The following is a 144,179-nucleotide window of genomic DNA, read 5'->3' on the forward strand; positions in this document are numbered from 1 at the left end:
AGTAAAGGTGATAGTGCATGTCCCTGCTTTAGCCCGCAGTGAATTGGAAAAGCATCAGATAGAAACTGGTGTGATGTCTAGGTAACTGATCAAAAATGTGTTCTAATTCGTCATAGAAGCTATCCTTTATATGGTCATCTTTCTTTTCTGTAGGGGCGTGAGCATTTATAACTACGATATCACACCATCTACCCTTAAGTACTAAATACGATAACCTGTCACTGATAAATTCGACCTTTTTTACTGCTGATTTTATTCTTTTATTATTATTATTATTATTATTATTATTATTACTATTATTATTATTATTATTATTATTATTATTATTATTATTATTTTAAGGTGTTCAATGAACATTTTTACTTACTACTATTTTGTATTCAAGAAAGACGCGATTTAATTGTTTTATTTTAAAATTAATACAGATTTTCATATTATAGTGAGGGTCACAGCAAATATGGTCGACTTGTCAGTGTGGCCAACTGTTATCAGATATCACACGATCCTACGTACTGAAGGACTTAATTACTTACCGTACTTTATCTTTATGTTGCAAGATTATTCTATAAAATTCAATAATTTATCATATATTTTCGTAGGAAAACTATACGAGAAAGGGATCAACATGTTAGTTATTCTGTCTGGCAATATGATATTCATTGCTTTAACTAAACAATTGGTTCACGAGACCTAACCTAAAAATGTATTTCGTTTGACCACATGAAATTGTTAGTACTAACTTCGAAGACTTACCTGACTATAATATTGAATTATAACCACAACCCAACACACAAAATAACTATTATGTATTAATATTAATACTGATATTAATTAATAATTAGTATGTTCAAATTTCACTAGCTTCCAGTAACCGAGTCAGAAATCTAGTACAATTTTAATTTCATGGAACTCCAGTACCGATAACGTTTATCTCAGCTGCCAACATACTAGTTACAAAATCAATACTATTTGTAGTATTTGTCAGTATCGAAATTCGAAACGAAGTTGGTAAGAGAAAATTTAACTTGCACACTAGAAAATCACCAAAATTCACTAGCATATGCAGTAATGGGGGAAACATGGTTAGGTTTCACTCTTAGGATATGAAGTAAGCTGACCCGGACTATACCCTGTTCTGCATTCTGCCCAGTGTTTCTCAGCCTTTTGGGTAAGGCCCTATTTTTCTTCACATTACTTTAGTGCGAACCCCTTGTCTTAGTTTTAGAATGGAACATAGCAATGTGAAACTGTTTTGTTTTTTATTCTTTACATTACAACGATGTAGAATTCCAGATGAATTACCTATGTTTAAATCTTTGGAGTATTGTCAGTGAATGTACCTCTGGAGGAACTTGTATTTAAAATTGTTAATGATGCAAATAATTAAGCAATATTATATTCAATTCAAAACTTAAAATAATTATTTTGTTCGCGGCCAGCCATTAAGGGAGGAGATGGGTGAAACTTTGGTGAATTCTCGGCGAAAAAAAAAAAAAAAAAAATATATATATTTTTTTTTTCCGAACAAATAGTCAAACCTTTCTTTCACGTATATGTTGACCAATATTACCAACATAATCGCCCTCAGAATTCATGCTTTAGTTAATTACGAACAGATTCTCGTGATCTCAGAATTCATGATTTAGCTAATTAAAACAGGTTCTCGTGATCTCAGAATTCATTATTAAGTTAGTTACAAACAAGTTCTCATGATCTCAGAATTCTTGATTTAATTAATTACAAACAAGTTCTCGTGATCTCAGAATTCACGATTTAGTTAATTACAAACAGGTTCTCGTGATCTCAGAATTCATGATTAAGTTAATTACAAACAGGTTCTCGTGATCTCAGAATTCATGATTAAGTTAATTACAAACAGGTTGTCGTGATCTCAGAATTCATGATTAAGTTAATTACAAACAGGTTCTCGTGATCTCAGAATTCATGATTAAGTTAATTACAAACAGGTTCTCGTGATCTCAGAATTCATGATTAAGTTAATTACAAACAGGTTCTCGTGATCTCAGAATTCATGATTAAGTTAATTACAAACAGGTTCTCGTGATCTCAGAATTCATGATTAAGTTAATTACAAACAGGTTCTCGTGATCTCAGAATTCATGATTAAGTTAATTACAAACAGGTTCTCGTGATCTCAGAATTCATGATTAAGTTAATTACGAACAGGTTCTCGTGATCTCAGAATTCATGATTAAGTTAATTACAAACAGGTTCTCGTGATCTCAGAATTCATGATTTAGTTAATTACAAACAGGTTCTCGTGATCTCTGAATTCATGATTAAGTTAATTACGAACAGGTTCTCGTGATCTCAGAATTCATGATTAAGTTAATTACAAACAGGTTCTCGTGATCTCAGAATTCATGATTTAGTTAATTACAAACAGGTTCTCGTGATCTCAGAATTCATGATTAAGTTAATTACAAACAGGTTCTCGTGATCTCAGAATTCATGATTAAGTTAATTACAAACAGGTTCTCGTGATCTCAGAATTCATGATTAAGTTAATTACAAACAGGTTCTCGTGATCTCAGAATTCATGATTAAGTTAATTACAAACAGGTTCTCGTGATCTCAGAATTCATTATTAAGTTAATTACAAACAGGTTCTCGTGATCTCAGAATTCATGATTAAGTTAATTACAAACAGGTTCTCGTGATCTCAGAATTCATGATTAAGTTAAATACAAACAGGTTCTCGTGATCTCAGAATTGATGATTAAGTTAATTACAAACAGGTTCTCGTGATCTCAGAATTCATGATTAAGTTAATTACAAACAGGTTCTCGTGATCTCAGAATTCATGATTAAGTTAATTACAAACAGGTTCTCGTGATCTCAGAATTCACGATTTAGTTAATTACAAACAGGTTCTCGTGATCTCAGAATTCATGATTAAGTTAATTACAAACAGGTTCTCGTGATCTCAGAATTCATGATTAAGTTAATTACGAACAGGTTCTCGTGATCTCTGAATTCATGATTTAGTTCATTACAAACAGGTTCTCGTGATCTCAGAATTCATGATTAAGTTAATTACAAACAGGTTCTCGTGATCTCAGAATTCATGATTTAGTTCATTACAAACAGGTTCTCGTGATCTCAGAATTCATGATTAAGTTAATTACAAACAGGTTCTCGTGATCTCAGAATTCATGATTAAGTTAATTACAAACAGGTTCTCGTGATCTCAGAATTCATGATTAAGTTAATTACAAACAGGTTCTCGTGATCTCAGAATTCATGATTAAGTTAATTACAAACAGGTTCTCGTGATCTCAGAATTCATGATTAAGTTAATTACGAACAGGTTCTCGTGATCTCAGAATTCATGATTAAGTTAATTACAAACAGGTTCTCGTGATCTCAGAATTCATGATTTAGTTAATTACAAACAGGTTCTCGTGATCTCTGAATTCATGATTAAGTTAATTACGAACAGGTTCTCGTGATCTCAGAATTCATGATTAAGTTAATTACAAACAGGTTCTCGTGATCTCAGAATTCATGATTTAGTTAATTACAAACAGGTTCTCGTGATCTCAGAATTCATGATTAAGTTAATTACAAACAGGTTCTCGTGATCTCAGAATTCATGATTAAGTTAATTACAAACAGGTTCTCGTGATCTCAGAATTCATGATTAAGTTAATTACAAACAGGTTCTCGTGATCTCAGAATTCATGATTAAGTTAATTACAAACAGGTTCTCGTGATCTCAGAATTCATTATTAAGTTAATTACAAACAGGTTCTCGTGATCTCAGAATTCATGATTAAGTTAATTACAAACAGGTTCTCGTGATCTCAGAATTCATGATTAAGTTAAATACAAACAGGTTCTCGTGATCTCAGAATTGATGATTAAGTTAATTACAAACAGGTTCTCGTGATCTCAGAATTCATGATTAAGTTAATTACAAACAGGTTCTCGTGATCTCAGAATTCATGATTAAGTTAATTACAAACAGGTTCTCGTGATCTCAGAATTCACGATTTAGTTAATTACAAACAGGTTCTCGTGATCTCAGAATTCATGATTAAGTTAATTACAAACAGGTTCTCGTGATCTCAGAATTCATGATTAAGTTAATTACGAACAGGTTCTCGTGATCTCTGAATTCATGATTTAGTTCATTACAAACAGGTTCTCGTGATCTCAGAATTCATGATTAAGTTAATTACAAACAGGTTCTCGTGATCTCAGAATTCATGATTTAGTTCATTACAAACAGGTTCTCGTGATCTCAGAATTCATGATTAAGTTAATTACAAACAGGTTCTCGTGATCTCAGAATTCATGATTTATTTAATTATAAAGAGGTTCTCGTGATCTCAGGATTCACGATTTAGTTAATTACAAACAGGTTCTCGTGGTCTCAGAATTCATGATTTTGTTAATATTATAAAGAGGTTCTCGTGATCTTAGAATTTATGATTTAGTTAATTACAGACAGGTTCTCGTGACGGAAAATGCATAGTTTAATTGCAATAAATGAGCAATGAAATGAAACCTTAGGAAATAATTATCTTTTGTTTTTCAGTTTATATATTATGTATTTACACAGCAATATTTGTTTCTTTCTTCCAACGATTCGTGTCACGATATAATTCCAGTACAGTACATACTGTTTTCCCTTAGATGAAGTGTAATACTATTCATTTATACGCATATAAATAGTCATAAAATCATAGTTATATTTAATGAATATTACAATTTTCAAATAATGTTTGTGCCTTATTCCTTTGACTTATTTGTAGTTACATAAATCCATTACAATTTATTTACTGCTGATGATTATTATTGTGCATGACGTATCTCAGGCACTTATAATATAAATTGTCTCATTTGTATGATTGTGATTTTCCCTACAACTACAATCCCTTACTTACTGTAACACTTTCAACATTCCTGTCTGAACGCTGGGTAGTGGTACAGTTATATGCAGTCTTATACGGCGGAGATCGCGGCATATCCAGTAATTTCAACATCATAAGTTGTCGTGCTGATTTCGTGACACCACTGCTCTAGCGCATTGCCGAGATGCTGTTGCACTTAGTTTATGAAAAAGTGTTATGCGTCCATAAACTCTTTGAACTCTCCATAGAGAAAACCCGTAGTTGAGCATGAGATCTTGATGAAGTGCAAGGAAACTGCACTTACCAGAAACACGAACTCGAGACAACTCTGGTAATCACTCCAGGAGCATTTCCTGAGGGAAGACTAGAGGGCGAGTGGAACTGTTACACCACAACTTATTTGAAATTAAAATAACTTGGTAGACAAGTTAACAAGCTAGAAGGTGTTGAAAATGGAGATGGTGCGACTGACCTCTGCCCTCGCCGTCTCCCCGCGTTGCAGTTCGAAGACTTACGAAGTTCCAGAAACCTCAGCAAAATGTAGTTGCTATACAGCGAGAATTTGCAGGCTTGGAACCCAACTTTGGAACAACTTTCTGTATCGATGACCAAACTGTGGCTTGAAAGTCCAGTCGGTGAATGGGATATCCCACACAAAAGAGTTATTTTATTACATTCTGAAAAATATTTGAAATATTTGATTAGAATAATATTCTCTGGGGATATTAGCAATGTCTCGAGCAATAGGGAGAAATGAAACTTCTGGGAACACTAAAAAAAATGGGATGAAATTCTGAATAAAAATTAAGAACAGAACTGAAACATATTCATTCACGATCACCGTGATCATCATTGATCTTGAACTCTTCTATTCCTTCGTACCTGTCGTCTCGCTTCACTTACTGTCGGTGACTCAGGAGAAGACGAGAGCGGACTGAGGAGGAAGGGATGTGTACAGATAACGTAAGACAACAAGTGCAATATTTGTACTGCAGTAAGCGGAGACATTATGTCTCTTTCTGTTCAACTTAGCTTTAATTTCCATACGCATTGTTACATATGTTTCCTGTACCAGTAATAACCTGGCTACTGGGATGCTTATCTGAGCGATGTTTATAATAATCAACAGCGATAGTCAAGAAGGTCACATTCTTTCCACTCGTCTTCTCCTGAGTAACGGACAGTATCTTTCTTTCCACCACAATCTGAACATACGCTCTCGCCATGAAACAATACTAACAATACCATCCCATCGCATCTCCTCATACTCATCCTCTTTCACAATAGCCCTTCCAAGACTCTGGAATTCGTTACCGGCTAGCATCAGGGACTGTCGAAATAAAACTGAATTCAAACGCAAATTTACTAGGCACTTGGTCAGTAATTGAGACTTGTTCAGATATGGTTTCTTGTAAATAGTTCTCTTAATCTATCACAAAATATCTCAATATATGGTAATTTCATCACTATAGAATTTTGTTATTCTAGGTTTAATTTGTAATTCAGTAAATACAAAAATATTCTTTGTTTTTAACTTCTATGATAAATTGTCTAGCTTTCATTAATCAGATAGTCTTGTCGTACTTTAATTTTTATTGTAATTGTAATTGTAAATTTAATATTAATTGTAATTTTATTCTTCATATTATAGTTGTAATCCCCTGGTAGAGGGGCAGAGAAGGCCTGATGGCCTTATCTCTACCAGATTAAATAAATAAATACTAAAATACTAAATACTATAAGAATCTTTCTAAACCGTTCCATCCTCATGTAAAAAAATTTAAATTCTTAATGGGGTTCACTTTAACACTTATTAAAATACGAAACTTAAAAAAAAAACTAAAACCTTTAAAAGTGGTAAAATCATTTAAAACAGTAATATACCTTTATATAATACAGTATATTGTTCTGAATTCAGGAATCATCTCAGAAACTACTTGAGATAAAGGGCTGAAATTTAAATGCTATTGTAAAGTATACAGCACTTCAAAATGAATGGACTAGTATTTTAAAATATTTAATCCAAGTAATGAAAATGTGGAGGGACATGTCATACTTTCACAAGGCAAAATCAATGCATGTGGAATTATCACATTGTGCTTGTGCAATTGAAGAAGTACTATTTTTACTCCACTTTTTCTCAAATAATATATTTTTGACATGGGAGGAAAGTTTGAAAAGGGTGAGATTAAAACATTCTGTAATAGATAGATGTTACTAAATGTTGAAAATCGCAAATTTTATTTTTTGAATAGACTTTTCTTTCTACCATGCCTATATTAAAACAATGAAATATAATTTTTTTTCTGTGGCCAACTCACAACTCACCAACATTTGTTTACTACGCTGTGCATTGGACCGTGTGTTTGATGGAATCAGACAAAAATTATATATTCATATTTATACGCGAAAATACTGTAAACTGCACTACTCAGTATTCCTAAATTAATTAAAAATCATTATTATTAATATTATTATTTTATTATTATTATTATTATTATTATTATTATTATTATTATTATTTTACTGTAAGTTTTCTTTTTAATGTGTCACACAGGATTTGAAAGTATTCTTAATTTTCACGTATGTAGACAAATAGTTGAAGTTATTACAACTTTCATGGTATCCCGGATACTTCTTGGAATAGACTTACTCAATCTTAAATATAGGCCTACTGTATAATTTGAACTGGAAATGGAAATTACGGGAAAACGGCTGACCGGATTTTAATAAATGACCCCTCATTTTCAAGCTTGGAACCAAAAGTTTTTCAGAAAAGTAGTAGTTCTCAGTGAAACGTCAATTTTCCTACATAATTTTCCTATTTTCCAAAATCCATCATTCGTCAGTTTGAGAACTATTGCATTTCAGAAAAAAAAAAAAAACACACACTACAATAAACAATAGGCTATTACACGAAGGCCATGACCTGCAGGATTGCCGACATATTTAGAGCTCAAATTCAATTGGTTATTAAAAACTTTAAGACTTAATAAACATAATTAACAGGTCTAATTCTGCGATTTGTAATTTTCTGAATATAGTTGTGTATTAGATATTAAAATCTACGAAACTTGAGGTGGTTCGATGACATTATTACCATTAGAAATTAAATATTATTATAGTTACTGGCATGATGTGACTATTTTTCATTAATGATTATACATATTAATGCTGTATTGATGATATGAAATTGAAACGTTTTGGGGTTATATAAGTAGATGTAGAGAATATCTTAAATTAGATCTTCATTTCTATAATTTACTGAGTGGCGGCTATACAGTATATATTACTACAAAACTTTCGTAAGATAATAATATTGTTATTAAAATTCAAATATTTTTATAATTATTAATCAAGTGGGGTTTGGTCTTTTTCATATAGGCCTACTTAGTGGCGGTGTGGTGTAGATATTTATATGCGTCATTCTCTTCAGTATTGGCTCGAGAGAGTGCAAAAATTACAGTTCCTAAGGAAAGAGCAAAAGCTATTACTTACTGATAAAATAAGAGGCCTACAAAATTTTGTAGTCTTCCGATCATTTCAGCGAGATCTCTTAGCAAGATAAAATGATTTTACCTTCTACATTTCAAACTCCACATGTAGCAGCTATACAGCTATACCAAGATGCTATGTCTATTTTTGGAAAGCATAGTAAACCTGACATTGTTTTAACTTTCGCCTACAATCCACAATGACTTGAAATAGCTATTGCTTTACTCCCACATGACAAACCCACTGATTGTCCTGACATTGTTACTTGCGTTTTCGCGTTGAAACACAAAAACTGAAGGTGGATAGGTTCAAGAAAAAGTATTTGGGATAAAAAAAAATCAATCAGAGGGAGTATGTTTCATTATTATGGAAGCAAATAACTTTCAAGATGTCTGGTATTTTTCGTTGAAAATAAATCTGAAAAACTTTTATTTGAACGTCTAATGAACTTAGTTTGCAGCATTTGTTGCACAAGCCACTAGTTAGTTTATAATTTCAAATACAGGATCACTACCAAATGAGTTAGACGAGTTCTGGAAAGTAAATTTGAAATATTTTATATGCACATAAAATTACATAGGAACCTGTATATAAAAGAGTAATTTCACAAAATATAATATAAATGAAACAACTCCTGCATTCCTTTTCTAATTGCGAATTTTTAGTTAGGAGTGCATATCTCTGGCCCCCTTTATCCCGAATACATTCGCATGTGATGGTAGATACACGATCCACTTGTCAGTGGAGTACAGAACGTTTAGTAGCCAACACGCGTTCATCCAATATATTAGTATCGCATTTGCATATTAATTGACATGCTGGTAGTTACAGAGTGTGTACATTAATCAGAAGAAGAGGTGTCGGGAAATTCTCAGCGGTGGTGTTGGCACCTCTCATACGCGTTATCAGATAGACTCAAGGGATTATTTCCTCTGTCCTTTAGCTGTCTGCAAGAAACCCGTTTATAAGTCTTGCTCAACGATGGAGATGAACGTTTAGTTCTGCATCAAGGCTACAGTTATGTTTTCGAGTCCCATTTAGTTCAGGAATTTTGTTCTTTATCATTGTAATGTAATGATCTCACTACATGTTATGGGGGTCTTATGGTGGTTACGTCTTCTGTTACATTAAAATTTAGGAAGACACCAACAACGCAGTTTAAGAAGGTAATGGAAAAGTAAGAAAGACAGAACAAGAATAAAATTGAAAACAAGAGAGAAAGGGTAAAAAATTGGAACTACAATGAAATTAGTAAAAATATAATTAAAGAAAATTCGAGGAAAATAAGCAATGAATGGAAGGAGGGAGGTTGAAAGAAAAATAATGAAGAAAATATTTAAAAAGAAATTAGGAAAGGCGAGAGGAAGGAAGGAAGAAAAGAGAAAGAAAGAAAGAAAAAGAAAAGGAAAGAAAGAAAGAAAGAAAGAAGGGGGCGGGAATGAATTCAAAACATAACATTCATCACTTGTATGAGAATGAACAGTATTTGGAGCGGTAGGAACAATAACACTATTAAGAACGTTAGCAACAATAACAGTATTAGGAGCGATAGAAATAACAGTAATAGGAGCGATAGCAACAGTAACGGCATTAGAAGCGGTAGCAACAATAACAGTATTAGGAGCGGTAGCAACAATAACAGTACTAGGAGTGATAATATCAATAACAGTATTAGGAGCGGTAGCAACAATAACAGTAATAGGAACGGCAGCAACAATAACAGTAGGCCTATTAGGAGCGATAGCATCAATAACAGTATTAGGAGCGGTAGAAACAATAACAGTATTGGGAGCAGTAGCAACAATAACAGTATTAGGAAGGGTAGCAACAATAACAGTAGGCCTATTTCCCTCCGATCTCTCAACTAACACTCTATATGCATTTCTGGATTCTACCATTCGTGCTACATGCCCTGCCCATCTCAAACGTCTGTTCCTAATTATGTCAGGTGAAGAATACAATGCGTGCAGTTTTGCGTTGTGTAACTTTCTCCATTCTCCTGTAACTTCATCCCTCTTAGCTCCAAATATTTTCCTAAGAACCTTATTCACAAACACCCTTAATCTCTGTTCCTCTCTCAAAGTGAGAGTCCAAGATTCACAACCATACAGAACAACCGGTAATATAACTGTTTTATAAATTCTAACTTTGTACAAAAACTTGCCCAGACATGTTCAAACATTTTTAACAAGAGCCAGAACAGGCCACATTGTCACTCAATTGTACCTACACCGATTTCACATTTCTGATAATCCTACTTGTCTGTGGTGTAATAATCATGATGAAGATCTGGAACACATTCTTCTATACTGTCCATCCATAAACCACAAAAGAAGTAAATTAAAATCATCAGTACCAGTTGCAGAAGACACAGCCCTGCAGTATATATTGACTACACCCCAACTCTGGCTACTAGCAACAGGCATCTGTAATGAACACCGATCAAAATACCCCTCATTTCTCGTGAAAAACAACGACTGAATAGACTACAGTGGACTATAGTGGACTTTATGTTGTCAGCAAACAGCTGGATACATTAAGAAGATTGATTGATAAATTCTAACTTTCAGATCATTATTATTATTATTATTATTATTATTATTATTATTATTATTATTATTATAGTCGCAAGACCGAAGTAATTAATATCTTTCCACTGAGACAGGTCTTCCTGTCAAATGTGTCTCGTCTTTGTGATATTGAGACCCAAACCCATTAAAGCACATTCTTCTGTTAAGGACATGTTTCTTAGTAATAGTAGTAGTTATCGCGAGGGTGGTGGTGGTAGTAGTAGTAGTAGTATTTAGATGCACAGATAGTAGAAGCAGCAGCAGTGGTAATGGTGACTTCATCGCAGACATTTTCTTAAAGTAGCCTGGTTTTAAAGTTTAGTCAGTAAAACCGAACCCGGATTTGGCAGTCCTATGAAAGTGGCATATTTATTGGCACATGAATAGCTTTTTAGAATTGGCGAAATTCAAGATAGCCTACTCTTTTTATTGTAACGCCAGCATGATTGCAGGTGCACATAAAGAGAACCAGTTTAATGGGTTTTGCTGGGGATGCAGACTCCGCCATCCATCAGGCTGAAGGCAAACCGGTAGTCTTGTAGATAAAGCAACCCACGAATGCGTTTCTTGTGGCTCTTTAATTTCAGAATAGCCTCGCTCTGATGACAGGCACCAAAATACTTCGTTAAGCTGTAGAAAAATATTTCGTGACGTGTTCCTTTGAATAATTCAGAAGCAGAAATGTTAAGGTAAGACGTTAGTTGCAGAAGAAACAGTGTGTGCAAGAACACTAAAAGAAGTGTACTTGTACATGTACGGTATAGGCTATAATTAATAATTACTAAGGTTGGTTAAAAAGTAATGGCAACAGTGCGATAATTCTAACATGGCTTTATTCACAGGAGTACAACATTTACGTACCTTCAATATAGTCACCCCCTTATTTATCACCTTTTGTCAAATGTTTGGAAGGCGTCGTACACCATCAGCGCGTCCATGTTTGTTGATGTTCCGTATTGACCGCCCAATAGTACGGATAAGTTCATCTCTGGTATTGTACTGGGTCCCTCACAGTGGATCTTTCACTTTGGCGAAGAGATCGTAATCACATGGACTCATATCGGGTGACTACAGTGGCTGTTCCAGAATCTTCCATTGGCAGCGGCGCAACAGGTCCTTTACAGCAGCAGCGGTGTGACTCCTTGCATTGTCATGAAGAATGATGGGGTTCTGTACCACCAAGTGTCGTCGTTTTCTCCTGAGCGCTGGACGAAGGTGGTGGTGCTTCACGCAGCCCCTGAAAACATTCTTGTGCACTACGACCTCGTGCCACATCAATTTTGATCCAGGAACGTTGCTCTAGTTTTGTAAATATGATCTTAGGGCGCTCGCACTGTCCCTATGAAAATCAAAGTTCTACACACTGCAGTAGATTAACAGAGTACTGTCGCCGCTGGCTGCACTAACTCATCTAACAGTCCTTGTTCATGTCCATACAGCTCGCAGCTCTCGAACGCACCATCGTCATGTGACAGCAGTGTTGCCATAACTTTTTATCCAACCTATGTACATATTATAAGCTATGTTTTTCTCCAAGAGGAGGTATTTTGATTCTTGATCATTTCACCTGAAGCTTCCCAGCTAGGAGCAAATCGCTTTTCTTAAAGTCTGTTAGATTTTCTGCTATTGGCACTTCAGTCTTTTAATTGAGTCGAACAGAAGCATATGTCGCCTGTGAAGATAGAGACTTTAAGTATCTTTAAGGGTACTGGGACGTGACGAGTGCCTATTTTAGCTCCTGAACTAGCAAATAACATATAGGCTCTACTGAAGCATTCCTATGTCACAGGTTTATGAAATTTATACCATGCATTAAACAATGTTTATATTATCTTTTCATGAAAAATTAAATCACTTATCTCCAATAGAATGTTTATAGGATGTCCCCAAATAAGGTAATTAGAAAATAAATTCTTATGCATGATTCATCAGTTAGGTACACATATCTCATAGAATTTTAGTCAGACCTCTCTAATTTTTTTGTGGTAGAATAAGAACATATCAAATGACAAAATGAATGCACTACTTTCTTGACTAAACATCACATGTGTAAAAAAAAAAAAAAAAATTATTAACATAATTTTTTTCCAAAATTTTCCTTAGATTTGAATTTTTAAAAATTCAATGATGAAGTTTAAAAGAAAACCACTGCATTCATTTTAAAGAGTTAATTAATATGTACCTGCCACAAAAATTTCATGACTCTATCTTCATTAGTTTATGAGATAAGTGTACCTAAGTTTTGAAAAATCAAGGTTACGGGAAAATGCAAAAAACTGAAAACGTGTATTTTGTACTTCACTCACCAATCTAGAACATTCCAGCCCCATACTCATCCTGCTCCTGTGTTTCTTGGTCCTCTCTCCTCCTTTTGGCATTCCTCTTTCTTGTTCTGGCCTCTTTAGTCATTTGCAAAGCAAACTTTTCACCGTCTTCGAAGCGCTTCTTGTCAATGGTGTAAAGTGCAGTTTTTGTATTTGAGCCCACTTCAATGCCCAAACTCTCCAACACATTTAGTCTACTTACACAACCATCATTAAAACAGATGACTGCATCTAATACACCCGTTTATATGACGTCATTCCATTTTCGACCAATGAAGTGTAATTAAATTTTGAATTCCAACTAATCACAGTCACACTTTGCGATAATTTTTGCAGCTAGATTTATCGCTATCAATTTATCGCATGGTCGTTCTTTTGTTTAGTCGTTGTCGCCAACTGTTTCCCCGTAAATTGATGATCATGAATTAATTAAGATGCAACTACACGGTTAAACTTTTCTTTCAGCTTTAAAGCCATGAATGCAAGATTGATATTTAATATTAGTTAATATATTTACGCAGTGAAGACGACCTTCAAAACGGCGCACCATGTAGACATAAAATCTTCATGCATCTTCATTGAACGTACCTTTTAAACTTGATTCTTTCAATATTCTTCCCAGATTGCACGCATACGCGATTGGAATATTGAACTGTGTAGATGCAGCTTTAGTTCCGTTACACACTACAGCGAGAATGCGTTTGTCGAGCTATAAAAAATGCTTTCGTGTAGCACTGATTGTAACGGTCGAAATAAGGCACAGCTGACATTGGTCCTGCTTCCACAGGTAACTTAACCTATAATAATTGTAGCCTTAAAAATTTGTATTTTGTGAATGAAATGAAATAATTAATAGAAAGTCAGATGTTCAAATTTATGTAACATCATCGCATATCAAACCCAAAGACCTTACATAGTAATAATGGTATATAGCTGTCCCCACTTACTTACTTACAAATGGCTTTTAAGGAACCCGAAGGTTCATTGCCGCCCTCACATAAGCCCGCCATCGGTCCCTATCCTGTGCAAGATTAATCCAGTCTCTATCATCATACCCCACCTCCCTCAAATCCATTTTAATATTATCCTCCCATCAACGTCTCGGCCTCCCTAAAGGTCTTTTTCCCTCCGGTCTCCCAACTAACACTCTATATGCATTTCTGGATTCGCCCATACGTGCTACATGCCCTGCCCATCTCAAACGTCTGGATTTAATGTTCCTAATTATGTCAGGTGAAGAATACAATGCGTGCAGTTCTGTGTTGTGTAACTTTCTCCATTCTCCTGTAACTTCATCCCGCTTAGCCCCAAATATTTTCCTAAGCACCTTATTCTCAAACACCCTTAACCTATGTTCCTCTCTGAGAGTGAGAGTCCAAGTTTCACAACCATACAGAAGAACCGGTAATATAACTGTTTTATAAATTCTAACTTTCAGATTTTTGGACAGCAGACTGGATGATAAGAGCTTCTCAACCGAATAATAACACGCATTTCCTATATTTATTCTGCGTTTAATTTCCTCCCGAGTGTCATTTATATTTGTTACTGTTGCTCCAAGATATTTGAATTTTTCCACCTCTTCGAAGGATAAATCTCCAATTTTTATATTTCCATTTCGTATAATATTCTGGTCACGACACATAATCATATACTTTGTCTTTTCGGGATTTACTTCCAAACCGCTGTCCCCACTGTTATTGTTAAATTAAATTATGATTTCAGAATATAATGAAAATGTATTTATGTTGTAATAAATAATAAGAGAAAAGTGCAGTAGATGTAATTAGCATTGTTAAACCTGTATTTCGCTTTTCGCAATTGGCATTACTGAATAATAACATCGAATTTTTTTTTATTCTAGTAATCGATGTTCATCTAAGAATATTTCAACTTCACAATGTCTGAATAGATTAAGTATTCGTTAATATACAATTATTGACATTTTGTGATCGAATTTTAGGGATATATTATTTACATTTCCCAGATAAATCTCAGACCTCTCGTGACATTACTACAGATAAATTTCTCAATAAGACTTCACATTTTGCAGTAACTAGCATCCCAGTTCATAAGCATAAACATTGCATCAAATACTTCTCATATTAAATATTTCATAGCGTATTTTGGGGAAGCCATTGATTTAATTTCCAATATTCTCAGTCAATTTAAGACAATAGTGCATAATGATAATAAATGACTGAAAGAATTTTAGTTTTGTCCTTTAAATGTGCAGAAATTTGATCCCAACAAATGTGACATTGAAAAATTTCTTTGCAGAACGAAGAGTTGCATTTGTTCGGTTCAAATTTCTGCATATTTAAAGGCCAAATTAAAATTCTTTCAATAATTTATTATCATTAGGGCTAGGATTTTAATGAAATTGCATTTTTTTTCTAGTAAGTCAGAAACTTTGTTGCTTTAGTATTTATATGTTATGTGATAAACTGAGTGTTTTAAAACATATTTGTTACGGCATTTTATTGCATTTTTTTTTTTACCTGTTACAACTCATAAGAGCATTTTTGTTTTATTCGGTCATTTTTGGGCTATTTTAATTTAATTTTGGCCATAAATCCCCATTATTAATGTAAAAATATTATTTATTTCCTTTGGTATTTTCTGTACATATTTTTTCAATTAATACCCATTATTTTGTATATTATTTTAATCGTTTTTCTACACAAATATTGCCATTTTAACGTAGTATACCCCACGTAATGGATCAGTACAACTACCCCTTCAATATAGACTCCTCTATACCTACTAGTTCCGGATAAGAGTGGCCTTGTGGTGAACTGCATGGAGCTACATCAGGTGAAATAATTAATTAAAGTGTACTACTTAGAAAAATTACGTAAAGTTAAATAAACTTGAATGTTGGAAATGTTGGTACTACAATTCAATTTCATTACTAGTTTAAATATTAATATTCCTACTAAGCCAATTATATGAGATCAATTTTTATGGCATTTTTAAGGGCATTTTTGAAAGATTTTTAGTTCATAAATGCATTGTTTTCAAGACATTTTTCCATGATTTATAGGTCATCAAAATTCTAGCCCTAATTATCATAATACACTGCTCTCTGAAATTGACCGAGCGTATTGGCTGTGTGACTTTCCCAAAAATAGCAACACTATGAAATGTTCCATAAAGAAAATTTTTTTCTTGCAAAGAAAGCAAAAACGACTAACTTTGTATTAAATTTTTGTTTGAAATATCACGAAGAATAACCCCCTGAAATTGACATTACTTACGGTTTATTCTGTATACATAGGTTGGATAAAAATTAATGGCAACACTGCTGTCACGTGACGATGGTGCGTTCGAGAGTTGTCAGCTGTGTGGACATGAACAAGGACTGTTAGATGAGTTAGTGCAGCCATCGGCGACAGTACTCTATCAATCTACTGCAGTGTGTAGAACGTTGACTTTCATAGGGATAGTGCGAGTGCACAAGAATGTTTTCAGGGACTGCATGAAGCATATACCGATGCAGCGTTGCCATATCGCACAGTGGCACGATGGGTTAAATCGTTCCGGGAAGGCAGGGATGTGAAAGTGACAGTCATTATGGCATATGACATTGATGGGGTAATACTGCACCACGCTGTGCCTCCAAGGCAGACGGAAAACGCGGACTACTGGAACATCCACCGTACTCACCCGATATGATCCATGCGATTACGATCTTTTCACCAAAGAGAAAGAACCACTGCGAGGGACCCGGTACAATACCAGAGATGAACTTATCCGTGCTATAGGGCGGTCAATACGGAACATCAACAAAGATGGACGCGCTGATGAGGTCAGAAATATCGAACTGTTGCCATTACTTTTTATCCAACCTTAGTATATATACACACATATAAAATATAAAACTTGTTAGCATATTGAGAAGTAAATAAGACAGACTTTGACGACGACCCAGTGGTACGATTATAAAACCAGATAAACCGGTTCAAAATGTAGTGATATGCAATAGTAATACGATTAGAACAACAGTGTTTTCATAAATGTTTCGCACGTAGTTGTCGCCGAGTGTCCCTCTCGGTCGTTTCGCGGTTTGCCTGCCACATGTCCAATCAATGACCGGTTTGGCGAGTCGACTGCTTGATTTTAAAATATTGGCTGTTGGTCTCGCTGTGCGTAGGAATTTTGTTGCCTCAGTGCAAGGCAATTGGCCTAATAGCAGAATAAAATCACTGACATGCTAATAAATTCTTGCAGATACTTGAGAGTACAAATTTGTGTCCCGGTTTTAAGAGGAGACTAAGTTCCCTGTTGATTTCTTTTGAACTAGTTTCTTAACTGTTGAACATCACTTGCATAGTTTACTGAAAATGAAGTTGTTGCTTAATTTATGAAGAAGTGTTAAGGGTGTAACTGTCATATGCCACGTCTGTTGCTATGTGCTAGTACGCAGGTCTCCCATTCAGGCCGCTCGAGTTTAGTCCCCGGCTAGGTCTTGATGGAATTTGTGATGGGCAAGCGAACATTGCAGAGGTTTTTTCGAGGTACTCCCTTTCCCTATATCATTCCAACAACAGACTCCACTCTCCCATCTTTTTTTTTCTATTTCCGAGATTCTGTTATGCACTTAACACATGTAGTGCATACTATTTTTTTAGCCGATTTTAATAAATAAATAAATTATTATTAATCATTTTTAATTTAAATAGGCTAGTTTGTTTTTGGAAGCTAACATTTTCATGTGTGATCGCCATTTATTATTTGTCGAAAGATGCCATTCATTTGTTATTATTCTTATTTGTCGATAGGTGTTATTCATTTGTTATTATTCGGCGGCGATTGTGAAAACGTAATAAAATAAATGATAGAAAGTTTAGTTTTGTCTTCTAAGAAGTAGATAGGTGACACATTAATTACACATCAATATAAGTAAATAGCATATAGAAAATGTTTTTAGGTGACACATTAACGAGACCGGAAGTTTAGGCATTATGAGTAATTAAAAATAGGCAGGCAAAAAGGCATCATAAATAGGTAAAAGAGGCAGGCAAAAAGGCATTATAAATAGCTAAAATACGCAATAAAAGGCAATTACAAAAACCTTGCACTAGACCCACAACCTTGCACTTTCCAAAAAGGGATTTCGGCAGCAAGAAAAGTTTTACATAAGTCGAATGCAAATTGAGATTTTCGACTCGATGTTGCAATTACAGTTCGAAGCAAAGAAATCTTCTTCCCAGTAGCCTTGAAAAGTGCATTTTTGTGTTTGGTTGTACTGATATGTTGCGATATGAAATATTTAGCTAGCTACAACAACGTGGCAATGAAAACTGAAAGAAAAATAACCGTTAAAAACAACAATCGGTTATAAAAATTAATTAAAATATACCTGTTTTAATTATCGCTTGTGTTTATTTGACAATGACAACTGAAAAACTCGAATAAGGTGAATGCCGATAACAGATATTTCGTCAACAAAATATTTTGACTATTTGTGAAATTCGTCAACGAAATAATATTTTGACTATATGTCAAATTCGTACCGGTCCTATTCATACATCATCTATGTTGTCTTCTGCATATAATTTCAAATTGTAGTTCATTGAACATAAATAACATATGTCATTGTTTATTTCATATTCATCGTATTTCCGTACAGTAATTTCAATATATTCAATTCACAATCAGACAAAATTAATCGTTGACGAAATGTCTGTAGACAATGTCTGCTAATCGTTTAACTTACAAGGCCTACCAACAACATCGGTAAGGTTGTTAGAAAACACGATCGGCCAAAAATGTATAAAAAGTAATTACTTAATTTTTGGTGAAAAGTACAATACATGACCTTGTTTTTTTTTTTCTTTTTCCAGATGGAAGACGAGGGTAATCATGGTAATGACGATACCCGTTGCTTCATTCTGTCAACATTGGCAGCTCTGCATACCTCACGTGTGGCTTGTGTACTGTGCCAGTCTCCAATGCTGGTGTTCGATCGGTACCCTCTGGTGGATGGGACATTCTTCCTCAGTCCACGACAGCACAGCAAGAGTTGCCTGGAGGTAAGTCAGGGCTAGTCTGGATTCCTTATTGTTATGAAAAATCGGAGTGTACGTGTCATTGCTTTTTGCAAAACCGAACAAGACTTGCTGCCCACATTCTTGTGTTTCTAGCCACTGACTTTACACGACCATGCAGTTACAACGTGACTGAACAAATTACTCAAAAACACAAATCACCGTTAAATAACATCGATGATGTTACTTTTGGAGATCTTGCGGAACAGAAGTTTTGAATCATGGTGTAAATTACCTCATAAGGGCAAAGGTGTTATCCTGTATTCTGAGTGCCCCAAGACAAATTCCTGGATGGCATCAAAAGAAAATTGATCAATTTTAGAATACATTAATGCAATTAAAATGTCCAGCAATCTATCTGCGGTTAGATCTGTGCCCGACAGAAGTTTCAACACAACCCGTTGTCGCCATCCCGGATGCAACGAGACGGAAACTCTTGGTCACGTGTTGGGACTCTGTCGAAACACGGAGCTGCTGCGCAGCAATCGACACCATAAGGCCAGGACCGGTATTGCTGATGTCCTCAAGTGTCGTGGATGGGAAGTATAAATATTCAACGTTTCGGAACTATACTTCTACAGGTTGCATCATCAGGACAGAGGGGTCGCCTACTCCGTTGCGCTCGTTATATCTGGTTACTTCAAACAACACTTAGCATCTAAGATTTTTCTGTGTTGCATATAGGCTATAAATACGCCGTGAGAAATCAGGCGTGCCCTGAGTTAGGTGAGCAAGTTCAGTGGCGGTAACTCACTCCTTATGCAGCTGTTTTTAACTTGGGGCCCATGGACCCATTGGGGATCCGTTGATGGGCTTCAAGGGTCCGTGAGAGTCACATGAAAATTTAACATGTAGGCTATATTCGTTATAGTATTTCAATGTAAAGAGCAGAAATGTATAAAAAGAATTGTCACCTTTTTACATGTTTCTTGGGAGAGAGTCCATAGCATTTTTCTGCAGTTTTCCCGAGGGATTTGTGTCTCGAGAAACGTTAAGAAGAATTCGCCTAGAAGGATTGACAAGAATATTTTATCATATTTTATATGTTATACATTGACGACATCATTAACAGATGGAAAATGAACTTAAAAATAATTGTTGTGTTAACAATATAAAAATCTATACTCTTCTCTATGCCGACGATCAGGTATTAATAGCAAACTCGGAAGATGGTCTACAAAGAGCAATATATAAGTTAAACATAGTTGCTGGTGAATATAATATGAAAATTTCGGAGAAGAAAACAAAGGTAACAGATTTTAAAGGAAAATATCCTCTTAGAAGTAAAATAGTAATTAACGGCATGATAGTAGAATAAGTAATGTATTTCAAATATCTAGGTTTCAACGTGGGATATAATACAGGACGAGATATCAATGATAAGTTACAAAGATTCTAACAAATATGTGGAACTCTAAGAAGAACCCTGATTGGAAGGGTTAGAAAGGAGACTATCTTAAAGTTCTACAACATAATGGCGATCCGAACCCTTCTGTACGGATCTGAATGTTGGACATTGTCTCAACAACTAAAAAAGAGACTGGAAGGAGTCGAGATGCGTTTTTTAAGAGCTGTGGCGGGATATCGGCTTATTGATCAAAGACGAAGTGAGGATATAAGAAGAGAATTGCAGATAGAAGATATCATTTCCAGAATAAAAAACTAGGCCTATCAGATAAAATGGTTGGAGCATGTGGAAAGAATGAATCAAGATCGATTCCCAAGAGTATTATTGAATTATTACCCCAAGGGCAGACGAGATCAAGGACGTCCATGTAAACGATTGAGAGATCAATTTTAATTAACGTTGAATAATATTTTAGTATTTTAAGCTGTGAATTTTAATATTTTATAAAAACTCAACACAATTATAACATATCACATTAATATTTCACCTAAGCACAATACTTGAAGCCGGAACAGACCAAAGGGCTAAGCCATGCTGTTGTTGATGATGATGATGATGATGATGATGATGATTTTATCATTTCATTTCAATATGTATTTTCAAATTAGAGAGTTGTATTTTTAATATGGTTACATTATCTACACAACAAAATGTTTGTTTTATGCATTCTCATGTTATTTTGACAATAATATTTAATTACTACATTTCAATTTGTCTTTTAAAATTAGAGAGTCGTTTCGCAATAGTTTTTATTATCTACACAACGAAATATTATTGTTGTGATTTCGCTTTGTGCATTTTCTTGTATGTTTTATTTTCTGTATTTTGCAATTAAATACAGATATAGGCCTAACAAAAAGATGTAAAATGTAGCTATAAATGATAATTACAGAGTAACGAACAGATAGAAATATGATGTAAGGGGTTAGGTACAGCTTACAGCAGTAAATGTTTTGGAAATATTCAGGATATGTGTCCTCCATTACTGTATTTTGTACAATAATGAAAATTGGTATGTATAAAACACTGTCATTCTGCTATATGAAAAAAAATTACTATTTAAAAAATTATATATATATATATATATATATATATATATATATTTTTTCAAAATTCAAAATGTTGGCAGTTCACTGTGCAGTGATGAAGCGTTTACCTCATAACTGAAAAACTTGTTAACTTCTTCTTATTCTCTCTCTTTTATTTTTTTGCTGAAGCTCATGTTTACAATATCATGCTCTTTCAACTATATTCCTTAAAAAATAATATATTTTTTTTATTTTGTGAAATAGAAAATACTGATATTTGACCATTTTTTAAAATGAATTTATTTTTTATCAAACAATCTATTAAAGGTAGAGAAGTGATCTTGCATCATATTGTAGATATGACATTCATAAATACACACAAAAAATTTCATCACGGAATGTTGGATAGTTTTGAGTTATGTGGGAAACGCTTCATCACTGCACAGTGAACTGAATTATGAAAAAAAAAAAAAAAATATATATATATATATATATATATATAAACAATTTTTTTAAATCGTAGAAATATATATATATATATATATATATATATATTTTTTTTTCATATAGTAGATATATGCTACTAATATATATATATTAATTTTCATTATTGTTCAAGATACAGTAATGGAGGAAAAAATGTTGAATAGTTCTGCGCTGAGAATATTAAATGCCGGTGACATATATTTGTATAGCAATGAAGTTTTATAATTTATCTCGGTACTTGTCGGAAACGTAGTACAGTACATCAGTTATTCATAGATTTCAAAATGGCGTATGACTCGGTTAAGAGAGAAGTTTTATATAATATTCTTATTGAATTTGGTATTGCCAAGAAACTAGTTCGATTAATTAAAATGTGTCTCAGTGAAACGTACAGCAGAGTCCGTATAGGTCAGTTTCTATCTGATGCTATTCCAATTCACTGCGGGCTAAAGCAGGGAGATGCACTATCACCTTTACTTTTGAACTTCGCTCTAGAATATGCCATTAGGAAAGTTCAGGATAATAGGCAGGGTTTGGAGTTGAATGGGTTACATCAGCTTCTTGTCTATGCGGATGACGTGAATATGCTAGGGGAAAATCCACAAACGATTAGGGAAAACGCGGAAATTCTAGTTGAAGCAAGTAAAGCGATAGGGTTGGAAGTAAATCCCGAAAAGACTAAGTATATGATTATGTCTCGTGACCAGAATATAGTACGAAATGGAACTATAAAAATTGGAGAGTCATCTTTCGAAGAGGTGGAAAAATTCAAATATCTTGGAGCAACAGTAACAAATAGAAATGACACCCGGGAGGAAATTAAACGCAGAATAAATATGGGAAATGCGTATTATTATTCGGTTGAGAAGTTTTTGTCATCTAGTCTTCTGTCAAAAAATCTGAAAGTTAGAATTTATAAAACAGTTATATTGTCGGTTGTTCTGTATGGTTGTGAAACTTGGACTCTCACTCTGAGAGAGGAACATAGGTTAAGGGTGTTTGAGAATAAGGTGCTTAGGAAAATATTTGGGGCTAAGAGGGATGAAGTTACAGGAGAATGGAGAAAGTTACACAACGCAGAGCTGTACGCATTGTATTCTTCACCTAACATAATTAGGAACATAAAATCCAGACGTTTGAGATGGGCAGGACATGTAACACGTATGGGCGAATCCAGAAATGCATATAGTGTTAGTTGGAAGGCCAGAGGGAAAAAGACCTTTGGGGAGGCCGAGACGTAGGTGGGAAGATAATATTAAAATGGATTTGAGGGAGGTGGGATATGATGGTAGAGACTGGATTAATCTTGCTCAGGATAGGGACCGATGGCGGGCTTATGTGAGGGCGGCAATGAACCTCCGGGTTCCTTAAAAGCCAGTAAGTAAGTACTTGTCGGAAATGTAACGTACGTTTTTCTCATCTGTTTTAGAATTGTGCTTTCACATTTTTGTAAATATGCGCCGCTTGGTTCTCTGCTTTTAGTTATCAGTGAGTTCAAAAATGTCAAATGGGTTATAAAATACCATATTAACAAACTACGAGCAGTTTTTACATGCTTTTCGCTTCAAGTAAGTAGTATTGGATTTCTGGAGAACGCTTGTCTAAAACGCGATAGTTGAAGTGATATTGTATCATTGACTCGGAACATTTCACGTGCATTAACCAGTAACATCCATATTGACTAAACTGTCAAAGGAAACGATGTCTCATAAATCAATATCCAGTCCTCTTCGATAATGGAAGAGTTGCCATGTTTATCATTAGTGTTGCTTAGATTTTATACTTTTTAAATTTCTGTAAAGTTCTCTGAACAGAATACACATTTTTAAAGATATTAAAGATTCATTCATTTAGTGTTCTGCCCAAAGGCAGGTCTTTCACTACAAACCCAGCTTTCTCCAATTTTTCCTATTTTCTGCCTTTCTCTTTGTCTTCGCATATGATCCACATATCTTAATGTCGTCTATCATCTGATATCTTCTTCTACCCCGAACTCTTCTCCCGTTCACCATTCTTTCCATTGCATCCTTCAGTAGGCAATTTATTCTCAGCCAGAGACCCAGCCAATTCCTTTTCCTCTTCCTGATCAGTTTCAGCATCATTCTTTGTTACCCACTCTTTCCAACACAGCTTCGTTTCTTATTCTGTCTGTTCACTTCACTCGTTCCATTCTTCTCCAAATCCACATTTCAAATGCTTCTATGCGCTTCTCTTCACTTCGTCGTAATGTCCACGTTTCTGCCCCATACAATGCCACACTCCATACAAAGCACTTCATTAGTGTCTTCCTTAGTTCTTTCTCCAGAGGTTCGCAGAAGATGCTATGAAAATATATTTAATACATTGTCGTAACGTATGGATATCATAAACCTTCAGTTTATCAAAGACAGTTTCAAAAATATTTGGCGCAGAACGGCGTTCCGGTACCTTTTTGTTGTATTTTTCATTATACAACCGAAAAATGTATTAATTATGTTTTTCTTGAACTCCGCTTAGGCCTTGAAAGTTTTGAAGTTGGACGAAAAGGAGGTTAAAAAGGCCTCGCATATCGGTAAGGAATCATGTCACAAAGAAGTTCACGTCCGAGAATTTCTCACAAAATAAATATTATTCAATGCCTTTAAGAGGCGCAAATACTAAAGATATTTCTGGAGAGTTTAAGGTCATATTTCTTTCTTTTAATTAATTTATTTTAATTAATTATTTTTTAAATTTATTTATTTATTATTGTATTTTACAGATATATTCTAGGAAATAAAATTAATTTGTACTAACTTATCAGAGTCACTTTTTTTTAATTAATTAACAACTCTTAAATACTCATTCCCGTGTGATCGATTTTTTTACTGTCCATAATATTTCTTGACTGTCATGCTCTCCCTAAACACGATGCTTGCCGATTGCAGGGGACTTTGCTCCGCGTGTAATATCTAACGGTCTTACTAGTAAACCGTGTATAGTTTTTATACGAGACTTATGCAGAGTTGAGACAGAAAACGTTACTAATAAACCATGCATAAGCGATGGATGTATAAACAGCCTGTAACTATACAATGGGAATTGCTTTGCAGTAGTTATACACACGAAACCCCATGTTTAAGTGTTGTGTATAGAGAAAAAAATGGCCGCCCCTCTAACAGCTGTTCGTATCGACTGTCATTTTATGATGATAGTTGCCTCGTAATCACAGGAGAACAAACCAAAGAGCACAGAATAATTAGAATAATATTGCTATAGCTTGTACTCTTTGACCAAAATATAATGTGGTAATCGATCAGAGCTAGTTGTACTATCAATACTTAACACGGCACACTAGAGCGCTCTACTAGATGCAATAGAGAACCACAGATTTTCTATTATCTTTCGTAACGAAGTAATGCCGAAACTATGACGTAGCTGTGTAACAGTTATACTGTTATACACGACGTATGTAGTGATTATTAGTAAGGAATTTACACACGACGTATAAACGAGCTACTCATTGTATAAGTATAAGACAGTTAAACGTCTGTATATAGAGTTTTTATTAGTAAGACATTGGCTTTCTCTTATATCGATGGGGCAGTGTATTTCATGTGATAAGCAGACATCTCTGGTGAATGAAACAGAAAACGTAGTAGAAAATAGAATGCATAAGATCTTCAAAAGCCATTGATTTTGCGGTACTGAAAGAAGAACATGGTTACGAATTATTTAATTGTGGATCTTAGGAAGCACAAGAAGAAGAGAAAAAATTTTGAAGAAGAAAAAGAATTTAAATAAAAAAAGTTTTGGCGCGGAATCCTTTGCAGTTAGACAAATTTAATCGCAGAATAATGTTTTCAGTAATTTACGAAATGATGCCTCCGAGCATTGGCTGTATATGCTGGGAATGACCCGCGTTGTTGGCATACTGATGTAATTATATCCCGCGGCAAACAACACGGCCATGTCGTACGAGAGGTGCGGATCATCGTATGTATCAGATTGTGGAGAATAATTGTCATAACTCTGCAGCTCACAGATCCCTGAGGCGCTTTTGAGAGAGTTCAATTCGCGGAGAGGAATAAATCATCGAAATGTGTCCTTTAACAGTCATCAATGTAGTTTACACATTTAAATGAAGCGCGTATGGTATGTCTTTGAAATTCGGAGGCTGGGTCTTTTCTCGGTAACAGGAAAGTGGAATATAACATTTTTCTCTTGCATTATACAGGGTCATCATTTTATTTTTACTAACATTTTTAATATTAACTTGCCTATACCTCTGGCTCAACGCCGTTTGCTAACCCCTTCCACGACTGGAGTTCGATGGTACTGGCGTAGTATACAAACAAATCACTTTACTAGGCATAGGAGAGAACAAAAGTAGTTCATCCATTTACGTAAACTAGGAAATATTGCGCTTTTGAGTTTGATAATTTTCATTAGGTTTTTGTTTAATCAAAATACAGTACAGTATTAACAATGAGTGTTTCTACTCACGAACTGAGCTGTCCATGTGGACGTATTCATTATGCAATGTATATTATACTGTCTACAGCACATTAGCGTACAATATAGAGAATAAAGTTAAATTGAAAAATAATCATAATATGGATATTTAAACACATTTTTTAAAATGGTGGCCGTTCATTTCGATACAGGCCTCAGTTCTAATGTGCATATTATCGCACTATAGACTACTGTACCTAATCCCAATTACCAGTTTCGTTCTTCGTACTAGTAACTCATGTTAAAATAATTCTGTACCTACTCTATAAAAGAGAACCTTACATACTGTAAATTCAATCTTCACTTCTGCCCGATCCGAAAAGATAAAATTACTCAGACATACTATCTACTGTCCGTCCAATGGTTATGTCGTAGGGTCGTAGAAAGGGAGGAAATCATGTGACAGTAAATTACTTAACGAGGTCCTTTTATTTAAGTTATTGTAAACAGTTGTATAATATTACGTAGACGTCCAATTGCTAACAGAAATTAATGTTTTCAGAAAAGAGCTAAGGCAGCCCAGCCACTAGCCTTTACAGAGAGGCGAATAGAAGCGGGTGGGGGAAGCCGCATCCCGTAGGCAAATGGACGACAGTACCTGTGCGAAAATGATTCAATATTAAAAGCTCTTTCGTCACTGGAAAACGCGAATATATTTTTGGAACGTACTGTTTACTGTCACCATAAGGCTACTATGACTGTATATGCTGCCTTGGTTCTGCATGGAGGACGGTTGAATTTCATTAGTAGAAGGGGTGGGAGTGAAGTACATTAAAAAAACTGAGGTACAATAAAAATTGAAGTAAAAATAAAATGATGTCCCTATACTTATTCAATGTAAAAGAGCAATGTATTATGATAATAAATTATTGAAAGAATTTTAGTTGTGTCCTTTAATGTGCATTAGTTTGAACCGAACAAATGTTACTTTTCGTTCTGGAAAGGAATTGTCAAATGTTATATTTGTTCGGATCAAATTAAATCAGTGGATTTCCCAAACTACACTACGAAACATTTCATATAAAACAATTTTTCTCTCTAAAAGTAGGCAAAAACGAGCGAAATTGTGTTAAATATTTTTGTTTGAAATAGCTCAAAGAACAACCCCCTGAAATTAACGAAATTACTTACGGTACGCTTTTTATACAAAAAAACACAGTATAATTGTATATAGGCTAAGAGTAGTTATTCTCTAACAAGCAATTTCTTTACAATGCATAAAACATAATATGATTAATTTTATAGTTAATACGTAATGAATTATCATTTTATACAGTCAATAAAGGATTTTTTTTCCTAAGAAACTGAATATCGATGAAAGGTGTTCCTTATTTGCCATCTCTAAAACTGGCAAACTACTTCCATAGCGTTATTTCGTTGATACATTTTTTTTATATGTTTAGTATTTTTCGCAAATGTAACTGAATGGTTATATCTTTTAAATTTTACTTTTGTCTGCTCTAGTGTATTCATCTACAGTAGAACCCCGATTATCCGTCACCCTATTTTAACCGAATGTTGGATTATCCGTTTCATATTCTCCTTTTTTGTTGCAGAAAAAATGTTGAGTACTGCACAATACATCAGCACGTATTTTTTTTTTTTTTTTTTTTTTTGTATAGAGAGTGATATTACAAGCCTTTGCCCTTACACATTATGATCTACTGTTCGAGTGACCTGTTTAATTTCTCTGCAAAACGTTTTCCAGAAATGCCAAAAGAATATAGGTTGTGCTAAGTATCGAAGAGAAGTGCATATAATTGAGTGGTTTTGGAAAAGAGGAACTGTTGTTCATCTCACATCGGAATACGAGATTAGAGTTACAACTGTGCGGAATTTAATAAAAAAACAAGGATAAAGTGTATGAATTACTTAAATCTATAACATGAGACCTATACTTTTCCTATCTTTCCACAGAAATCTATCATAGGAAGCTTCCTTGACCCTTGGAAACCCGTCATTGGCATTCATTCATTCATTCATACATTCGTTTGTTTGTTGATTAATTAATTAATTAATTCATTCATAATTTTCTATCAGTGCAAATCCAGCATTTTCCAGTCTTTCCTATTTTCTGCCTTCCTCTTAGTCTCCGCATATGATCCATTTATCTTAATGTCGTCTATTATTTGATATCTTCTTCTGCCCCGAAATCTTCTCCCGTTCACCATTCCTTCCAGTGCATCCTTCAGTAGGCAGTTTCTTCTCAGTCAGTGACCCAGCAAATTCCTTTTTCTCTTCCTGATCAGTTTCAGCATTATTCTTTCTTCACCCACTCTTTCCGACAGAGCTGTTATACTTAGGCCTAAAACTTCTGATCCACTAAGTAATATGTTAAAACACATGACCACGGAGAAAATCACGAAACTGCATTATGCAACACTTAATTTATGAAGGTTTTCTATGGTACGGATTATCCGATTTTTTGGATTTACCGTTCAGCCCACCCCCTTCATTACCGCGGATAATAGAGGTTCTACTTTATTTGCCTAAACAGTCTCATCGCCACTGTGTAGAAACGTGGTTTTTCGTCTTCTCTTAAAATTCAGATTTAACTGGCAAGAGTGACAATGTAGACCTGTTATTTTGTAAAAATTAATTGCAATTCTTTTCTATGTTTTGAGTATTGTAAATTCTAAAAACCCGAGGCCTAGAAATCGACAAGGTCTGTAATTCCGTCGTGAGTTCGGATATGAACTCGTTTCTGAGGAATTCGCGCGTTGTCCGTCTACCGCTTGTCCAGGTGCGACACTGGCTAATCAATTGACGGAAATGTTGAATTAGGTTGCTGTTATATCCTGGGTCTAATTACTGGCCGCTGAATTGCGCTGGAGGCGGACAGCTGCGGAAGTTAGTGGTGATTACAGCAGAGATGTGCTCGTGCAGCGCACCGTACACAGGAGGTCGCATTTTCTTCTACAGGCACAGTTTTTCTTCAGTTGTTTTTCGTTACTTTCGACAAGTTCATAACGGATATTGGAACTCAATTAGACTACATAATTGGCCCTAACGATATAAACCTGACGTGCGTGTAATAAAAACACACAGAAAAACTACATGGATTACAGCGCCATTTTCATCTCAGATGCCAGGTGTATTTCTAATGGCCGGTTTCACCAAGTATTGTTAGAACATTTAACGAATGTTAAACTCTAAGGCCCGGTTTCTTCAAACTTTGTTAAAATGCACCTAACATAGCGTTAATTAACTTTAAGTTAAAAGTATGAATTGTTGTTAAAATATTGCGTTTCTTCAACTTTACATTTGACATTTTAACATTCTGTTTGTTAACTCTCTGTTAGGACCAGAGATTCTAGGGTTTAACCATAACCTATAACCAAGTATAGGCTCACTTCTGCTTTTTGAACTCTGACAATTGCGATTCTCGCTTTTTTCCGTTGTTTGATTCAGAGAGGATAGAAGTATTTCTATTCTCTCAGGTTTGATTTCTGCTTCTTTCCTCGTCTGTATCACAATAGCGTGGAGTGGCGTATTGGTATTGCTGTTATGAAATGGAAAACACTGGAACAAAAAGAAATCTTGGGACTAATTTCTCTTCGTTCGAAAGAAACCTTCTGCTGGAAATTATTTCGCAGTATAAACCAATTAATGAGAATAAACAAACAAACGGATCTAAGTTGAAAGCGGAAAATGAGGCTTGGCAGAAAATAGCCTATACCTTTGTATGAACTTCTGATCTGTCAAATCACAGAAATCATCCCCTCTGTTTATGTATTCATGGATATCATTTTCTAAATAAACCAGATATATAAGTTCAGCATCTAACGCACAGCCATATTGGATACTTCTATGCTAACAGTGTTGTAAATGATTTAACTGCATGAAATTGGGCAGTTAAATTAACATAGGTTTTAACAGCCTGTTACTACTAACAGTAGTTGAAGAAATGCTTCAACTGTTAAGTTTACAGTTAAAATGGAATAACACACTGATACAATTTAACAAAGGTTGAAGAAACTGGGTCTAAACAGTTTACTGAATTTAGTTTTTTCCTGTCTTCAACACTAGTTTAGCTTAACAGATTGTTAAGTGTTTGTTAACTTTAAATGCAGGATTTTAGACAGTTAACTCATTTAATAGATAGTTAAATATAGCAGATGACACCACAACTGTTCAAACAGAAATTGTGAAAATAATATTTTATGTCTCTCTTTAAGGAATGTTTCGTGAATGACTGCTAACATAACATTTGAAAGACTCTTTCGAAAGCTAATATAGGGAAGATAATCTCCAAAAGTGAACTGATTATCATATTGGATGCTTATTTTGATACTGAGCTATTATGCATTGAATATTTAGAAAATGTGGGATCTCAACATGGCAAGGTAACTAGGAATGATGACTTATATACCATGCAGGATACTCAATTGGTGACAATATAGTTTTTCAAAACAAGTAGGTCTCTGCAAGAAATTTAAACCAGATTTGAATATCCTACAAACAGAAGTAGACCACTTACTTCAATTCAGCATCTACTATTCACTCCTGATTCTATGATACGGCTCTTTTCAACTAACTATAGCCAGTGTCAATAGTGTTTCAAGATACACAGTGAGTATTATATTAAAAAGGTTTCAGCGAAAACTGCTTCTTTGAAAAGTCGTATGTTAGAATTAGTGCTACAACTTTACTTTGTAATAATGTTATTCAATAGTAGTCGCCTACAACTTTCATTTGTCTTCTTCTTTATCGATCATGGACTACTGTACCAGGTTATGATTTTGTACATGTTTCATGACTTACTCTACAGTACTGAATTTAAAGAATAATATCAGCCAATAAAAAATTGCCTTACATGTGCAAAATCACTACCAACTGCTATTCAGTGGTCAAAATAGAGTTAACGACTGTTACAGTTAAGTGTTGGTTGTTTTAAACAAAATGATGTTGAAGAAATGGAAAATATATTAAATAAAATAAAAAATAAACAGGCTGTTAATTTAACACTAGTTAAATCAAATTAAACATTTCTTTAAGAAACTGGCCATAAGTGTGACAAATTAACAAGTGATCAGCGTTAGATATTAGGTAATGATGTAATTGGAGTTTGTAGATTTCCGAATAAAATTAGATCGGTCGATGATTCCCTATGTAAATTGCGGAGCAAACTGATGACCGGTGAACGTAAATTGCGGAGTAGGAAAAAGAAACTATAAAAATGTTTGAAGGATCTGAAGCTGCTGTAGGTTAACAATTAATTCCCACTTTCCCAGCCATAGGACTGGCAGAATTCGTTGGAAACCTGGTGTGATTAAACTTATTTTACAGTGTATTTAGCCACATTACTAGCTTATTATTTTGTTGTTGTGTAAGTGTTTCTAAGGCATCTGATACTTCTTTGACTGCAGAATGAATTATTTTCGGAAATTTCATAGCTGTGATTTCGGTGACTTCGTGTTACGACAGTTCCAACCCCTAAGGTAAATACTTTTACTTTGCATGATTTCACTGAATATAGCCAGAAAAACTCCCCACTTATTATTTTTTTCTATAAATAAATCCATCAGTGTCAATGACAATATCCTCGCCTCTTTCCGAAACCCATGCCCTAAATTTCAATGCAAATAATCAGAAAAATAAAATATATTAACCCTACAAATACCGATATATTTTAAATAACATGCAGTACCAACGGAGGGCACTTTGTGACCATTATAAAAATGTTTAATTTTGAACGATTTTTTAACTTGCAATCATTAATTATATTTACTGTAATAAAAGAGAAAAATTGAAATAATATTCTTGTCTATTATCGAACAATTACTTTAAGATAACAGTCTGATAACAATGCTCCGTTTCTTCCCTGTAAGCTTACCTATGGAACGTTTCTTCTTAATTTGAGAATCCATTTTACACTCTGATAACTTATAGGCCTATATCTTATTTTATTTTGCACAAGTTTTATTTTTAAAAACTCTAAGCACAAGCACACGCGTACACGTAAACGCACACACACATAAAATAACTCTCCTCACTTGTATAGGAGCTATTCCACTCAGATCGACCGAAATATAGAGAAAATTGACCTTACAATTTATAAATACAATGAAACTTTTTTTGTACGTAGAGAAATGTGATACAGTGCTTTGTGCAAAGTTTGAGGCATCAGAACTTCATAGTGTTTAAATTAAAAATATTTAAATTTATCGTATTTTCATAAAATTAGCAACTTTAAACTGTGATAGCTCCGAAACCCTTTCACCCAATGATCAAAATCATGGTTTATTTTGATGCTGAAAAATTAAAGTTTATATTGACATATAAACAGATTTTCTTACTTTTTATGGAAGTGGAGCAATTTAGATTTTTCCTCATTAAGACGCCTTTGCCCAGGAAAAAATATTTTTAAAATATATAGTTAGATTCCGACTTGAAAGTACAAATAAACATATTTTTTACTGATGGTATGTTGATAAGAAAGTATTGAAAATATCAAATAAAGAAAATAAATAGTACGCGCGTGAACTAACCAGCTGACTGTGAGACGGGAGCTAGCCGAGACAAGCAAGGCCAGGAGACAAACACATGATGTTTCGTCTAGTGGCGCATAGCTGTGCTAGCTTTATCACAAGTTTTCATAAACACAGGAGTAAAATGACGCCCAACGTTGGCTTATCATCATCTCTCGGCCAGTGCGTGCGGTACTGCGCCGTTCAAGTCTAGGCATGTGAAAATAATTTATTTAATACCCTCGAAACTCATTGCCGTACCACTAACCAAACAATGCCGAATTCCTCTTAATAATGCAAGGTTTTTTCTCAATATTTTTTTACATTTGTACAAATGGGCAAAAAGCCTAAAAGTAAGTAAAATCAGATTATCTGTCTCTCTGTACACAATAAAAATGAGGATTACTTCTTATCATAACCTACCAAATGTCAACTTCAAAATGAGCTCCCGTTCAATGTTCTACAGTAAATGGTTGCAGAGTTCTGAGCGCTGAAAGAGGTCAGCACCTTGTATAAATAGGGAAATAATTAGAGTATAAAAAATCTAGGTTTTTTACTGATCGATTTCATATGGAATAGCCCGTATGTTGTACGATAGTTGCAACCTTGAGTTAAAGTGATGCGTCAGAACGAAACAGAACAGATTATATTTTTAAGAAACTAAAAAATTACAGCATTACTATTCTGTCGTGTCTCTGTTTTCCTCAGTTGAGTTAATGCCATCAAACGCGTTTAGACGTAATTAGCAGACTCCCTGACCGTGTGGTCACTTAACTGAAGGCTGTTGCTTGAATACATGAAAAAAAAGTAGGCCTGTACAATTTCCACATGCGATATAATATACGTATACTCTATGAATATCTGTATTCCGTGACCGGGAATTAGCTGTCGATACTCTTCGTTGTTAAGACTATGTGTAGGAGTAATTAATGAAAGCAACAAATTCAATAATAGAAGTATGAAAGTGAATAAGACCAAAATAATCTAGTGACCTACTTTTGCTACCGATATAATCTCCCCCAGCTGTAACCGATTTAAATAATTAAGCAGCTGACAGTTGTCCGCTACACCTGCCCGCCCTAACGGGAAATAATATTGTTACAAGTGCCGGAAGAGAATGGATGAACTGGCTTGATTGTCTCTCTTGCAACGATGCTAGGTTTCTCGCGACTGTAAAATGGAGCAGAAATTTATCAAAATAACAATGACAATAATAATAATAATAATAATAATAATAATAATAATAATTTACTTACTGGCTTTTAAGGAACCCGGAGGTTCATTGCCGCCCTCACATAAGCCCGCCATTGGTCCCTATCCTGAGCAAGATTAATCCATTCTCTATCATATCCCACCTCCCTCAAATATATTTTAATATTATCGTCCCATCTACGTCTCGGCCTCCCTAAAGGTCTTTTCCCTCTGGCCTCCCAACTAACACTCTATATGCATTTCTGGATTCGCCCACACGTGCTAAATGCCCTGCCCATTTCTCAAACGTCTGGATTTAATGTTCCTAATTATGTCAGGTGAAGTATACAATGCGTGCAGTTCTTTGTTGTGTAACTTTCTCCGTTCTCCTGTAACTTCATCCCACTTAGCCCCAAATATTTTCCTAAGCACCTTATTCTCAAACACCCTTAACCTATTTTCCTCTCTCAAAGGGAGAGTCCAAGTTTCACAACCATACAGAACAACCGGTAATATAACTGTTTTATAAATTCTAACTTTCAGATTTTTCGACAGTAGACTGGATGATAAAAGTTTCTCAACCGAATAATAACAGGCGTTTCCCATATTTATTCTGTGTTTAATTTCCTCCCGAGTATCATTTATATTTGTTACTGTTGATCCCAGATATTTGAACTTCTCTACCTCTTCAAAAGATAAATTTCCAATTTTTATATTTCCATTTCGTACAATATTCTCGTCACGAGACATAATCATGTACTTTGTCTTTTCGGGATTTAATAATAATAATAATAATAATAATAATAATAATAATAATAATAATAATAATAATAATAGAAAGAGTAAGAAATTAGGTTACACGTTATGAGCGCGCCAACGCTCTACGGACTGAGCTACCCAGGAAATCTACCAGACGGCATCTCAATTATTCCCTTTCTTATCCACATACCTCAAGTGGGTTGACAAGACGTCAGAGACTCGACATTGAGTGCACACTTTCTGTGGACTTAATTTTGTGGTTTTCTGTTAACGAACAGTAATGCATATTATACAAATCTGGCTTTCATATATAGCTCCCTGTAAAACTGACTGTGTCTGCCTCTTTTAATACTGTATTATTCTCAATACTTTATCGGAGTTTCTCGTGCTATTTCGTTGATATTGGGCAATTAGCTCTGTAATCGTGGAATTAAGCATTGGTGAAACAATTTGCTTCCTTATTTGTTTTTCTTTCACTGTATTATCTTCAATGCCTCCTATAAACTATCTTATGATTCCAGATTGTGTATTCCGCTGCTTTCCGTCAGAATTTCATTTTAGCCGCTCCCAGTTCTTGTATTTTGCTATTTTAAGAACCATACGTCCTATGATAAAAAATGTCTGTACTACGACATTTATTCTTAGACTGAGAGCTCTCTTATAACAAAAATATGGCAAATTTCACTTTGGGTTCAAGTGGAGTTCAAAGCACGAAACACTCGACTGCCAAGCCTACACTTGTGATGCACTGCAACACACAAACACTTGCTTCATGTGTGCTGATTCAATGTCTACGAAAATTTTAATGAAATCCATGAATTTCACTGATCGACTGAAATCCCACAATAATTTTACAAATTATGTTTATATTTTTGTGGCGTGTAATGTATTATTCGTTTTATTTTACTTCAGTTTGCTTATTTTCGTTCATACTTTCAAATGTTGCATTCTCTTTCAATTTAATTTTTTTTTATTTTATTGAGTTATTTTACGACGCTGTATCAACATCTAATTTATTTAGCGTCTGAGTGAAATGAAGGTGATAATGCCGATAAAATGAGTCCGGGGTCCAGCACCGAAATTTACCCAGCATTTGCTCATATTGCATTGAGGGAAAACCCCGGAAAAAACCTCAACCAGGTAAATTGCCCCGACCGGGATTCGAACCCGGGCCACCTGGTTTCACGGCCAGACGCGCTGACCGTTACTCCACAGGTGTGGACTTCAATTTAGTATCTATTTGTATTTTTGTTTATATCTTCTTAGGTTTTGTATAGAGTATTCGCCACACCCAAGTATATTATATTTATTTACACTTAAATGACTACAGTCTTGAATTATAACCACAACGCCACACATGAAATAACTATTATGTATTAATATTAATACTGATATTAATTAAATGTTCAAATTTCACTAGCTTCCCGTGACCGGCTCAGAAATGTAGTACAACTAGTGGCTTGTGCAGCAAATGCTGCAAACTAACTTCATTAGACGTTCAAATAAAAATTTTACAGATTTATTTTCAATGAAGAATAACCAGACATTTTGAAAGTTATTTGCTTCCATTATAATGAAATATACTCCCCCTGAATATTTTTATGCCAAATACTTTTTTTTTAACTTGTCCACTTTCAGTTTTTGAGTTTCAACGCGAAAACGCAAGTAGCAATGCCAGGACGATCAGTGGGTTTTTCAAGTGGGAGTAAAGCAATAGCTATTTCAGGTCATTGTGGATTGTAGGTGAAAGTTAAAAAAAATGTCAGGTTTGCTATGCTTTCGAATAATAGTCATAGCATCTTGGTATAGCTGCTGCATGTAGAGGGTAAAATCATTTTATCCTGCTAAGAGATCATGCTGAAATGATCGGGAGACTACAACATTTCCTAGGTCTCTTATTTTATCAGTAAGTAATACCTTTTAGTTTTTCCTTAGGAACTGTAATTTTTTCGCTCTCTCGAGCCAATACTGAAGAGAATGATGCATATAAATATCTACCCCACACCGCCATTAAGTATATGAAAAAGACCCAATCCCACTTGATTAATAACTATAAAAATATTTCATTTTTAATAACAATATTATCTTATGTACGAGTAAGTTTTATTGTTATATATTACATAGCCGTCACTCAGTAAATTGTAGAAATGAAGATCTAATTTCATATATTCTCTACATCTACTTATATAATCCCAAAACGTTTCGCTTTCATATCATCAATATAGCATTAATATGTATAATTAATGAAAAATAGTCACATCATGGTATTAACTATAACAATATTTAATTTCTAATGGTAATAATGTCATCAAACCACCTCACGTTTTGTAGATTTTAATGTCCAATGCACAGCTGTATTCAGAAAATTACACACCACAGAATCAGACCTGTAAATTATTTTTTGTAAATCTTGAAGTTTTTAATAACCAATTGAATTTTAACTCTAAATATGTCAGCAATCCTGCAGATCATGGCCTTCGTGTAATATTGTTTATTGTAGTGTGTTTGTGTTTTGTTTTATTTTGAAATGCCATTATTTCTCTAAACTTACGACAGATGAATTTTGTAAAATAGGGAAATGATGTAGGAAAATTGACATTTCAATGAAAACTACTATTTTTTTTTTTAACTTTGGGTCCCAAGCTTCAAAATGTGGGGTCATTTATTAAAATCCGTTCAGCCGTTTGCCCGTAATTTCCGTTACCAGTTAAAATTATATACTAGTGTATATACTAGTGGCTTGTGCAGCAATGCTGCAAACTAAGTTCATTAGACGTTCAAATAAAATGTTTTTCAGATTTATTTTCAATGAAGAATACCAGGCATTTTGGAAGTTATTTGCTTCCGTAATAATGAAACATACTCCTTCTGAATAGTTTTTTATGCCAAATATTTTTTCTTGAACCTATCCACCTTAGTTTTTGAGTTTCAACGCGAAAACGCAAGTAACAATGTCAGGACGATCAGTGGGTTTTTCATGTGGGAGTAAAGCAATAGCTATTTCAGGTTATAGTGGAGTGTAGGTTTGTAGGCCTCTTATTTTATCAGTAAGTAATACCTTTTGGTCTTTTCTTAGGAACTCTAATTTTTGCGCTCTCTCGAGCCAATACTGAAGAGAATGACGCATATAAATATCTACACCACACCGCCATTAAGTATATGAAAAAGACCCAACCCCACTTGATTAATAATTATACAAATATTTTGATTTTATTAACAATATTATCTTACGTAAGTTTTGTAGCCGCCACTCAGTAAATTATATTAAATATTAAGATCTAATATAAGATATTCTCTACATATATTTATATAACCCCAAAACGTTTCACTTTCATATCATTAATATAGGATTAATATGTATAATTAATGAAAAATAGTCACATCATGGCATTAACTATAATAATATTACATTTCTAATGGTAATAATGTCATCAAACCACCTCAAGTTTTGTAGATTATTCAATACACAGCTGTACTCAGAAAATTACACACCGCAGAATCAGACCCGTAAATTATTTTTAATAAGTCTTGAAGTTTTTAAAAACCAATTGAATTTGAACTCTAAATATGTCAGCAATCCTGCAGGTCATGGCCTTCATGTAACAGCCTATTGTTTATTGTAGTGTGTGTTTTGTTTTATTCTGAAATGAATTAGTTCTCAAAACTGACGAAAGATGGATTTTGGAAAATAAGAAAATTATGTAGGAAAACTAACGCTTCACTGAAAGTTACTATTTTTCTGACTGAAAATCCTTGGATGCCAATCTTCAAAATGACGGGTCATTCATTAAAATCCGTTCAGTCGTTTTCCCTTAATTTCCATTACCAGTTCAAATTATATAGATTTAAATTCCATGGAACTCCAGTACCGACGTTTGTCTCAGCTGCGAACATAACAGTTACAAAATCACTACCATTTGTAGTATTTGTCAGTATCGAAATTCGAAACGAAGTTGGCAAAAGAAAATTCAACCTGCAAACTAGAAAATCACCATAATTCACTAGCATATGTAGTAAAAGGGGGAAAATGGTTAGGTTTCACCCTTAGGGAATGAAGTAAGCTGACCCGGACTATAAGTTTGGAGTACATTGATTTAACGATACGGAAACAACTGACGGATGCCTGTGAACATAATTTCTTTTATCTGATTGTGAGCTCTCTGTAAATCAGTCTGAGGGACACAACAGTCAGCTTTGCGTCGCGTCGCGTGCATTGCGACTCCCTGCAGCAACCGGTTCGCTTGAAGAAAGCGAAAGCGGTCTATTGAAGAGTTGACCTTGTATTCCAGACGTACACAAACAGATGGAGGCACCGACAGTACGGACTAATAAAAACTTCCTTGTTGTTCTGTTGCCGGAACTCCTGTGTTACAAAACGGAATTTGAAAAGGAGTAATAAAAAAGAGTTGCCATGTGGGTACAGCACACTTCCTGCATCGGTTCTGCGTGGACACACGAAGCCCACATCACTCTACCTGCATAGCGGGCCATGTGGCCAACAGCTGGACTGCATATGCAAGTCGCATCCGGTTTTATTTATTCATTTATTTTTTTATGAACTTCACAAACGCAGTAAAGAAAACTAATTTCCTACTTCTGTCTTCTGCAGCGTTACGTCATCTACAAATTCGTAGTCGGATGTAGAAGACTTGGATCCTTAATGCAGCGTTTGTCAATATATTTGATGATGAGGCTCTTCTATCCCTCAAATTGTTTTGGTGCAGCCTCCTGGCCTAAGGAGTAGGCTAGAATGTAAAACACAGTTGACCTAAAATGAAATTTAGTAACAATTAAAAAAAAATCTAATTGTGTTTCTATGCTCGACCATGTCGAACTGTAGTAATTATACACCTGGTAGCAGCCCTTTAATGGACCTCATTAAAGTACACCTATTCATTAAAGTTCAGGTGTTTCACCAATCAGATTATACCAGCGCAAGTATCGATTATTCTCGCATATGCAATCGAAAGACAACTAGCGCGAGATTAGACAATATTAAACTCAGTCGAAAAAAACAACACACAAATCAACATCAATTCACCGTCATCTTCCAGCCTTTCACAAAGCACATTCCCGCAAATTCATTTCACCAATTGCCGGAAAAAATCAATATGGTCGAGCATAAAGAGTCGTATGAAACTTGACTATAATGGTAATTAAAACGCTCGTATGAAAATTATGAAACTCGTTTGCGCTCGTTTCATAAACATACTCGCGTCTTAATTACTACCATTATAGGCTCGTTGCATAATGTACTATTATTTAACGCAAAATGATAGGATGTTTAAATTTTAATGGAACAACTTTTGAAACGCATTATTATTATTATTATTATTATTATTATTATTATTATTATTATTATTATTGTTATTATTATTTTGTTCGCGGTTATTGTTGAGCACTGGCCCACATAAAAATATTCTACACTTACAGATTCAGAACCAATTTAACGATTTTTTTCAGTAGTGGAGCCATGTGCTAATAACATAAAAATTGTAATTTAATATGCACTGTGTATTCTAGGGAGGAAGGGGGGAAGAGAATAAAAAATAATTGGGGGTTCACGGGGGTGGGTATGGGGCGCGAGGAAGGTACTATAAAAGGGGATCGTTGCATTTTTTTTCTTAAAACCTACTGGGGGTTGCGCGATAGATGTACTCATTCTGCATAATTAAGCTACCCTTCCCCCCACGCTTAAAAATTACAAGTAAGGTACACGTACCAAATAACGCCACCTTAACACTTAGTCACTTTTTCTCTGGAAATAAGTTATGTACAAACACGAAAATTATGTAATAGAAATTGTAATCTTATGCTTGCAAAATAGCACAATGAAAATGGAGATATTATATACCGAACAAGAATTAGAACTCAAATAGGAAAACTTTGTAAACTGGCGTCATTAGGAACAGGTTGTCCAATTAATGCCACCTATTTTCTAGTAACCTATACACTTATAATTGTTAATGAATTATTTTTCCTAAGCAACACAAATTGAACTAAGCGACTAAATTTGAGTTTCTGTTAATAAAAGATACAAAATCACTCAATACTAATGAAAGATTCTTGATCTGAAACTGATTAGGAAAATATGTTTTCCAGTGACTCCTTACTTAAAAAAAAAAAGAGACAATGTGACACAGTAGAAAGTTATTAAACACAAAAGCATTTACCTTAGTTTAATATGAATGTTTTCCAGTAAGTAAAACAAAAAAATTAAGTTATGTAAAATAAAAAAAAAATTAAGAGTTCGAAAAGCAATTGAACCAGTATCATCACTGCACATTCTGAACATTTGTAAGTTGAAAGCTTAGTGATTTTCCTGATGTTTTCACACTGATGCTGCACTGTCAGCCTTAGTATTAACATAACCTAAAATTTTTGTCTGTAGACCTTTAACACCACATGGCGTTAAAGCGCTACTGAGTACTTGATAACATGACATGCCTGTTTCTCTAACATTTTCAAATTTTATAGATAGCAAATCCTTTCTATACATAGAACAATGTTTAAGGATCACGAAAATATATAGTTTAATATAGTTATTATTTGCTCAACACACAAAATAAAATATTGCCTCTTACCTTGATATAAGAACAGCCATTCACTATCAACACACAACAGGAAAATGATGGAATATATCACTCGTAAATGTCAGCGGACAGCTAGTAACTCATTTCATCACTAGATTGCAAGCGAATGCAGGCTACAGTAGTGCACTACCGAAAACTTGTGTCTTTAACAAATTTTATTAGGGTGGCGTTAAAGGTATACATGGCGTTATTTGGCTCAGGGACCTTACGACTAAATATGAAAGCTACCTTTAGCCTACTATTTGTACGGTTAATACACTACGACCTATTTTGAACGATCACTATTAGGCCATTAATATTAAAATACAGAGATGAAGAAAATTAGAAGCATGTTGCGATGACACTGTCAATAATGAACAAGAGCGACTTCCGATTTAAAAAAAAAATGATCTGAAAACCAGTCAAAAATGTGTTGAAAAAAATGTAGTAAACTTGTAAAAGGTCCAGTTCTGAGGATGACCCATAAAAGGTCGGAACATGTAAACAATGTACGTTAGAATTTAACACAAGAAAGTCTTATCATACATATTCCGAAGTGATACAGTGTTAAAAGTTGTGTAATCAAGATGTATAGACTTTTGTGCGAGATCGTGCGTATTTGCTTGGTTTCCGCACAAAACCAATCCGCGGAAAGTCTCCAATTCCACATTCAGTATTCCCAACCTAACACACATAACAATTTCCCTCTTCTTACCGCTTAAGTGACATATTGATTTTACTGCCTTAGGCTTTTAACATATTATTTTTAGAGACGTTCAATATAGTAATAATTATAAATTGGAAACTTACACTGCTATTTCACCTAAATTTCACTGTTAATTATTGTTTTTAAATATTTGCAAAAACTAAGTAAACTCTACAACTCCACTAAAGTTACTGCATTCGTGATGCAAGTAACATTAAGGAAGCCGTGAAAAAATCAACAAGATTCTAGACTCATCATAGACTGGCGGAAAAAAAGACAGACGTATATCACGGCCTGCTGGAATATAATAAACACAGAAAACATTTTAAAGCAACAATGTTGAAGATAGATATTTTTGTTTTGCAAATTTGCCGTCATTGAACAGAAACCAAGATGGAGATTTCATTGCAACTAATTAGAAATTCCTCTTTCAGGTATGTAATAAACGATCTTCGCACAAAATAATGTACGATACACGAGCGGTATGTTTTCTTTCAATTCTCGGAAATTAAAAAAGCACAACTACGTTTCGCTTTTTCAAACTTTTCCTTGAACATGAAAACTTCAACATACCGCTCTTGTAACGCATATTACTATTTCTTTTGCTATCTAGTGGCCATGTCTGAATTGTCTGCCAATATGTCCACCGTCGGTCTTATCAAAGAGTGGGTATCAATGGGGCTAATTACAGGACCTCCCGAATGCGGATCTAGTGTCTTACCACTGAGTCATCTCGCTCAGTAATACTTGTTTTATATATATATATATATATATATATATATATATATATATATATATATATATATATAAACGTCTGACATCCTTATCTTCCTCATTTTCTCATCCCATTTTGCATTCTATATGATTAAATTTGTTCTTTTTTCTGTTTTAAGCCGATTAAATATTAATTTTAGTACTAATATGTCGTTGTCTATAAAAGAAATAACATGTTGTTCAGTTTCTATTAATACAATATTTATATTAAATCCCCAGCCATATTGTGGGGTTCATGAACTGCTTTTGTATTTGATCTTTAGGCGGAATAATTTGTTATGACCTGGTCGTCTACAAAAAAAAAGTCAATCCTCTTGATGTGAAGTTTGTGTTTGAAATATTTCCATCGTTCATATAATAAGTGAAATGAAACTAGCAAAAGCGGACGATTTTGTACATCTCTTTGATGAATTCCTTTAGTAACGTTGCTATTTTTGTCATTCTTAAATCTATCTTCTTTATATATGCGTTTCATTCCAGTCAATGATCTGTTATTACTTCGAATAATAACTTAAACATATAAACTCATAAAAATAATGTTCTCCCTTTCAAAGAAGTTGATCCCACCTAAGTTTAGCATTGACTTACTATGAGAGATGATAAAATGAAACCCGTTAGAGCTGATTTATAGATTTATTCATTAAGGTTGTACATAAAATTATGACACACAAGATACATCATGAGTGCAATAGGTTTTTCTTAAAAGTAACCTTCTAAGAATTCATATAAGCGGGAAGCCAGATACCATGAGCGAAAATAAGTATTGGTTCCTCCATGAACCATTCCACCATTTCAGTACTGTTGTTATTTAGTCAACTGTCCGAAGACAGGTCTGAACCTTATGACACCGGTAACTCGTCACTAGAGACCGGATTCTTATGTAATTACATATTGCATCCCTTTACTTGTAGACTACTGAAAACGACAAATGTCGGCGATTTATGGTTTTGATATGGTTATAGTAAATTTTTTTTCATTAGCTGAAATAACTGGTTATTAAAGAATTAAAATGTCACAACTGTTTAAACTATTACCTCCGAATACAAATCCAATTAGCGTACACAGGGTGTCAAAACGCTGCTTCCGATCCCAGACGGCTGACTTCTACAACACAAGGATACAAAAATTGATCCCATGGTATGACAAATGTCTCAATTCCAGTGGGGAATATGTTGACAAATAGCGCAACAACTGCTGTATCTGTTTCAATAAATCGTTCCATGCAATTGTGCAGTTTTTTTCTGTAAACGGTCCCAGGGAAAATCACTTTCTGGACGGCTTCGTAATTACGATCGAGTGGCCAAAATTTGTACAGGGACATCATTTTATTTTTACTTCAATTTTTATTGTACCTGAGTTTTGGAATGTACTTCACTCCCACCCCTTCTACTAGTAAACTTCCAACCGTTCACGACACAGAGCCGAGGGCGCGTAAGCAGTACTGAGTTACTGAGTAGGCTATAGTACGTTTCAGAAATATGTTCGCGTTTTCCAGTGACGAAAGAGCTTTCAATATTGAATCATATTTTCGTACGGGTACTGTCGTCCGTTTCCCTATGTCGCATCCCGATTTCCCCCACCTGCTTCTGTTCGCCCCTTTGTAAAGTCTAGTAGCTGGGCTATCTTAGCTCTTTTCTGAAAACATTAATTTCTGTTAGGAATTGGACGTCTACGTAATATTATGCAAGTGTTTAAAATAACTTAAATAAAAGGGCCTCCTTAAGTAATTAACTGTCACGTGATCCCCCCCCCTTCTATAACCCTGCGACAAAACCACTTGAACGGACAGTAGATAGCATTTCTGAGTGATTTTATCTTTTCGGATCGGGCAGAAGTGAAGATTGAATTTACAGTACGTAAGGTACTCTTTTATAGAGTAGGTACAGAATTATTTCAACATGAGTTACTAGCACGAAGGACGAAACTGGTAATTGGAATTAGGTACAATAGTCTATAGTGCGATAATATGGACAAAAGAACTGAAGCCTGTATCGAAATGAACGGCCACCATTTTCTAAAATGTGTTTAAATATCCATATTATAATTATTTTTCAATTTAACTTCATTCTCTATATAGTACGCTAATGTGCTGTAACAGTACAATATACACTGCATAATTAATACTTCCGAATGGATAGCTCAATTCATGTGTAAAACACTAAGTGTTAATACAGTACTGTATTTTGATAAAACAAAAACCTAATGAAAATTATCAAACTCAAAATTGCGATATTTCCTAGTTTACATAAATGAACTACTTTTCTTCCCTCCTATACCTAGTAAAGTGATTTGTATTTTACGCCAGTATCATCGAACTCCGTCGTGGAAAGGGTAGCAAACGGTGTTTCCTGTTTCAATCGTTAATAGAAAGGTATAGCCAGGTTAGTATTAAAAATGTTAGTAAAAATAAAATGATGTCCCTGTATATGCACTGTTTTGACATTAACATGGTGGAAGAAAAAAATTAACTTTATCTGCCTCCATCAGAATATTTGCTTGTGAGATAATACATAATAAACATATTATTCTAGTATAAGAAAGTAAAATACATATATGTAGACTGAAATACAACTCAAGTAACAAGGCGACTATACCACGTGATCATATCTCAAGGACAACAGATTATACGTGAGATAGAACAAACGGGTTTACCTCCTTAATTATATTACGTCATTCCATGTTTCGGACACAAAAGACGCTTTGTTTAAATGACTAATGTGTCGACGGCTTATAAAACCTACAAGAATCGTGCGAGAGATAGTTGAGAAGTGAAACCATTCTTTGAATGATTGGTACTTGTTTGCTCAATATTTACCCACGCATTCTTCTCAAGAAATGACGCTTTTTACATTAGAATTGCTATTATTAAATAAAAATGCTAAAGGCTTATGACTCGGTTAAGAGAGAAGTTTTATATGACATTCTCATTGAATTTGATATTCTCAAGAAACTAGTTCGATTAATTAAAATGTGTCTCAGTGAAACGTACAGCAGAGTCCGTATTGGTCAGTTTCTGTCGCCTACTTGTCCAATTCACTGTGGGCTAAAGCAAGGAGATGCACTATCACCTTTACTTTTTAACTTTGCTCTAGAGTATTCCATTAGGAAAGTCCAGGATGACAGACAGGGTTTGGAATTGAACAGGTTACATCAGCTGCTTGTCTATGCGAATGACGTCAATATATTAGGAGGAAATCCATAAACTATTAGGGAAAACACGGGAATTTTACTGGAAGCAAGTAAAGAGATAGGTTACGAAGTAAATTCCGAAAATACAAAGTATATGATTATGTCTCGTGACCAGAGTATAGAAATATAAAAATTGGAAATTTATCTTTTGAAGAGGTGGAAAAATTCAAATATCTTGGAGCAACAGTAACAAATAGAAATGACACCCGGGAGGAAATTAAACGTAGAATAAATATTGGAAATGCCTGTTATTATTCGCTTGATAAGCTTGTATCATACAGTCTCCTCTCAAAAAACATGAAAGTTAGAATTTATGAAACAGTTATATTACCGGTTGTTCTGTATCGTTGTGAACATGGACTCTCACTTTGAGAGAGGAACAGAGGTTTGAGAATAAGATGCTTAGGAAAATATTTGGGACTAAGAGGAATGAAGTTAAGGAGAATGGAGAAAGTTACACAACACAGAACTGCACTCATTGTATTCTTCACCTGACATAATTAGGAACATTAAATCCAGACGTTTGAGATGGGAAGGGCTTATAGCACGTATGCTCGAATCCAGAAATGCATATAGATTATTAGTTGGGAGGTGGGAGGGAAAAAGACCTCTGGGGAGGCCGAGACGTAGATGGGAGGATTCATGGCACAAGATAGTGTCGTGTTTTCACGAGAGTTTCGTACACCAAGGTTTTCATATACCTCCAGAAAAATAAATTCATTGGTGTCAGTTGAGGTAAGCGAGGGGACCAAGCTGTTGTCCATGGGTCTCTGGGCATGGATGCAATTTCAATTTCAATTAGGCCTATCGTTTTTACTTCTTTCCTAGCTTTTATGATCCGTATTGCCTAGTCCTCCACATTTCAGAGACGCTAGCACGTAAACAAAGCGTTTCTGGACATTTGTGTATTAACAAAATACTGTAGATCACATGGTACCCATCTAAAAAATATATATGTTATATATTTTTAAAATATATTTTTTACATTCTGTACATTATTTTTATAAAAAACAAATCAGTATTTTTTATTGTTCAGAAATTACAAATTATGCATTAATTATGTAGTTACATTTTAACATAGCTATTCAGTACTCAGTAAAATTTGGCTACAGCACATAGATAATAACTAGGGACCGGATTTTTATGTAATATCGAAGTGTGAAATATGTACATACTTATGTAAGAAAAATAAGCTGAATATGTACAAAAATATGTGAAATCATGAAAATATTTAATGTCAATATCTGGCAGGTATAAGATAGGTAAGACTCTCCAGTTGTGATTTCATAGAGCACCCGACTTTTTTTCCGCACACTTGACATATTATTATTTTTCCATCTGCAGTGAAAGCTTTGTCTATCGAAATTCATGATTTTATTTTTGTCGTTAGGGTTGAAAATACAGGGACTATATTAATTAGTTAAAAGCAGTAGATAAACTCACTCGCACTTTATACTGTAAGTACTAAAACTAGAGAACTGAGTGAAATGAATGACACAATAGTACTGCAAGCACTGTTTCGCTTTACTGAATTAGGAGAAAATAAGAGAAGATGTGAGACATAAGCATTTAAGCTGCTCCCTGTAAGAAACAAAGTACCTACTAAAACCTCAAACTATAGGCATTTACAAACTGTTGTTTGAAAAGTGACATTCCTGTCTCATTCAGAAGTGTAGGATTATTCCAGCCGATAACCATACTTTCTAATTACTCGGAAAAACCCATTTCCGTATAGGTCTACTAAATTTAAAATAAAGAGGTCAAGAAATAACCTGAAAAGCTATTTATTTTAATTTTTAAACACCTTTCCAGTTTGTTCCTTTACACTTCTTTTCAAAAGTCGGCTACTTTATTGCGGCTTATGTCAGACTTGACACGGGTTTACCCTGGAAGGATTAGGAAAAGGGTGGGTAAGGTTACAAATTGCATGGGAATGGCTTGTTAAAGATGTGTCCAGAACAATTATAGTTAGAGACAAATCATGTTGTCCTCGTCCCACCCCACCGCATGAAGGCAACGCTACTTTCTGAGTGATTTTTACAATAAAAGGTAGTTGCATGAGAAAGGTTGCCTTTTGTTCACTCATATTTACAGTGGGTGATATGGGGTGAGTGCGTCTATTACTTCCTGGAACTAAGGATGTTATTAATATTAGAGGAGAAAAATTCTCTCCGGCGCCTGGGATCGAACCCGGGTCCTTGGTTCTACGTACCAAGCGCTCTGACCACTGAGCTACGCCGAATTCAATCCACAGCACCGGACCGAATTCCTCTCCTTCAGTGTTTCCCTTTGTGGCCTTACTCCTAGTTAGGCATATATGTTGACGTTTATGTACAATGTCAACTGCCATTACACTAGGGGCGCACTCAGCTGAGTGACTTATTTGGCCGGGATTCCGCAGTTACATGCACTGCTAACTGTGAGAATATTATGGATTTATTAATTTGTCCTACAGAATAATATCTGTGATATTGACAATTAATATTAATATTAATATTAATTGTCAATATCACAGATATTATTCTGTAGGACAAATTAATAAATCCATAATAAGGATGTTATGTTTCGTCCCGAAATATATCCTTTCTTGGGCAGGTAAAAAGGCTTTTTAAATCTGTGTATTTCAAATTGTAAACTTCCCCAGCAGAATTTTTTTTTCCTTTTAAAGAAATAAAAATGAGTAAAACCCCTAAATATGTAGATTTATGTAATACCAAGCCATAATATGTAATGTGGGGTAAATATGTGTAGTATCAAATTTTAATATATTAATGGTAATTATAAGATTCGCAAAGATTTGTTGTTTATATACGGTTATGTGAAAGGAATATAATATGTAATTACATAAAAATCCGGTCCCTAATAATAACAATATACAGGAAACACTATGCACTACTTCCTTTGAACTGCACTCATGAACCCTGGTATTAATATTTTGTAACAAAAATTGCAGAAATTATAGAACATAACATGGCAATTCATTTAAACTGATTAGCGGAAAAAGGACACATAGGCCTACTACGTTCCTTTTTTATAGGCATCACCTCTACTACAGATTTTCCTATCATGTCACGAATACTTTAGCTGTGATAACCATGACATGATTTGTGAAATCGGATCAGTTTATTACTTTCAAAATGACATATGCACAGAAAAATGCGATTGAGAAAAATGTAACTGTAATGCGGAAACGCTGGTCGAGTGATTGAAACGCTGAGGGCATGGAATAAGGAATTCAAGGGGGACCGAAAGAAGGAAAGTCATGGAGAGCAATTCACTGTTTGAACGAAGAGTACTGCCTCTCTTTGCTTTTGGTTTTTACTTCTTCTTAATTGGAAACTTTCAGACTATCTGCCTGTTGGAGTTTGTTTGTGTTTGTAGCTTTTGATCTTCATTCTACCCTGTCTATAGTTTTGATTTGTTGTCCTTTCCACCAAAGCGAAAGTGAGTAAACATTTATAGTGCTCTCCGCTCTCATTGTTACCGGTCTTCTGAGGTTGCTTGCCTTCAGTCCTCAGCAGCTTTCCAGAAACGAGCTCCCAAGTTTTTTTTTTTTTTTTTTAATTTCAAATGAAACAATTCTTACTTATGAATTATTTCAAGATGCAAATTAATGCCGCATTTCTTACTTCTTTTCAAGTTACATATTATTGACCGTACGGTTAATGAAGTCAAGGGAAATTAAGGCTAATATTAGAACTCTCTTCCGATTTCTGTTGTTTCTTCTGGATATTTGTTTTAATGCAGACATTTCTCATGGGAATATTCTTACTTGTAAATGTGACAATAAAACTCTTTGTAGAAAATTAAAGTTCTTAAACTAAGTGGTGCATTCAGTCGGTTCGCACCGTTTCGATTTAACCGCATGTTAAATTTTTTGCAATTTGTAGAAATAGTTGTTGGATTTTAAGTTTAAACATTACCTTTTTTACGGAAATAAAGGAAATTAATATTTTAAGTTTAAACATTACCTTTTTTACGGAAATAAAGAAAATTAATTCAACACGAAATTCTCCAGTTTTTTTTTTTTTTTTTAGGATCTAAGTAAATATAATGCACAAATAAACGCTCGAAGTGGTCGTATTTATTATTATACTATTATTTCCCGTCCAAGTGTGTAGGCCAGTGATGTCAACTGATGCCCATAGGAACAAGCGCGCGCTTTAGAGCCCAGGAGAGCCTGAGCGCTTTACAGCGGAAAGGAAAGAGACAGATGAAATAGGTAGTATATGCCGCTTGTTCGAGCTATATACAGGGATGGCCAGCACTGATTCCATGGATAAAGGGAAGAGAACTTATTAAAACTATATCCATGTTAATTTTTAGATTTGTCTGAGAAGTACAAGTACATTATAAGAATGTAAATTTTAATTTTAATGCTCATTTTTCACAAGTTTGCTTTTTTATTCAAAAGGAATATTTTCTCAACTTATTTTTTTATAGAAAAGTGAAATTTTCAGATATGTTCGTTTAGTAGCCTTACAGGTACAAAAACAATGTTTTCGTAGGTCTAATATATCGTAAATACGTATTACTGAAGATAGTGTATTAATATGTTTGAAAATATTCTCATGGAAAATGTTTGTAAGGAAATGAATTAACAAAGCAAAAAGCAAATACTATTACATCACAAACAAAAGATATGTGCCTATGTGTTGGTAAAACGTCAGCTATATAGCTTCAGCAGATTTCGAGATAATTTGATATTCTGATAACAGAAAGTTGCGCACCAATATCACCTAAAAGCATAATGCGTTAGTTACAGTTAAATCATATAGGCCTACCTAGGCAACTTTGCTTTGTACTATAATATTGTTTAGATTACTTTTATAAGGCTAAAGATACCATCAATATCAATTTCAACTTATCATGTCATATTCAATGTCTTTCTTTGGGATAACAATTTTTTTTTATGAATAATGTGTTTAATTCACTTAGTACAGTATAGTTGTGGTTATTATGGAATTTGTGTGAATATTCCTTCTTTACTCTTTATTCTGTTATAAACGTTTAAAACACAACTGCAATATTAGGCTAAGAAACAGGTATTAGTACTTTTATTTTACAGACAATATAGAAAATAACAAACAGAAAGAAGCCATATAAAAATAACGACATAAAGTTTCACGTTCCGTCTGAAGTTTGTGCATCACTGTTTTCTTAATCCAGCAGGCTGCTTATTCCTCCTAGCATACCTAGCGCTTGATGCCCGCGCACGACGTCAAGGTCAGAAAAATGCGCTTGCTTTGACATCACTGGTGTAGGCACTCACAATCAGTACAGGAATGTGCTGTGTCTGTGACCTTGAAACCCCCTTACAATTATCACTTCCGAGTCCTCTACACCTTTGTTTTGCAATGCTAATATGGTATACACACAACAATTAAAGTAGTATTAAAACAGGTAGTAAGGAAATGAACTACAAAACTTACTATTAAGCACTTTGATAAGGTACTTTCTTTTCCCCTTCTTCATGACACGAGTCAGCATTTATGAGATTTAAAATTTTTCTACACACAATTCAGCAATAACAAGTTACTTTGCAATTTCACTTAATTTGTAGCCGTTTATTACAACTTAATGTAATATATTTGATGATAAAAATAGTAAAATTTTTTCATTAGCTGAAATAACTGGTTATTAAAGAATTAAAATGTCACAAATGTTTAAACTACTACCTCCGAATACAAATCCAATTAGCCTACTTATTACACGGGATGTCAAAAGTCCGTTTACAACATTTCAGGGATGATAGAGGAGATAAAATTATCCTTTTTATGTGAAAATATCTCGCAGGTGCATCTTTTTGGTAGTAGTTGTCCCAAAAAAGTAGGTCGCTTGGCTACCGTCAGACCACTTAGCAGTCAGTTCTATTTTGACTGTTTTGCCTGTAACAATTTGTAAGGTGAATCGTGTTACAAACGCAGTATGTGGATTGCTAAGAAGAAAAGTTTGCGTTCTGCTAGCAGTACCATGGCCACCTAGATCTCCCGACTTAACCCCTGTAAATTTCTTTGTGTGGGGGTATGATATGTCTGGTTTACGAAACCCCGATAAATAGAGCAGAACAGCAGTTGCTCGCGTTCTTGAAGATGTAGCGATTATTCGACAAACTCCTAACATTTTTTTAGCGTAGACTATCAGACAGTCCGTAGCGCGTAGAAATCAATTATGCAGTATCCTAGTACAAGAAAGTACAATATATATATATATATATATAGACTGAAATACAAAGTAAGGGAAAACATAATGAAAAATACAATAAATTGATGTAATACTTAATAAAATAATAACAGAATAAAAAAAGCTATGATTAATATTTATCTGGTGATTAAGGGAGTAAAGTGATGATGAAAAATGTATGTTATTTATAAAAGTTGTGGCAGAGATGAGGTTTATAGTTGAAGGTAATCCAAATTTAATTTATTTCTAAAACTTAATAATGCCTGACAGTCTCTGACATGGTGTGGTAAAGAGTTCCAGAGACGGGCTGCAGAGATTGTGAAAGATGAATGGAAGGATGTTCTGTGTTTAGGAATGTCGAGTGTCAAATGGTGATGTGAACGAGTATCTATAGCGTGATATGAGGACAAATATTGAAATGAAAAAGCTAAATACCTGGGGTTAGAGTTCTGGGGAATATTGAAGAGTAGGATGACAGAATGAATGGTTCTTCGTTCTTTGAGGTGGACACAGGACAGCATATTAAGAGAAAGTGACATACGGTTACGTGACGTTTCACGTCAAAAAATCGTAACTCATCTTCTTTCGAATTTAGGCATCGCAAGTGACAAGGCTTACGTTTAATCTCGTCTGTTCACCTCCTCGTCTCGCGCCATAGGGTTTTGGGCTGTTTGGAACCTCTGGTACTCATCCAGCATCCTGATGAATTTCGGGAACTACAATAGGTAGCGAAATTTGTTTCCTGATGAATGTGGGGAACTACGATAGGTAGGGAAATTTTTCTTGCTGATGAATGTGGGGAAGTACAATAGGTAGCGAAATTTGTTTCCTGATGAATGTGGGGAACTACGATAGGTAGTGAAATTTTTCTTGCTGATGAATTTGGGGAACTACAATAGGTAGCGAAATTTGCTTCCTGATGAATGTGGGGAACTACGATAGGTAGCGAAATTTACTTCTTGATGAATTTGGGGAACTACAATAGATAGCGAAATTTGTTTCCTGATGAATTTGGGGAACTACAATAGATAGCGAAATTTGTTTCCTGATGAATTTGGGGAACTACAATAGATAGCGAAATTTGTTTCCTGATGAATTTGGGGAACTACGATAAGTAGCGAAATTTTTCTTGCTGATGAATGTGGCGAAGTACGATAGGTAGCGAAATTTACTTCTTTATGAATTTGGGGAACTACAATAGATAGCGAAATTTGTTTCCTGATGAATTTGGGGAACTACGATAGGTAGCGAAATTTACTTCTTGATGAATTTGGGGAACTACAATAGATAGCGAAATTTGTTTCCTGATGAATTTGGGGAACTACGATAAGTAGCGAAATTTTTCTTGCTGATGAATGTGGCGAAGTACGATAGGTAGCGAAATTTACTTCTTTATGAATTTGGGGAAATACGATAGGTAGCGAAATTTGCTTCCTGATGAATGTGGGGAAGTATGATAGGTAGTGAAATTTGCTTCTTGATGAATTTTGGGAAACTACAATAGGTAGCGAAATTTGTTTCCTGATTAATTTGGGGAACTACGATAAGTGGAGAAATTTTTCTTGCTGATGAATGTGGGGAAGTACGATACGTAGCGAAATTTACTTCCTGATGAATTTGAGGAACTGCGATAGTTAGCGAAATTTGTTTCCTGATGAATATGGGGAACTACGATAGTTAGCGAAATTTGTTTCCTGATGAATGTGGGGAACTACGATAGTTAGCGAAATTTGTTTCCTGATGAATTTGGGGAACTACGATAGCGAAATTTGTTTCCTGATGAATGTGGGGAACTACGATATGTAGTGAAATTTGCATCTTGATGAATTTGGGAAACTACAATAGGTAGCGAAATTTGCTTCCTGATGAATGTGGGGAACTACGATAGTTAGCGAAATTTGTTTCCTGATGAATGTGGGGAACTACGATAGTTAGCGAAATTTGTTTCCTGATGAATATGGGGAACTACGATAGTTAGCGAAATTTGTTTCCTGATGAATGTGGGGAACTACGATAGTTAGCGAAATTTGTTTCCTGATGAATTTGGGGAACTACGATAGCGAAATTTGTTTCCTGATGAATGTGGGGAACTACGATATGTAGTGAAATTTGCATCTTGATGAATTTGGGAAACTACAATAGGTAGCGAAATTTGCTTCCTGATGAATGTGGGGAACTACGATAGTTAGCGAAATTTGTTTCCTGATGAATGTGGGGAACTACGATAGTTAGCGAAATTTGTTTCCTGATGAATATGGGGAACTACGATAGTTAGCGAAATTTGTTTCCTGATGAATGATGGGGAACTACGATAGTTAGCGAAATTTGTTTCCTGATGAATTTGGGGAACTACGATAGCGAAATTTGTTTCCTGATGAATGTGGGGAACTACGATATGTAGTGAAATTTGCATCTTGATGAATTTGGGAAACTACAATAGGTAGCGAAATTTGCTTCCTGATGAATGTGGGGAACTACGATAGTTAGCGAAATTTGTTTCCTGATGAATGTGGGGAACTACGATAGTTAGCGAAATTTGTTTCCTGATGAATATGGGGAACTACGATAGTTAGCGAAATTTGTTTCCTGATGAATGTGGGGAACTACGATAGTTAGCGAAATTTGTTTCCTGATGAATTTTGGGAACTACGATAGCGAAATTTGTTTCCTGATGAATGTGGGGAACTACGATATGTAGTGAAATTTGCATCTTGATGAATTTGGGAAACTACAATAGGTAGCGAAATTTGCTTCCTGATGAATGTGGGGAACTACGATAGTTAGCGAAATTTGTTTCCTGATGAATGTGGGGAACTACGATAGTTAGCGAAATTTGTTTCCTGATGAATTTGGGGAACTACGATAGCGAAATTTGTTTCCTGATGAATGTGGGGAACTACGATATGTAGTGAAATTTGCATCTTGATGAATTTGGGAAACTACAATAGGTAGCGAAATTTGCTTCCTGATGAATGTGGGGAACTACGATAGTTAGCGAAATTTGTTTCCTGATGAATGTGGGGAACTACGATAGCGAAATTTGTTTCCTGATGAATGTGGGGAACTACGATATGTAGTGAAATTTGCATCTTGATGAATTTGGGAAACTACAGTAGGTAGCGAAATTTGCTTCCTGATGAATGTGGGGAACTACGATATTTAGCGAAATTTGTTTCCTGATGAATTTGGGGAACTACGATAGCGAAATTTGTTTCCTGATGAATGTGGGGAACTACGATATGTAGTGAAATTTGCATCTTGATGAATTTGGGAAACTACAATAGGTAGCGAAATTTGCTTCCTGATGAATGTGGGGAACTACGACAGGTAGCGAAATTTTTCTTGCTGGTGAATGTGGGGAAGTACGATAGGTAGCGAATTTACTTCCTGACGAATTTGAGGAACTGCGATAGTTAGCGAAATTTGCTTCATGATGAATTTCTGGGGCTACAATAGGTAAGGAAATTTGCTTTCTGATGAATGTGGGGAACTACGATAGATAGCGAAATTTGTTTCCTGATGAATTTGGGGAACTACGATAGGTAGCGAAATTTACTTCCTGATGAATTTGAGGAAGTGCGATAGTTAGCGAAATATGCTTCGTGATGAATTTGGGGAAACTACGATAGGTAGGGAAATTTGTTTCCTGGGACTGTTGATCGTGATATATCGAACGTGAGGGAGAGAAAAAGATAGAAAGAGAGAGTCAGTCTTCAGAATAGGCAAGCTTTGAGTAGAGAACATTGTGAAGGGAACTTTGAAGACTATAATAAACGTTGGGAAACTGATTATTCAGCAGATTTGGAGAGGTGTTTCATAACTGAATAAGTGAATAAGTGAATAAATACATAAGTACATATAAAATAAATAAGTAAATAAATAAATAAATAATTAAACAAACAAATAAATAAATAAATAAATAAATAAATAAATAAATAAATAAATAATCAAAAGAAACAAAACACGTAAGTAGAAACGTAATTCTAATTTAGTGGGTGACTATTTTATCGGCTTTGGTATAGCTTTACCAAGTAGTTACGTTATTTGGCATGTTAGTGAAATCGATTAATGAACACTCGAGTTTTTCCCCCCCATGCTTACATACTGCGAAGCGAAATTAATAGGCTGCATCACGCGCTAAATCTCATAAGCTGTACGTTATTCCACATGTATTAATTTGTTAGCTACTGTACATGTGTAATTTGCTAATATATACATTAATTGAGCTCTAATAATACTTTTATCTCCCATTTTAGGTAGGGAAGTGATTTTTAAATCATGTAATTTACAATCTCGTGCGGAATCACATCCGCAACACTTTTTGATAATTCAGTCTGTGTTCGATTTAGAATTTAATTTCATCATTATGTACCACCACCGCCACCACCACCACCACCACCACCACCACCACTACCACCACCACCACCACCACCACCACCACCACCACCACCACCACCACCACGGCCCTATTCCACAAAGTATGGTCTAATACATTACAAATATATTGAGCTGTAACTAGTAGTTATTAGTAGAATTGTGTTCCACAAAGTTTCTTGTATGTACATTAAATTTTTCTTTATTGCTTCATACTTACAACAGTAGGAGTAATTTCTCATTGTTCTCTTCCACGTAAGTATTAGTATAGTCAGTCTGTTGTAATTTGTACATATTTCTCTACAATTGAAGGAATGTTAATAACTTCAAATACCAGTGAACTATTTGTGCAATTCAAGAAAGTAGTTGACTGAAATATGTAGTCTTATAGTAGTTAAAAGTAGGAATATCCGTGTATACTAAGGAAGAATAAATTTCCATTTTAACTCTGTATTTGAGTACAATAACATTTTAGATTAAGTGCACTTGAAATAGAAGGACTTCTTACTAACATTACACACACACACACACACAAGCACGCACTCACTCACTCTCTCTCTCTCCTTCTTTCTCCCTCTCTCTCCCGCTCTCTCTCCCCCCCTCCACAATTTGGGACATCTGGCCGAAATCTACGGCTGACCACTAGGATCCAGAATACAAAGCAGACGTTAAATTAAAAATACAATATGATTGCGGAGAGAACACGGAACAATGATAAATTTAAAAATAAAGTACAATTTGATTTCGGAGAAACATGAGATGAAAATACATTGAAGAGTAATGAAATGAAGTAAAAAAAAATACATAGTATTATACAAGTGATTGTGTAAAATGGATAATGAATCTCTCAATACCATTAGACAAATTTTGTTAATGTCCTCATTAGAATATTTAAGAGAAAGGAGAATGGTTTTGGTTAACTTAAATGAAGTTCACTTAGCGCCAAAAAGAAATCCTTTCACTTCTCATGTATTAATATTCATGTTGTATTTTTCACTGAAGTGAGGAATACGTGGGTTGTAAATAGACTTCTTTTCATCGTTAACGTTATTGGCTTGTTGATCATCCTTCTCAAAACGGACAGTGGGGTCAAGAATGAGGCTTCTTTGATTCCGGCGATCGATGGCTATAATGTCTGCTCTTCTCGTTGATCCATTCTCAGCCAAGCAGTGCACTTCTTCGTAAACCTCCCACTTTGCCTTCCGAAGAGTGGTTGCAATGGAGCTTCTCACTTTATGGTGGCGATTGTTCCTCAGTAGTTCTCCTTTAGGGCAATAACCCAAAACATGCCCAAGAGTTTCTACTTCGCTGCATCCTGGATGGCGACAGTTTTGATCTTGGAAGGAACGACCTGGCACAGATCGTATTGCTGCGATGTTTGTGGACATCTTTATGGCATTGGTCCACTCTGAGGATGATATCCCTCTTCTATCACTACTCCAAGAGTTGTTTAGGGTAGAACATCCAACGAATCGAAATAAATTATTATCAGTTATCATTAGTTACTAAAGACACTTCATTGGTTGGGTAATGGTAGTCAATATCATGGTATAGCAGATGTGTACTGATTATCATAGTTTTCAGTGTGTTGATGAATTCACTCTGTGATAGCAGCTATGAACGACATACAATTTCAGTACAGTTCCTTATCTATTTGTTTATTTATTTATTTACTTACTTATTTAGTTACTTATTTATTCATTTATTTGTTTTTTTGCTTGTAGACCTTCGTTAAATATACCGAACAGAATGTTTTTCCTTGCGTCTAGCTTTTTTAAAATAAATATTTTCGTCTCTTTTAACGCCATTTTCACGAATTTTCCTTATTTGCGAAACAATAACAAGCATGCAAATCTGGTCTTTCAGGTAATGCTCCCTATAAAACAGATTTGAATAATTTCAAGGGAAAAATTGTTTCGGGGCCGGGTATCGATCCCGGGACCTCTGGTTGAATGTACCAGCGCTCTGCCAACTGAGCTACCCGGGAACTCCACCCGACACATCGATCCCGGGACCTCTGGTTGAACGTACCCGGTGTCGTGTGGAGTTCCCGGGTAGCTCAGTTGGCAGAGCGCTGGTACGTTCAACCAGAGGTCCCGGGATCGATACTCGGCCCCGGAACAATTTTTCCCTTGAAACTATTCAATAACAAGCATCTTCGGTACATCATAGTAACACAGTCTAGTATATACAGTCGCGAAGCTCAATACGTAGTAAATATGCAAACATTAGGTAGTTGCTCACCACTAGGATCGCTAATATCGCCTCATTACAGGCAATGCAAAATAGTACCGTCACAGTCTATTGTTTCCAGCACCCTCAAAACTCAAGCTTCGTGACTGTATATAGTAGACTGTGATAGTAATAAATTAACAAGCAAATTAAGGCGCTCATATGGGAAGATCGATACTTGCACCATCTCTCGACTGAAATTGGTAGTGTTAGCCACGGAAAATTACGATGTCCATCTTAAAGTGGAAGATTACGTTTAAATATTGACAAATACATGATAAAGTATTTAAATTATCATTATTCCTCATAAAATAATTCACACCAATATACAGACGTGGACAAATTATTAGACTAAATTAATTATATATGCAACGAAGCTGTATTTATCGGAAGAAATAGTGATCAAAAATGTATTTTACACAGAAAATTGAATTTTGAGGTTACTAATATTTTGTGAACTTTCTCTTATTCTTTATTAAAACGTTGATTTTGTCAGGGATGCTGGAAACCAAAGTTTGACACTTTCTTTGAATATCAGCATCATTTAGCCAGGTATCAGACAGTGCTTAAATGAGTCCATGTTTTGTTGTAAGTCTCTTTTTGTTTACTTTCTTCTTCAGTATAGGTCACAGATTTTCAATTTCGTTCATGTCCGGTCTTCTTGCAGGCCATGGGAGAATATCTTCTGCAGTATATAATTAAAACATCAGTTAGTACCAACATAGGCAGAAAAAATATACTTAACCATTAGAAAAATATAGCAGAAGATGTAAACAATCATATTTACAACAATAGAGAGACTGTGAATTATACTGATAGTTGATATGACGAATTATATAATGTTTTCAAGAAAACGTTTTAGTCTAATAATTTGTCCACGTCTGTAATAGGAATAATTATAATAATTATTCTTTACATCCTGAAATTCGAATTTACTACCAAAGAGGTGGACATAACCTAATTCAAGGTATGACGTCATGTGAAAAAAATAGCCGTTTGTCCGCCATACACTTTTATGACGTCACTAATAACTTTTTACTAATACTATACAACTGTTGTACATTATTTTGTGCAACAGAAAGTTACAACTTCATACAATACAAGAACTTTCACTAATAACTATCAATGTTTTAGACCATATGCTTTCATGGAATAGGATCCAGTATATCACCTTAATACTGAGCTGTGTTTTTTCCGACTAACACTACTAATACGAGGGGGATCCAGGATATAACGACCGTTCGCGCATACCCGCCGCGCAGCTGACTCCCCTTCCTTGTTTGAAGGTCAACTGGCTTCCTTAACATGTGTTCTCATAATGTTGTGAGTACTGGTTGCAACAAGTCACCATTGTGCATTTTGTGTTACTTCAAAATGAACGACGTGATTCATAATCCCGCCGACTGTGAGGTGAGGAGTGTGATTCGATTTTTCAATGTCCGACATTTGAAACCTGCAGAAATTTACCGGCAATTGAAAGAAGTGTATGGTGATACTGTAATGAATGAAAGAAATGTGAGAAAATGGTGCGAAATGTTCAACAATGGGCGAACAAATGTCCACGATGAAACACGACCCGGACACCCATCACTCATCACAGAAGACCTGAAGACTAAAGTGAACGACAGAATCTTGCAAGACAGGCGCACATCACTCGACGAATTGCATATTGCCTATCCTGACATTTCTCGTTCTTTGCTTGGTGAAATTGTGTCGCAACATCTTGGATACCACAAAATCTGTGCCCGCCCGCACACTGCTGCTTCAACTCGAGAATTGCTGGATCAATTCGGTTGGGAAATCTTTGATCATCCGCCCTATAGTCCAGACCTTGCTCCTAGCGATTTTCACCTTTTCACTAAGCTGAAAGACTTTCTGAGTGGTACGCGTTTAGGAAGTGATGAAGAGTTGAAGAAGACAGTGAACACCTGGCTTAATGAACTGGCGGCAAAGGAGTATAACACGGGAATTCTAAAGCTAGTGAACAGATACGACAAATGTTTAAATGTAGGTGGTGATTATGTAGAGAAGTAAAGGAAGCTTCAGTTATGTAACAGACTTTGTTTTTTCAAATAAATATATATATTTTTTAATTATTACAACAAAACGGTCGTTATTTCCTGGATCCCCCTCGTACTATTGCCACCACCACTAATTCTGTTACCGCTGCAATAGTTCATATTGTTTAACATTAAATGCACAGCTTTAACCCTCACTGTGCTCAGCACCCTCGGAAATGTTGCTCGTATTTGTAGCAGGGGGATGACACAAGCAGGAGTAAAATGTAAAGGGAACTGTGTCTTCATTTCCTCATACGAGGGGAGAGAGAAGAGCTCGATACCCATAGTAATGGAGGGTGTTGAAGTTACAAGGGATACTGTTACCTAACCCTCATAGCAAGCCCATAATTTCAGTCGCAGTGTCAGGAAAATCTACGAAGCAAGTTGTCACAACAGGATGAAAAAGCACTTTCACGGACAGAATGGAATAATATCACGTTCATAACAAACGCAAGAAAGAATTGATTACATTTTAAAATAAGAAACATAAACTTAGATACGATACTTTTTGCCGATGATCAGGTTTTAATTTGTGCTTCCGAAGATGACCTACAAATGGCAATATTTAAATTAAACAAAATTAGCAAAGAAAATAGCTTAACTATATCGGCTACTAAAACAAAAGTGTTAGCCTTTAGAGGATTAGAAACAATTAGAGCCAAAATCGTGTTGAATGGAAGAATGATAGAACAAATTAATACTTTTAATTACCTGGGCTGTAATATCTCATATGCAAGAAAAGAAGATTTTACAAATAAAATAATAGTAATATGCGTTACAAGAGTGGTATGTTGAAGTTTTCATGTTTGAGGAAAAGTTTGAAAAAGCGAAACGTAGTTGAGCTTTTTTAATTTCCGAGAATTGAAAGAAAACATACCGCTCGTGTATCGTACATTATTTTGTGCGAAGATCGTTTTTACATACCTGAAAGAGGAATTTCTAATTAAGTGCAATGAAATCTCCATCTTGGTTTCTGTTCAATGACGGCAAATTTGCAAAACAAAAATATCCATCTTCAACATTGTTGCTTTAAAATGTTTTCTGTGTTTAATATACTTCCAGAAGGCCGTGATGTACAGTACGTCTGTCTTTTTTTCCCCCAGTCTATGATGAGTCTGGAATCTTGTTGATTTTTTCACGGCTTCCTTAATGTTACTTGCATCACGAATGCAGTAACTTTAGTGGAGTTGTAGAGTTTACTTAATTTTTGCAAATATTTAAAAACAATAATTAACAGTGCAATTTAGATGAAATTGCAGTGGCAAGTTTACAATTTATAATTATTACTATATTGAACGTCTCTAAAAATAATATGTTAAAAGCCTAAAGCAGTAAAATCAATATATCACTTAAGCGGTAAGAAGAGGGAAATTGTTATGTGTGTTAGATTGGGAATACTGAATGTGGAAATTTAGACTTTCCGCGGATTGGTTTTGTGCGGAAACCAAACAAATACGCACGATCTCGCACAAACAAATTTAATTATTTCTGTGGGGTAATAAAAAGAACTTTAAAATACACTAGCAAAGAAACAAGATTAAAATTTTATAAAGTTATGGCAGTCCCTATCTTGCTGTACGGCTCTGAATTATGGACTCTTACTAAATCCGAAGAAAAAAGAATCAAGGTGATAGAATGAGATTTTTGAGGAGTATAGCAGGTTATAATCTTTTAGACAAGAAACGCAATGAAGACGTCAGACTAGAACTGAATATATTCAATATAATTGAAAAACTCATAGAATATAGGAATAAATGGAAGCAACACGTTGAAAGAATGACTCAAAACCGTATTCCTAAATTAATATTCGACTACAGACCAACTGGTAAACGAAACATAGGTAGACCCAGGAAAAAATGGCTTCAACAATTTAAAAATTTATATACTTCATGAGACCGGAACGAGCCAAACAAGGCTTAAACCATGTCGCTGATGATGATTATGATGATGTTGATAAAATTGATATACGGTATAATAATCACACTAAAGAGCATAAATATATACTATATAAATCAGGATAGCATTTCATACTGGAGTGATTTAAGTATTAATACACATTTTGTCAATTACAAATTGTATCATTATAAATGCAGAACTAGAAGATACGATTTTATACGACTGGAGGAACCAAAATATTTCACAAGCACAGCTCTTAATCGTGGTGCACTGACGTTCAAAGATATCTGACCTACGATTTTTTGGTCGTGTAAGCGAACATTCTAACTACAGAATAATTCAGAACCAAAGATATAACAAATTGACAAACTTTGAAATAATTCCGGTAGCTCTCAATAGGTGACCTATTATTGGAACGATTAAAAACAGTGTCGGGAAAAAGGATGATGTAGCTTAAGTATAAATTATTCTCATAATTGACAGTGTCAGCGGTTTCCGGTTAAACCCAGTGTTGTTTTATAATCAGAGATGGGGATGAAATATTTAATTCTATAATGCGGGTATATTTACGTATCATTGGCAACACTGACTATAATCTTCGCCATCTATTCATAGAACTAATAACTAAAGAAGTCACACTTACACCAACAAATTATCGATCACTATCGATTAGTAGGGTCACTTATCTTTGAACGCCAGTATACCTACTTTAGTCCAAGGTTATATAATAAAATAATTGAAAACTGCCCAAGTTTGGAAAATTTAGTGTCAGCAAATTGAAAAAATAGTGTTAGGCATTTAATTTTTAAAGAATATATATTTCTTTAATATATATTTAATTATTTATTTATTTATTTATTTATTTAATGTGCTGTACAACAGCCAGTGGCCAATTACAGTTCAGCACAAATATAACAAAAACATAAAACAAAAATAATTATTACACATAAATATAATTACAATTACAATAATGACGATGAATGGATAACTAAGAATACTTATGAGAGAATGTTAATTGAGTATAATGCCTAAAAGAATACATAAATGATAAATCGTTGCCAAGAGCAAACTAAGTCTATACATTGAAGGGATCGAATTCGCAGCCATGCATGTTGGCATTTTTAGTGCATCTGGAGACTGGTGAAAGAAATTTCGAATTTCTAATATAGAAAAGTTTGTGGGCTCTCATATCTTTTGTTGGAATACGTAAGGTAATATTGTTTAAGAAAGAGTCACAGGATATATCACCTTTGAGGACTTTACAAAAGAACAGATAATCTAGCTCATGGCGTCTAGCATATAGATTTTGACAATTAAAATATTCATATTTTCTCTCATAACTATACCCGGAATTAATGGGCAGAAATCTGAATGTACATAAGGATATAAATTTTCTTAGTATATTTTCTAATTTAGCCGAGTCCGTAGTTGTAATCGAGTTCCAAACTACAGATGCATATTCGAGTTTCGATCGCACCAATGTATAGTATAGCATTAAAAGAGAGTCGGGCGTGGAAAAAGAATAAGTTATTGACCGTATTATTCCTGGCATTCTGATTGCGTGATTGTACATGTAATCAACGTGACTATGAAAATACAATTTACTGTCAAAGAATATTCCCAAATCTTTTACGCAATCCGTTCTGTTAATTAGTACATTATTTAGATAATAATTAAATTTCAGTGAAGAACTTTTTCTAGAAAAGGTTATTACATTAGTTTTGGATACGTTAATTGTCATACCATTGTCTTCCGACCATTTAGCGACTGAATTAATGTCACATTGAAGTGATTGACAGTCAGTACTACTTTTGATTGTACGAAAAATTTTTAAATCGTCTGCAAATAATAAACAGTCAGAACTTATTCTTTTGCATATATCTATGATGCATATATCATCTATGATGATAATAATAATAATAATAATAATAATAATAATAATAATAATAATTCTTTATTTATACTGGCAGAATTAAGGCAATAGGACCTTTTTTACACTCTATCAGGTCACAAAGTATACAAGCAGTTAAAATTTAACAAAAATTTAAAGAACAGAATACTAACATATTACAAAAAGTAATAATAATAGCATAATAAAATCGACATTAAACAACATGAAAATAATACCATAATAGAAAAAAAGGAGGTAAAATACATTGGAATGTAATGAAACAACTCATTTGGTACAAATGGTTAATATGGAAAAAACGTAAGGAAGAATATATCAAAATGGAATGTAATAAAATAATAATAAAAAAGAAAAGAAATACGAAAATTAAATAAAATTCACTATAAAAAGGCTATGATAATAAATTCATCGGCTGATAAAGAGAATAAAAAGGGGAAAGGAAGGAAAAAGAAACATATAGCCTATATTTTTACAAAACTAGGCAGAGAAAGGGGCTTATAACTGAAAGGAATCTAAAAAATTTAAATTGTTTTTTTAAATTTAATTTATCCTTAAGTTTTGTTAAGATACTTTGTGTCTAATAGAATAATGTTTATCTTTGTTAAGTATGTGTTTGAATAACTCCGTGAGCAGTCCTTCAGGGAAGATTTTTGTTTGTAACTTTGTATAAATAATTTTACTAATAGTAAACTTAAAGTTGAAAACAAATATTATATTCAAATTACAGAAAGAAATTATAGCCAAATAAGTAAAGGGACTGATCTAGAAAATGGATGGCTGCAAATAATAATAATAATAATAATAATAATAATAATAATAATAATAATAATAATAATAATAATAGTACGTGGTACAGTCATTAAGTTCTATTACTGAGCGCATAGTGGCGTTGTGGTGCACTATAGCGCATAGGTGGCGCCATGGTATGATACCTTGTCAGTTAGTCTCTCGACCCAACAAGAGATAGTTGAGTGCATGCACTGTAAGCAGAACTACGGTCTTTGTTGTGAAGGTGATTTGAATGCGCGCGTCTGAACTCGAGTATGTTGCAGTTTGAGCAACGGGCAAACGTCACGTTCTGTCAGAAATTAGGCGAAACTGCTATAACCGATCATAACTGGAGACGAAACATGGTGTTTCCTTTACGATCAGCAACTGAAGCGACAATCCGCCACCTGGAAAACGCCATTATTTCCACGACAGAAATATCCGCAACAAGATAGGTCAAAAGGCAAGGTGATTCTTTAACAGTTTTTTTTTATTCAAATGGAATTGTTCAGATAGAATTCATCCCACAAGGTGCAATTGTAGATAACATCCTCTACAAAGAGATTCTTGGCCGTTTAAGCAATTCAATTCGTCGTAAGCGTCCTGAGCTTTGGCATAGAAAGAATTGGCTGTTGCTACACGACAACGCCCCTGCACATCGCTCCATCCTTGTCCAAGAGGAACTTGCAAGGCAACAGGTCGCTGTTTTGCCACACCCTCCGTACTCACCTGATCTCGCACCATGCGATTTTTTTTCTCTTTCCCGTCATGAAATCAATCCTACGAGGGCGTAATTTTTATGCGGCCGAAAAGGTCATGACTGCCACAATAGAAGCCGTACGGCATCTTCCTGCCAACATCTTTTAGCGGTGCTTCCAGCAGCTACACCAACGTTGGCAGACGTGCATAGCGGCCAACGGCGACTATATTGAGGGAGGATGTCGATCTGTTTAAGTGTACGCCGTATCACGCGGCATCTTCTGAGACATCCAGATTCTTGTGGTTGCCTACCCTTCAGGCGTCAGTGTCAGAACTTGATGACTGTACTACGTAGTAGTAATAATAATAATTTATTTATTTATTCTGGCAGAGCTAAGGCCAGTAGGCCTTCTCTTCCGCCCAGCCAGACTCTATTTCTAATTGAATACAATTGCTTACATAGTTATTACATTAATATCTAGACCATAAAACAATATGAAAGTAAATAATTAAAGTTGGATAACTAATGTTAGTGTGACAATAATAAACATTGGTAAGAAATAGTTATAATAATAATAATAATAATAATAATAATAATAATAATAATAGTAATAATAATAGTAATAATAATAATAATGAGATAATTTAAATATTTATCCGTGATATATATATATATATATATATATATATATATAACCATTAAACATTGAGAAACCTGAAACAACTATTATTGTTAACAAGAATTGTTGAAAAATATTTCGTTACCCTATTCTTAAATTGGCTTGATGTCTGACAGTCCCTGACATTACTCGGTAGGGAATTGCAAAGTCGAGGAACAGCCACAGTGAAAGAAGATGAATATGAGGATGTTCGGTGGGAGGGAATGGATAATATTGAGGAGTGTTGTGATCGTGTGTCTAGGTTATGATGGGTGGATAAATTTTGAAAAAGAGACGCAAGATAGACAGGAGTGGAGAAATGCAATATGTGAAAGAGAAGGGAAAGACAGTGGATTTTCCTACGATCTTCTAGACGGAGCCAGGGATGGTGTTACGTGATCAGCCCGGCGAATATTGCAGACGAAACGGACGCACATATTATGAACACGTTGTAGTCTCTGCGCCGAAGTAACGCTTAGGTCAGTAAGCAGAATATCACAGTAATCGAAGTGGGGCATCACGAGTGTTTGCACGAACATTTTTTTCATGGAAAAGGGTAGAAAATTCTTCAATCGCCTAAACGAGTGGATTAATGAGAATACTTTTTTGCAGGTATCTGCAACTTGAATGTTCCAATTTAAACTTTTATCCATATAAATACCTAGATTCTTTACTGATTCACTGAACGGAATTTCGGTGCCGTATATTTTAATCGGGGACAAATTTGGTATGGTATAGGTATATTAGGCATATTAGAAAGATTACAGACACACACAGACAGACAGACAAATAGAGGGACGAATGAATGGACGGGTGGAGACGGGCACAAACAGGTAGATATACGAGGAGGGTGGACGGACGGACGAACAGACAAACCATATACCATGATAACTATTCATTTTGACTTGCGCAAAGGGGAAAATCTGCTTTGAATTAAGGGAGCACGAGCTGCGAGGAACACAAGGATAATGATTCGAACTTTTTCGTAACACCGTTGAGAAAAACAAATTACAGTTCGTAATTAAGAGGAAAGTACTCTGCTAACCGCCTGATTGTTACAAATGGAGTTGCTGTGAACATTTTCTAGAATTTCAGCTATTCACTTCTAATTAGCAGAAAACACGGAGGAATGGTATATGGACATCCTGAGTTCAGATTCTTCGTTTCCTTCTTGTAGGACAGCTTAAATGTTGCTATAACATCGAACACTAAAAGATGTAATCTTTACAATATAATTTTATTGAATTTATATTAAAATCACTTTTAATTAACTCGAGTTAGCTTCTGAAATTTATGAAAGACAAAGTATATGCTTATGTCTCGTGACCAGAATATTGTAAAAAATGGAAATATAAAAAATGGAGATTTATCCTTCGAAGAGGTGGAAAAATTCAAATATCTTGGAGCAACAGTAACAAATATAAATGACACTCGGGAGGAATTAAACGCAGAATAAATATGGGAAATGCGTGTTATTATTCGGTTGAGAAGCTCTTATCATTCAGTCTGCTGTCCAAAAATCTGAAAGTTAGAATTTATAAAACAGTTATATTACCGGTTCTTCTGTATGGTTGTGAAACTTGGACTCTCACTCTGAGAGAGGAACATAGGTTAAGGGTGTTTGAGAATAAAGTGCTGAGGAAAATATTTGGGGCTAAGCGGGATGAAGTTACAGGAGAATGGAGAAAGTTACACAACGCAGAACTGCACGCATTGTATTCTTCACCTGACATAATTAGGAACTTAAAGTCCAGACGTTTGAGATGGGCAGGGCATGTAGCACGTATGGGCGAATCCAGAAATGCATATAGAGTGTTAGTTGGGAGACCGGAGGGAAAAAGACCTTTAGGGAGGCCGAGACGTAGATGGGAGGATAATATTAAAATTGATTTAAGGAGGTGGGATATGATAGAGACTGGATTAATCTTGCACAGGATAGGGACCGATGGCGGGCTTATGTGAGGGCGGCAATGAACCTTCGGGTTCCTTAAAAGCCATTTGTAAGTAAGTAAGTAGGTTTCATATGCTGTGTTGATTTTGCGTTGTGTTAGGTTCTACATGTTGAATGTTCCTTATAACCCTATTAACCGCCGCTCCATAAAAATTTCAAGCATCCCAAATAAGAACACTGATGAGTTCGATTTATTTTCGTGCTCTGATCTCCAAACTATGATAAGAAGAGACCATACGATTATAATAGTACATTATGCAACGAGCCTATAATGGTAGTAATTAAGACGCGAGTATGTTTATGAAACGAGCGCAAGCGAGTTTCATAATTCTCATACGAGCGCCTTAATTACCATTATAGGCAAGTTTCATACGATGTTTTATGCGCGACCATAATTCTAACTTGAAATTATTCCTAAGTATTCATGTTATTCTTATCTGACTGGGGAGCGGAAGTGACCTTGTGCAATATCTTGTAAATTGTGAGATGTGCGCAGACGCGAAACTATTGATTTTTTCCGAGAAACAAATGTCATTGACCTTGATATAATCTGGAGAGTAAAATAAGCATTCATCTTGATATAACCTTGAAATTGAATTAGACATTGAAAAACGAGATGACAAATTGAATTTATTTGAATATTATTTACAATTAACGCTAATTATTATAGTAACAGAACATAACCTTCTGCGACAATATTGGATTTCCAGCCTCCGTGACGTTTCGCTAGTTGTCTTTCCATTGCATATCCGAGAATAATCGATACTTGCGCTTTCATATTGCTACAATGGTGTTTTCTGATTGGTGGAACACATGACCTTTAATGAATAGGTGTACTTTAATGAGGTCCATTAAAGGGCTGCTACCAGGTGTATAATTACTACATTTCGGTATGGTCGAGCATAAACCAACGTATGAAACAACACAGAACAAACACAGATCGAGTAAAACGTCATATAAGGAACAAAGACTAAGGACACCCGCGTCCCTGTGAAGAAAGATATAAATCTGTGCTTTGTTACCTTATGTGTGGCTTGTAATTTATGAATTGATATGAAATTTCTCAAGCAATTAGTAATAATAATAATAATAATAATAATAATAATAATAATAATAATAATAATAATAATAATAATCTATACTAATAATAAATCTGTAGCCGAAATTTTTCTGGTAATTTTCGATTTTCCAAAAATAATTGGTCCTAACATATATAATTAACCACCCTGAAACCGAAAATCGCTTTTTTGAAATTTTTGTTTGTATATCTGTCTGTCTGTCTGTTACCTTTTCACGCGTTAATGGCTGAACGGATTTCGATGAAAATTGGAATATGAATTAAGTTCGTTGTAACTTAGATTTTAGGCTATATGGCATTCAAAATACATTATTTGAAAGGGGGGTTATAAGGGGGCCTGAATTAAATAAATCGAAATATCTCGCTTATTATTGATTTTTGTGAAAAATGTTACATAACAAAAGTTTCTTTAAAAATAATTTGCGATAAGTTTTATTCCTTGAAAAATTTTGATAGGACTGACATTTAATGAGATAAATGAGTTTTAAAATTAAAATAACTGCCAAGGCCGTGTAATGAATTAAAAAACAAATGACTTCGTCTATAAGGGGCCTTGGACAGCAACAATCGAAAGCTATGAAAGATAACCTACAGATAATGTTTCTGTGTTTGTATGAAGTAATATCGGAAGCTAAATTAACTGATTTGTATAATTAATTATTATTTCACCATTGGAAAGTGTAGTTTCTCTAGATGGACATAATGCTATAATGTTATCACAGTAACTTCTGAGTGAATCGAGGACAGGTAAGATTAAAATAGATTCTTATGCACAGAAAACTTGATAGACTATTCTGTATATTCGTTTCCTGTATTTCCTGAACTAATTTTTATGACCAAATGAGTGGTCTCTGGATCAAAATGATCGCATTTTAATTTTTTAATTAAATTTAAATTAAGTAACATAAACTATTTATCCTTCTATCAAACACGAATGTTCCCTGGATCAAATGTCCTATTTTAATTATATAATTACTTTATATTTATTTCTAACGGGTGTAGCGGAGCGCACGGGTACGGCTAGTAATAATAATAATAATAATAATAATAATAATAATAATAATTACGAGACGTATTTACACAGGGTGTGCTTACTATGTGCAGGTAAAGTTGGAGGGTCGAACACTGTTCCTGTCTGCGGTCTGCATGGCATGTCTGGAGGGCTGTGGGCCGGGCCGCAAGTTACGCTGTGTACACTGCAGCACGCCATGGGATGGCTCATCCCTGGTGCTCGGCACCATGTACTCCTACGACATTTTTGCTGCCATGCATTGCTGCCCTGAGAGGTCAAAGGTAAGAACGCATCTCTACCTGAAATGTTACAATTCAAGATTATCTCAAATTCTACGACACTACCTGAAAGTAATGTCGTCATCATCATCATCATCATCATCATCATCATCATCATCATCATCATCATCATCATCATCATCATCATCATCAATCATAGTTTTAGCCAAAAATGTCTTCCTTCTGAAGTCATTCAACCGTTATTTAAGGGGGTTAGAGGTTGAAATTTCTATTTTCTATAATTTTTAAGTTAGAGGTCATATTTTGTACATCTCATCCCCTTCCTATAAGTATTCTCGTACATAAGTTTTGTTGTGGTAGGATAGATGATTTGCGTTTCCATTTCACTGTGGGCTAAAGCAAGGAGATGCACTATCACCTTTACTTTTTAACTTTGCTCTAGAGTATGCCATTAGGAAAGTCCAGGATAACAGAGACGGTTTGGAATTGAACGGGTTACATCAGCTGCTTGTCTATGCGGATGACGTGAATACGCCAGGAGAAAATCCACAAACGATTAGGGAAAACACGGGAATTTTACTGGAAGCAAGTAAAGAGATAGGTTTGGAAGTAAATCCCGAAAAGACAAAGTATATGATTATGTCTCGTGACGAGAATATTGTACGAAATGGAAATATAAAAATTGGAAATTTATCTTTTGAAGAGGTGGAGAAGTTCAAATATCTGTGCGCAACAGTAATAAATATAAGTGATACTCGGGTTGAAATTAAACCCAGAATAAATATGGGAAATGCCTGTTATTATTCGGTTGAGAAGATTTTATCATCCAGTCTGCTGTCGAAAAATCTGAAAGTTAGAATTTATAAAACAGTTATATTACCAGTTGTTCGGTGTGTTTGTGATACTTAGACTCTCACTTTGAGAGAGGAACAGAGATTAAGGGTGTTTGAGAATAAGGTGCTTAGGAAAATATTTGAGGCTTAGAGGGATGAAGTTACAGGAGAATGGAGAAAGTTACACAACACAGAACTGCACGCGTTGTATTCTTCACCTGACATAATTAGGAACTTAAAGTCCAGACGTTTGAGATGGGCAGGGCATGTAGCACGTATGGGCGAATCCAGAAATGCATATAGAGTGTTAGTTGGGAGGCCGGAGGGAAAGAGACCTTTAGGGAGGCCGAGACGTAGATGGGAAGATAATATTAAAATGGGTTTGAGGGAGGTGGGATATGATGATAGAGAATGGATTAATCTTGCTTGGGATAGGGACCAATGGCGGGCTTATGTGAGGGCGGCAATGAACCTCCGGGTTCCTTAAAAGCCAGTAAGTAAGTAAGGATAGGTGATTTTTGAGTTATTGGTTTTTTTTTTTTTCAAAGTTTGCATTCCATTCAAATTCAAGATCGCCGCCGTTTGGATATGACGTAATTTTTATTCTTCCAAACGTCGCAGTGCGACTTATACGCTTGAAACTTTACATTCGAAATGATTTATGCCTTTATAATAGATTTCCTAAAATATTTATTTACATAATTTTTTTTCTGAAAATAAGTGATTTTATGTGAAATAGAATTCCGTTTTTTACACTTGAAAATTCACAATGGGAATTTTTTTATTTTGTTAATTGTGTTTCGTCATGTACAAAAAAAAAATTATAATTATAGGAATCTGCTCCCTAGTCATAAATAATATATATATATATATATATACTTTAGGGTGTTGTAAATAAATATTGCACATAAACAGTGTTTCAATAAAGGTTTAGTTTTAATGCCAAGGTGAAGTTATTTTAATACAAAACCCAATATTTGCCGTTAATCTTGGAAACGAGGTTTTCTAACCATTTTATAACTTTTATATTTATATTGTCATAAACAAATTTATTATTACCCGTATCAGTCTTTACCAACGCGGAATAATAGCGTCAATTGATATAGTAGAAGAGACAAGACCTGTCCTATGACCTTATCATGTGCCGAGACTATATCACCAATGGATGTGGAGGGAGGAGATATGATTTAGTCTGAGATGAACTTCCGTGTCAGTAGATATGTATAATATTAACTAACCATCATGAAAACTCTCTTTCTGATACCCATTCTTTCCCCTATCGCACAGCTCACATGCCAGGTCTCGTCTCCTAATCTATACATCATTATCGTTGAATGTTTCCGGTTGAAATTCCAGGGTGTTATTTTGTGGAAAGATGATATTGTGAAGCACAGCCGCACGCCTTGGGGCATTGTTTGTGTCGACTAGCGCGTTCGTAAAGGCAGTCGCTGTTAACAACCACGGTACATGACTGGTGTTGTACGCGGAATGAACAAAGAACGAGTTATGTAGTTGTTACGTTTCTTATGTTGCTGCAACCGCCGGTACAGTAGAAAACTTGCCGCGTAGCGGTAGAGCGAAGTTTTGTTCGCCCTGTCGTTTTCCGATGTTTTTTTGTCTTCTTCTTCTTCTTCTTCTTCTTCTTCCCTTCAAGTATTAGGCCAAATGGCCTGTTACGATCTCACAGTTGAATTTTCAATCCAGCGCTTCTTTGGACGACCGAGAGATCTCTTCCCGTTTGGACGATAGTGGAGCATGACTTTTGGGATTCTATCTCTATGCATGCGATGCAGATGATTTATTCTGTTGTTCTGATAATGTTTTACGTGATTAATTACAGGTTCTAGTTTGCGTTTGTGATCCCATTTTGTATATCCCGCTATATATCTCATAAATTTCATTTCATTAGCCGTTATTCTGCTTTCGTCTTTCTTCCTCAATGTCCATGCCTCACTGCCGTAACAAAGTACAGGTCTCGCCAAGATCTTGTAAAGGCGAATTCGAGTATGCCTTTGTACTAGGGAAGGTTTCATAATGGTGTTAATTATCCCCATTGTTTTGGTGTATTTAGAAATTTTCTGTGAAATGTCTTCTTCATCGAAAAATGTGTATCCGAGATATGTAAAATAATTTACTCTTTCTAATATTTTTGAATCTAAACATATTTTGCTAGGCACAGGGTATTTTCCGCAGAAGGCCATAATTTTAGTTTTTTCTTGATTTTTTTCATATCGTATTTAATTCCAATTTGTTAAAATTAAAAATTGAACGTTGTAATTCATCTTCTGAGGATGCCACCAGAGCTAAATCGTTTGCAAAAAGTAATGCATTCAGTTGTAAATGTCTATTGAGTTGTATATATCCATGAGGCAATTGATTCCATTCTCTGATTATTTGATTCATATATACTGTATACATACTGTATATATATATATATATATATATATATATAGATATATATAATAAATAGCAACGGTAAAGGCCGCAGCCTTGTCTTACTCCTGTATGAATTTCTGTCCAATGCTTTAATTGTCATACCTTACTGCAATTAGATTTGTTTTATAGATATTTTATATGTTTGCTATAAGTTGTTGTGGAACATGGTCTGTGGCTAATACATATACGGTGTTACTAATAAAAACTCTATATACAGACGTTTAACTGTCTTATACTAAGAGTAGCTCGTTTATAAGTCGTCTGTAAATTCCTTACTAACAATCACTACATACGTCGTGTATAACAGTTCAACTGTTAACACAGCTACGTCATAGTTTCGTCATTACTTCGTTACGAAAGGTAATAGAATATCTGAGATCCTCTATTGCATCCGGTAGAGCGCTCTAGTGTGCGGTGTTAAAATGTCGATAGTACAACTGGCTCTGATCGATTACAACACTATATTTTGGTCAAAGAGTACAAGCTAAAGCAATATGATTCTACTTATTCTGTGCTCTTTGTTGTGTTCTTCTGTGGTTACAAGCCATCCATCATCATAAAATGACAGTCGATACGAACAGCTGTTAGAGGGGCGGCCATTTTTTCTCTATATACAACGCTTAAACAAAGGGGTTTCATGTATATAACTACTGCAAAGCAATTCCCATTGTATAGTTACAGATTGTTTATACATCCATCGTTTATTCATGGTTTATTAGTAACATTTTCTGTCTAAACGCTGCATAAGTCTCGTATAAAAACTATACACGGTTTATTAGTAAGACCGTTAATAATTTATTTCTGTTCACCCTATCAAATGCTTTTTTTTTTTTTCAAATCAATGAAAGCAATATGTGTTTCTAAGTTGAATTCCCGGTATTTTTCCATCAATAATTTTAATGTAAAATATCCTTCGCAACATGATACCGATGATAAATGTAATAGAAATAAGTTATTCTGGAGCTTAGGGTGAGGAAAGTACTCTGAAGAAAGCTGTCTTAGCAATGTCCAAACAGTTAGAATTTCGACTTGGGGTTATCTATTTGAACAAAGATATCAAGCGTAGAAGTCTGACGCGTTAGTCTTTCCATTAGCGATGCGCTTGATTCGAAACAGAGGGGTTGGATGAAGGAGTAAGTGTTGGTTATGACTGAGGAATTTGTTAGTGTCGCATCCTGGTGTTAATGGTTTGTATTACACGGTCTTGAGGATGAAGTTCGGTGTACAAGCATTGTATACACAGTCACGACTTTGGCCTATTACCTCGTCCGGATGCTAGAACATGTGTATGCGATGAGATCGAAAGTGAGCATTATAGGCTACAGCTCCCAAGTTGAACCCCTCGTTGTCTGCAACAGTGGTTTAAAGTTGCTAAGTACATTATATTGTGGAATACCTGAGAAACAATTACTCAATCGGTAGTTTCCTTCCATTTCAGTACGTTAGTTCCTTTTTCATTTAGCTTCCTAGATATATTTTTATTTCTTTTGTACGACTCAGTGGTAGCGCTTGTAGTTACTGAACCCATGGGACTGGTTTAGATTCCCGGCTAAGGATATGGAGGTTCATCTCCCCTCTGTCTCTGACTTTGTGGGCTTGTGTGACGTGTGTTTTTTATGTGGGTATTGCTCGCCGTGTTTATAAAATTAGATCGTGTTGTACGAGTTGGATACATGCATCAGTACAGTCATTTGGGGTAACTTTGTACCACTTCTATCATATTTTTATACTTACCTAAAGTAGTGTTTTTTGAAATTTATATTTAAAAGTAAATTATTTAACTTATTTCATGAGTTGAGACATAATAAACATAAAAAATCATATTTTAAATAAATGAAATTTGACATTTAACGGTGATACAAAGTTACTAGGGCTGTTGGGGGAAACTTTGTTTCGCTTTGTTCGCTGCTCCCGTTCTGCGTTCCGTCCTTTCGTTGTAGTGGCTTCTTATCTGTTCTGTTTAGGACCGGGTACCAACACTTGTTTAGCTTTACGCCTTCTTCCTGCGATTAAAGTTGTTGTTATGTTTATATATTTCGATCGCTTCTGTATGTAGACGGGGGAAGAAGTGCGTCGTCGTGCTCAAGATGTCCGTGTCCTTGAATCGTATGTTGTGATCGCCCTCTTGATAGGCGTATGCTGCCACTGCCGATTTGTCGATCTGTCCTAGGCGGCAATTCCTATTGTGTTCTGTCAGTCTCATCCTGACGCTCCGCTGTGTAGTACCGATGTAGACCTTCCCACACGAACACGGAATCCTGTAAACTCCGGCGGACAGCAGCAATGTCTAATTCAATTTCAAGGTTATATCAAGATTAATGTTTATTTTACTCTCTAGATTATATCAAGGTCGATGTCGACATTTGTTTCTCGGAAAAAATCAATACTTTCGCGTCTGCGCACATCTCACAATTTACGAGGTATTGCACAAGGTCAGTTCCGCTCCTCAGTCAGATAAGAATAACATGAATACTTATGAATAATTTCAAGTTAGAAATATGATCGAGCATAAAAAGTTGTATTAAACTTGACTATAATGGTAATTAAGACGCTCGTATGAAAATTATGAAACTCGCTTGCGCTCGTTTCATAAACATACTCGCGTCTTAATTACTACCATTATAGGCTCGTTGCATAATGTACTATTATTACCTACTTCAAACTGGTCAGGCCACATCCAGTGCCTTCCCTTCTTGACTTTACAACTGACTTCGTATCTGAAGATGGGACCTTGGAACAGTGATCCTTTATATGAGACTATTACAAAGTCATCATAACACAGAGTAGCAACATTCTCGATGTAAACATATTTGGCCTCCCAAAATTATATCTGTGTTTATTTCTCAATTTATTCACTAATGTTTGTCTTGGGATGGAATACAAGCGCGCATCTTCTCGTTGACCAAGTTTTCCAAAGTTTATATCATCTAGTGCCTCCTGTAGCGTTTCGCTGGAATATCTCGCCTTAATTGCATACTGCCTTCTCTCTGGAGAATCCTTTTGACCTCTTGCCATCTAAAACTTTCAACGCATTATGGAAATTCAAGACGAGTGTGAAAATTAGAACAGTAGTTGAATAAATAAGGTCAAATAAATTTCATTAATAAGCCAACTATGCCGGACTTGTTGAAAAAATTAATTCTTCAATTAAAGTGTGTCTGTAGTAGATCTAATAGTTACGTTTGATATCTGTTTTATATATTAATTGTCTCATGTCTATTTATAATCAAATTTAAATGCTTATGGTAGAATCAGTGTTATCATGCAAACTTTGTAGCGGTACAAAGTAACTCTGAAATCTAATCTAATTGGATTAATTTTATAATTTACAATAAATAAGATTATGTATGTCACGAAGTCATTATTATATTTTAAAGAAGAGAGGATAAGTATTAATATTTGAATCGCACCATACAGAAAGGCCTTCAGTCCATTAGACCTAATTTTGAGACAACTGAAAAAAACATTCTGTACACTGTATTCCTTTCTGCATAGAACTCTGAGCCTGACACGTTTCTGTATTTCCAAGCATTGGACTGAATACCTTTCCATAAAGATATGATTTCCATCGATATCTCGTTTTTCTTCTTCTTCTTTTTCTTCTTCTTCTTCAAAATTTGTGACTGAAGCCCTTTCTGCATGGGGCGATTCATTTAAAATAATTGTACCGGTAAGATAAAATTATATTCTTACAATATAAAGTTTAAAATGGTTGAAAGAATTTTAGTTTCTTTCTTTTAATGTGCAGAAATTTGTTCCGAAAGAATGTAACGTTTTAAAATTCCTTTACAGAACGAAAGTTACATTTTGTTCGGATCAAATTTCTGCACATTTAAAGGACAAAACTAAAATTCTTTCCATCATTTATTATCATAATACACTGCTGTCCTAAATTGACTGAGCAGATTGGGAATTAAATCAACGGCTTTCCCAGAACACGTTATAAAATGTTTCATATAGGTAAAACAATTTTTATCTCGAAAAGGAAGCAAATACGATCAAAATTGTATTAAATTATTTCGTTTGAAATATCTGAAGAATAACCCCATGAAATTAGTGACAATACTTACAGGTTCACTCCGCGTATTATGAAGAACTCCCGTTATATAACATCTTTCCTTTAGTTACTACCTTTACTTAGATGACTTTTTTCCTCCCAGTGCCAATATTTTTGTTTTATTGTGAAATATTTCCAAATTGTATTTTTTTCACAGTCCTGCGCCGTAGCGTCATGGTCTAAGGCAGTGATGTCAAAGCAAGCGCATTTTTCTGAACTTGACGTCGTGCGCGGGCAGCAAGCGCTAAGTATGGAAAGAGGAAGGGTTGTGTGTATGAATAAGCAACCTGTTGGATTAAGAAAACAGTGGTGCACAAACTTCAAACGGAACGTGAAATTTTATGTCGTTATTTTTATATGGCTTCTTTCTGTTTAATATTATCTATATTGTCTGTAAAACAAAAGTACTAACACTGATTTCTTAATATTGAACTTGTATTTTAAATCTTAATAACATAATAGAGAGTTAAGAAGGAATATTCGCTTAAATTCCATAGTAGTATAATATTATACTGTATTAAGTGGATGAAGCACATCATTCATAAAGAAAGTGATATTCCAAAGAAAGAGCTTGAGTATGACATGATAAGTTGGAATTTATATTGATGGTAATCAAAAGTAATCAATAAACTAATCAAAACAATATTACAGTACAAAGCAAAGTTACCTAGGTATTGTATCTGTTTTAAGTGTAACTAATATTACATAACAAAACTCTTATCGCATTATGCTTTTAAGGTGATATTTGTGAGCAACTTCCTATCATCAGAATATTAAATTATTTTCTCGAAATGTGCTGAAGCTATAGAGCTGACATTTTTACAACACACGGGCACGTATGTTTTTCTTTTGATGTAACAGTGGTTGCTTTGTTAATTCATTTCCTTACAAACAATTTCCATGCGAATATTTTCAAAATTTTCAATACACTAACTTCAGTAATACGTATATACGGTATATTAGATTTACGAAAACATTCTGTAAGGCTACTAAATAAATAGGCCTAGACCTGAAAATTTCACTTTTCTATACGAAAAGTTGAGAAAATATTTCTTTTGAATAAAAAAATCAAACATGTGAAAAATGAGCATTAAAATTAAAACTTACATTCTTATAATGCACTTATACTTCTCAGGCAAATCTAAAAATTAACATGGATACAGTTTTAATAAGTTCTCTTCCCTTTATGTATTGAATCAGTGCTGGCCATCCCAGTATATAGGTCGACCAAGCGGCATATACCACCTCTTTCGTCTGTCTCTTTCCTTTCCGCTGTAATGCGCTCAGGCTCTCCTGGGCTCTAAAGCGCGCGCTTGCTACTGTGGTCATCAATTGACATGCCTGGTCTAAGGCATCATGCCTGGACTCGCGTTACGGAATGCGTGTTGGTTCGAGTCCGCAGGAGTTTTATCATTAAATTTCAGTCAGTGTATGGGATCAGTGTCCACCCCCGATCGTGGTGCACTTGGGGAACTATGATACGTAGCGAAAATTCCGTTACGAAAGCCAGCTATAACTGCTAGGGGAATCAGCGTGCTTATCACACGATACCTTCATTTTGGTTGAATGGTCGTTCACCTCTGTTTCGGCATGTGGGCGTGAGGCCAGTTAGCCTGCTTGTCGGTCTGGGCCCTTGAAGTACTGTAGCGCCACGGTTTATTATTACAATTGGGAATGATAACGCGAAAGTCTTAAAAGTCGGAAGATATTTCGGTTTCATGGCAACTCTAAACCGCAGGCTGAACTGAACATTCCTGTACCTAGAGCTGTGTACGTAATCGCGCCGCGGTTTACCATCGTAACCAGAGGCCCATGCACTTCCTTCTCCACAGAAGTACCATAAATTGAAGTACGGTTGTTTACATGCTCTAAGCAACGTCTTTGTTCTCATCTAAGTTTGGTCTTACGGATCCTGCTACACTCGGTTCGGAAGGCTTTTGACGTGACATACGTGTTGCAGAAATGACAGGAAATGTTGAACACGGACTTGCTGTTGTAGGCTTGCTGCACGCCCGCCCGCTCTCCACTGCCAATGTACTCGTTCTCCTTCGAATGACTTTGGTTTGAACCTGGTCAGTGTGTTTGTGAGTTGTTTTTTGAATGTGACTGTGGCTTGAGAAGGGAAAGAGAAGACGATAGGTCTCAAAAACTAGAGAAGCTAGGCACGACTGCTTTTATAAGGCCTAGCTGGGCTTCGTGTCAGCACAGGATATACGTCATCTCACGTAAGGGTGCACACATATCTTTTTCTTCTTTGACATTCCCCCTTTAGGAGTTCGTCTTTTGTTTCCAGTCTCCTATTTGTAGTCCACGTTCTTCCATAGCATTAGCTATGTGAGATTTCCATTTCATAGCTGATCTTCCTCTTCTTCTCTTACCTCTCGGAGAGTACTGTAAAATTTATTCCAGTCTCCTATTTGTAGTCCACGTTCTTCCATAGCATTAGCTATATGAGATTTCCATTTCATAGCTGATCTTCCTCTTCTTCTCTTACCTCTCGGAGAGTACTGTAAAATTTATTCCAGTCTCCTATTTGTAGTCCACGTTCTTCCATAGCATTAGCTATGTGAGATTTCCATTTCATAGCTGATCTTCCTCTTCTTCTCTTACCTCTCGGAGACTACTGTAAAATTTATTCCAGTCTCCTATTTGTAGTCCACGTTCTTCCATAGCATTAGCTATATGAGATTTCCATTTCATAGCTGATCTTCCTCTTCTTCTCTTACTTCTCGGAGAGTACTGTAAAATGTATTCCAGTCTCCTATTTGTAGTCCACGTTCTTCCATAGCATTAGCTAGTGAGATTTCCATTTCATAGCTGATCTTCCTCTTCTTCTCTTACCTCTCGGAGAGTACTGTAAAATGTATTCCAGTCTCCTATTTGTAGTCCACGTTCTTCCATAGCATTAGCTAGTGAGATTTCCATTTCATAGCTGATCTTCCTCTTCTTCTCTTACCTCTCGGAGAGTACTGTAAAATGTATTCCAGTCTCCTATTTGTAGTCCACGTTCTTCCATAGCATTAGCTAGTGAGATTTCCATTTCATAGCTGATCTTCCTCTTCTTCTCTTACCTCTCGGAGACTACTGTAAAATGTATTCCAGTCTCCTATTTGTAGTCCACGTTCTTCCATAGCATTAGCTATGTGAGATTTCCATTTCATAGCTGATCTTCCTCTTCTTCTCTTACCTCTCGGAGAGTACTGTAAAATTCATTCCAGTCTCCTATTTGTAGTCCACGTTCTTCCATAGCATTAGCTATGTGAGATTTCCATTTCATAGCTGATCTTCCTCTTCTTCTCTTACCTCTCGGAGAGTACTGTAAAATGTATTCCAGTCTCCTATTTGTAGTCCACGTTCTTCCATAGCATTAGCTATGTGAGATTTCCATTTCATAGCTGATCTTCCTCTTCTTCTCTTACCTCTCGGAGACTACTGTAAAATTTATTCCAGTCTCCTATTTGTAGTCCACGTTCTTCCATAGCATTAGCTATATGAGATTTCCATTTCATAGCTGATCTTCCTCTTCTTCTCTTACCTCTCGGAGAGTACTGTAAAATGTATTCCAGTCTCCTATTTGTAGTCCACGTTCTTCCATAGCATTAGCTAGTGAGATTTCCATTTCATAGCTGATCTTCCTCTTCTTCTCTTACCTCTCGGAGAGTACTGTAAAATGTATTCCAGTCTCCTATTTGTAGTCCACGTTCTTCCATAGCATTAGCTAGTGAGATTTCCATTTCATAGCTGATCTTCCTCTTCTTCTCTTACCTCTCGGAGAGTACTGTAAAATTTATTCCAGTCTCCTATTTGTAGTCCACGTTCTTCCATAGCATTAGCTATGTGAGATTTCCATTTCATAGCTGATCTTCCTCTTCTTCTCTTACCTCTCGGAGACTACTGTAAAATGTATTCCAGTCTCCTATTTGTAGTCCACGTTCTTCCATAGCATTAGCTAGTGAGATTTCCATTTCATAGCTGATCTTCCTCTTCTTCTCTTACCTCTCGGAGACTACTGTAAAATGTATTCCAGTCTCCTATTTGTAGTCCACGTTCGTCCATAGCATTAGCTATGTGAGATTTCCATTTCATAGCTGATCTTCCTCTTCTTCTCTTACCTCTCAGAGAGTACTGTAAAATTCATTCCAGTCTCCTATTTGTAGTCCACGTTCTTCCATAGCATTAGCTATATGAGATTTCCATTTCATAGCTGATCTTCCTCTTCTTCTCTTACCTCTCGTAGAGTACGATAAAATTTATTCCAGTCTCCTATTTGTAGTCCACGTTCTTCCATAGCATTAGCTATATGAGATTTCCATTTCATAGCTGATCTTCCTCTTCTTCTCTTACCTCTCGGAGAGTACTGTAAAATTTATTCCAGTCTCCTATTTGTAGTCCACGTTCTTCCATAGCATTAGCTATATGAGATTTCCATTTCATAGCTGATCTTCCTCTTCTTCTCTTACCTCTCGGAGAGTACTGTAAAATTTATTCCAGTCTCTATTTGCAGTCCACGTTCTTCCATAGCATTAGTTATATGAGATTTTCATTTCATAGCTGATCTTCCTCTTCTTCTCTTACCTCTCGGGGAGTATTGTAAAATTTGTTTGGGCCATCGTGTTTCTGACATACGCTCTACATGTCCGTACCATGGAGTTGCTTGTTTTCCAACTTTTTTGTTACTGAACAATTAATTTTCATTTTGTCTCAGATATGTTGTGTTTTTAATCGATCTCGTCTTGTTACTTGTAAACTTCTTCTCATAAAATCCAATTCCACAGTTCTTATTCTATCTCTTGCTTTTTGTGTAATTGGCCACATTTCCGCCCCATACAACATTATATTTTCTACTATACTAATGTGTCTCAGTGAAACGTACAGCAGAGTTCGTATAGGTCAGTTTCTGTCAGATGCGTTTCCAATTCACTGCGGGCTAAAGCTAGGAGATGCACTATCACCTTTACTTTTTAACTTTGCTCTAGAGTATGCCATTAGGAAAGTCCAGGATTACAGAGAGGGCTTGGAATTGAACGGGTTACTTCAGCTGCTTGTCTATGCGGATGACGTCAATATGTTAGGAGAAAATCCACAAACGATTAGGGAAAACACGGGAATTTTACTGGAAGCAAGTAAAGAGATAGGTTTGGAAGTAAGTCCCGAAAAGATTAAGTATATGATTATGTCTCGTGACCAGAATATTGTACGAAATGGAAATATAAAGGTTGGAGATTTATCTCTTGAAGAGGTGGAGAAGTTCAAATATCTTGGAGCAACAGTAATAAATATAAATGACATTCGGGAGGAGATTAAACACAGAATAAATATGGGAAATGCCTGTTATTATTATTCGGTTGAGAAGCTTTTATCATCCAATCTGCTGTCAAAATATCTGAAAGTTAGAATTTATAAAACAGTTATATTACCGGTTGTTCTTTATGGTTGTTAAACTTGGACTCTCACTTTGAGGGAGGAACATAGGTTAAGGGTGTTTGAGAATAGGGTGCTTAGGAAAATATTTGGGGCTAAGAGGGATGAAGTTACAGGAGAATGGAGAAAGTTACACAACACAGAACTGCACGCATTGTATTATTCACCTGACATAATTAGGCACATTAAATCCAGACGTTTGAGATGGACAGGGCGTGTAGCACGTCTGGGCGAATCCAGAAATGCATATAGAGTGTTAGTTGGAAGGACGGAGGATAAAAGACCTTTAGGGAGGCCGAGACGTAGATGGAAAGATAATATTAAAATTGATTTGAGGGAGGTGGGATATGATGATAGAGAATGGATTAATGTTGCTCAGGATAGGGACCAATGGCGGGCTGATGTGAGGGCGGCAGTGAATCTCCGGGATCCTTAAAAGCCAGTAAGTAAGTAAGTATCTTCATTTCCGCATACGATCCCACTAATTATCTTAAGGTTGTGTATCATCTGATCTTCTGCCCCGAACTTTTCTCCTGTTCACCATTCCTTGCAGTGCATCCTTCAAAAGGCAGTTTCTTTTTAGCGAGTGACCCAGCCATTTTATTTTTATGTTCCTGATCAATAATAATAAGTGCAATAAATGTGAATGGTATGGACTCAGTGGAGTCATTACATGCCCTGCCAATCTCAATTCAATACGTGGAAAAAGGGTGCTATGAAGAACCCAGTCTCAACACCGTTTTTGGTTCAGTAGATCTACAATTTCCAATTTAACTTCCCGGAACTTGAATTGGGATCTCTATAGTTACGCAGAATTGTTATAATGCAGTAACTTACTAAAATATGAATATCGTATTTCAGCATATTTGAAGTGAAAGGAAAAGTCCTTTCCTAGAAGAGCTCGCGTGTCTAGAATTGCATGTATTTTACGAGTATTTTTTTTCAGTCTAGCGGAGAAAAACGATAAGTAGAAATAACTTAGGCCTACATAATTTCATTATTCGTGATAAAGAATACCGAATTCTGTGTTTCCTATAAAAGTTTAAAAGGTTACAGCTAACAAAAAATTCATTTCTTATGCTATCCGCCGTAGTGTGCTCCACTTTTCCTAATTCTGATCGTAATAAAAGGTCGTAATTCAAGTGGACATGTTTAATTTTTTTTTTGTGTTTGTGTTCTATTTGCAATTTGCATGACGACAAGCAACGCTCATTAAATTCAATACGAATTTCTTCGAGAAAGCCGGCTGTCGTATAGGTACGCATTGCTGCGTGGAGAACACGGTTGTGTCGCATGATGGTTTTACTTTCTCATTATACGAAATTTAAAATGAAAGTATTATGATGGTACAATAATAGTAATATACGTTACAAGAGCGGTATGTTGACGTTTTCATGGTCGAGGAAAAGATTGAAAAAGCGAAACGTAGTTGAGCTTTTTTTAATTTCCGAGAACATGAAAACAAACATACCGCTCGTGTATCGTACATTATTTTGTGCGAAGATCGTTTATTACATACCTGAAAGACGAATTTCTAATTAGTTGCAATGAAATCTCCATGTTGGTTTCTGTTTAATGACGGCAACTTCGGAACACCAAAATATCTTTCTTCAACATTGTTGCTATAAAATGTTTTCTGTGTTTACTATACTCCAGCAGGCCGTGATATACGTCTGTCTTTATTTTCCCCCAGTCTATAAATGCGAACTTAAAACAAACGGTAAGGTTATGTAATGATTTATTTTTCATTTTAATATTTTAACAATATTATTTATATAACATGTTGCAGTAATAACATCGGCATCTGGAATCTTGTTGATTTTTTCACGGCTTCCTTAATGTTACTTGTATTAGGAATGCAATAAGTTTCGTGGAGTAGTAGACTTTAGTTAATTTTTGCAAATATTTAAAAACAATAATTAACAGTGCAATTTAGGTGAAAATGCAGCGGTAAGTTTCCAATTTATAATTATTGCTATGTTAAACGTCTCTAAAAATAATGTTAAAAGCCTAAAGCAGTAAAATGAATATGTCTCTTAAGCGGTAAGAAGAGGGAAATTGTTGTGTGTGTTACGTTGGGAATACTGAATGTGGTATTTCACACTTACCGCGTATTGGTTCTGTGCGGAAAACAAGCAAATACGCACGATCTCGCACAAACATATATATATACGATTTCTCTCCCCAAGATTTCAAAATTTCTTTGATCGTCCAATTTAGTTTTCTTTAAAACTTTTCAGCGTGAACGGATCTGTCAGCCCGCCAACTAATTTTATTAGGTAGAAGGTGGAATTGTCACCGGTCTACATAGGAATGCTTTGTACTTCGCTAGATAAAAAATAAGCTCAAAAATACGTTAAAGTCCAGGCCTGCACAAAGTTTGCGCTCTCCGAGCCGGCTCACAGCTCATGAGCGGAATGCAGATATTAGCTGCGCACTGTATAAGGGTGGGCTGGAAGAAGGCGTGATCTCGTACAAAATATACACAAAAGGAAGTACTATTACGAGTGCTCAATGAAACGAATTCCCGTTCAGTGTTTGCAAAACTATCTTGGACTATTATTAATTAATAAAGAAATATTTATTTTGCAGAAATAATAGAAATTCTATAGCTACTTAAATGTACAATATCATTTTGTTATATTTTTATTTATCAGTACATCAAAACGGGGTTTTATGCTGTTGGCAGCTGAAAGTAACAGTAGCCTACTGATCGTAATGAAACATCGGTTACAGATGTTCGATGTCTGCTTTTATTAAAGTTGATTATAGGAAGCAGTTGCTCACAAATATAAATGTTGAGCCAAACATAGCAATCATTTTCACAGCCAGCCTGTGCAGTTGTGGATATTATTTCTGATGTTTAGTCTTGTAAATCTGAACCAGGCTAGTAGTATTATTCAAACGATCTTTAGCCCTTAGGGCCGCATTGAAGATCAGTAAGTTTGAGCTGTAAAATATTAAATGTTACGTTCCGTCTTTTAGATTCCTCCATACTGTACTGTAGCAATAGGTAAGCAACATGAAACAGTTACTGAGAATAGGTCTACACACTGCACTCCACTAGATAACTGAGTGGTCGTTTCCTTCTCCTCTACCTATAGCAAGTCTATGTCATTCTGATGTATCTTCCTCTCCGTTTGGGCGAGCGGTAAACACAGCTTTCCCGCTCCAAAGGAGCTCGTTGAGTGCTGTTTGTGCAGGTATGCGTTAAACGCTTCATGTATCTTCATATCTTCTTTTGGGTCGCTCTATAGATCGTTATCTTTGCCTCAAAACATCAATTTCTGTAGTTAGAATAGAATTTTGTTTGTTTTCCTAGTTGATAATTTCAATGTCACTTACCCATATGTAAGGATATTCTGTATATTAGTTTTATAAAATAATGTAAGTACCCATAATCTTCTATTCTTTATGTTTCTATTTATGGACCTAGAAAAGGCTTTTGACAGTGTGGAATGGAATAAACTGATGGGGATCCTAAAGAAAAAGAGAAGACTGTTCAGTAATCTTTATGTGAAACAACGAGTCAAAGTCAGGATAGGAGAAGAAACGTCAGAAGGAAGTGAAATTGGGAGAGGAGTACGTCAAGGATGTCCTTTATCACCTACCCTGTTCAACATCTACTTGAAGGATTTAGTAAACAACTGTTTTGAGGAGTGATAGTAGGAGGAAGAAGAATAAAGTGTATAGAATTTGCTGATGATATGGCATTCTTAGCAGAAGAGGAAATGATACTAAAGGATATGCTACTGGAGCTAAATGACAGCTGCGAGCAGTATGGGATGAAGGTAAATGCAAATAAGACGAAGAGGATGTCATAGGAAGAAAAATACAGAAGATAAACTTGCGAATTCTAAATGAGGCAGTAGATCAAGTGAACAGTTTCAAATACTTGGGATGTACAATAAGCAGGAACATGAGCTGCTGCCAGGAAGTCAAAAGTAGGTTAGCAATGACCAAGGAAGCTTTTAATAGAAAAAGCATCTTCTGCGGATCTCTGGAAAAAGAAGGAAGAGACTAGTGAAGTGCTTTGTATGGAGTGTAGCATTGTATGGGGCAGAAACATGGACATTACAACGATGTGAAGAGGAGCGACTAGAAGCATTTGAAATGTGGATATGGAGAAGAATGGAACGTGTGAAATGGACAGACGGAGCTGTGTTGGAAAGAGTGGGTGAAAAAATAATGATGTTGAAACTGATTAGAAAGAGGAAAAGGAATTGGATGGGTCACTGGTTGAGAAGAAACTGCACTGGAAGGAATGGTGAACGAGAGAAGAGTTCGGGGCTGAAAAAGATACCTGATAATAAAAGATATTAAGATATATGGATCACATGAGGAGACAAAGAGGAAGGCAGGAAATAGGAGGTACTGGAGAAAGCTGGGTTTGCAGTGAAAAACCTGCTCTTGGGCAGAACACTATGAAAATGAATAGATGGTTGAATGTACGACACACAGTGTGATTTACTTATCCTCCAGAGGAAGCAATGATGAAAATACAGGGACATCACTTTATTTTTATTAAAATTTTTAATATTAACTTACCTATACCTCTGGATCAACGGCGTTTGCTACCCCCTTCCACGACTGGAGTTCGATGATACTGGCGTAATATACAAACAACTCACTATATTAGGTATAGGAGGGAAGAAAAGTAGTTCATCCATTTACGTAAACTATGAAATATTGCGCTTTTGAGTTTGATCATTTTCATTTGGTTTCTGTTTAATCAAAATACAGTACAGTATTAACAAAGAGTGTTTTTACTCACGAACTGAGCTGTCCATGTGGACGTATTCATTATGCAGTGTATATTATACTGTCTACAGCACATTAGCGTACAATATAGAGAATGAAGTTAAATTGAAAAACAATCATAATATTGATATTTAAATGGTGGCCGTTCATTTCGATACAGGCTTCAGTTATAATATGCATATTATCGCACTATAGACTATTGTACCTAATCCCAATTACCAGTTTCGTTCTTCGTACTAGTAACTCATATTGAAATAGTTCTGTACCTACTCTATAAAAGAGTACCTTACGTACTGTAAATTCAATCTTCACTTCTGCCCGATCCGAAAAGATAAAATTACTCAGATATATTATCTACTGTCCGTCCAAGTTGTTATGTCGTAGGGTCTAGAAAGGGAGGAAATCACGTGACAGTTAATTACTTAACGAGGCCCTTTTATTTAAGTTATTTTAAATAGTTGTATAATATTACGTAGACATCCAATTCCTAACAGAAATTAATGTTCTCAGAAAAGAGCTAAGACAGCCAGGCACTAGCTGGCGAATAAAAGCTGGTTGGGGAAACCGGGATATGACGTAGGCAAATGGACGACAGTACCTGTGCGAAAATGATTCAATATTGAAAGCTCTTTCGTCACTGGTAAACGCGAACATATTTTTTGGAACGTACTGTATATGCGGTCTTGGATCTGTGTGGAGGACGGTTGAACTTCGTTAATAGAAGGGGTGGGAGTGAAGTACATTCAAAAACTCAGATACAATAAAAATTGAAGTAAAAATAAAATGATGTCCCTGTACAAGTGTTTAAAATAACTTAAATAAAGAGGCCTTGTTAAGTAATTAACTGTCACGTGATTTCCTCCCTTTTCTGCGACCCTGCGATATAACCACTTGAACGGACAGTAGATAGTATGTCTGAGTAATTTTATCTTTTCCGATCGGGTAGAAGTGAAGATTGAATTTACAGTACGTAAAGTTCTCTTTTATAGAGTAGGTACAGAATTATTTCAACATAAGTTACTGATACGAAGTACGAAACTGGTAATTGGAATTAGGTGCAGTAATAATAATAATAATAATAATAATAATAATAATAATGATTTATTTTAGCTGGCAGAGTTAAGGCCGTAAGGCCTTCTCTTCCACTCAACCAGCAAAAAGTGTATATACATATGCATGAACTTACAAAGAATCCAACAATTTGATTTAGATGAGAGTTACATGTATACAAATGTTATTTACAAATTAAACAACAAAATACTATGAACTATTAATTAAACACTGAAATAAACTGTGTAGCAGAATTAAACTAAAATACATAGAATGTTAATATATTTCAAATAATATTAGATAATAGAAAGAGATTATTACGAGACAATTAAAATACAGCACAATCAGGATGATGTCTAAAGAAAAAAGTAACAATGTAGTCAGTGATAGTTTAAATCAGTATGATTGGAGTGAAATGCTAATAAGGTTATCTTTTAAGCTGTTCTTAAAGGTGTTTATTGTCTTGCAGCCCCTAATACTTTGTGACAAGGAATTCCATTGACGCGAGTAGTCTATAGTGCGATAAAATATGCACAAAAAACTGAAACCTGTATCGAAATGAACGGCCACCATTTTAAACAAATGTGTTTAAATATCCATATTATAATTATTTTTCAATTTAATTTCATTCTCTATATTGTACGCAGGGCGGCCGGGTAGCTCAGTTGGTAGAGCAGCTGGCTACGGACTGGAAGGTCCGGGGTTCTACCTCCATGCCCCCCAAGTGCCTTCATAGCATGTTACGGGCATACCTTTAGCTTTATATTGTACGCTAATGTGCTATAGACAGTATAATATAAACTGCATAATGAATATGTCGAATGGATAGCTCAGTTCGTGAGTAAAAACACTTATTGTTAATACAGTACTGTATTTTGATTAAACAAGAACCTAATGAAAATTATCAAACTCAAAATCGCGATATTTCCTAGTTTACGTAAATGGATGAACTACTTTTCTTCCCTCCAATACCTAGTAAAGTGATTTGTTTGTATTTTACGCCAGTATCATCGATCTCCAGTCGTGGAAGGGGGTAGCAAACGGTGTTTCCGGTTCCCAAGCATTAATCCAAAGGTATAGCCAGGTTAATATTAGAAATGTTAGTAAAAATAAATGATGTCCCTGTATAATCGTATTTTTAAAATAGATACGCCTATTGCCCTCTGTCGATTTGAATCCGCGCGTATGGTAGTTTCTTGGCTAGAGAAGACGATTCTATCTCCGCCATTCAGAGGCGGAAAAATGTTCTCCTTCTCTGTTATATAGAGGGAGGAAACTTTCAGAGTTTGTACTACGGAACGTATGTGCTGAAAGAGACCTCCCTCCTCTCACAGAAGGAAACACCACAAGTTGTGAGACGTGATGCATCAAGAGCGAAAGTGAATTCTTGAAGGAGATCAATACTGCGCGGTGTCAGAAATAAACAGTTTGTGTATATATGAAGCTACTAACTTGCGTGTGTGCGGCTTCCGTACAAGGAAGGTTCATTATACACGTGATGCTCTTCCTATGTAATATTGATGCTTATGACTCCCCTCGAAACCACGTTCCAACCTGAGCTTGGATCGTATCCAATCCTATGCCATCCAGGACGCCTATAAAAGTTTTAACAGATACCGGGTAATAAATACCATTGACTGACCTTGGAAACTCCTCTACCCCAAAAATCGATATAACGGAACACTTGCGTGTTCTTTCTTCCTTTCATTATCAAGTTCAAAATCATGAATTATTGTTAAAGTATCGATCATGTTGGGGAATTTTCATTAGGTTATTCTGTCAGCCAGGAAATTGGTTTACTGGTTTAAGTCACGTGAAAGTATTTTAAATTTTAAAAAGAAAGAAGATAACTGCGTACTGACTTAACTTTCTGAAATTGTACTTTGGTGTTCGTAATTCTCTATTTTCAACAACTGAAATGCGTGTTATTATTATTATTATTATTATTATTAGTAGTAGTAGTAGTAGTAGTAGTAGTAGTAGTAGTAGTAGTAGTAGAGGTGGTAATAGGGCCTATTATTATTATTATTATTATTATATTTTATCAGAAAATTTTAGAGTTGATAATAGAAAATCACACACACTCCTCTTTGCAGATGATCAGGCAGTGATAGCTACTGACGAGGACAGCTTACAGAGAGCCATTTTTCAATTAGAAAGAGTTGCTACTGATTATAACCTACAGATATCGCCAAGTAAAACCAAAGTAATGGCGTTCCACGGGAAGAATATAGTAAGAGTCAAAATAGTAGTGAATAATCTTTTAATAGAACAGGTAACTGATTTTAACTATTTAGGGGTGTTCCTAGGAAGTGATAGGACAAAGGATATTAACAGAAAATTAAATCTGTTCCAACACATATGTGGTACAATTAAGAGAACACTAGGAAGGAAAACCAGAAGAGAAACTTTACGCAAGTTCTATAAGTTTTAGCTTTGCCTGTAATGATGTATGGCTCGGAATGCTGGACCCTTAATAAAAGCATGATAAGAAGAGTGGAAGCAGCAGAAATGAGATTTCTTCGATATGTAGCAGGATATACTCTTTTGGACAAGAAAAGGAATGAAGATATCTGCAAAGAACTACAAATAGTCAGCATAGTAACAAAAATAGAAGAATATAGAAATAAATGGTTTGAACATGTCAGCAGAATGAATGAAGAAAGGCTGCCCGGTATGAACCTAAATTATAAGCCTCAAGGTCACAGAAGTCGAGGACGACCAACCAAAAGATGGAGTGATCAACTATACTTTGGAGCCGGAACAGATCAGTAATTATCTAATCCGTGAAGGAGATGATGATGATTATCAGTGGTGGTAGTAGTAGTAGTAGTAGTAGTAGTAGTAGTAGTAGTAGTAGTGGTAGAAGGAATGTAAAATACTACAGGATAATGTACTTTGGATTAATTTACATTGACTTGATCTGATATACCTATGTTCGAAAGGTAACGTTTGGGAAGTTATTGATGGGCGAACTTTTGAATGCAGAGAGGTATCGTAGACGTATTTCTAAGTTTTAGAACATTGTAATATGATACGTTATTGAAAATGCTGCATCTTATTTTGTTCCAATAAGTTTATTTCATAATTAAATACAAATTCAGTAAGAAAACAAAATAATTGCACAAGACAAATTTCTAAGGTTGTCCTTCTTATGGATTCCATGAATTGTAAATTCATATCAGGTTCCGATACCGGTTCTTTTTCCGACCTCAATGAAGTACTTGGTAGCTTGCCAGTTTCAGATAACTTCCGGTAAACACAGGAAAACACACAACTAGATGTTACCCTTCGATTGGGAAAACGTCGTCTGTATTCCTCAACATCAGCCAATCCATTGCCATCACAAAATCCATAAACAAAAAGCATGTCAGCATATTCACTATGCGATTACACGAATTAAATGTCAATTGAACGTATATTGAGTTGTATGTGTTGCGTTGGTGTTGCGATACTCAGATGCTGCCGTGTGCTAAAGATCTGGCGTAACACGTCAAGTATGGCTAGTACACGGAACTGCAAGACGTTCCATTATTTTTTTTTTCATTGCAGTGGCACTTGACTAGAGTCATTGGCCGTACAATGGCGATAGAAACTAAAATGAAAGAAAATGAAATAAAGTGAACAATGTGCAAGTGAAACTATGAAGGACTGGATGTCAGCACTGCTGCATTCTTTCTCTGGCCTCCCAGTACCTATCCACAAAGCTGACAGATGAAAGTGCTGGACAAGTCTTAGGCCCGGTTGCAGAAACGCAAATCAAATCAGTCCCTGATCGCCAGTCAGTTGATGTCTGATTTATTTGATTGTTCGTTGCGTTGCACAAACGTGAATCTCCAATCAACTTGTCTCAATTTACTAATTGCTGATTTGGGAAAGAAATACATTTGACAACAGCGCTATTTAGCAACCACAGCCAATTTGATGCTCTTTAAAAGTCGAGAAACGAATGCATCAAGTGGGCGGTGACTAGGAAAACAAGTGAATGTTTTGCTGGTTTGTTGCTTTTTGTAGAAAGGAAACAGGCGGATTCTATTTGTATATAGACTACAATATAGTGAAAAAAAATGAAGCAAAAAGAAAAAAAAACGTGAGGGGGCTTCTGTTGTGGGATTTGCTAGGGGAGTCGACAAGAAATTGGAATATGCATAGCCTCCATAACCTAAAATAATTCCATTTCCCATCTCTGTTTATAAATTGAGCTCGTAACCTACTCATTAAAAATATTGTGTTGTCATGTGTAGAACCCTGCCAATGGGCTACAACATTCCAGAATTTCAATGATGGTGTAGACTACATATTACCTGTATATTCACAGAAAAGAAACCTTTTCTATTTCGATAAAGTTCGGCATCATTTCAACCAGGTGATTGGACGGGGATGTGAGCAGTCTATACAACCAATATTAGGCTACACTTGGAAATCCTGACATGGCTGAAAATTCTCTCTGGATTTCAAATCGTTCCCTGTTTGAAGTTTGGGGATTTATGAGACCCTGCCATAACAAAGCAATTTCATACGTAACATTCCTAACTACTCGGCAAATAGTTGATTTGTGGACCCTAACAAGATAACCCAAGACCATCTGAAAAATTCCAACAGCATAAAATCTCAGCATTATTAGAACTTGGTTCATAGCAGAAAGTGAAAGGTTTCGATTTGTCTGTCTGCATATAGGCCTATTTGTTTCAATTTTTGAAAGTAACAAAACACACGAATCCTTACTTAACCTAAATCTTTGCTCAAATTCTCTGTCATTATACATAAAGACAATTCATGTCCATCACGGAAACGCCTTCTTCTTAATAATATTTTTTTTCATTCTAAAATTTCTTCATCAGAAGAATCCATTATGTCGAAAACAATATTGTTAAATTATAACTATTTACTATATACATTACAGTAACTGCATTACAAACAGAACAACATAAATAGCCTACTTGATCGATGATCAGTGACTTGACCAGCAAAAATCTGTTGATCAAATCTGATGGAAGACTGATCTCCGATCAAACACTGATTGTTCTTTCTGCAACAGAAATAGAACTGATGGCCAATCAAACCCTCCTTGATTGCCAATCATATTTTGATCGGTGTTTCTGCAACCGGGCCTTAATGTGGTTTGAGTCCATGTTGTCGGAACATCCACAGAGCATGCATACACCCAGGCGGTGGAGGTGATTAGCCAGGACCTACTGCGGTGCGGAACGTCGCAACAGCTTCTCTTCTGGGCCATTCGGGGAGAGTGGAGTTCAGTGCGTCCTTCCAGTGTTTATCTTTAATTTGGTCCTCCAAACTCTTATGGAAACATTGTCTCACTCGACTTCTTATATTTGTAGATGCTCTATGAAATGGCAGCATGTTAGAATATGAAAGGGGGATAGTTGTTCCTTTCTTTGCCAGAAAGTCTGCTGCTTCATTCCCGGCAATACCGCAGTGAGAAGATATCCATTCCAGATGTACAATTTGATTTAGTTTCTTGATGTCTTCTCTGCATTGTTGAATGTCATCATTAGCTGGTTGTAGTAAGTAGTTTCCAATTGCAGATATCGCTGCTTTTGATTCGCTGAGGAGGACGTTTGGAAATGGGAAGGACCTGCACAACAGTTGTTTCACAGCAGTACATATGGCTCTTACGTTCCATTATTTCTCCTCTTAATTTCTCCCCAACTGTTAGACTTCTGACGTGGGTATATCAGTTTAAATCGATGTGGGTTAGCCCAAACTAGATTATCCTGAAGTATCTTACATTCCTCCTGAGACACCCTATACACTCGTACATTCATCCACATTATGCGAACTGCTGTTCAGCTGTAGGGAAGGGTTTCATTACGATATCCGTTCTGAACAGTGCATCACAATTTCTTGTGTAACACAAGCTGTGTAGTTGTTAGAAGTGACGCTATTGGGTTTTGCGGCAAGCGTTAGTTCTCGAGGTTTTATTCTGTATCTGGTGTATGACATAAATCGATGTAATTATGAAAGAGCAGTTTTATCGTCCTGGTTATGTAGCGGCTGTTCCCTTCTGCATTGTCGCGCTAACTCGGCGGCCAGATGTCGCATCGAGACATGACGATACAACGACACCATTTTATTATGTAGCTCTTGTCATTGTCGTGCAATAAGTTACCCACAAGGTGTCAAAACGAACTTTCCTTTACCCCAACGATAGATATTTCAAGATTTTAATTGTGTAACAGTACATTAACTCCAAGCAATGGCGGATCGTGATTAGAATTTTGAGGGAGGCTGTAAATGAACTTATAGGCCTAATACCATCTGTAAATTTTATTGTTCGTGACCGCAGAGGTTGTGTATTTATTTATAACTTTATTCGCATATTTTCTTAAGTTGGTATATAGAACAGTAAAGATACGTATTACATTATTATTACTGGGAGGAAAATTAATCGTGACGAATTCATCGTGCGCTACCACACCCTATGTAGAGTTCCTCTATTTGTACAGAGTTGAGACAACGAAACGAATATAATGTACGCCAATTTCTGAATCATTATAGGGTACATTCTGTATTAAGTATACTAAATAAATGCATTAGCAACGGAAGGAAGATAGTATACGTCAATATTTGGATCATTATAAAATTTGTATTAAGCATACTAAGTAAATGCCTTAGCAACGAAAAGAGCGTAATATACGCCAATTTCTAGATAATTATACAATCTATATTAAGTATATTAAGTACATGTCATAGCAACGAAACGAACATAGTATACGCCAATTTCTGGATCATTATAAAATCTATATTAAATTTAAAAAGTAAATGCCTTAGCAACGAAACGAAGAGAGTATAGGTCAGTTTCTGGAGCATTATAGAATCTGTACTAAGTAGGCTAAGTAAATACAACGACATGAAGGTAGTATACGGCAATTTCTGGATCATTATACACTCTATACTAAATCTACAAAGTAAATGCTTTTGCAACGAATTTGTCCCGAACCTGTTCGTTTGATAATTATGATTATGATGAAGATGTTTACGATTATATTATTTCTTATTTGTTATTGCATTTTATGTACTTTAGAATATAGTAGCAAAATTAAAAAAAAAATGACTAGCTACAGATGAAAACTAAATCTCAGTTGACTCCCAGGAAAAACTTACTATTTGGCACTGTATGACAAATTGTGACTCTATATGCAGATATTATGATTAATCCTATAAAAGTCTTATTATTTCATATAACGTGAAACATTCTTTTCTTCTGACACATATTATTCTTACCCGCATTAGGGAGGCTTCCGTACTGTAGAGGGGAATTTATGATATTTGTACTATTTTAGGCACAATAAATTTTGGAATATCAGAAATTTATTTTTTTCATATTTTTTATTTACATAATTTTTTAGCTCATAACTTTCAAAATACCCAACATTTCTCAACGTTAGATCTCAGATAATAATAATCAGAGACAGGTGCGAATATTTTCATTCAATTTGGTGAAAACTGGATGCATGGAGCATTTTGAACATCAAAGATGTAATTTCGAGAAAAAGGCAAATTTGTGGAAAGGGATACAATGCTGACATATGAAACAGATCTGTTTAGAAATCGCTCCTGGACCTCAAAGAAAGACAGTGTCAGAATAACTGAATAATTGTGTAATAATAACTGAATTTCAGACAGGCTAGCTGTTTGTAACGAGCCCCAGAGTAGGTTTTCACCTGAAGACGAAGAGAGGTCCACTTTTCGAAACGTTGTGTTATAATTTTGACAATTAGCAATGGAAAAAGTCCAAACTGCTCAACTATTGAACAATTCACCGTTGCTCTCCCCCCTTCATTCATATCAAAAGAAGTTTAAAATTGTGTAGTAGGGGAGTAGTGGGTACAGTGAGACACAAAATATTAAGACATATGTATGCAGGTGAAATTTCAAGTATTTTTAAAATCAAATGCAACAGAAATATACATTAAATCATGGAGTACAATAATACATAAACAGAAATGTTAATAGATGAAGGACGTAATATACAATGCGTGCTTGTAAAAAAAATGCAAATGTCTCACTGTTCCCATTCATGAGGGTACAGTGAGACACCAGTGTCTATTAACGGACATTAAAATGATTTACATTTATTTCGAAAGAAAAGAAAGCTTGCTGTCTCTTTATCTTGCCATGTTCTGTAGACTTATTTAGAATCATTTTGATGTCTGACTTCGAAAACATTGAAACATCTGGAACATTTGGAAAAGTGAATTTTCCATGACTTTTCAAACTTTTGCCAAAAAATAAAATGAATTTTTTGTGACAACAAAGCTTATAATTATAGGAATTTAATTTAATTCTTTATTATTTTTGATATTTTTTTTAATTTTGTGAATAATTTTTTATTTAAGAAACCATTAAAATGTAATGTATCCATTATTTTAAGCTATAGTTCCTAAATTGGTTACTAGTATGTTCATTTTTAATGTTAGTTATCGGTAAATGTAATATAATTACAGTTTATTTTTGCAAATCATTGGTACATGGGAACAGTGAGACGTCTCAGTGTACCCTTCAATGGCATGTCTCACTGTTCCCTTTACACATAGTTCGTTTAAAAATGGCACCATCACTTCAAAATCAAAACAAGAAAGAGGAAACTTTGCAAAACATAACGTCAAATACCATAGTATTAGGTAACAAAACATTCATATTTCTATTTAATTTGTATATCCAATATAACCTTCATTAAACACAAGCCAAAATTTTACTTCTAGAGTGAAAAATTACGAATTATTTTTTCATCACTCACCTTTATAACTAGAATCAAATCGAGTATGAAAATAGTGTTACTTTACTCATGCAATATACAACTCCACTGTTACAAACATTTCAAAATCAAAATTTACCATCTAATAAAAAATGTCTCACTGTTCTCCCTGTCTCACTTTATCCACTTCTCCGCTATTCTTTGTCATTTAAGAAGTCTGCTATGGCAGAAAGAATGTTAAAGCTAGTTCATTGTTTAATGGATGAGTTTAATACAGTCAATACTTAACAATAAGGAATACATTAAATCTTTATGTTACAACAAGATATAACATTTATACATAATGACAAACGTTTTCGCCAAATAGATTGGCATCTTCAGGTCAAGTAAAACATGTTAACATAAATGAACACTTCAACTTATCTGGTTAAAAACAATCGTTGAAAAATTAAAATATTAAAATGTTATGGTAGGAATAAAATAATGTGCCATTAAAACAGATGGTAAAATTGAATAATCCAGTTATCATGACGTATATAGGAAGCGATGTATTGATAGAAGCATATGTGACAAAGGGAGAAGACGACACCTCTTCTAGTGTTGCAGGTACCGTTCCAAAAGGATGAAAGATGCTACAAAATAGGCCGGTCGTGTTGCTGAGTATGGATAAAAGAATAGCGCCCTGTAAATTGTAAAGGGTGGTATAAAAAAAGTTTTTGAAAGCATTTAAATATTTTTTTAAAGTCTTAATAGAGCGATACTTACAGGAGGTTGAGAAGAGGTTGGCTTGAGTCCATAGGACGGCAGCACGACTGAACTTTACATTGAAATGTAGCATACGAGGAAAACTGTGTACCGGGCAAGACTAGTAGATGATCCGGAATTATTTCTGTGTGATCTTAAATAGCGGGTTGTTTAAATTCGGGTATTGCTCATTAAGAAGAGGGCTATTGTTATTATTAGAGTGGGTAGCAATGTAAAACTCTTCTGCAGCATTCATGTACTTGTGGTTATTGACAATTTTTAAAGCATGAAGGGTGTCTTCTATGCCCATGAGTTCATTGAGTTTACTTACTTACTTACTTACTTACTTACTTACTGGCTTTTAAGGAACCCGGAGGTTCATTGCCGCCCTCACATAAGCCCGCCATCGGTCCCTAACCTGAGCAAGATTAATCCATTCTCTATCATCATATCCCACCTCCCTCAAATTCATTTTTATATTATCTTCCCATCTACGTGTCGGCCTCCCTAAAGGTCTTTTTCCCTCCGGCCTCCCAACTAACATTCTATATTCATTTCTGGATTCGCCCATCCGTGCTACATGCCCTGCCCATCTCAAACGTCTGGATTTAATGTTCCTAATTATGTCAGGTGAGGAATACAATGCGTGCAGTTCTGTGTTGTGTAACTTTCTCCATTCTCCTGTAACTTCATCCCTCTTAGCCCCAAATATTTTCCTAAGCACCTTATTCTCAAACAACCTTAACCTATGTTCCTCTCTCAACGTGAGAGTCCAAGTTTCACAACCATACAGAACAACCGTTAATATAATTGTTTTATAAATTCTAACTTTCAGATTTTTTGACAGCAGACCGGGTGATAAAAGCTTCTCAACCGAATAATAACAGGCATTTCCCATATTTATTCTGCATTAAATTTCCTCCCGAGTATCATTTATATTTGTTACTGTTGCTCCCAGATATTTGAACTTCTCCACCTCTTCGAAAGATAAATTTCCAATTTTTATATTTCCATTTCGCACAATATTTCCGTCACGAGACATAATCATATACTTTGTCTTTTCAGGATTTACTTCCAAACCTATTTCTTTACTTGCTTCCTCGTGTTTTCCCTAACCATTTGTGGATTTTCTCCTAACATATTCACGTCATCCGCATAGACAAGCAGCTGATGTAACCCGTTCAATTCCAAACCCTCTCTGTTATCCTTAACTTTCCTAATGGCATACTCTAGAGCAAAGTTAAAAAGTAAAGGTGATAGTGCATCTCCTTGCTTTAGCCCACAGTGAATTGGAAATTCATCTGACAGAAATTGACCTATACGAACTCAGCTGTACGTTTCACTGAGACACATTTTAATTAATCGAGCTAGTTTCTTGGGAATACCAAATTCAATAAGAATATCATATAAAACTTCTCTCTTAACCGAGTCATATGCCTTTTTGAAATCTATGAATAACTGATGCACTGTACCCTTATACTCCCATTTTTTCTCCGTTATCTGTCGAATACAAAATATCTGTTCAATAGTTGATCTATTACGCCTAAAACCACACTGATGATCCCGAATAATTTCATCTACGTATGGAGTTAATCTTCTCAAAAGAATATTGGACAAAATTTTGTACGACGTCAACAAAAGTGATATTCCTCGAAAGTTACTACAGTTAGTCTTGTCCCCCTTCTTAAAGATAGGTACGATTATGGACTCCTTCCATTGTTCTGGTACAATTTCCTTTTCCCGAGTTTATCAGAAGATAAAGCTTATTATTACTTTGACTGGGAGGAAATATGTTTGTCTAAATTGTATGTGGATGTTATGTTTCCAGTGCAACTGCTGCGGAAAGCCAATCCTGCCACCTCACCAGAGGCTGAACTTCTACTCGGATTACAGCCACCCTCTGCCCTGTCTGCACTGCGGCGCCGTGGACACACACTTCGTGAAGCCACTCTCCCTCTGCTACACCCGCGACGTGCTTTCAGCATGGCCTTAACAGTGCTCACGGACTTAGGAATAGCGTGTACAATATTTGGAGCGTCTGACACGTTACATGTCTTCGGCAGAGAAGATGGGTCCAACAGGTAAGATGAAAATCATCCGTATTATGGCGGTTCTACAGTCTATGAAACCGTCCTTGAGCATCCTATCCCGAGTGAAAATCTCAGAGGCAACAAGTTTTGCCTGAAGCCATTAAGACTTTTGAATACATCTCCAGTACAGCTCTACTGCCATTTCAATTTTTAATGAACAAGAAATGATACCAGTACCCCTGTCAGTGGGCTGCATAAAGTGAAGTGAGAAACTGCCGTTTGTGTTTGACATGATGCAACTTACCAGGCATTATTAACAGTGTCAAGGAAAGGCTATACATTTGAGCCGATGAAAAGTTAAACTTTGGAAGTACTACACATCAGTTTCCTCTCAGAATGACCATGGCAGACATGTTTTTTTCTTAATATGTGTAACAGTTGCAATGTTGGTTATAATAAGGTCTGTTTTTTGTGCAGGGCTGAAGTTAACTATCTGTTCGTGTAAATGGATTTATTTTTCCAATTTTAATACTATGAATGTGGTCTTGATGTTCTGGTCATAATTGAATACTTTTAAGTGTTCTCAAAACCCGCCACAATTTAAACCTGTCACAACTGATTACGGAAATAATAGGTATTCATTGAAACTGTGAACGTTTTATAAAAGCTTAAATTCAACTGCAGTGAACATTTCAAGAGTTGGAAAGGTATTTTTGCTTTTTACCATTTGAAGAACTTTCAAATTGTAAGAAATTTTTCTTGCAGCCACAAATGCTTGAAATATGGATTTTCGAAAAGAGAAATGTTGCTTCCTACAAGTTATATTATGAGATCGGAAAGAGTTACGTTAAAAATCAAAGGCAGTATTAACATTGTTTGAGTCCTCATGTTACATAATATTGGAGGCAAATCTTGTAATTGCTTACATGTAAGTGTACCATTACACAATACTTTTTGTGTTACTGTTGATTTGCTGAAATCCACTAGAAAAGTTATAGAATATCAGTTGTATTAATTAGTGATCGAATCCTAATGATTTATATCGACAATTATTTAGCTTATGATTCTAAAGCAGTTCTAACATAAGGCAGATATGAAGTTACTGAGATATACAGTACTAACATTGCTTTTTAACCACCATGTTTCTACATGGTATCTTGTGAATGTTGGTTACGGCTAAGTAATTCAACATTTCTATATTCGTATACTGCCTACCAATTACAAGATAATATTTTATAATATAAAATACTCTATATTAGAATCTTTAAAGATGCCAGAGATTTTCATCTGCACAGATATCTTGGGAACAAAATAATAGAGATCACGAATAATTGGAAACTAAATTGAGATGATTTTAAAATCAATACTTTATACGTATTTGATTTTAAAACATTCGTCCTGCTGATACTTAAATAAATCGGTGAAATATCTCGGTGTATGTAAGATTTTGCTATGGTTTGTTGTGTATTATATGAATTTGTTCTGGAAGAATATGGTAGTATAAATACGAACGATTATACACAAGTTTTTTTTACATGTTTTCCAATATGTGATTTCAGTTTTTTAATTACAAAATTTACGAAATAAACTCATATAATATCAAATACATCAATGTATAGCTGTGGTAGAGTCCTAGAGAGACATAATCTTTAGTATTCAGTCTGTTCAGAGAAATATTAATAATATATAGATCATACTAGGAAATGAAGAATTAACTCCGTGCTGCAAATTTCGCTTCCACTCAACTGTTAACTTATTATGATATTAGTCTGCAAATGGGCTGCCTATGCAAGTAGGCTACACCGTCAATTTTGTAATTGTGACAAGAAAAGTAAGCTCGTATTTCTTCTTGCTAAATTGAGATACCAACGTTAGTATATTCTTTTGAATTTGAGGTTAAGTTATACCGGTTACTTTCGTTATACAAACGTAATTTTGAAGTATGATTAAAACCACAGTTTAATCTTTTGAAGTATGATTAAAACCACAGTTTAGCCTTTTGAAGTATGATTAAAACCACAGTTTAGTCTTTTGAAGTATGATTAAAACCATAGTTCAGCCCGATTTTCTGAAAATACGTTCAGAATGGTATCATTTTTATCCGGCTACAGATTTAATGTCATATCAAGGCAAAGTTGATGTGTTTGTTATACTTTGTTAAAACGAACAGTTATACCAGACACCTCTTTGTATGTCATTTGGTGACTTTTGCAGTGCCTCCTCATGTCTCTACCACCATAATTGTCTCTCGATGAATAATTTGAGCATGACTATTTTTCAAGTCAACATGTTAATGATGGTAATGACAACAATGATGATTAAGCTATGCCTAATGCTGGTGAAATGTATATTATAACGTTAGAGATATTTAGTAACACCTACTGTACACTGAAAAGTTAATTCCTTGTAGAATATATGTGTCTATTATGTAAAAAAAAATTATAAGTGTGCTCAAATTAATCAAATTGGCGTCATTGTAGATACATAATTGAAAGATATTTTGTCATAAAGCTGGGGTTTGCTACATGAAAGTAAATATGAGATTTGTATGTTGTTAATGTCACGGCATATTATTGTACAGAGTTCTTATGACAAAAGGATGCAAGAAGTAGCTAGTCATGTCGCTGTATACGGTGAAACCTCTGAAGTTGTCCACTTTTAAGTTGTCCACATATTACATTTAGAAATATTTTTATCAACCTCGAAAAACCTTATCAATTTCTATATTGATAATATTTTCTGTCTTCCTACATCTTTCTTTCATTTCATTCTGCATACATCCATTCGATGACCATTGTTTAATAACTTTGATTGTATTTCTCATGTAACAGTGATGCATATAAGTGTTGATTAAAATATTAAAATTATTAGTTTATTTTTCAATCATCCGTGAAGTATGAAGAGGGGAAAACAAGTTTTAATTTCACTACTATTTATCATTTCATATGATGATTGGAGGTTTTATAAATACTGAACGTCCCAGCGAGGTTTGTGCCAGGAGCGCATCGCTGGAGATTCCTCCACCAAGCGAACGGATTCTTCTCAAGGCCGAGATTCGCGCGGCCGACACAAACCTCGCTGGGACGCTCTATATTTATCAATACCTTTTATTACTCATTAGGTCTTCCTAAAATTAATCAGACATTACTTAATTTAGGTTGACTAAAATTAACTACTAGTTTTACCTTCTAATATATATTTGAACGGACGACCAGGTGGCCAACATAGGTTTCATTGTATCAAATTTTATACGCACACTAGCAACATAACATAAAGGATTATCCTCATCTAAGTGCATTCTAGTATAAGTGGTGCAAAAGTAAAACTCTTACATATAGATACGTGCTTCGGTAAGCAAACGGAGTTAATTCAGCCGTAGTACAAACTGTGTCCTATTCATAAGTTGTTCCTGCGTTGTCTACAGATACCCCACCACTTCAGCCTGAAGAAAGGAATCTTTGATGTATAAACACTACCGATTACAATAGCATTATAATGTAATATATTACTCTATAGATACTCTTTTCTATCTGGTTATGGATCCAGGAACAAATGTTAATGGACTTTTTACTGTTTTTAAGTCTCTGCCATTATATCGATGACTAAAATCCTTATAGTAAACCTTTTTAATAAGAGTGAGTGCATACACTGCATATAAAATGTTTGCACTGTTAATACTAAAAGAAATACAGCGCTCAAATGACTTCCTAAGTGTTAATTATTAAATATAGATTTATTCTATGACTTGAATTTGTACCATTGCATTTTGGGGGTCTGAGTGAGTACGTGAATATAAATAAATTCATTAGTGTATAAGAAAAACATCAAGTTAACTGTGTTACTGTGTGTTTTGTGTTTCATTATACATTAGAGGAAATTTGCTGTCTGCCTGTAAAGAAAACTCACATTTCTTCAGAATACAATATTAGAAAATGCCAAATTACTTACTGCCACTATATACAGACCGTAGAAGCATCATCAGAAGGACAGGAAAAATTAAAATGGTAGCGATACGTCTTCAGATATAACCTCATCTTTGTGTATTAAATGTAAACACGTTGTCCACTGAGTTTCTCCAAGGCTGTGATGGATACGACATTCGTTAGAACACATGTCTTCTATCTATCCGTGACTTTTGATCGAAATAGATAATTTTACGTGTTTCAGAAATGTGTTATGAATTATATAAATACAATGAAAATTAAAATATTGCTTAAAATATAGGCGCAAATTAATAGAAAGTTCATTTTCATACACGTTACATGCACAATATAATAAATGTTATATATAACATATTGAAATTACAAGTGTTTTTTTTTTTTTTTTTTTTCGAATTCGATAAGTAATCAAGATTATGTTATAACAGGAATTCCGCTTCATTATCTCTCATTATTCTGTATTGAATTTTTACGAGAAGTAGTCAAAGGTCCCGTCTTTTTTTTTCCCAAAAGAATTAACGTTATTTTGAGTTCTGTCAACATTGATATAGACCAGCGTTTCTCAAACTATGGTCCGCGGACCACCTGTGGTCCTCGATGTCTGCCCTTGTAGTCTTTCAAAAAAGACAGAAGAAAAAATAAAATTCAATCGAATTGCGTATCACTCTATAGCTGAAAATCTCAGAGTTTGTAAATGACACGTGGCAATCGCCTTTCACTTTTTCTCCCAGTAATGACATTTTATGAAATTTATTTAACCTACCCGTCTATCGCCTTCCCACTCTCTTCTCAGCAACAAAAGAGGGATTTAAAGCACTATGAACGTGGTGTTTCTCGCCAACTTTTCCGTGCAAATCTGGCGCTGTGTCTGTTATCCAGCTAGGGACCACCTGAATTCATAACAGGACCAAAGTACCGAACCGTTTCATGTATTTATGACTTTCTTAATAGTTTTGCTGACACCCAGTCTGCACATTCAAATGGTCAGGTACTATACGTCGTACACCAATAATAGAACATGCAAAATTGCATATTTACTTGTTGAAAATCGGGCATGTTTCTGCATTAACTTTTTTATTTATATTTTTGCAAATGACGATATAAGAAAATTTCTTCTATTAACATTAACTTAATTAGTTAATACTAGTATAAATTTTATTGAATTAAATTAATTTTAATTAATTATTTCTACATTAAAATGTAAGTATACCGGTATTAAAATATGCTACATAAATGATAAATTTGCTTTCGAAGGGAACGAGAGTAAGGTGGTCCGCGGAACTGTTCTGACTTAAAAAAGTGGTCCCCACTTCAGAAAAGTTTGAGAAGCACTGATATAAACAACTTGATCATTTGTCTTACAAGAGACATGAAAATTCCCCCGTTAACCAAGAATGAAATTAATTTATTTTGTCGCCTTGTTTTGCAGTCAGATAATACTGAGCAATTAAACAATGAATTCTCGTTTATGTTAGACATCTTGAGAATTAAAACTGAAACAAGGAAAGCAATTCATAATTGTTTAATTAATTATTTTTACTCACCATTATATTGGCCAAGGTAACACAAATATACATGTATAGGCCAGAATAATTGAGATTAAAAATAAAATGTAAAAATTTAGTAAAGAAAATTTTAGAATTGAGTACAGAAACTCCATGCATACAGTCTGCGTCACCGTTTTTGGCGTGTGAAATAAGTAATGGGAACGTTAAGTACAAGTGTTTTACCTTTGCCACAGTCAGTCTGACAACTGTGTTTGGCAAATGGCTGATCTGACTTGCATAGGAAGTGGTACCATTCTCAGCTGCACTAGCAACATGCTCACAAACTGGGCATTATACTCTAGGACACACGCCAAAAACGCTGGCGCCAGCTGTAACTACCCTTCGATAATAACTTGGGAAGCACTCAGCTATATAACGAGAACTTGCGCTTTGTAATTCATTCGTGCTTCTCATCTTAAACTTAATTTACTCTTGAGTGAGAATTGAATGATCTGGTATAATTTTGAATACCCTCAGGGAATTACAGTATTAAATGTGCGACTCCATCTGATGTATTTTAGAGTCATTAATTTTCGTATGTAAAAGTATCATTGATAATTGTTAATGGAGAAAAATTCGCACCGACGCCGGGGATCGAACCCGGGACCCCCAGTTATACGCACTGGGTGCTTTAGCCACTGAACTACATCGAGACTTAATCAACAGCACCGGATCGAATCTCTCTGCTTCGGTACTTTCTCCTTTAATAACCAATGGTAACCGTAACCCAGATAATTCTGTTAGGACAAAAATTAATTTTTACGTATAAAATTAGAAGACATGTTAAAGCGTTGAAGCACTCTATGATAAATTTCTCTTCCATTTCGTCATCTACCACTGTCTTCGTGGAGAACTCATATTGATATCCATTACTTAAAGTGATTTATGTGCGTACAAACATCTTCAGTACAGAAAAAAAAAGCCTTTTAAGCAAGAGAACCGATGTACAAAAGTAACACCTCATTTTCCATATATAATTGTTGTTAACAAAGAAGGCAATGGCGCCATTTATGCTAAGTTAAATATATAATTAAGGTAATGTTCATTCGTCTGGTAATGTTAACTTATACCCAAAGGGTATTGGTTGAAGTCAATATTGCAGCTCAAGTTTGGAGTAATCAGAAAGAGATCTACTTTTTAACGCCATTTGCTAGAGAAAAAAATATGCTATTCAGTGTTCTTTACTGATAATAGCTCTAAGTATGTTTAATTTATTTACGGTATTTGAGTGTTTGAACAATTTTTATTTTTATGTCACCTACAATATTATGTTTAGCATTTTTACCAAATTAAATTGAAAACTAGATTGTCGCTGGAAACGTGAAGAATAAAATTCCTGAATACTAAAAAATTTTACATCTTAATAGTTTTTTATGCAACAAGTGCGACAATTTTTACGAGTGTCATAAGATTATCCACGAGTTGAATACAACACTTTATGGCATCTTAGCATTATAAATTGTAGGAAATAAATTATGAAATAACTCGGCATCCATAGCTGACAAAGTCTTCATATGTTCGTATCGATTAGTTGCGCCCTAAATTGGCATTGAATAAAGAGAAATGGATGACCTTGCAGGTGTTAAAATGTTCCTTTATTTTGTTGATATAGTTTTTCTGAACTACAGAACTGTTTTATGTGTTATTACAAAAGTGATACAAAATTGTTAAATAGGTAATGGAAATAAATTACTTTCTCGCGTGTATTTCATTTCTTGTTACGTGGCGCGTAGAAGCGATAAGCAAGATAGCCATGCATCCCCAACCAAGCGTTCCGGTATTACGTCATAGCGAATACGTCATTGCTATTATTGGCACGCGTGGCATAATAAGTCTATTACGCATGGTAATGGATGCAGTAACAACCTGTTTATAATGCTAGGATGGCATAAAATAAATATAAATTACCAATATATATAGGGACTCTTATAACTGCGATCAGTAAATGACACTGAAGTTATATCTAAGGCAGATTTCAAAATTGAAAGTAAATAATTATTGTGGCTTAACAACAAAAAAATGATTATTTTAGCTTAACAAAAAGAAATAATTATTTATAGGAAAATTAATTAAATATTTGTTATGTTTTTTATATATTTATGTCTGGTCTGACCACTTATACAATTCTGATAAACTATTATTGTTCTGTGTTCTTTTTCCTATTATTTGTGTGGGCTATACATTTGGCAGATACCCTTGATGAAGTAAAGATTTATGACGTATTTCAACATTTAAAATACTTCAGAGTCAATGTCTAGGGGATCATTAACACTATTAGTAGTACAAAACTCCGTACGTCTTGCAAAAGTAGTGACATTCCATTTATAACACTTTTTCTCCATTGAGTCTATGTAGCGCATTGAATCAAGTAAATTAATTGAAATGCATTTAGTTGTGTTGCAATATACAGTACCTACAAGAAGTTATGCTACATCCTTGGTTGGACCAGTTTCTTTCTGTGTTATGTAAATTTATATAAAATATTATATTTAAAATCTAAAGCAAAAAATGTTATTTATATTTCAGTAATGAATAATATAACTGCATTGTTAAAACGATGACTATAATTCTTCTGAATTAAAGCACATAGAAACTTCCCAGGAATTTTATAATATTATACTATTTTTGAAAAGTGCAATATTTATCATAAAATAACAGATCTGCAATACTGACTCTGTCTGAGCCCTTTAATGTAAACAGTTTGAAGTTACTCCATGTTATTCTCGGTTTTCGTACAATATGGAGATAATTTATCTCTGGGCGTAGCCTATAGGCTGTCCAGTTATTTGTCTACGGCCGGTTTCACCACTTCAGATGTGCAATATGTAGCCAATTGTATTTTTTTTCTCTGGGCTTAAAATATTTTTCATCTCTTCGGATCCTATTAGTTTTTTTTTTTTCAGAACAAGGTAGACATATTAATTACTTCTAATGATTCTGGTATTAAGACCAAAGAAGATTAGATGTTAAGTGGAAATTGTTTATGACACAAAGTGATTAATGTATTCAAATTACATAAATAAATTTTCATAAGAACTACTTTACAGAATGTTTCATAAAATTATATTTCTGATTATTTTGAAAAAAAAAAAAGTTTAAATTATTGTTCATGTCGTATCTAAATAAATCAGTTAAATATCTTGTTTTTTATATTATATGAATTTGTCGTGGAACAATGACACTTTTTTTTTACAAGAAACATAATCTTTATCTTTTTCCTCTGATCTTGTAGACTCCAATATAAATAAACCTAACGAGTTACACGATGAACTCATTAAGGGTGGATATACAGGTTTAAGGGTAAAAAAAGTCATTTTTCAGATTTGTTTTTATATAGAGATTGGACATTTATTTATCTCTAGGCCTATATCGGTGAAGAAATTTTTACGATATATACAATATTTTGGTAGATATGACCATAAATTTATTTATTTATTTATTATTGCTAGTAAGTTTGAAATGAATACAAATTAATAAATACAATGAAAGATAAACTAGCCCACTCCTGAATGAGTAAGACTCGTGCTCAGGAGGGGATTCCAATACAGACAAAAATAAATTTAAAATTGAGAGTGAATACAGATTAAATAGTGTTTAATATGTTTAAATCCAAACTATAAATCCAATACAATTTCTTTTATTTTTTTATTAATTTGGAGAGGATTCGTGGTTGAAATATTATTGGAATAAAATTTGTTTAATAATCTGGGACCTTGACAAAAGCTGCATTGGTTTTACATTTTGGTTCAGACAAACGCAGAGAATTCATATTTTTACTTCTATATTTATGTAGGCATATACTTTTCAAAGTCATTAAAATTTCTATGAAAATATTTCAATAAAATAAAATAATACGTTTGTTTAATGTTGAAAACTTTGAAATGTTTAAACAACAATTCAGTTGGGTAATCTTTCTGCTTTTTTAAACAAATTTTTAATACTTTTTTCTGTAGTAAAATTAACGGATAAAGGTTGGATTTATAAGTTTATGGATTTAAAAACATGCGAACGTTGCTTATTTAGCTCTCCACATATGTATAATATATGTTTAACGCTCATTTCCCGTAACTTGTATTTTCCAAAAACCGTTTTTGTGATAACTCGGTAAGTTTTGTGAGATATCGCAGTAAAATGTTGCATGCAACTATCTTTCATACTTGTGAACAAGATGAACTACAGTTATTGCTGCAACATTTATAGTTTATTTAAAAAAAATACCTAAAAAACATTAAAAATTTAACTTCTCATAAGTAATTAAAAAAAATACTTCTATTTTAGACGTTTCAAAGTTTGTACTGTAGTTCATATTGTTCATCTGATATTCGGGAATAAATACGAAAAAGAATGGCTCAGAAATATTCATATTTGTGGACATTATCATAAAAACGACACGAGAGTGCACAAAAACGGCCACTTTTTTGTTATGATAATTACTCATAATGGTGAAACTTTTAGTAAATGTGAAAATAGTCTATAATTGCAGAAGCAGTGAATAGTGAGCATGTCAAATTGCAAGGTGAAGGAGTCAGTAGTTGCTGAGAAAAAATATTGAATTTCACTAATTTAGTGCTCAAACCTGTATTTTCCCCCTTAAGGGTGACGCCAGTAGATGGCTGAGCTAGTTCCACCCAAAGTTCATCACTCCACAGGAATATGGAACATACAAGTGATACCTTTTTCAGAGGACTTCAAACAAATTTAGTCAGTAATTTAATTATTGCATTTCGTTCAACATTTTTTCTTAGCAATTTATTTACAACTTTTCTTATTGCTGTACATAAACTTCTTCTTCTTCTTCTTCTTCTTCTTCTTCTTCTTCGTATTGTAGGATTAAATCCTGTCTTTTCCAACGTTGCCTATTCTGATAATGGTGACCAGCATTCTTTCCATCCTTTAGGAGGTCGTCCCAAAGGTCTTGGGGTGTATAGTTTTCCTACCATCGCGATTTTTGGAAGTCGTTCATCTGTCATTCTTGAAACGTGATCTCTCCATCCTTTTCTTCTTCCTTTGATCCATTTTGTCACGTCTTGTATTCCACATTTACTTCTAATTTCCTCATTTGTTTGTCTATCATGTATTGTGTAACCCATAATACTCCTGAGCGTTCTCATCTCTGTTGTTATCATCATCATTTCAGTTTTTTTTGTTTCTGCTCTGGTTTCTGTTGCATACGTTAAAACTGGTCTTACACATGTTTGTAGATTCGAATTTTGCTTTCTATGGTCATAAATTTATTCCTCCAAATAACGTCTCTCAAAAAACTGACAAACTGAATGTTAAACCTTCTTTAAATTTTATCTCCAACTTATGGATAATGAATCATTTGTTAATAAATCAGTACTAATATTTAATAGTTGAAATATTTGCCTTGTCTACAAATAATCGTTTCCAGTATTAATTTCAATGAGGGAGGGCTCAAGAAAGAATGGCTGTTATTAAATGTAAAATGCTGTCGCCACCGACGTAACTCGTTTAGAAGGTTTGCTTATTTTCAGCGGCTGTTGGCTATATATAGTGTTCTGGTAAAGTGGTAAACTGGTGTTGAAATCTGCCAATAGCTGAAATTTCAATGTCAAATTCCACGCAAGTAGGCATTGTTCATAATAATAACATACAAATCCTAGACGTCTCTAAAGTTATTATTGCGTGACATGCTATGAAACATTCTGTAGAATACTTTTCTATGAACAGCTTTTTTCTACACACAATAAACATACAATCAACAGTAATAATAGAATGAATTGTAATTATTTAACATTGAAAAAGCCTCCGTTTTCATTCATGGAATATGAAATATTTGATGGCTGTGATTGTTTGTCAAATTCCTGTATTTACACTTAATGTTGAGAATATGTTGGTTGGGATTTATTCGCTCTGTATATTCCTCGTTTCTCTTTATTTATCTTACGTGATGTGTGAATGAAGTTGGTGGAGCCGACCATTTTGCTTACATTATATACCTCTACCGAAAGTGTGGTGGATTTGGTAAAATGTCATTTGAGGAGATGTGTTTGAATTAAAAGTCAAAGGGCTCGATTTGTTATTGTGAGCATGGTTACATCGAGTCTGAAACTGAGCAGCACACGAGATTTCAGTCTAAGATTGTTTCTTATTATTGTTATTATTATTATTTGCACTGCTGAAACTATAATTGCACCAGCAGTCGAATGACTAAAGTCATTATTTTCCGTTATGGAGACTGGCTTTAAATCGCAGTGAGTATAAGTGGAGTTTGTGATGGATAACAACGGTTTTATCTGGGTACTCCTATGTCAAAATTTCGCCATTGCTCCATCAGTTAACATCCTGACGTTTCACCTTCTGTAGGACACGAAGGGCAACACTATGGCGGTGGTATGAGAGAATTTAGAAATCATCTCACTATTCGTGAGCTGCCACAAGAGACAAAGAGTACTTAACCATATAAATGTTACAAGTTCAGGGAACCATTAATTTTGTTTTGACAATGAAACTCCTACAAGTACATAGCTGCAAATACATTTTGTGATTGGTGGAAATATACCTAGTTTTAGAGAGGCAAGTGTTACAAAAAAGTAAAGAATGCTAATGAACTTGGTTTCATTTCGAATATAGGTGATGCTTCAGGAGAGCAATTGATCCTTTCAATGCAGCTAAAGTTACAATCGGAATAATAGATGTAGGTATTCTTAAACACATCTTTCATGAAGAGAGTAGCGGTACCTCTTGCTCCAACCAGAAGCCCGATTACTTCAAGCTCTTCTAGCTGGTACTTTTGGAGGTAATACGGAATGGTAGGATTGTAGATATTCTGTTTTTCCTTATCCACTTCTGCTGGCTGTTCCTCATTCGTTTCGAAACTCACAGTGGGATCAATTATGAATCCAGATCTTGTAGATTCCTTGAAAGCTATTATATCTATGCGCCGTGTACTGCCAGTGACGGAGAGACCATGTACTTCTTCAAAGGTGTTGTAATCGTCATCTTTAAGGGCAGTGGCTATAATTGATCGTACTTGGTGGTGTCTAGCGTTTCGCAGAACTTCGCCGTGCGGACAGGATCCCAGGACTGTTACCCTGTTACTCCAGTAATGAACAACCACGACTGGACTCACCTCACCGGCCCTGTGAATAATGGAAAAGGAATGCATCAACTGTTACTCACTCCAAAGCTACTTGAAACCACGCCCCTATTCGCCAGCTTCCGTACTGATACGTCCACAGTACGAGCTTCATAAAAGCATTAACGAATCACTATACATGTTTTAACTCCTGCGGTAGCTGAATGGTCAGACCTTTAGCCTGTCAATTGGGGAAGGGGGGGGGCGGCGGAGTTGCGCGTTGTGGTCATAATCTGTTTCTGAGTTGCGCGAAAACATCTAAGGTAACACAACATGAATTGTGCGTAATTATAATGAAAATGTGCTTATGAATTGCGCGAAGTTGTTACGGACAAGAGCGCAAACTTAAACAATTTTTCCTTCACATTCTAAGTAGCGACTTAGGCCTATGCATAGAGGCTAACTTAGAAATTCTAGGCTTAGGACTAGCAGTTTCATGAATAAAAGAAAAATGTTGAAGAAAATAGCGGTTTAAAAATATCAAAACGTTTTACATGCGTGAATTTAAAAACAATCTAAGGTTATCGTATGAGAAGATATAGAAGAGAAGTTAAAAATTTACTTAAATTTAACAATGTTGATGTAATAGGCAGCTCTTTTTATGTATTACATTCTGATTATTTTTCTATATTTATAATCATTTATTGCTTCTCTCAAAATGCTTATTTTATTTGTATAATTCTTCTTTATTGCTTTTTTTTGGGCCGGTCGAATCTTGACATATATCTCTGTTTGGAATGATTTGATTACTTCTGTGAAAGCAGCATTGAAATGAGAATGGAAACATTCACAAGCATTGGTTGTTCTGTCAGAACTTAGAGATCCTGAAGCTAAAATCGTATACAAAAGCATTATCTACTTCACTTGAATCTAAGTAGATCTCAACCATCCTATATTTTCGCTTGTTGAATATTTGTAAATGGATGACAATCCTAATTCCTGGCACCTTACACAACTGAAAGAAGACATTATGTTTCTAACAAGCCAAAGGCATCTAGAAAAGAAGTATAGGCTATTCCATTACGTGCAATTCGTGCACACCTTTCGGAAATGTTTACACGCAACTCATGTATGGTAAAAGTGATCAAAGTTGACCATTCGCGCAACTCGAGTTCTCCGCTGCCAACATCTTTTATTAGTTCCACTTCATCACCATTCCCAGCTTCCCCTGTGATATTTCCCTCCGGCCAGGGCCGGTGAGTTCAGTCCCACACTTGTAAGCTTACCTGCTATTCGAAAGGAGAAAAAAAAAATATTTTGCAAAGGAAAGCAATATTAAGCATAATTTATTAGATCATATTAATTATTCTGACCTGATTTGATACTCTTTCGTGTAATTGAAAATTATAAAATTAGTTATTCAGTTGTTCACAAGCTCTATTGTAGGATAAGTTTGTAATTCTTATAAGACATCACAAGAAAATTATTAATTCCGAACTAGATTAAGTTGCATAAACTATGCTTCTTATAATTACGAGCATAGGCCTAGGCCTATAGGTTTCCTTTTGAATATAATAATAATAATAATAATAATAATAATAATAATAATAATAATAATAATAATGATAATAATAATAATATAATAGTAGTAATAATAATAACAATAGTAATAATAGTGATATTATTATGATTTTCGTAGTAAGTGGAAGTGTAAGTTGTTTTTAATGCATAATGCATTGAAAGTATTGGTTGGAATGCTCAGTTTCTTGGACTTTCGATGTATCCAGCTGGGGTATTTTGAGTATAATACTTCGCTACCTGCAAGACTATCAGGTATAAATAAAACATATTGCTACCTTGTGGCATTTGTAACATGTCAATAATTAAATGCTTCTCAGCTTAATACAAGAAACTTTACATATACCGGTACTGCTATTCGTTGCGAGATAAGCTACATCAAACCATTCACCTAGTATTTACACGGGCTTTCAACTTCTGGTCCATTAAATATATGTCATTACATAATTTAAATTTGTAATTTGTTAGGTAAGTGTGTTACAAGAATTATGGGTTTAATTTTAGTTTCCATATATTTCTGTTGTGTGACTGAGGAATGCAAGTCTATTAGGAGGGTTTGTACAAAATTGATATAGGTTGTAGGAAAGGTATGACAGCCATATTGTTATCTTATCACATATAAATGAAGGCCTAAGCTTTTTTATAAATTACATTAAAGAGATCTGAAATGTTACAAAGTAGTAGATTTAAAGTTTGGTAAGTTATTGTAATAAACAGATGTACGGTGCTTAAAAGTGAAGAATGGTGAAAGAAAATTGATCTTGAATTCATGGAAAATCTTAACAGATGTTAAACATATTCCAGAGAGCGTGTATGAAGTGAAATTAAAATGCCCACTGAAGCATAAATTGAAAATGTGTAAGCAGTAATTGTTCATACTGAAGAATTAATTAGTATGAAATATAAAGGCCTAAATTGGACACAAAATAGCGAATTTATAATGGTAGGTATACGAATAAGATATGTTACTCGGAGTCATAGTGTCAGCCATTTTGTGCAGATCAAAGCCAGTAAGATGTCAAGATGGCAGTATATGACTTTTACAAAACTATAGAAGCTGGTGGTGTGGACCAAATACAGAAAATGGAAACGAACAGGAAGTGGAAAGATGACCATTGCGATTGAAATGAATTGCCTATTGTTGATATATATACTGGAAATACTAAAAGGCCTATAGTTAATACTAATAGCTAACTTTTGTCTTAATAACTAAATATGACCTGTGAAGTTCTAGCAGTAGCGGTTTGTGTTTTGATATTTATGGCAAGAGCTAGAATAACATAACTCTTCTCACACATTGTACTTCCTTGCTAGCAATAAATGATTGTTCATTCCACAGAAATATTTTCACTTCTGCAGAGATGCCCCAGAATAACAATTTAATTCCAGAGGAAAATGTTGTAGGTAGAGATATTTTGCGGTTATAAATTTGTGTACGGACGTAGCGTAAAAAAGGACCAAAATTTCGAAATACTAACTTTGTGATCGTAACAAAGGTTGAGTAAAAAGTTGTTGTATGGTAAATGATATGAGCTCTACCGTGCCGTTTGCAGGTTACTTACATATGAAAGCTCAGTATTCTGGTATTATGGAGACATTTCGAAAATATGAGGGTAAAATTAATTACACAACAGATAAAAGGATATCGATTGGCTATGTTTATTATTAATGTATGATAAATAAATAATACGTTTTCAAATTTATCAGACACTTCAAATAATAAACTAGAAAAATATGTTATTGGTACGAAAGCTAGTGACCAGATTGTTGTTCTGAAAACATAATTCACAGCAGCAGATGATGATGATGATGATAAAACTGTGATAGTGATAATATACTAAACTTTTTATAGTAAATATAAGAGTAATAATGTAAAAATAACAATAACAATACACCAATCAAATGCCAATTTTCTTTTAAATGGACATTATTTATTATTTCACTTCTCTTATATCACGTTGTCAAAGAATTCATAAGTAGAAATAATTATATAGGCCTATAGTGATTTGACATGAGAATGAATGAGTGAATTTAATAACTTCGGAATATGTATAATAAGTATTTCTTGTGTTAAATTTTAACGTACCTTGTTAACATGTTTCGACCTATTTTGGGTCATTTTCAGAACTGGTCGTTGTTGGTGTTGGCGCCTCTTGTTTCCTGTGTGGGTGCGTTCGTAGTGTAGAGTCAAAGAGTGCACCCACACAGGAAACAAGAGGCGCCAACACCAACAACGACCAGATCTGAAGATGACCCAAAATAGGTCGAAACATGTTAACAAGGTACGTTTAAATTTAACACAAGAAAGACTTATCATACATATTCCGAAGTGATACAGTGTTAAAAGTTGTGTAATCAAGATGTATATGTATTAATAACTTCCTTGAGATCTTTTCGTAGCACAATAAAAATATTAAACACATAGTTTTTCATCAAATTTACATGATTGGGAAATATTATTTTTTAATTGACAGGAAAAATAATATTTTGCAGGCCGAATATTAATTTTTTTTAACAGATTTTAAACATTTTAAGGGAAACTATGGTGAAATAACGGTGAAAAATAAGAAAATCTGTCTTTTTTGTTTTGTTTTTGTGTTCGTAATTATATTTGAACCTTCTAGTTATATAATATAGTTTCATTTCTTATTTGAGAGCCCTTCAAACTGTGTCACGTGACTTTTATATATTGTACCATAGAAAAAATAAATTGCAAAAATTACAAAATGCTTCCAGTGGATATACAGACGAACCCCTTTCTAATCCAGAAACTTCACCGTTCTAAGGTACCATCCCATATAATCAAATGTGGCCAAACATACGTTGCGTCAGTTGAGAGAACAATTTGTTTAATGATCCTTGCCTAAGCTAATGTCAGATTGGTCTGAAACGTCTCACAGAGGTTAATTAAATGTTGATAAATACAATTTAATTAGCATGTATATGAAATATTAATGTTAAGTTCCTTCTAGGCATTTTATATTGCACTTAGATTAAAATATGCTGTAATGGTAAATTCATGAAATTTAAAAAAATTATTGTGACTCTCTGTTTAGACTGAGCCCAGAAAGCTAATTAATTTTTATTCCCATGACTATTTTCAAGTTCTTGAGCAAATATGAACTAAAGATTTTTGTCGCAAGGGGCGTTTTTAGTCACGTCAATATAAAATATATTTAAAAATATATATAATTTCAAAACTATTAGCCCTAATCACAAAATTCTGTACAGATGACAGTATTGGAGGCATGTTTATGTAGTTTAAAATTTATATTATTCTTGGATGAAAATAGTAGAATTTAAAAAATGACATAATTGTCCCCTTAAAAGTAATAATTACGATGTAGAACCAATATTCTCGGCAACTGTATCTTAATTACTTTAAGTTCTATTGAAGTGAAAATGTTTGTTTAATCTAACGGATTGAGTTAAAAGTACTAAAGGCTATACCTCAAAATATAAACAATTATTTGTACTGTATTTTCATCACGCTGGAAATAACCTGAAGGCTAGATGCGGGTTAGTAATATTTATTAAAAGGCAGCTATTCCGCCTTACTGAATTGGGAGGAAAGAACCACGGCGTGACTATTATTGAAAACTTCATTTTCATAAACATCTTTCGAGTCATAAAGATTCTGATATATTGGGTAATGCACTGAAAGAAATGCCATCTGTTAATAGGGATCTTCCAGAATTTTAACTGCCAACAGGATTCACTTTCTTATTAATTACTTGTAATAAATCCTTGATGATTATCCAAAACTTCATTTTCTTAAGCATTTTTCAAGTCACAATGATTGTGATATATGTAGTGCACTGAAAGAAATTCCATTTTTAATAAGGATCCTGCCTGCCAATATTGTCCAATTTATATTAGTTACATGTAATAAGTCCTACAAACATTCTGTATAAATGGAAGTAATTTTTAATTTTATATATAGATTTCAAATTTTGTACTGACTTAAAATACCTACATAAGATACTGTTTAGGTCCAGTAGATATTTGAGAAAAATATCGACCCCAAAAGTCACATTTTCTCGGGAATTTTTTTTTTCACATATTTATTCTTCTGTTTATCAGAAATGTACCAGGAAAAGATAAACAGTGTTCCAGTAATATTCAGGACACTGAACACTATAAATTAACTGTCTGCAATGTAATGGAACCTTATTGTAGTTGCAGTCGTATATTTCAGAAGATTATTCAAAGTGCAAGAAACATTAAAACGTTAAAACATACATTCGTCACACGGTAAACATAAGAACATATTGAATATACTGAAATAATTCATATTAACACTTAAAGCATGACTCTTAGTCGCCTGCCAGAATTTCAAACTTATTGTAAGGTTTTTTTTTAAATACTTTTCTTCACTTTTTCCAAGTATAAATCAGAACCGCTTATGTATTCTGGAATGCAGGGTTATCCAACTCAAAGCAGACGTAGGACTGCATGTCCGCATGCAATACATAAAGCAAGACTGCAAACATTATACAAAAAAAAAAAACAACTAATGACAAATAAAAAAAAAAATATACGGTGTTACTTTCGATCAGATAAAATGATAAAACCTACGTCTTCACGTCAAATATTCAACCGTACTCATTTTATTGGCCAATCTGAATGTACAATTCAAGAGTTGATAGCAAAAACCGGACAAGTCCAAAATATTAATTTTTCAGAAAACCAAAAAAACTGTCTCTCACGTTTCTCATGCAATTAAATAATCTGACATTTTATGTAGGTATCTCATATAGATCTATCTACCAACTTTGGTAAAATGTTTCGCTGTTCTGTTTTGTAGGTTTCTTGAAAATAATAATAAAAAAAACATTTGGACATATCCACTTTTTGCAGAAAATGTTATATGTACAAACATTAATTGAGAAAAAGTATATGAAATCATGTTTCATTTATATTGTCACCTGTTACCAACATACAAATAAATACTTTATAAGTGTTTTATTAAATTAAAAACTTAATGTTAGAATGATTTCCTGAACAAGGAAAATAATTTTCTTATGTTTATAATTTGTGTCTTTCAGTCTTTGAATCCTTGGCACGTCAGGTGTATAAAGTACCGAAAAATAATTATTCTAATAACACAATAAACTATGCTCAATCAAAAAAAAAATATTATCATTATTATTATCATTATTATATTAATTTTTTTCCTCTTTTCTATTGGCTCTTGTAATGAGAAAATGCAATCTGTGCAGGAACGTACATTGCGAAATTCATTTTGTGCTTCTAACAGATGTGTTTCACTCGATTGGTTATAATTTTAGCATATATATCTTCTATACAGTGGAGAGGAGACTTATTCCTTTATAATTTTCGCATCTTTAGTGATCTCCAGTTTATAACATGCGAATGCGTATTTTTTTAAAATACAGTAAGACCTCGTCAATCCGGAGTAATTGGGGGTGAGAATAAGTTGACCGGTTTAACGAAAGTCCGGATTAACTGAAATAACCTAAACTAACAGTAGAAATGCATTAAAACTCCGTTTATAGCAACAAAACACGTTTATTATGATGTACACTATACAGTACAGTAAAAGTTAAAGTAATATACTTAAAACCTTTATTTGTGTAACTGTTAATAATATTTGTTTGTATAGTTTAATTACTTTAATGCAAACTTGATGGATTTTATTTTTAATAGTATAGGTGTAGTATGCCTATTGTAATTATTGTAATTCCATAGTTGTAATGTATAAAAGTAAGTCTTAAAACAATGTTTTTTTTTTTTTAATTTTTCGAAACTCGTCTTTTTTTTTTTTGTCTGTCGGGATTAAGCGAAGTCCGGCTTAACGGGGTCCGGATTACCTAGGTTTTACTGTAATAAAATATTGTGGTCATCCGCGGGCCACAAATTGATCGTTGAGGGACCCCATTCTACGTGACCGCCAGTTGGATAGCTCTGTGTTAGAATATAAATGTTCATTAATGAATAATGATTTCATTCGTATCTATATCGTTAGGAAATTACTAGTGTATTACAGTGGCATTAGGTTGGTGTATTTTATCAATTTGATTGTTAACAAAGGCTCAAGATTAGAGAAGACGCTATCGGCATTAATAGAAATCAACATAAGTTTTCTTAAGGATTAAAGTCAAATATTTTCAACAGACGTCCTCAAATAATGAATTTATATTGGCATATGCAATTCTTAAAGTTTTGCAAGTATTACACAAAACAAAATTTTTAACGACAAAGTGACATGCATATGGATATTTTGAGAAATATAACAGCATTGTCATCAATCATCATCCTTGTGTCGTCGCAGTTTCACACGCTGGTATTGTTGGTACAAGGTAGCTGTCAAAGCACAACCTATTGGTCCAGGGTATTGCAATTACTACGATAAGCACCATTGAGTCCGTAGGAATTTTAAAAATAGAATCTGCTACTCTTAGTATGAGTTGATTGCGAAGTGAAGGAATGAAAGGGTTTTGCAACAAACATAGGGTGATTGATTCATGAGGTTGCTTAAAGTGACAATTTAGTTTATCTTACACACTTCTTTTTGTTGGTCATACAGAGTGACTTTAAAGTGAACTGCAAGCTGTTTTCTTGGACAAAGCTGCAACAGCTTTTCCTCTCCTTTCTATTTCATAAACTATTTCTGGCACGTCGGCGCATATGGCAGTTACACGAAAGATGTGAAAGATATTGCAAGCTCTGCAGTAGTCAATTACTAATATTATATATAATGTCACGAAGAGTTCGTACTTTTCGGTCACTCTGTTTAAAAAATGGACTGATATAGTTTGTAATTATATGCTTAAAGTTATTACTGATTTTTATTCTATAATGGTGAAGTGTTTAGTGTATATTTCCTTTAAAATAGCTTGAATGTTAACTGATCAATGTAATTCATAACCAAACCACACCCACTCACATGTTTCACAATAATACTGTATAAACCGTAGTTGTAGATTACCTTGGCTTCTTTACGTATGAGTGCGAGCTCTGTATATATATATAATATATTAAATATAAATTGCAAATGTTTTAATTATCATTGGGAGCATTACAAGAGCGGCGATTGCCAACCATGTGACTTATTTTATAAGACTGAATTAGTTCTAATCTATATTTTATTGTACACTCATTACAAAATGTATTTCTTAAAAAAAAATAACTACATTAAAAAAGGCATCGGTAAATAAACTTCTTGGTATAAAGGGTTATAAATCTAGAGAAAAATAGTTGTCTAATGTCTTGATTTTTTGTATTTTTGAGCTTAATATAAATGGAAGATATATAAAAATAATATATTTTGTATACACATAGGACATTTTGTATCGGATTTTTACATTTGCACAGAGTATTTTGTGACATTTACCATGAGTTGGGTACGGGGAGCGTGAGTTTGAATGACAGGACGATAGTGCTACAGATATCCCCGGTGTCCATTGAAACCCCGCGTCTTAACTGGCTCTTCCCAACGAAACGGAAACTGCCCCTTACTAAGTAAAGAAGACTGATACCTTAGGTTTTCCACCCCACCGAACGAAGATTTTGTGAGGTAGTTTTCTCGCTAACGTTTGAGACAACGTGCAAAAAGATTTTACACGCAGATTTTGACAGAAAATATATGCTATTTCTTGAATTATTTTTCGAGATTTTGAACGGATAATATTATATTATAATTTGCGGGATTCTTCTCCTGAGTTATTGGCAATGTCAGTCTTCGAACGCAGAAAAAACTGTTCGGACGTCAAAGTTGAGATACACCATAGAAATGTATGAGAAATGGAAATAATATTTTCGGAATATAAATTATGTATACCATATGATTTTACATGTTAATTAACTAGTTACCTTGTTGACTAGTTAATTGACACGTGAAAGCATATATAGGCTTTATATTCCGAAGTGATATAGTGTTAAAAAGTTGTGTAATCAAGATGGAAATAATGTATTCTTCCTACTAGATAGATTATAGAAGAACTCCTTATGTTACCTCTTGTTGGGAGATCCGTGCAGCAGCAGCAGCAACAACAACAACAATAATAATAATAATAATAATAATAATAATAATAATAATAATAATAATAATAATAGTAATAATGTAGTTTTCATACTGTGTGTATTATCAATATAATTTCATTAGATATTTAGCCTTGTGGTCATTTCTGTTAAAAAGTTTCATCATAAGTGATCTACATTCGACTTCTGTGTACTTTCATAATTTTTAAAGCTATTTTATTTAACTCCTCTACACAAAAAGAATATTCCGCTGTTTTCTTTTCGCAATGAATTTCTGTTTAACAATATCGACCATATACAAATCTGGCTTTCAGGTAGTAGCGCCCTGTAAAGCAGGTTTGAATAATTTCAAGGAAAAATTGTTCCGGGGCCGGGTATCGATCCCGGGACCCTTCGCTTAGCGCGCGAACGCTCTACCGACTGAGCTACCCCAGGAACTATACACGACACCGTTACAATTTTTCCTTTTATATCCACACAACGTTAACAGAAAGCCACAATTTAAAGTCACACAGTAATTGTGTGCACTCACAGTTGAGTTCTGGCGTCTTGTCAGCTCATGTGAGTTGTGTGGATATAAAAGGAAAATTTGTAACGGTGTCGTGTATAGTTCCTGGGGTAGCTCAGTCGGTAGAGCGTTCGCGCGCTAAGCGAAGGGTCCCGGGATCGATACCCTTCCCCGGAACAATTTTTCCTTGAAATTATTCAATATCGACCTAATTTATACAAATTAAAATCGATTTAAAATACAAGAAACTAGCCAATAATTACATACATTAATGGCGTTGTGTTCTTAAATACATTACCTTTACACTCAGGTCTCTGACTTATCAACTTCACAGGTATTGTTCCTAGTTATTAGAGTGTTTGAGGCAAGAATTATTGTTAGTTGCGCAATATATTACACATATACGCCATTCGTTATATCGTGAAACCTACCTGCACGTGAGGGGAAGGAGAAAGTTGACTGGGAAGCTCTCCTGCTTCCCTACGCTTCCACTTGTAGCTAGCTAGCTCTTACTTTGAGTCACGGCTACGCATGTATTTGATTTGACGAGATAACGAATGGCGTGGACTACATCTAATGTTTCTCTGTGGAATTGATCCAATGACGTTCGACTGATCTTTAAAATAAAAAAAAAAAAAAAATATTATTACTTTGATTAAAGTTCTCGTTAACACTTTGTTAAAAACATAAAATTTACTCTGTCACACGTTAAAAGTGTTAAAATTGTTTAAAAAGGTATTTACCTTCGACAGACGGCCCGTTTCGACGCTATTTGTCGTCGTCTTCAGTGTCTCTTGAACCACTGCTGATTTTGGCTCTGCGATGTGCAGTTGTCGACAGACAGGAAGATCCTTTCATACAAGATACAACGAACATATTAAAGCTATAACCAAACCTTACATTACATCAAATTATGCAGATCACATTATCGACAATAATCATGACTACAATAATATAGAAACAGATATGGAAATTTTACACTTCACACCAAAAAGTTTACAGTTAAATATCCTAGAACAATACGAAATATATAAGAATACAATAGCACACCCACATTACATACTTAATACGCAACTACAGTTCAATACGCACACATTGTTTGACATCATAATACGTCATAGCATACAGACAGCCAACCCCCACCATAGGAACAACACACCCCCACCCCTACCATCGACAACTGCACATCGCAGAGCCAAAATCAGCAGTGGTTCAAGAGACACTGAAGACGACGACAAATAGCGTCGAAACGGGCCGTCTGTCGAAGGTAAATACCTTTTTAAACAATTTTAACACTTTTAGCGTGTGACAGAGTAAATTTTATGTTATATTATTACATTGGAGTGTTTGATACTTTGACTTTGAGAGCACAAACTCATGACAGTTGCAGTAAAACTGGAAGATTCGAACCTAATACAAATGCAGTCTGAATCCAATAGGAAATACATAATAACTCGCTTAATATTGAGGATTTTCTCCGTGTAATACGTTTCTCTTTCCACAAAGTGCGCATTTGCTGCCTTTGAGAGCACAGTTATTGTTGGTTTAAATGGTCATAGTATAAGGACATGAAAAATTACCATGATTTCAGGTAAATTAGTGTGATGTCATTTTAAGTGGTATACACTTTTCAATATAGAATATTACGAAATAAAATAAAACTTCATCGTATAAGCACCTACAGGAGCACCCAGTATTTATTTCATTATTGAAGCTTTCACCGTATATAATGTAAAACACAAAAATTCAGTACTTGAGGATTTTTCTATTTAATACCATGAAGATATAGACATATATTGTCGGACCATCGGATCTGTGCCCCTTCAGCGCTCTCGTCGTTCTTGGAAATGTTAACGCCTGTACTCACTCCATTCCACCCGCTTTCCTCCCACCACGTTAAACAGCAGGCCACGAACCTTGCCGAATAGGGATGTTGCCAAATTTCCATCAAACGGTGTCATAAATAACTGGTCCTCCATGCTACAATATGATTTCTTTCAATCAAAATACATATTGTATTTCTACATTTTTAAACCTAAATCCCGTATCTCGAATCACTTTCCGTAGTGTTTCTCTCCAACCTTGGAAATTATTGCTTCTCTCGCAGCCTTCAGTAATTTCTTCAATGTTGAAACTTCTTTCTGCACGGTATAAAATTCTTGTATCTTTCTTCTTAGAATACATCGGTTCATATCATCTACAAGAATTAAAAGTTCCCTTGGCCTTTTCTTCCCTGGTGATTCTAGCTTTTCATCTCTTGTACAGACTCCCTGTCTCCTGATTTTCTTTATTAGGTGCTCTGACCTGCCTATATAAATTACATAAAATGTTGTATTATTAGTATTAGTTAAGTAAGTAATTTTAATACGTAATCAATTGAAATAAAATAAGCCTCACCTATGATAGTAGCTGCTCTTTTCGTTGCCTGATTTATAGGAAACAGATATTGACCTGTTTGTTTCTCTTCATCGCAAAATGCTATTACGTACTTGCTTAATAATATTTCTTTCGCCACTCCGTGCTACAGTATTCATGTTGAGTTGACAACACTGGACTGCAAGTGCAAATAAACTGTCCCGCAAGAAGGCCAAAATTGTGAGTAATGGGGGACAGAAAGGGAGAGAGATAGGAATGCAGGGAGAGAAATGAATTACCGAGGCTGAGAAGGAATTAGGGCTCAGTTCGCATATCTTACGGGGGCACAGATCCGATGGTCCGACAATAACATAATACAATAGTTATATTAATATAATGCACCAATTTTCACATAATTCTATATTAACTAGCTTAACTGAGACAAATTATAAGTAAGTAATATTTAGTAGTAATTATAAGTAAGTAGTATTTTTCAAAATTCCGAAGGAGGGAGCGTAATTCTATCATCTTTAGTTTAGATTTTTACGACACATTTTTTAAATTTAAATACGTCGTCTGTCACTACGAACTCGGTATCATAGAAAACTGTTGGTTAAAGATTAACATTCAGCTCTAAGGGGGTATTATAATGGTGTGATCATCTAACAATACAGTGGAACCTCTCTAACCTGGACATGTGTGGCTCAATAAAAAATTGTCCAACTTAACGGGGTGTCCAAGGTAGAGGGAAATATAATTTTTTTTAAGGAAATTACTGTGCGTAATGTTAAGGAACTTCAATATTCAAACACTTTGTAATTCAGTTCGTCTTTAACACGTTTGCGAACTCTTGTTCTTTCCCACTGCAATTTTGTTTCCGTCCTATTATTGCTAATGTTTGAAACTGTTGATTTAGAAATTCCAAACTCTTCTGCAATTTTCCTATAACTAACACCCTAACGGAAACGATCAATAACTTCTTTCTTCCTTTCAATGGTTAATTCTACCAACTTATGTTTACTCATATTGAGGCACTATACAAACTGTGCAAAGTGACTCTCAGGGTAAACGCCTCAACAGAGACTGATTTCTACACTGCAGGCCTACTGGAATAATTTTGGATCATAAAATTTACTGTTATGAAAAATAATACCCTTTCACTCCATACTCAAATTTAGCCACAGTACAGTTACAAAAAGGGCGAAGTGGGTAATTCCAGGAAAGTAGAAAGAGGTTCACAGTCGCTGTGCTGTACAAGGAAAACCTCCTCTCATTCGACTATGCTAATGGTCCTTGTAAAACACAAAGGTTCAATGAAACCTAACTCTCAAACAAGTAGCAGAAATAAATAGGACAAGAGAATCGTCCAAGATAGAACTATAAGATCTTGTGAATGAATATTCCAGGCTCTGAGATATTCAACAGCATTTTCATAAAATTATAATAACACTGAAAGTCCGGGGACATCTGGGGATAAATTATTATATTCGGGGATATTCCAGAGACGAATTTTGTTCGGGGACAAAAAACAAAATTCGGGGACTATTCCCGGAATACGGGGACGTATGGTAACTTTAGAATAAGATAAAGTACAGTAATTTATCTTCAAATAAACACGATTCGATTGAATAACGACTAATTAAATATGGAAAGGTATCACAATTTTTTAAATATCCTAGTTAATGCACCATGGAATTAGAAGCTTCTGACATAGCCAATGCGTACAGAATAAATGTAGGGATGGATGGAACTCTTTTTACATGTTAAGATCTGTGATTCATACAAAAATCACGTAAATTCATTTTTCTTTTCTAAATCAAACTAGCAGTAGAATATTCTGTAATTTTGTACTTGAGAATTGAACCTTTAAGACGATCCGCTACTGAAATTTCTAAAATTCACATTTTTTTGAATTAGAGAGTTGAAATTTTTATTGAATATACATATAAATATCATAAGCACACAATGCAAATTTCAATCTTTTCTCATAAACACTTTTTAAAAAATTAAACTTATTTTGTTTTTTTTTTTTTTAATTTTCTTGATGAAAATCCTATTTCTAAAATAATAGTTATTTTTAATGTTTGTTTTTTAACTTAAAGGTTAACACTGCATGTTGTGCAGTGGAGCATTAGTAATGTCCTACTCTAATTTGTTTATTTGTAAAAAAAATCTTCTTCTACTTTCAAACATTAATAAAAGATAATACTGCTTTGCGTACAATTCCCTAGCAATAAAGTTATGCTGAATACAGCTAATAAAATGCTCAATTTCACAACAGAGAATTAAAGAATAGATATGCTAAGTTTCATCACTCTAGCTTTAACCGCTCAAAAATAAAATTAATACTTGTGGTTGAAAACGTAGAACATTTATTTTTTGAGATAATGAAATTTAAAATTTTGGTTACGCATAACTCCTGCAGTAACACAACTTATACAAATTATACAGAAGTATACTTTTAATTAAGATATTGAGATAAAATCTTCATGAAACCGTACATTTTCAGCACAAAAACAAAAAAAAAAAGTGATAAAATTTGTCAAAATTCTACTACTTTCAGTAGCCCATCAGCTTAAGAATGTTTGGCTTCGTTTTCAAATGAAGACTTTTGCTTACAAGTTTTCTGGTACCTATCTTAAACCTATATCTCACATGAACATACCTCTTATAAAACGTTATTGGTGTACGTCCAATGCTTATATATTTTAGAAATTGTTCACAATACCGGGTAAACTGTAAGCAATGTAATTAATTTTGGTGCATGATGTCTTCAGTAAAGGTGAATAAAAAATTCAAGTATTATTTTTCTGTGTTTCGGATAGTTTTTCAGAAAAAAACCGTGCAATTTTAAACAAGTGAATTGTACCATCATGCAATTATGTAATCAGTGGTCGAGTGCATAATAATCTGTTGTGCTCCGGACGTGTTTTGAATAGAGAAGTGGGAGTTCATTGCCAAGTAGATTGTTTTAATGTCTTAAGAAAAAAATATAGATGGTAAAAACTTAAACTGTTTAATTTTTCTGTTTAAAATGTGTAGAAAAAATGCGGTAAGCAGTATTTTGTTTCAACCAATGAGAATTATTTGTCCCCCCACTTGAATTTTTTAAAAATTTCAATCTGTATAAACCTACATTAGAGACAGTAGATATCCAGAGCTGTCTTTAAACTCAGTTGTTTGTATTTACATTCATTATTCTCCTCCATTGCTCTAACAAACATACACTCGAGCTGTCGTATCTGTTGAATCCACTCAATAACCTATTACAATGTTGTGACGATTCCATACAATTTAAAATTACTTTGAGGAACTAAAATTTACATTTGTTTCGATCAATCTTTTAAAGGAAATTTAAAGGACAAATCTAAAATTTGTTCATATAATTTATTATCAGAATTTACGGTTCTCCTAAATTGATTGTAGATTTTGGGAATTTAGTCAATTAGGTTTCCTAAAATGAATTGCAGTTTGTTAAAAAAATCATGAGACTATGGAAGTGAATTGTTGGGAAACCGAAAAAAACTATGTTGTCAATATTGCATGTTATATGTAAAGTTGTTATACCTTATAATTATCTCTGAGTCTTCAAAAACAATTTTTTGATAATAAGTTTCATTTTTTAAATTTAGTTTACTTCTAATAAAACAATAAATACGGCAGAATTATGCCATTTTAACTAATTGCAACATTTATATTTTAAATATAACTCAACTCAGGACTTTCCAGAACCTACATAAACTTCATTTTCTTAAGCAGGTTAACTCTTCTCTCTGTCTTACATTTTTGTTATACATAATATAAAAACATATAAACTAGATATTCAGCAGAAAATGGCACTAGGTTTTTAAAGAAAAACTGACTGTATAAAGTGAACAGCACTGTGCTTAGTCATCATCCCTTTGCTCAACACCGGGTCAATCAATGAAATCTCTGTAGAATTGCATACGAATATTTTACTCTGGCATATGATTTAACATTTTCAAAATATCAGCAATTTTAGTTTTTCTTTTGCACCTTTCCCAGTGGATAGGCTACCTTTTCTGGTAGTAATACATTTTGATTGATGCTTCTCATGCAGAAAGTGTGTGGATGCACTTCATTGATAAACTTCATTACAATGATGTATCCTTTTTTATTGTTATTATAATATATAAAGTGGCAATATATTTATTCCAAAGACAAGTTTTCCATCTCTTTGTTTCCTTCATACATGCATTAACTTTGTTACTACCTTGCAACAAATGAGGAGCTTGTTATCAAAGTTGGACGACTCCACTTTTGCTTTTTCTTACAGGAAAGGCGAAAAAATAGATCCTTGGAAACCAATGTCACCGTTATACGTATATTTTTTAACCTTCTCATGAGCCATGAAACATTTTTTTCGGTCTCGAAATGTGATTAAAATTAATATTCAGGTCGCAATTTAAGTTTGAAAAGTGGAGTTGCCCATCTCTGAAACTAAGTCATGGAGTTACCTGTTTTTGAAACCAAATGAAGCCATATTTAAAGTGGAGTTGTCTGTTTTTGAAACCAAACGAAACCATATTGTCTACTTTTGAATATAAGTAAGTCTCTTCTAACTCGACTTAAAAGCAAATTTACGTAAAACAGTACTTATTCATCCACAAACCGATTATTTAACAATCAGCCATGTTGGATTCGCGATGCGTGATGGGAAAAGGTGGTAAGAATGTGGGCTTTTCATTGGCTACTGAAGTAATTGTCCTAATTTGAAACCAAGCCACAGTGGAGTTATCTACATTTTGATTCTAAAGCGCACAATTAAGTACCGGTACTATTTTCGCTCTTTTCTGTCTGTTTTTGAACCTAAACAGTTCCAGAATCGCATTCAGCATACAAAATTCTATGAGAAACAATCGATATCTCGAAATCGCAAAAAGTGGAGTTGTCTAACTTTGATACTATGCTCTTAAAATTGAGGACCGTTTTTGCAAAACTTGCTAACTGCAAAATTTGCACAATTGAGATTTTGATGGATTCGTTAACATAAGGCAGGCCTCTACATCATGTTCAAGGCGTCTTAGTAAAATTGGATTATTTCTCTTCATTGTAGTGTGTCAAAGTGTGATCGTTTTTTCAAAACTTGCTTTCTGCTATAAGTGAGATATATAGCAAAACTTGTTTACTATAGTGTTTTGTCTCTCCTGTAAAATTTAGTTTTTTTCAGTTAGCAAGTTTTCCAAAAACGGTCCTCAATAATACTTGAAAGTTGCTGCATTGATTATTCCTTGGTTTTCTGCGTTGAAACTACAAAAATTAAGTTTTTTTTTTCGCTCTGTTCTGTCCGTTTTTGAACCTAAACAGTTCCAGAATAGCATTCAGCATACAAAATTCTATGAGAAACAATCGATATCTCGAAATCGCAAAAAGTGGAATTGTCTAACTTTGATACTATGCTCCTCAAATTATACTTGAAAGTTTCTGCATTGATTATTCCTTGGTTTTCTGCGTTGAAACTCCAAAACATCAATGAAACCATATCATAGATTTTTTCACTGAAGACATCCTCCAAGTTATCATTATTCAATGATTGCAAAATTTCTTTCTGCAGCTGTAAGAAATAGAGAAAAAAATTAAACACAAATTATTTAACAATATGGAGGGATTTATTATGTAGTCAATGAAACATATGAGGATAAGAAGAATTTTTGTGACATTTTGTTAAACATCCAATTACTAGAACATAAATTGTCATAACCTAAAAGAATAATGCTTCCCAAGAATAGATTTTCACTTCTTTAATTCAACATACTGTCCTCTGTGATCTGAATGTTTTTTTTTTTTTGCCTCCTTTGGTTTCCATTATTTCTGTCCGAAACGTCCTTGTTTTGATAAAATATTCAGTGGTAGCTTCATCCACACCCACAATATTAGAAAACAAATGTGCAGATATTATTGTTTCATGTACTACATCATTTCCTGTGATGTGAAATTTTTTAAAAGTGCATGAGTCCTGGACTGATGCTTTTTAACAAATTAAGAATAGTTCCGGACAATGGAAGACGACCAGTATACAATGGAACTGATGTCTTTTTAACATTTAATGAAAGTGCTGTCTTAATGAAGCAAAATATCACTCAAAATTGACGAAATTGTAACTGATGCCCTTTCAACAAATTGCGATTTAAAGACGCTACTAGACGTTTCATTTAAAACTTTTTTACTCGAAACATACGCAAAAATGAACAAAATCATATTAAGAATTTCTGTTTGAGATATTCCAAATATTAACCCCCTGGAATTGCTGACATTACTTAGGGATATACAGTATATGAAATCTAAAAGGAAACTTTTTACTGTGTATGTTATAGTAAGTAGTCAAAATAAAATTCTACATCAAAAAGTAAAGTGAGTGTAAGTTATTTCAATGACGAGACTATATATTTTAATAATATTTGAAATATTATACATAAACATTTTTGCAAGTATTCTGTGTGGCTTTGTTTGACATGCATACAAAAGCGTTCGGCAGATTGTCACGCAATTTTAGCTCTGAACCTTTTTCATAATTTTATTTGAAAAAGAGACCATTAATGTATAAGCCTTCACGTAACCTTTCAAATATTACATCACGGAAGACTATTGTTTCATAAGATACCAAAACCATCGACTTTGCTGCTGGATTTGGAAGAATAGCATTAATTCTACTATAATTTTAATGAGAATAATGATAATGATTTAATTAGTGAACAGTAGATTTCTGTATACAGGGTGGAAGGTGACCGATGCACCAACATTTTAGAGGTGACTTTACATGTTAAATGTAACAAAACTTTTATTACTCTTTTCCTTCGATGAAACACCGTTAAGCATGAAAAAAAAGTAGTCTTTGCCCAATGTTTGCAGCGCTCTATTGCGGTAATGGTTCGTGAGAAATAGCTGATTGCTATACAAGCAGTTAGGTAAAAATAATCTGAAAGTTTAATGTCTTGACTCTATTTTTGCATATCAAACCGTTTAGCCATGAATTTAAATTAAATAATTATTGCGAAAATTGTTAAAATAAATCTTACAACGCAGCTCACTGTCGCGCGTCACGGACTGAGTACAGCAGAGGGGGAGGGGAAGATAATGAGTGCAGTCCGCACTTGGTAGAGTTATTGCAGTAGCCGTGATGTTGCCAAATGCTTCATAGAAACATAACGATTTTCTCTAAAACGGTGATTGTTAAAGAAAAAAGTTATTTAGGTTTTTTAAAATCTCTTCTCATGATCTGTTATCAGTTTCATTTTGGTGCAGAGGTTACCATCCTGAATGATTAAGACATATGATTCTTAAACTGAACGAAATTACTGTTGCAATTAAAATAATAAACTGTATTTCAGTCTTCGAAATTGTCCTTTCAAAACCTAAAATAAGAACCAAAGCGAATTACAACGTCGGGATTTATAGCATTGACTTCTGTTTAGATATGCTGGAATTTACTCTATGAATATTCAATGGTCACAGTATTCATAAATTCAGGTTTTGGTTTTCCGACAATACTTGAGCTGAAATATCTTAAGAAACAGGAAGAGTTTTGGTTTTCCGACAATACTTGAGTTGAAATATCTTAAGAAACAGAAAGAGTTTTGGTTTTCCGACAATACCTGAGTTGAAATATCTTAATAAACAGGAAGAGTTTTGGTTTTCCGACAACACTTGAGTTGAAATATCTTAATAAACAGGAAGAGTTTTGGTTTTCCGACAATACCTGAGTTGAAATTTCTTAATAAACAGGAAGAGTTTTGGTTTTCCGACAATACCTGAGTTGAAATATCTTAATAAACAGGAAGAGTTTTGGTTTTCCGACAATACTTGAGTTGAAATATCTTAAGAAACAGGAAGAGTTTTGGTTTTCCGACTATACATGAGTTGAAATATCTTAATAAACAGGAAGAGTTTTGGTTTTCCGACTATACTTGAGTTGAAATACTGTAAGAAACAGGAAGAGTTTTGGTTTTCCGACAATACTTGAGTTAAAATGTCTTAATAAACAGGAAGAGTTTTGGTTTTCCGACAATACTTGAGTTGAAATATCTTAAACAGGAAGAGAAAACCCCTCTCCCCCATAAATATTTACTGAAAATGGAATACAACTTTTATAGTCCAGATATTGACAGAAGTTCTTCACTCTCCAGTGATGAGAAATATATTGCTGGCTTATGACGACTGCGGAACCGAGTTCAAATATCGGCGACAGCTGAATTGTATATTTGTAGTGGACAGAGTTTAAATGTTGAAGGTTCTTTTGTTTTTTCTTCTTTGAACTAATTCTACACAATTTCTCTCATTACCATAACCGTTTTGAAGACTAAGGCACTGCTTATTAAATTTGTACTGCGTCGAATCGGCCATCCGCTGTCATGGATGTTTTTCGCTGTTTGTCCAAATATTTGTAGATCAGTAGAGAGAAACTCGAATCCCCCAAGTGGTCTATGAGGTACAGAGACCATCACCAGAAGGATGGTATTCGGGCTTGTTGGCTGGAGAGAATGCGTGGTGTGGCAGAGAGAGAGAGAGTGTCGGCTTAGGTGTGCAACATAATCGGCACCTATCTCATTCCATCACAGGTGCAATTATTCAAGACGGTGACCGGGAGATGTAATGACGGCTGTGTAATTCTAATACTTCAATTACACCGTTTCCGTGTATCAAGAAATATTTGTTCGTCATTTATTAACAGAAGGATATTCATTATTATATGTTTGGCACAGGATGAAGAAGCTCTCCAAGATTTTATTTTTATAACAACAATGCTAGAAATCTATACAACAAAGCAAGAAAATTGAAGAAAACAAAAAAGATACGGTTTATCATTGCGATTTATGTCACGAATTGCTAACAGTCAACATTAATCATTCTAATTGATACCACATCAAAAAATGAAGTTCGTGCTTTGGTTTGCTGAATTTAAACCTATTACCATAGTTCGACGCCTATTTCTCAAGAATTCAACGTTGATCCATCTACTTCGAAATCAATTTTGGAGTGGGATAGAACTCTTAAAGAGACATCCTTGATTCTACAAACAGGCAAACATAAACAAATAATAAAAAACAGAAGAAACGGTCGATCGTATATGAACTGTATTCAACCGAAGCCCAAGGATGTTTGCCTGTTTGTTTGAAACCTTACATATTTCGCTTTAATTTAATTTATAATGTATTAAATTAGATATGCTTACAAAAAGGGAAAAGGCGATGATCTTGGAATTACCTGTCTTGAAGGCTTTTATTTTCGTTTAAGGAAGATAATGTTGAGGTCAGGTGAAAGTGGTGGATACGCGAACGGACTACCTGTTTAAATCTAGAGACCTGTGAATGTGTCATTTCTTATGACTAATGGAGAGATTCTCAATTTTCAGAGGAGTTGAAAAGGTGCCTACCTCCCAGGCGTCACTTCGATTTTTATGCCTTCCTACGCGAGAAATAGGCAACGTAAATATCACAGAAATAATTACTTCGCTTATTGCTGTTACTGACTTTGCGACATTACACGGACAATATACCTGGCAGTTTCATACACCACCACCACCACCACCACCACTACCACCACCACCTGGTTTAGATCTTCTAAGACCTGTTCTTGGAGGTGTTTCATACGTGTATAGAGTGGAAGTAATAGGAACTGTGCAGTTTTTAACTGTTTATTCCTTGGAAACAGTGCAACAACAAAATTCTGATACCTTATTGATCCCAAATGAATACTTTACTAATTTTTTTTTTTTTCCCATTAAATGTTAACATTGTTTTGCTCGATAAGTACTATCAGTACCATTCTCATTTTTGCTCTTATAATTAGAGAAGGTGATAAGTAGGGCCAGGATTTATGTGCATAAACAAAGTCTGAAATATGTATAATAAGAGAAGGAATAAACAAAAACATGCGAAATCCAATTTTTGTACGATTTACTATCTTTATAAAAAAACAAAATGTAAATGATTTTTTGTAGAAAAAAATTAATATACACATGGAAAGTAACACACAAAATCTCAGCTCATTAGATCCAATACTTTTCAAAGTAAAAAATATTTCAATTTTTAATCAATCATTAATTGAAATATCACTTTTATCATTTTTTATTCGTTGGCTTTGTGCATTTGACTGTGCCTTCTCAATGAAGAGGGGAAGAATTCTGTATATTGATTTAGTTCTGTCACGTAAATTAGTGTAGAAATTTAATTTTGCATTTCTATGAAATTAAATTTTAAATTTTTTAATGATTAAAAAATCATAAATAGCTTCAAAAAATAATATTGTAAAACTGATTCACAAAATGACACTTCTTCTCCAATTTTTAAGTTGAGTGTCTCCTTAATTTCTTTGCTTACCTTACTTTTTCTGGTTCCAAAAAACAACTAGCAACTTTTCAAAGTTTTCTGTTCTTATATTTTATTACCTACAAGGATATTTTTGAATGATGAAAATGATCGTTCAACATCACATGAGGTTGCTTGACAAAATTTTAATGCACACATTTTTGTAAGATCCAGGTTCAAGCAATCCACACTTTCTTGGTACAAGACCTTCTTCACTTTGAGCACAGTGCTATAACGATGATTTTTAATAGCACCATGTCTAGTTTTATCTTTACTGCCTAACCACTAGGCCCTTATGCGTGGAAGATGTATTAGGAATTGTACTACTGCAGGAGGCATCACAAATAAGTGAAACAGAATAAAAATTGATAAGGGATGTTAGAGAATGCTTCTTGTTGTGCAGTAGTTCAGTGGAACTAAAGCACTGTTGGTTGTTTTGGTTTTTCCACGTCTACCCTTAATATGCAAGAAATTTCCAGCCATCACGTACAGTCAAATTGTTATTATTTTTTACAAAATGTGCAAATTTGAGGGTTTATACAACAAAGTTTTAAAATATGCTACTTTATATGCACAATAGTCTATTATATGCAAGTACGCCTAAAATATGCACTATTAACTTTGCAAATTCGACATCACAGGCGTTCAAAATATGTATAATTTTTTTTTGCATGACTTTCAACCGGTCAATAAAAATATGGATTTGCATACGAATCCTGGCCCTAGTGACAAGGAATGTTTGCAGTTTCTCGATAAAATGGATGGTTTTATTTCTAAATAAATAAAAAGATTTACAGGTATCGTTGTTTCCTACCATTAGGAAGTCTGACAACACTACTACAGTGACTAAGGGACAGAATGCTGCTATTCAGACCTCATTTCGCGTGTGTGTGTGTTCGTAGATGGGCCGACCACGCCCAGTTGTCAAACTACGCAGACTTCCAGCCTAATTTTCTAATTAACCATGTAGTAAATTACAAAATGTATATTATTTTTTTATTTATTTTATTGCATTATATTGCTCTCTTCAATCCGCAGATTCATGTCACTTCCATCCTGTACGTGTATAATTTTGTAGTCACTGTAATTAATTTCTACTTCACGTTAAATAGCGTTCTGATATTTTTCACTACATTTTTAATTAAGAGAGAAAAGGAATTAGAGTTAAATTTTTATGTATCAAATTAAATATGAATGGAAGAAATGCACAGAATTTCTACACGTTTGGTGGCGTTTGTTTCTATGTGTGCACTTCTCTTAACTTAAACAGTGATATGCACAAGGTCAAAATAAAATAAAACATCGCTTATTGGCCATCTTGTATATACATATCTTGCATATGGCCTAAAATAAAAAAAAAGTGATAATAATTATTCTTTACGGAGTTACTTTTGCACATTTAGTGTGCTGCATTCAGTATACAAGGATATGCGTAGTTTAGGTTGAATTGTTAATGAAAAAAAGAAATTAAATGGGTTTCGGACTGAAGTCATAGCCGTTAGTAAATGACGATCGATAATACTATTTTATATCGTCTCGTTCAGCTTCGTGTAGCGTTCCTAACATGAGGCTATTTTGCTTGGGAGAATAGAGAAACTGCAGGTTGATTATTATTAGTCTGTGCCTTTCGAACTGGCGACTCAAGGTCATTTCGTCTCCTCCACACTGTACTCCTTCTCCTAAGCCCTGGCTGGTACCCTTCCTCTCTAACATGCCGCGCCACTGGTCCAGCTGAGAACGGTCCAGGAGTGGGGGTAAACATAATGACAAATGAAGTCCGTTGCTTGACCTTGAACTGCCGGTTTGAAATGCGCAGACTATAGTGTACATTTACATTGTAGTGTTGAATGATTCTAATATTAAAATAAAAAGATTGCTTTATTTTGTAATTGATTACATTATCATCAAGCTTTTGCGTCACATGGTTGGCATGGATAAGATGCTGCTCTTTGTCGTTTGCTTTCCCAGAATTTTTTAATGAGAGAAGGGAATGGGTTCTTGTGTACTGTATATGTTTTGTTCTAGACTTATGAAGTGGATCTGCAAATGGAAAGAGGAATACAACTGAAGAAAGAATATGTTACAAATAGTGCGTTAGAACCAGATGTTCGACTCCACAGTTTTGAATTTGACTCTAGATTTCATAAATATCAATTATATATTGGACGCTAAATTATTATAGTTTATTTTGGTTTTAAAATACTAAAAATAATTTTCAGACTGACGTATCTGCGATAAGGAATGTAACACGTCATGTCTTATATGAAGTACTTTTACGGTTGACAACGAAAAGTTTCATACTTGGTACTAGAATAGGGATAATTGAAGTACTTGTATTGTAATCTGATATTTGTATCATATAGCCTACTGCAGATACGCAGTGGCTCTTATGTACAAATAATTCTGCGGTCTCAAGGAAAAGTGTGATGGGTCAATTTTTGCTGCATGTTGTGCATCCTGATGATATCTTTATTGTGGTAAGAGATGGCATAACATTTCTATTATTTTTCTCTCTAACTCGTTATGGAACACGATTTTATGATTTTATACGGTCGTTCAAAGTTTAAATGCTCGCCCCCTGAAAAACAGCAAGAAATGACACCTCGTATTTTGCCTTGGAGCCACATAATTGATATATTAAAAAATTCATAAGATGCTAAAATTAACATTTCATTTTTATAATAATTTATAAACATATTTGTTGACGAGAAACATATTTGTTCACTGCATTTTTATAATGAGAAGCTTCTGCTTGTTCTCTGTATCGAGTACTACAATGATACTGCAGATATTTTCATTTTCTTTGGTACATTGCAAAACTGTGGACTCTTTCCGTTTTTATCCAGGTCCACCAAAGTAAGTCTACTCGGTTTGAAGGAAGTACCTATGGAACCCTCCCTCTCCGACCTCCCCTATCAAAGTACAAATTTTTTGTAATGACTAAAAATGTAAAAGATTAAATAAAAAACACATTTGGTGTAGGCTTTTGTAGTTAGAGTAGCATAGATTCGTTACTGTATTATATATGTCGTTGCAAATTTGCAGCGTTGCTGTGGGAAGTTCCCCTCGCTGTTTTTTAAAAGAAAACAATTGATTGTTACTGCCCATCTCAACAACAATTGAACCCAAAATGGCGCACTCTCTGTGCGTGTCATATCACATTTAGTAGACCTGTGCACCTGATCTTGCTGATTTCTTACTCCTTGCAGATCATTGTAGATTATTCAATAGAGATGGCATTTGCGTGAATTCCGCTTATCGCAATGCAGTTTTCAGCTAGAGCCTGTTCGAAGGTATTTGGAGTGATATGAATCGCTTCCTCACTAGTCGCTTAGATGAAAGAACCTTCACGTCGCCATCTCTTTTGACAAGCCAAACCGGAATTGACGTTATAGATTTAGCTACCTAAGAGTGTGACTTGCTAGCAGGCTAAGACCAGATCATGTAACAAGAAACCTTGGGTAAGTTACAATAACGTATTTACAGAACGAGAGAGTATTAAAAACTGTTGTTCTTGTTAGCAGTCATCTTGTATTGTAACCATTATACTTGTTTCCAAAAACGAGAAGTTGACGGATCGCAAGTATACCGTACATAACATCTTACTTCTGTAGGATTGTTGTTATCATTGCAGATAAAGATTTTGTATTTCTCCATGAAATGTTAGACTTGGCTGCTAGCTCTAAACGTCCTTTAACTATGCGGTACATAGCATTACATTACATTAAAATGTCTTTGAATATAATGACTTACTAATGGCCTACATATTCACAAGTTGCATTTATATTATACTACCTGTATGGACTTTTAATCAAACCACTACTCAAGTAAGGAAAAATATGTCGACTTTGCCTCTCCTTAGGGTATCGATGACTTATTTTTCCGCCTTTGATGCCTTATAATCTTATAATGCAAGAATGGAATACTTTCATTTTGTAAGTAAAAAACGAAAGTATCTTCTGTTATAATATTCGACAAATCATATCATTTGAATATAGCTTTTGATTAGACCTCGGATTTTTAGTCTTGTTTAGCGTAGACTGGAAAATACGTTTTCTAATGCACGTAGTTTTAGGCAATATCGTCGCTCGAGAGTTTGTCGTGTTGCATACACTTAAGGATTTTTACATAAAATTGTTGCAACCTATCCTATTCGAGCTTAAAAATCCGAGGTCTATTTATGAGTAATATAAATTAAATGCTAAATAATATATGCAAATATTTCATGTTTGTTTTTAAGGCAACTTGAGTTAGTAAATAAATTTCTTTTGGCACTTCAGTTTTATCTGAAATATCCAGTAAGTAGTATTTTACATCATGATTAGTAGGCGATGATATTAAATTTATTTTCATTTGATGTAAAGTTCACACCGAAAATAAAATAGCTGAAACGAGCCAATAAGAAACTCAGTCACAAATACATCCTAGGAATCTACTAAATGAGAACCATTTTCATGTGGGGCATGACGGAAAATCTTTACGAATTATTTTAAATGTCCACACCCGGAACGACTTTTATTAATTTTATGACTGGTTTTGTAATTACTAATTGACATAATGTAGAGTGGTGCTTTCCAGAAGAAAGCCTTGCATGCATCAAATGAAGCTCACAGTCAACCATTTTTAATTTCAAAGATAAACTTCTAACGTAATATTTTTACAGTCAGTTCTCTATTTAAACAATATTAGAAACTCTTAAATTTTCACACAATTCAACACGGTAGAGAAGGATGTCAGGTTTTCTCTGTTATATTCTAACATAAATATTTTATACAACATTAAAGGAGTGTTAAGCATCAATTCATTTGCAATCCAAGAAATTGTTACTCAAAAACAAAGGTGTGGAAAAGTATGCAAGACAGTTCCCTTTGCTTTATATAGATTTTGAAACTTGACAATGTGTATAGAAACGTTTTTACTACCTTGTTAGTAAAATAATGCATTGAAAAAAGCATGCTTGCATTTATGTCAGATGATGAATTTTCATTTGCATCAAATTTATTTAGTTTGATCTTGTAATATAATAAGTTTCTCCTGTTATTGTACATTATATTGTACCATATGGTAAACCTCGTTTTGTTGCCTCGATTGTCAACTTTACTTAAAGAGTTAGGTAAGTTTATGTGAAATAAACTTAAAAATGAATTTTGTTCCAAACATGTGTTGCAAGGCCAAAGATTGTGTGTACATACCGAGACTGACAAATATATGATCGCTTGGATCATCCATGACTCGTGAGTTATATAGCATTATTCTTTCTGTAAATAAAATCTAGAGAGACAAAACCTGAACTTGTCTTGACTGAACTTTGAACTAAGAGTACTTGAACAACTCTGAAGCATAGTGCAAGATGCTAGTTGATCCACTTGGTTGTGTGGCAAAATAGCTTACTGAGAGAAGGACGTTGAGTGGGATCCTATGATAATGTTACATCTATACTACCTCCCGAGGTGGTATTGAAAATGTGATTAAGCAGTCTATTCTGGCGTGGTGGATACTCATGCAAGAGAAAATGAGCAGTACCTTCCCAAGAAGAATTGTAAATGACATTGATTCAAAACCGTCATACTCAATCTAATATTGTTATAACGAATTGGTTTTATTGATTTATAATTATCATTTTTTCCTATTAGGTTGTTTAAAAGATTTATGTTGAATTGGATAGTGCATTTTGTCACGAATCTGGTCTTAAAAATTCGTAATGTTGTCTGCTGCAAGATTCATTTATTAGTCTAGTCAAAATACGATTTTTGCATACTGTACCCTTTTATGTTTATTGTTACATTCATTGTGGAAGTAAAGGTTGAGTTCATCAAGAAACTTATTGAAAGTGAGATAACCATTATGTCCACCTTCTTTTGTCAAGAAAAGTCTGTTCACTGTTGCTTGATTTATACCAACAAATCAACAACGTTATAATACAGACAGTTTGTAAAGAGTATTCATTCTTGACAAGATTAATTATGTTACTATTTGACTGGACTTCATAAATGAAATGCGATATGGAAATTTAGATATTATAATGGTCTTCGTCAAAAACTATTGTTGTTGGGAAAAGCAAAAATATGTATAGAGTTAGTAGTTATATAGACTTTTTTATCATTGATAAAAATAACAATAATTGCCAATTAAGCAATGGTTTGTAAGATGAATATGGTTTTCTTGATGTAAAGTGTGATGCATTATAAATACGATGTGTATTCTTGAATAAGAATATTGTGCTTCTGTTGTGTACGATGAGTCATGTTCGAATCGCACGATATGTGGCTGAGCTGCATTAGTGTCACTGCAAAATATTCGTTATTTCTTTACGAGGGGTATTTTTGTGAATAATTAAACCCTTATATAGTATAAGATACATATATAAATATGATTCGAACATGTAAGGTATAATACTGTATATGGAAAGGATTGTCTATACGTCGTTCTTGGACATAGTCATTCCTTTCCAGTGTTTTGTTTTTTTAGAAAAGATGTAAAGGCCCATATTAAATAAAATAAAAGCTTGTCATTAAATCAAACTTATCAAGTATACAATTGAGTGAATTGCCTCCATCCATTTCTTTCAGCGAGTGTTGAAATAGAAGATGTTTTAGTCACTGTTAAACATATCACTAACAGTAGGCCTACCTCGATTCAAACATATCCGGGAACGAACATGAGAGGTTATTCTCTACACTTAACAGACAATTTGCTATACTAATCCGGATGATGTGTACATTTTGCAGCGAGAATTAGGAAATATTACTGAAAGGTTTTATACTTAAGAATAAAAGCTCAGAATTATGTATTCTTGATACATGTGTGCTAACAATGATTTAACAATACGTTTGAACTCATAAAGGAGACAGTTTTGTCGAAAGTTGAGCCGAAATTGGAAAATTATTAATTAAAATTACGTTTCGCGAAAAACTTCATTAAACTTACATGAAACATGTTTAACTAGATACTCCATCATATACTTAAAAGATATTTTCTTTCTATATATCGGTGGAAGTGAAATAGTTTTGGAGATTTTCAGAGTAATTAGCTCATGTTGTATGTAACAAGAACGTTCGCCTACGGGTGGGGCCAGGAAAGCGGCCTGCCTGCGGTGTCGCTTGCGGGAATCGTCTATCCGTAAGCTTCCGCTTTCTATACTATACTCTGTAGGGTTTTAATTTTAAAAGTTTAGCAGCAGTAAAGACTGATGTTTTTGAAACACTAACTTCCTGTGAAACCCTTCTTAGAGATTTATTAGGAGAGCGTGTAAATGATGCACTGATTTCATCAATTTTTTCTTCCGTCAATACTCTTTGTTTTCGCTTAGGAATTGTAGCATTTATCGACCCTGTTGTCCTTCATTTGTTAACAAGACGTCTAACAGTTTCTCTACCCTGAATTGGAGCACCCGAAT

At 34.5% G+C, this 144,179-nt stretch overlaps 1 protein-coding gene and 1 non-coding gene across 2 annotated transcripts; one reads left to right on the forward strand and one right to left on the reverse strand.

Annotated features, from left to right (window-relative positions):
* The first annotated feature begins 16,845 nt into the window (after positions 1–16,845).
* Positions 16,846–105,786, forward strand: LOC138709981 (headcase protein-like). The gene is made up of 4 exons (XM_069840662.1): positions 16,846–16,866; positions 19,119–19,307; positions 71,292–71,480; positions 101,288–105,786. Exons 1-4 carry the CDS (start codon positions 16,846–16,848, stop codon positions 101,450–101,452), a joined length of 564 nt encoding a protein of 187 aa, XP_069696763.1. The 3' UTR covers positions 101,453–105,786.
* Positions 105,787–123,957: 18,171 nt separating this feature from the next.
* Positions 123,958–124,031, reverse strand: TRNAS-GCU (transfer RNA serine (anticodon GCU)). The gene has a single exon. It is a non-coding gene; the product is annotated as a tRNA-Ser (tRNA).
* Between the last annotated feature and the right edge of the window lie 20,148 nt (positions 124,032–144,179).

This window comes from Periplaneta americana, chromosome 12 (assembly GCF_040183065.1).
Source record: "Periplaneta americana isolate PAMFEO1 chromosome 12, P.americana_PAMFEO1_priV1, whole genome shotgun sequence".
In the NCBI taxonomy this organism is placed as follows: domain Eukaryota; kingdom Metazoa; phylum Arthropoda; class Insecta; order Blattodea; family Blattidae; genus Periplaneta; species Periplaneta americana.

Bases quoted from the DNA above. Each gene is read 5' to 3' on its own strand.
- LOC138709981 (XM_069840662.1), top strand. From the start codon at position 16,846: ATGGCATATGACATTGATGGG. The intron at 19,308-71,291 runs GTAAGTCAGGGC...TACTATGTGCAG, and splicing joins ACAGCAAGAGTTGCCTGGAG to GTAAAGTTGGAGGGTCGAAC. The intron at 71,481-101,287 runs GTAAGAACGCAT...TTATGTTTCCAG, and splicing joins GCTGCCCTGAGAGGTCAAAG to TGCAACTGCTGCGGAAAGCC.